The sequence below is a fragment of the Prionailurus bengalensis genome, chromosome X (assembly GCF_016509475.1).
Source record: "Prionailurus bengalensis isolate Pbe53 chromosome X, Fcat_Pben_1.1_paternal_pri, whole genome shotgun sequence".
NCBI classification, from domain to species: domain Eukaryota; kingdom Metazoa; phylum Chordata; class Mammalia; order Carnivora; family Felidae; genus Prionailurus; species Prionailurus bengalensis.
This window is the reverse complement of record NC_057361.1, coordinates 19,691,370-19,835,548: the sequence shown is the minus strand read 5'-3', so window position 1 is coordinate 19,835,548 and position 144,179 is coordinate 19,691,370. Positions and strand designations below refer to the sequence as shown.

The 144,179-nt window shown below is 42.7% G+C and overlaps 1 protein-coding gene across 1 annotated transcript; it reads right to left on the bottom strand.

Annotated features, from left to right (window-relative positions):
- Positions 1–42,035: 42,035 nt before the first annotated feature.
- Positions 42,036–96,927, bottom strand: PTCHD1 (patched domain containing 1). The gene is made up of 3 exons (XM_043571665.1): positions 96,506–96,927; positions 60,595–61,255; positions 42,036–49,042 (listed from the first exon to the last, which is right to left on the bottom strand). The coding sequence occupies exons 1-3, from the start codon at positions 96,854–96,856 to the stop codon at positions 47,388–47,390; spliced, it is 2,667 nt and encodes an 888-aa protein (XP_043427600.1). The 5' UTR covers positions 96,857–96,927; the 3' UTR covers positions 42,036–47,387.
- Between the last annotated feature and the right edge of the window lie 47,252 nt (positions 96,928–144,179).

The window sequence follows — 144,179 nt, the reverse complement described above, 5'->3', positions numbered from 1 at the left end:
TAAAAATCTCATCCTCTCCATTAATGCTATTTGTAATTTCTAAATAAATTAAAATGTTATTTAAACTACATCAGTATAATTAGATAAAGGACTAATTTATTTTCAAGCTATGGATTGATCCTTTTAACGTCACTAAATAGGATAACAAAGTTACTAAGTTTCAAGTTGAACATGAAAGTCAATTTATCAAGTTATCAAGTTACTTAAGTTTCTTGAATGTTTTACACATATTCTGTAGCCTTCATGTTTATTTATCTCCTGTACTTCTCTCTTTATAGATAGGTGTAGAGATAGAGAAATATATCACATATATCTGTGTGTTATATATATCTATATATCTATATATATAGAGAAAGATCTACAAAGATCTCTATGTCTATCACTTAAATATTTCTCTGTATCTCTCTACTGAGAGAGAAAGAGAGAGAGTGAGAGAGAGAGAGCACGCTATAAAGGAGCACAAAATAATTGTTAATACATTTGTGAGACAAGACTTTCACATCTAAGTTAGCTATCATTACAGAGTTATGATTCTATATTGAATCATAGAAAAATGATGTAAGTCCCAGAAAAAAAGGTATAAATAAGCACTTTTGGGAAGGAACAATAATTGTAAGTTTATGTCAGGAAAGGCTTCTCAAGAGATGGGTTGGAGTTGTCCTGGGCCTTGAAAAATGAGTAAAAAATTAGATAAGGATTGGAGAATAGGGTAGAGTTTTCCAGTCTTGTAGGATCCCGTATTTTTTCAGAGAATGCTGTGGCTCTCAAAACCCTATGCTGCATAGCTACTCATCCCAGTGTTAAACCTCCAAAACTTTATTGAGATCCTTCTAAACTCCTCCTTTAAATATCAGCCGGTGGTGTTGGGAACTCACAGGAGGGTCCCTAATTATTTTGTGTAGGCCAGGACACATCCAGTGACATATTTAAAAGAATATGAAAAGGCTGATGGCAAAGTTGATGCATGGTGAGCATTGTTCCAAAGAGGAAACAGTTCTCTAGGAAAAATGGTAAATAGCCTGTGGCCAAACTTCATTATAATCTGGGTTGACTCTGGGCAGCCAGGTTGAATTCCTCTCTTGCTATTACACAGGAAACCTATGAAATGTGCCTTCTAAGATGGCTTGTAGTATCTTTGTCTCACTGAGACATTGGGTTCTAAGTAGGATGGATAGACATTTTAAGAAAATTTCGGCTTTTCATATGTAATTACTGTCTAGTAGACCAAGAAAACCCAACAAGCTGTCTCAATTCAGTGGACAAAACTTGGTGAGAAGTAGATAGTTTTAAGTGCGCTTTTATTTTTTTTTATTTATTAAAAAACTTTTTTTAATGTTTATTTTTTTTTGAGAGAGAGAGAGAGAGAGAGAGAGAGAGAGAGAGAGAACAAGAGAGAGAACAAGTGAGGGAGGGGCAGAGAGAGAGGGAGACACAGAATCCGAAGCAGGCTCCAGTCTCTGAGCTGTCAGCCCAGAGCCTGATACAGTGCTCTAACCCGCGAACTGCGAGATCGTGACCTGAGCCAAAGTCAGACGCTTAACAGACTGAGCCACCCACATGCCCCCTTCTTTGAAAAAAAAAATTAAAAAAAAAATTTTTTTTTCATCGTTTTTATTTATTTTTGGGACAGAGAGAGACAGAGCATGAATGGGGGAGGGGCAGAGAGAGAGGGAGACAGAATCGGAAACAGGCTCCAGGCTCTGAGCCATCAGCCCAGAGCCTGACGCGGGGCTTGAACTCCCGGACCGCGAGATCGTGACCTGGCTGAAGTCGGACGCTTAACCGACTGCGCCACCAGGCGCCCCGAAAAAAAAAAATTTAAGGGCACTTTTAGATTGAGTTTTTATTATGAAATTAAATAGAACAAGAAAAGAAAGAATTGTTACCAGATTGCAGCACAAACTTCTTTTTACTGTGCTTGTCAGCCACTTTGCCCTCTTCCATCCCTGCCCTGTTTTTATTTTCTTCCTCTGCTCTGCATTCAGAGCTAAGTCTGGAGTGTTTTGAAAGCTCACCGTGTACCCTGAAGCTCTTTTCTCTGGAAATGGTTCAACACTGGCCACTTAATATTGTTATCCTCAACTATTGTTCCCTTTTGAGCTGAGTCAAGTGTCCTACATACAAGTCTTTTTGGGCTCCATTTCCATCTCCATTATTCTGTAGGTATGTAATTTAGCCACTTTCAGTTTAAGAGGTTCTAACCTTGGGGGAGCAAAAAAAAAAAACAAAAACAAAAACAACCCTTCAGATGTTTCCATTCAGTTGACTTCAGCCTTATTTTGGCCACAAACTAAATCATTCAAGCATGATCAGTGTTGGCCTACTCTCTTGCTCTCCCCCTTATCCAGCCTCTAGTCCTGGGACCCCACAGTGTTATCTCTGTCCATGCTAGTCCTTGCCTAGAGCATTTCAGATAAAAGCATCAAAAGATAACCAAAGATTTATCATTGGAATCCTTAAAACATTTTCATGGCTCCTAAAACCCAGCAGGGTAAAATGTATACTCCTTGGCACGGCCAGTGGGTTTTTAAATATGTGACTCTAGAAAACCTTTTATAATTCAGTGCAGTGGGTAACATGCTTACCTAGGATGTATACTTTCATTCCACCAGGCCTTTGTTTACAGCAATACCTCTGCCCTGAAAATCCTTTCCTTCACCTACCCCTGTAGCCTTCACGGTCCACCTAAATACGTCACTTCCTCTAGACATTTGACTTATACCCCACCCTCCAAGGTAATTTATTTTTAACAACTGTTTCACTCAAGATAGGCCAGCTTATACTGCACTAACAGATGGCTTCCACACCTCGGAGACTTAAGTTTATTTCTCCTTTATGTTGTATATCCATCTTGAGTCAGCTGTGCCTCTGCCTCCTCTTCACTCTGGGGCCCAGGCTGGCAGAGCAGCCTTTATCTGGGGTATTGCTGGTCAGCTGGCAGAGGGAGAGGAAACCACAGTGAGGCCAAGCCAGGGCTCTTAGCTCATAAAAGGAACAGGTCCATTCTGTTCATATTTCATTGGCCACAAGAAATCCTGTCATTAGTCAATGGGATGAGGAAGTATAACATACACCCAGATGGGAGCAGCTGGCATCTTGTATACTAATTCAGTTAACCCAGAAATTCCCACAATACTTTGTGTCACTGTTGTATTTATGATACAGTATTACTGTTTCTGTATCTTGTCCATGTGAACTATGAATTCATTATCAGCAGGGAATGCATTTTATTCATCTGTTTTTTTCTACAGTTTCCACTGTGCCATCAAGGCACATAAGAACTGCTTAATAATTGTTTGTTGACTAGCTGGGTAGATAAATGAATTAACATACTTTTGGCTTTAATCCGGTTGGGACATTTGCAAAACAACAACAACAACAACAAAAACCAAAACTTACAAAAACCCCTACTCTATTTAAAATTGCTCACTGTCTTGGGAAAATGTATTTTTGGTGAAATATCCTTATGGTGTCTTTTGGACCTTATGCCTCTGAATTATTTTCACAAAATATGAAATCTTTCGGAGCCAGTTGGCATCACCATTAGTCACTGGAAATCATCCATTTGACACCAGCAAAAACACAGGCATGCTGCATTTCTCACAAGGGTTCTAAGTTAGTGAGACACCCACAGTGAGAATACATCATTGTCCTTTCTTTTCAGACATGGCACAGATGATACTCGACCCTTCAGTTTGGATGTGGAGGAGCAGTCTCATACAAATGAGGACTAAACCCAATTTATCCACAGAACAGGATAGCCTCACATAAATGATTATGTAAATGATGTTGCTTCAAGTGATTCCAAGAAGTTTTTCCTGCTCCCAGATGATCTTTCCTATAGTGTGTCAGGGCCCCAAATTTCCCCATAAGAACTACAACCCTGTTTGAGTCAGTGTTTGGGGTTTCCACCTTGCTTCCATTCCTTTCTCTGTGCCTCTGCTTAAAGGCAGCAGTTACAGGTTCGTTCTTTTTTTGCCATTATCCAATGCAGGCATCTTCCATTTTTCTAAATTAATTTGGGCTGAGAAATGTAATCTATGCAACAAAAATTTATCAAGTGTATACTGGGTTTTAGACATTGTGCCTTCTTTTAATAAGTTCACAATCTAGAGGGGATGACAGACAAATGACCAAAAAATCAAGACATGGTGTGATAAATGCTATGATAGAGGCTTCCTGGGGTGCACAGACATGGGCCATCTCTAAGGTGGGAGTGGTCACGAGAGGGTAACATGAGTCTTTTTTTTAATGTTTATTTATTTATTATTTTTTGAGGGTGGGGAGTGGCAGAGAGAGAAGGAGACACAGAATCCGAGGCAGGCTCCAGGCTCTGTGCTTTCTGTACAGAGCCCGATGCAGGGCTTGAACTCACAAACTCTGAGATCATGACCTGAGCTGAAGTTGGATGCTTAACTGACTGAGCCACCCAGGCACCCCATGAGTTGCAAAGGATAAATGGGTGTTGTATAACTTGGCAATATATATTTGGGGCTGAGGAAACACCAGTTATCTCCATCATGGTATGTAGCATGGAGGTGAGGAAAATTATTTAAGCCTTTTGTGAGCTGGCTGGAGACTAGGACAATGATTCTAGAAAATAATACTGGAGAGGTGAGTAGGGCCAGGTCATGGAGGGCATTGATTAAGACTTTAATGGACACACTGGGGTTTTAGATTTGAGTTTTAGAATGTTAATTTCTGGTAGAAGAGTAAATCAATGAGTCTAAGTAGACAGGGGGCATTTCTAGTGGTGAGAACTGATGAGGACTATAACCTTAGCGATTGGCAATTAGAAGTCAGTGTAATAGGAAGAAGTAGAAATAGTAAGACCTTACTGCATGCATGTGGTGGTGGGGATGAGTGGAAGGAAGGAAATAGAAGAGTCTAGGAAAATTAGCAGATTTCACATGTGGATAAATAAGTAGATAGTAGTATCATCTACCCAGATGAAGCAAACTACCAGGGTAAAGGGCTGAAGAGGAAGGGTGATTAGGATGGGAGATGAAAAGACAGGTTTAAAAATAGTGGATTTAAGGAACTCATATGACACTTAAATGGTGATACAGTGATGTCTAGTAGGTAGCTGGGCTAACAGGCTTAGAATTTAGGAAACTAACAGGAGAGGAAAAGATTTGGTAACTACCAGTGCATAGATTTCAGTTACATTCATTGGAGGAAGGAAAGGTGGATATAACTATACAAAACGATGATCTGAGAAGAGAAAGCAAGAGGGCTGTATCAGTCAGGGTTTTAGTCCCAAGTAATAGAAATTGAGATTGAACCTGGTTGGTTTAATTAGATCTCCCAGAAGTCAGGAGAACCAAGCGTGGAGGTTGTGCAGCCAGGATAAGTGCTCCAAATCATGACAAATGACTGGTCTACTGATGATCTCATTGCTGGTAGTACTGTAGACTTCACCAACTACTTTTTACCTGATGGATTTAGCAAGGTTCTTGCTTCTGTCTGTTAATAGTTTACAGGAAATAGGTGGCACACTCTAATGGGTCATCAAAGTGAATTTAAGCAAGAGACTGTTTTCAGAGCAACAAGAGAGGATGATGATGCACGCAGAAGCTAGCCACAGAGGGAAGACTTTACCACCCCGAGGTCTGAAGTGCAGGGAAGAGAGCAATTACAAGAACCTAGCAAGATCTAGTACCATAGGAGAGAGGCTGTGGCCTTATCTAAAGGAATACAACCATTGACAAATTGCATCCTAGCAAGGAAGAAGCAAGGGGAGTAGGTATGTCAGCCTCACTCTCCCCTGGTTCTCTCATCTGCTCCTAGTGTCTCTCATTGGCCAAACACAATGGGAAGGCATCTGGGAAAGGAAGCTCAGGGAATGTGTGGTCTAGAGGTCAGCTTCTTGGTTACAGAGCAGTTGTGGAAAAGGGTAGAAAATGGATCCATAGGGGAGAATGGGAATATCCAGTAAAACTTCCAATTTAAATCATGATTAGCAGAGTCTACACTATGTGACCATGCCTTGGGTTCCAGGTAACGCAGGGAAGCAAGCTATTGGCATTTTCAGAATGCATACTTGGAAACAGGCTATGTTCAAATGATAGGGGAGAAATTTAGCCATAAAGAATAACATTTGTCTCCTCAGTGGTCAAGAATAGGGCTCTTAGAAAAATCAACACTTAAGGGGTGCCTGGATGGCTCAGTTGGTGAGGCATCTGATTTTGGCTCAGGTCATGATCTCACGGTTCGCAGGTTCAAGTCCAGTGGTGACAGCTCAGAGACTGGAGCCTGCTTCAGATTCTGTGTCTTCCTCTCACTCTGCCCCTCCCCAACTCTCTCTGTCTCTTTTCATCCCTCTATCTCTCCCTCTCTCTCCTCTCTCTTTCAAAAATAAATAAACACTAAAACAATTAAAAAAAGGAAAGAAAAATCAACATTTAAGATATAGGCATATAGAGAGCCCGCTCTTCTTTTTTTTAATTGGAGTATAATTAAAATACAGTGTTATAATAGTTTCAGATGTATAATATAATGATTTAACAGTTCTATACATTGCTCAGTGCTCATCAAGACAAGTGTACTCTTGATCCCCTTTATCTATTTCCCCCCTGTCTCCACTCACCTCCCCTCTAGCAACCACCAGTTTGTTCTCTGTATTTAAGGGTTTATGATATTTGTCTTTCTCTGAATGACTTATTTCACTTAGCATAATACTCTCTAGGTCCATGCATGTTGTTGCAAATAGCAAGATTTCATTCTTTTTTATGGCCAAATAATATTTCCTTGTATATATTTACCATATCTTTTTTTTATTTTGGAGAGAGAAAGAGAGAGAGAGAGAGAGAGAGAGAGAGAGAGAGAGAGAGAACATGATCTAGGGTGAGGGGCAGAGGGAGAGAGAGAATCTCAAGCAGGCTACATGCTCAGTGTGGACCCTGATTCAGGGCTCGATCCCACAACCCTGGAATCATGACCTGAGCTGAAATAACAGTTGGATGCTCAACTGATTGAGCCACCCAGGTACCGCTTCACCACATCTTTTTATCCATTTGTCCATCAGTGGACATTTGCGTTGTTTCCATATCTTCACTATTAGAAATAATGCTATAATAAAGCTAGGGGTGCATGTATCTTTTTGAATTAGTGTTTTTATTTTCTTTAGGTAAATACCCAGTAGTGGAATTACTAGATCATATGGTATTTCTATTTTTAATTTTTTAAATATAATTTATTGTCAAGTTAGCTAACATACAGTATATACAGTGTGCTCTTGGCTTCGGGAGTAGATTCCCATGATTCATTGCTTATATACAACACCCAGTGCTCATCCCAACAGGTGCCCTCCTCAATGCCCATCACCCATTTTCCCTTCTCCTCTGCCTCCCCATCAACCCTCAGTTTGTTCTCTGTATTTAAGAGTCTCTTATGGTTTGCCTCACTTCCTGTTTGAAACTATTTTTCCCCCTTCTTTTCCCCCATGGTCCTCTGTTAAGTTTCTCAAGATGCACATATGAGTGAAAAAACATATGATATCTGTCTTTCTCTGACTGATTTATTTTACTTAGCATAATGCCCTCCAGTTCCATCCACTGTTGTTGCAAAAGGCCAGATTTCATTCTTTCTCATTGCTGAGTAGTATTCCATTGTGTATATAAACCACATCTTTATCCATTCATAAGTTGATGGACATTTGGGCTCTTTCCATACTTTGGCTATTGTTGATGGTGCTGCTATAAACATTGGGGTACATGTGCCCCTATGCATCAACACTCCTGTATCCTTTGGATAAATTGCCAGTAGTGCTATTGGTGGGTTGTAGGTGAGTTCTTTTTTTAATTCTTTGAGGAACCTCCATACCGTTTTCCAGAGTGGCCGCATCAGTTTGCATTCCTCCCAACAGTACAAGAAGGTTCCCCTTTCTCCATATCCACGTCAACATCTGTTTTTTCCTGAGTTGTTTATTCTAGCCCCTTTGGTATTTTTAACTTTTAAAAGAATCTTCATACTGTTTTTCCACAATGGCTGCACCAATTTACATTCCCAGCAACAGTACACGAGGGTTCCTTTTTTTCCCACATCCTTGCCAACACTTGTTATTTCTTGAGTCTTTGATACTAGCCATTTTGACAGGTGTAAGGTGATATCTCATTGTGGTTTTGATTTGCATTTCCCTGATGATTAGTGGGTTTGAGCATCTCTTCATGTGTCTGTTGGCCATCTGTATGTCTTCTGTGGAAAATGTCTCTTCAGTCTTACATTAAGTTTTTAATCTGTTTCGGGTTAATTTTTGTGAGTGGTATAAGATAGTTGTTCCATTTCATTCTCTTGCATATAAATATCCAATTTTCCCAGCACCATTTATTGGAGAGACTGTCCTTTTCCTATTGTATATTCTTGGCACATTTGTCAAAAATTAGTTGACAGTAAAAAAAAAAAAACAACAAAAAAAATTGACAGTATATGCATGGGTTTATTTCTGGACTCTCTATTCTTTTCCACTGGTCTATATATCTGTTTTTATGTCAGTAAAAACTGACATAAACTATTTGGATTACCATAATTTTATAATATAGTTTTTAATCAGGAAGTATGGTGTTCTGTAAATGAATATGACCATCGGTACTAGGTATATCTATGGCTTTTCTGATTGACCTTTGTTTCAGTATGGCTGGCCTAAACTTGGGGAAGAAGTGGATGAGGTAGGAATGGGGTGGGTAAGGTATTATTCAATAAGTTTAAAATCTTGTTGAAATGAAGAGATATAACAGCTCTTATCCCGAAGTTAGTGTATGTAGTAGATTAAAGTTGTCTCTAAATTCTTTGAACCTTTTTCAATGAAAAGTTGCGGTCTGTGAACCTTGAATCTGGGCAGTTTCTATGACTGATAGACCGATAGAATGTGGTGGCTGCAACAGTATGCCAGTTTCAGTCTCAGGCTTTTAGGAGCCTAGCAATTTTAATTTCTGCCTTTTGGAACACTCTCTATGGGAGCTCTGAGCCACCATGTATAAAGTCTACCTACCATGTGACCACCAGGCTAGAAAGGCTGCATGACAGTTTGAACTGAACCCAGCCTTCAGGACATCCCTGCCAAGGTGCCATATATGTGAGTGAAGGTATCTTGAACTCTCTAGACTAGCTCATTTGCTGGTTGAATATCACTGTGTGACCTAAGTTGACACCATATGGGCCAGAAGATTCATCTAGGTGAACCCTGCTTGAATTTCTGACCCACAAAATTGAGACATAAAAAAAAGGTGGTATTTTAGACAGCCGGATATTCAGGTAATTTCTCATACAGCAATAGATAACCCAAACAGTGGACTGAAATAGTATGTACCAGACTTTTAAAGAGTGAAACTCTTTTTTAAAAAATTTAATTCCAGTATAGTTAACATACAGTGTTATATTAGTTTCAGGTATATAATATAGCGATTCAGAAGTTCCATATATTACTCAGTGCTCATCAAGATAAGTGCACTCTTTTTTTTAAGTTTTTTATTTATTTTGAGACAGATATATATATATATTATATATATATATTATATATGTATATAATATATATATTATATATATTATATATATATATATATAGAGAGAGAGAGAGAGAGAGAGAGAGAGAGAGAGAGAAAGCAAGTGGAAGAGGGATAGAGAGAGGGAGAGAGAGAAAATCCCAAGCAGGCTCTGCACTGACATCGCAGAGCCTGATGCGGGGCTTGAACACACAAACCATGAGATCATGGCCTCGGCCAAAGTTGGAGGCTTAACTGACTAAGGCACCCAGGCACCTCAAGATAAGTGTACTCTTAATTCCCATCACCTATTTCACCTAATCCTCCTCTACCTCCCCTCTGGTAGCCATCAGTTTGTTCTCTATAGTTAAGAATCTGTTTTTTGGTTTGCCACTTTCTTTTCTTTGTTTGTTTTGTTTCTAAAATTCCACATATGAGTGAAGATATGTCTCCTGAGGCAAAGGAAACAAAAGCAAAAATAAACTATTGGGACTACATCAAAATAAAAAGCTTCTGCACAGCAAAGGAAACAATAAGCAAAACTAAAAGCCTACTGAATGGGAGAAGATATTTGCAAATGACATATCCAATAAAGGTTTCGTATCCAAAATATATAAAGAACTTTTAAAACTCCACTCACACAAAAATAATCCAATTAAAAAATTGGCAGAAGACATGAACAGACATTTCTCCAAAGAAGACATACAGATGGCCAACAGATACATGAAATGACACATTTTAAAAAAGTTTTTTAGGGGCGCCTGCGTGGCTCAGTTGGTTAAGCGTCCAACTTCGGCTCAGGTCATGATCTCACAGTTCGTGGGTTTGAGCCCCGGCATCCAGCTCTGTGCTGACAGCTCAGAGCCTGGATCCTCTTTCAGATTCTGTGTCTCCCTCTCTCTCTGCCCCTCCTCTGTTCATGCTCTGTCTCTGTCTCAAGAATAAAAAAATAAAAAAAAACATTAAAAAATTTTTAATAAATTTTTTTTTAATTTTTTAATTTAATTTAATTTTTTAAATTTATTTTGAGAGATACAGAGGCAGTGTTAGTGGGGGAGGGGCAGAGAGATCAGAGAGATCAGAGAGAGAGAGAATCCCAAGCAGGCTGTGTGCTAGCCTGGTGCGGGGCTTGAACCCACAAAACTGTGAGATCATGACCTGAGCTGAAACCGAGATTTGGATGCTTTAACTGACTGAGCCACCCAGGCGCCCCTTTTTTATTTTATTTTATTTTTTTTATTTAGAAAAGACACATTTTTGAGCCCCTAAACTACTAAAATGCCACAATTGCTTTAAAATGAATATGTATTTTATTAATGAAACATCATCTACATATATTTGAAAAAATAGTAGTATCTATATGTGTGAGACATGAAAGTATTTAAATTTGGAAGCCTCAGACTTCTTCTGCATAACCCCACAGATGTATGGCCCATTGTTCTTAGAGAACAAACTAATGATACTTGTATTAGTAGATGTAAAAAAATTTTAATATGATTCAGGAGCTAATGGAACCAGCTCCCTGAAGCACATTAATGATTTGTCATTGAAAGATTTTCTGTATAGGCCTGAGTTCATAAATTGACTTCAAAAAGATTGGTATCTAGGCAGTGGAATAAACAAATAAACAAACAAACAAATAAATATCTCACATATACAAATATTTCATGGTGGTCAAGAATTAGTACTGTGATTATTTTCATTTTTATATATTTTTAGGAATTATTTTCTAAATACCCTAGTTGACCACTGAATACATTATAGGTGCTTATAAATTCTTATAGTATCTTTTGACCTCTGACACCTGTTCTGAACAAATCTTGCTTTAAAATGTCTTATCCTGGGGGCGCCTGGGTGGCGCAGTCGGTTAAGTGTCCGACTTCAGCCAGGTCACGATCTCGCGGTCCGGGAGTTCGAGCCCTGCATCAGGCTCTGGGCTGATGGCTCAGAGCCTGGAGCCTGTTTCCGATTCTGTGTCTCCCTCTCTCTCTGCCCCTCCCCGGTTCATACTCTGTCTCTCTCTGTCCCAAAAATAAATAAACGTTGAAAAATAAAATAAAATGTCTTATCCTGTTGGTGTTGAGAAGGAAAATGGTGCCACTCCACACTCTGAGCCTGGACAGCGGATCTCACAACCCTGCTGTTCAGGAAGCCCTTACAGAATAGTGAGGGCCGTCAGTGTGCCTGTGCCACAGCTCTCCTGTAGTTTTCCTTTGGAGCGCCTGGGATTCAAAACTTGAAATCTTAAAGGACCCAGCACCACAGGGACTCCCCCCCTTCTCTGGAGTAGAGCCTCACCCTACTGTGTATGATGTCCTTTGTACCAAACAAACAGTCCCACACTTTCATGGTGCTCAGAATCTATGGTGTAGCCCTGCAAAAGGTAGCAACCAGGTTATCTACCCTCTTTGTGCGCCTCTGTCCCCTGCAGATGATGTCCCCTGCCTTTAGCTGGTGCCTGAAGGGTCTTTTGTCCTTGGAGAGGCAATATACCCTCTTCCAAAAGTACTCCAGGAAGGGGAATGTTCTTTCCCAGTGCAAACCAGGAGATCCCTACACTGTGCTATGCACTCTGGGGCCAACTCCCTTTTTCTCCCAAGGAGCAAGCTATATTGTAAAGCTGTAGTCATCAAGACAGTATAGTAGTGGCATAAAAACAAACACATAAATCAATGGAAGAGAATAGAAAACCCAGAAATGGACCCATAACTATCTGGTCAACTCATCTTTGACAAAGCAGGAAAGAATATCTAATGGAAAAAACAGTCTCTTCAACAAATGGTGTTGGGAAAACTGGAGGATGACATGCAGAATGAAAGTGGACCACTTATTGACACCATCCACAAAAATAAATTCAAAATGGACGAAAGACAAATGTGAGACAGGAAACCATCAAAATCCTAGAGAACACAGGCAGCAACCTTTTTGACCTCGTCCTCAGCAACTTCTTACTCAATACGTCTCCAAAGGTAAGGGAAACTAAAGCAAACATGATACCAGGACCTCATCGAGAGGTCTTCTGCATAGCGAAGGAAACAATCCACAAAATAAAAGGCAGCCAACAGAATGGGAGAAGATATTTGCAAACAACATTATCTGATAAAGGGTTAATATCCAAAATCAATAAAGAACTTCTCAAACTCAACACCCAAAAAACGAACAACCCAGTGAAGAAATGGGTGGAAGACATCAATAGACACTTTCCCAAAGAAGACGTCCAGATGGTTAACAGACACATGGAAAGATGCTCAGCTTCACTCATCATCAGGGAAGTGCAAATCAAAACTACACTGAGATACCACCCCACACCTGTCAAATGGGTAAAATTAACAACACAAGGAACAACAGGTGTTGGCGAGGATGTGGGGAAAGGGAAACCCTCTTGCATGGGTGCAGCCACTCTGGAGAACAGTATGGAGGTTCCTCAAAAAACTAAAAATGGAACTACCCTATAATTCACAATTGCACTATTAGGTATTTACTAAAAGGATACAAAAATACAGATTTGAATATAGCAGCATTATCAACAATAGCCAAACTCTGGAGAGAGCCCAAATGTCCATCAACTGATGAATGGATAAAGAGGATGTGTGTGTGGGGGGGTAAATATATGTATTTATAATGGAATATATATTGTATATAATACATACTCTCTCTCTCTCTATATATATATGTATATATATATATTTGTTTATAATGGCATATTACTCAGCCATCAAAAAGAATGATATCTTGCCATTGCAACGATGTGGATGGAGGTAGAATGTATTATACTAAGTCAAATAAGTCAGAGAAATACAAATACTGTATGATTTCACTCACATGTGGAATTAAAAGAACACATAGGAAGGGGGGAAAAGAGAAGAGAGGGAAACAAAGCATGAGAGACTCTTAACAAGAGAGAACAAACTGAGGGTTGATGGAGGGAGGCAGGTGGGAGATGGGCTAGATGGGTGATGGGCATTAAGTAGGGCAACTTGTGTGATGAACACTGGGTGTTGTAAGTAAGTGATGAATCACTGAATCCTACTCCTGAAACCAATATTCCACTGTGTGTTGACTAAAATTTAAATAAAATTTAAAAAAGAAAAAGAAAATGTATTATACTGGAAAATGGGAAGCCTTCTCTAGAAAAGTAAGAAACAGAAATTATTAGGATTTTTTCCCTTAAAGATAGAATGTCTGATTTTAAGTTAGTTCAACATTGCAATTGCCTCCAGTATCAATGTAATTTCTTTTACATTACTCGGTATTATGTGTCTGGTATATTTTCAGAGCAGTTTGAAAAGCAATTGAATAGACTATGTCAGTGTTCTTTCTCCTGAGCATTACCTGGTACAAATGGATTATATAATAAGACCATTTACCTGTGGGATTCAGTGGAACTCTATGGAATTCATTTAGATGTACTAAATTTACTCCTGGCCTCCCACAACCAAAGGATGTCAGCTTAAAACTAGAAAAAAAAAGCAGTATCTGAGACTGAATCTGCTGCTGTCAAATACTTACTCGTAAGATGAATGTAGCTGAACACATGAACCTATCTGAAACTAAAAGTATAATTCATAAAGTAGTATGGGGACAGTTGAATATTTATTTGGAAAGAAAGTGTTGGTTTCTTCCTTGTATCATTAACAAAAGTAAGTTCCAGAAGGATTAAATATTTAAATGTGAAAAATAACGTCCTGTAATTATTTAAAAAAAGTAGAAAAATCATTTTGAATTTTTGGAGAAGGTGAAGGATTCTTTTAGCTTGGCATTAAGGTTTTATCACATTAAAGAAAAACTGGATCAGTTGGACCCCATAGAAATCATCATCATCGTCATTGTCATCATTGGCGTGACAATACTAAAGCAGACTTTAAAAACACATAACAAAGATGCCATGGGGTTATGAACATATCCTTATTATGTAAGGATATTTTACAAATTAATAAAAACAGATAAACACTTAAGTAGAAAAATGGGGAAAAGATTTAAATAGGTAATTTTCAAAAGAGGAAATTCATACAAAGGCCAATAAACAAGAGAAGATGCATAATTTTGCAATAATTAGAGAAGTACAAATTAAAATAATATGGTGGTAGTTTTTTCAGCTACCGTACTGTCAAGGATGGAAAAGATTACTAATAGCCAGAGGGCATGAAAATTCAAGGAAATAGGCAATGTCCTGCAGTGTTTAAATTGATTAACCTCTGCGGTCCAAATTGACTAACCTTTCTTGAAAGCAAAGTGTGTCTTGAAAGCATTAAAATGTGTTTACCATTTTTAATCCAAGAATTCACTTCTAGGTAATTAGTCTAAAGAAATAATTATATCAGTATCTGAAGGGTGTTTTATTTCAGTGTTGTATATAAAAGCAAATGTAGCATGAACCCAAAAGTCCATCCATACAATAGGAAAAATAGATATTTATTTTAAAGGACAGACTAATGTCCAACAGTGGGTAAGTGCATAAAAAGATTGTTGTATATACATATAATGGATTATTATTCAGCCTTTAAAAAGTAGATCCCTAACTCCCATTTACAACATAGATGAGCCAGTAGGACATCATGCTAAGTGAAATCAGCCAGACACAGATAGAAAAACACTGCATGATCTCACTGATATGTGGCATCTAAAAACAGTCTAATACATAGAACTAGAGAGTAGAATGGTGGTCACCAGGGGTGTGGAGGTGGAGGAAATGGAGAGATGTTGGTTAAAGACTACAAACTTGCAGTTACATAGGATGACTGAGTCTAGAGACCTGATGTATGGCATGAAGACTATAATTGATAATAGTGTATTGGAGACTAGAGATTGGCTGAGAGAGAAGGTTTCAGGTGCGCTCATACACACAAGAAAAGGTTAACAACATGAGGAGATTATATATGAATTAGCTTGACAGTAGTAATCATTTCACTATGTATATGTATATCAAATTATGACATCATATACCTTAAGTATATGCAATTTTTGTTTAAAAATAAAGGATCAAAAATAGTTGTATGTAAATGTTGAATCACTAAAATGTATACCTGAAACTAATATTACACTGTATGTTAACTAAGTGGATATCAAATAAAAACTTAAAAGGTCAGGCTATTATTTATAGGCATTTATATGGGCCTCCTACCACAATCTAAGTACTTTTACTAAAATTTTTTTAATGTTTATTTATTTTTGAGAGAGAGAGAGAGAGAGAGAGAGAGAGAGAGAGCGTGCAAGTTGGGCAGGAGGAGAGAGAGAGAGGGAGACACAGAATCTGAAGCAGACCCCAGGCTCTGAGCTGGCGCACAGAACCCAATGGGGGACTTGAACTCAAGGATTGTGAGATCATGACCTGAGCCAAAGTTGGACACTTAACCAACTGAGCTACCCAGGTGCCCCGAAATACTTTTTTAAAAAGGCTACACAATGGTATGTATGGAGCCAGCACATTTAGTTTACATGCATATTAAAGTTAGTAATACTAATGCCGGATAGATAGAGAGGATTCTCATGGAAGTGGGTGGGGCTTTGCTTTCATTTGTTAAAAAATACTTGGTTGTTTAATTTTTTCAAAGTGAGTTCGTATTACTTTGAACTATGAAAAGACACTGAACGTTTCCACTTTGAATACAATTGAAAATTAAGGGTAACTGTTTTCCATGAAGTACCAGAATTTTACACATTCTCTGATCCCTTGGCATTTGTTTTAATTACTGCAAATAACTAAGGTAGACAAGAAATCCTTGGCCTTAAGAGTCTTCACAGAGAATAAAAATGGGGAAGATTTAAAAAAAAAAAGCTGTCTTATTTTTAGTCCTTTTGAAAGACACTCATAGCTTTCTCCAGATCAGATTGGAGTGTCCTATACACACTCGACAGTGGCCTTTTTTGGGAGGGGTGTAATTTAATTACTCCTTCCTTACTAGCCCCCTTCCCCCCATTTTTCCACCTTGTTAAACAGTAGCATTATAACAAGGACAGATACTTGATACCTTCCTCTCAAGGACCTCTGGACCTATTTTGTTTTGCATATTCAGGGGACCAAAATTAATGACCCACACCAACTTCAATTTATGTATGTATGTATGTATGTATGTATGTAACTTTATTTTTATTTTTTATTATTATTTAAAAATATAATTTACAATCAACATGGCTAACATACAGTGTGTAAAGTGTGTTCTTGGTTTTTGGGGTAGATTCCTGTGGTTCATCACCCACATACAACACCCAGTCCTCATCCCAACAAGTGCCCTCCTTAAGGCCCATCTCCCATTTTCCCCTCTCTCCTACCCCCCACCAATGAACCCTCAGTTTGTTCTCTGTATTTTAGAGTCTCTTATGGTTTGCCTCCCTCCCTCTCTGGTCTTCTGCTAAGTTTCTCAAGATCCACATATGAGTGAAAACATATGATATCTGTCTTTCTCTGACTGACTTATTTCACTCAGCATAGTACTTTCCAGTTCCATCCATGTTGCAACAAATGGCATGATTTCATTCTTTCTCATTTCCAAATAGTATTCCAATGTATATACAAACCCATCTTCTTTATCCATTCATCACTTGATGGACATTTAGGCTCTTTCCATAATTTGGCCATTGTTGAAAGCGCTGCTGTAAACTTTGGGGTACACGTGCCCCTGTGAATCAGCATTCGGGTATCCTTTCTATAAATTCCTAGTAGTGCTATCAAAAAAACTGATCCCATTTACAGTTGCAACAAGAACATAAAATACCTAGGAATAAAGCTAACCAAAGATGTAAAAGACCTGTATGCTGAAAACTATAGAAAGCTTATGAAGGAAATTGAAGAAGATATAAAGAAATGGAAAAACATTCCATGCTCATGGATTAGAAGAGTAAATATTGTTAAAATGTCAATACTACCCAAGCGATCTACACATTCAATGCGATCCCCTTCAATTTAAAGCAGCTGTAATGATAGAAGTTCTTACCCAAAACAATGGGCAGAGGCCTTTAGCACGTTAGCTGCAGGGAAGATCTGTGAATAGCTGCCATTAGAGAAAGGAGGTCACCGAAAGGTTGGCTTTGCCAAGTCCCTCTGTCCTTCCCTTCTATTCTCAATAAATAATCACAGTTTTGCTTTTGCTCGCAGATACAAGGTCTGTGCAGTGGTTCTAAATCAGAGCTGTATATCAGAACTTTGAGAACATTTTTATAAATAAAAATGCCTGGGAAGTACCTCTAGGAGATCTATTTGGGTTGCCAAATCTATTTCCTTTTATATGTTCCTTCGGTGATTCTCATGGTCAGCCAGCATTGGAAATCATTGGAAACCATAGCTCATGGCAAAAATCTACAAAACTTGGAAGGCCTAGGGGCTCAGTATACCTTTAGAGATGTCTTTTAGGACTTATTTCTTTATAATTATCTTATAGCAATATGTTTTTGGTCTTTTCTACAATAAGCAGTAAGCTCTCCCTTCTCTGAACACTGATAATAATTCTTGTATGTACTACAATTACTCACATGGTAACCCTAATCTGGCATTGTGTCACTAATTCATGTATTTAACAAATACTTATTTAGCACGTACCACATTCCAGGCTCTATTATAGGGTTTGATTAGTATTTATTGTTTCTGATTATGTGTTGTATTCATCCCTGTAGGTAGTGTGTTCATCTCAAATGATTATAATAAGGCTTTTACATCTGCCTACCCCACTGTTGCTGAGTTCAGGAATTGTGTCTTATTTATATTTGTGTTCCTAGTGCTTATCACCTTCCCTGACATGTAGTTAGCACTCAATGAATAGTTGTTTATACTATTATCCTGGAGGGAGTAGGGAAGAATACATGGTGTGTTCTGGGACTTACAGGTCAGTGATGACTATTCAGGATGGTTAGTACATTGTAGGCATAGCAGGAAGTGGTAGGAGTTGAGGTTCAACAGGCAGGCAAGGCCTGACCATGAAGAGTCTTACATATTATGCTGAGAAGTTTTGGTTCATGCTATGGTCTCAAAGTTTGTGTCCCTTCCGAAATTCCTATGTTTAAAACTTAATGCCCAAAGTGGTGGTAGAAGGAGGTGGGAATCAATGGGAGGTGATTAGGTCATGAGGGCAGAACTGTTATGAATGGGATTATTTCCTTTATAAAAGAGACCCGAGAGAGATCCCTCGCCCCTTTCCACAGCTTGAGGAGACAGTGAGAAGTCAGCACATTGGAACAGGGCCTTTGCTAGAACCTAAGCATGCTGGCACTCTGATCTCAGACTCCTAGTCTCCAGGACTGTGAAAAATAAATTTCTGTTGTTTATAAGCCACCCTGTCTATGGCATTTTGTTATGGCCAAACAGACTGAGATAGTGAGTCGCTCAAAGTTTTATGCACAGAAGAGGCATGATGGGAGTGTAGCTGGGAGGATATTAGGAAGAAGAGCCAGGAATCAGCCATGGCTGGCCAATTAGGACTTATTTGAGTAATCTAGATGAGGCATGATATAGGCCTAAACACAGCCTTTGGTGGAGGGATAAGGAAGAGAGGATAAGGTGATTCATGAGGCATTTCTAGTGGTAGGCTGGAGCTGGCTTGTACCAGTTTGTGAGAGGTGATTCTGTACCTCTCTTCCGAACTCCATGATCAGTATCGTCACATTAGTACCTTAAAATTGGCCATGGTTGGGGCACTTGGGTGGCTCAGTCAGTTAGGCCTCCTTTGGCTCAGGTCATGATCTCACAGTTCATGGGTTTGAACCCTGCATCAGGCTCTGTGCTGACAGCTTAGAGCCTGGAGCCTGCTTTAGATTCTCTCTCTCTCTCTCTCTCTCTCTCTCTCTCTCAAAATTAAATAACATAAAAAAAATTGGCCATGGTGGGAGTACTTACGCTATGAAAATTGGCGAACACTACAGATTAGGGTTTTGTTTGTTTCCTGGAAAGCTATTTTACCAACATATCACTGCATTTAGTTTAAAAGTCATTTCACCTAGAAAGCCGTACCTTATTGCCATGCCTGGGTAATGTTCATCTTCTGTTTTCATAGAATCCTATTTCATCCATATTATAATACTCAACACTTTGTATTTTAAAAACCTGTTTATTTGTTTGCATATCATGCTGGGTTGTAAGCAGCAATGTGTCTGCCACGTTCCCAGCTGTACCCTATGCTTATCATATAAATAAGTGTTCAAAGATATTTAATGATTGTGTGACAGAATAGTGTTTTATTCCAGTAGTTTGTATGGCAGATATATTTCTGCAGCAATTCCAGAAGTAACGTATACTCGTGGATCGTACTTTTTATTCTTTAGAATAAATTGAGTGAGTCAAAATTACAATGCAATTATCAGAAAGCCATATATCCTCAGCTCTTAAAAGAGAATAGAATAGATAATTTCTCTGATCATAGCAGAAAAGAAATATTTTAAGAAATTATTTCTTGGGGCGCCTGGGTGGCGCAGTTGGTTAGGCGTCCGACTTCAGCCAGGTCACGATCTCGCAGTCCATGAGTTCGAGCCCCGCGTCAGGCTCTGGGCTGATGGCTCAGAGCCTGGAGCCTGTTTCCGATTCTGTGTCTCCCTCTCTCTCTGACCCTCCCCCGTTCATGCTCTGCCTCTCTCTGTCCCAAAAATAAATAAACGTTGAAAAAAAAAATTAAAAAAAAAAAAATTATTTCTTGTTTGGTTTTCATTTTTCCTCCTTACCGATAAGAAGACTGCAATTTTCTTTGCATTCCAAGTGTAGCATGCGAGGAGAGAGACTAAGCCAGCATTTTGTAATAGCTAGTAAATTACCTTTTCAGTGTTTTGATTTAAAGAAGAAACAAAAAGTATTAGGAAAAAACTGAGACTTTAACTTTTTCGTGCTATCACACCAGTTACAATAGATAACTTTTTGTCCAGATAGATATGTATGCTTACATGCACATGTAAAACTTATATAAGGCACAGTTATTAAAATGTTTGTGAAAAAATGATAACATACCTGTGTTCATTATCTCCTGCTGCATAACAACAATTTCCAAAACTTAGTGGCTTAAACCAGTACACATTTATTGTTAGATCTAGTTTCTTTGGGCCAGAAATATAGCAGCAATTTAGCTGGGTGGTTCTGACTTAGGGTCTGTCTTGAAGTTGAAGCCAATATATTGGCCTGGGCTACAGTCATCTGAAGACCTGAACAGTGTTGGATATTGCCCTTACAAGGTAGCTCACTCACTTGCCTGGCAAAATGGTGCTGGTTATTTTTAATTGATTTAAGTTCAAGTATAATCAGCACACAGTGTTATATTAGTTGCAGGTATATGGTATAATGATTCAACAATTTTGTACATTACTCAGTGCTCCTCATAAGTGCACTGTCACTCCCCTTTACCTATTTCACCCACCCCCTCCCCCCAGTCTGGCAACCATCAGTTTGTTCTTTATAGTTAAGAGTCTGGTTTTTTTTGTTGTTGTTGTCTCTTTTTTTTCTTTATTCATTTGTTGTGTTTCTTTTTTTTTATTTTAAATGACAGCTTTATTGAGATATAATTCCCACATTTGAAAATTTGACTTTTTAAGGTGTACAGTTAGTTATCTGAAACCAATTTTGCACTGTATGTTAACTAACTGGAACTCAGATAAAAGCTTAAAAAATAAAGTACACAATTCACTGATTTTTAGCATAGTTGCAGAGTGGCACATTCATTAACACTGTGTAATTTTAGAATATTTCCATCATGCCCCCAAGAAACCCCATATTCATTACCAGCCTCTGACAGCCACTAATCTACTTTCTACCTATATGAATTTCCCTATTCTAGACATTTCATAGAAATGAAATTTGTACAATATGTGGCCTTTTTTAATCTGGCTTCCTTCACATAGAATATTGTTTTCAAGTTTCATCTATGATGTAGCATGCATCAGTAAGTACTTCATTATTTTTCAGGGCTGAATAATATTCCATTGTATGGATATACCATATTTATTTCTCTGTTCATCTATTATTAGATATTTGACTTATTTATACTTTATGGCTATTATAAATAATGTTTTTGTGTGGACATTATTTTTAGTTCTCTTCAGGTATATACCTTGGAGTAGAATTGCCATTCATGTTGTAACTGTTAACTTTTAAGGAACTGACAGACTGTTTTCCAAAGTGGCTGCACCATTTTGTTTTCTCACCAGCAGTGCATGGGGGTTCTGATTTCTCCATTTCCAGGCTAGCACGTGTTATTATCTGTCTTTTTGATTATAGTCATCCTACTGGGCATAAAGTAATATCTCACTGTAGTGTTGATTCGTAGTTCCCTCATAAATAATAATGTTGCACATCTTTTTATGTGCTCATTTGCCATTTGTATATCTTCTTCTTTTTTCTTTTCAAATTTTTATTTAAATTCCAGTTATCCAACATACAATGCAGCATTGGCTTTAGAAGTAGAATTCAGTGATTCATCACTTACATAGAACACCCAGTGCTCATCATAACAAGTGCCCTCACCCATGTCGCCCATCTGCCACCCACCTCCCTCCATCAACCCTGTTTGTTCTCTATCTTTAAGAGTCTGTCAGTGGTTTGTTTCCCTCTCTTGTCTTTTCCTCCCTTCCCATGTGTTCATCTGTTTTGTTTCTTAAATTCTACAGATGAGTGAAATCATATGGTATTTGTCTTTCTCTGACTGACTTAGTTTGCTTAGCATTATACCCTCTAGATCCATCCATGTTATAGAAAATGGCAAAATTTCATTCTTAAATTGTGGCTGAGTAATATTCTGTTAAGTGTGTGTGTGTATGTATATATATATATACATACACACACTTTTATATATACCTTGTCTTCTTTACCCATTCATCCATTTGTGGACACTTGGGTTGCTTCCATATCTTTGCTCTTGTAAATAATGCTGCAATAATCATAAAAGGGTAATTATATCTCTTCAAATTAGTGTTCTTGTTTTCTTTAAAATTTTTATTATTTATTTTTTGAGAGACAGAGAGAGACAGAATGTAAGTGGGGGAAGGGCAGAGAGAGAGAGAGGGAGACACAGAATCCAAAGCAAGCTCCAGGCTCTGAGCTGTCAGTACACAGCCTGATGCGGAACTTGAATTCATGAACCGTGAGATCATGACCTGAGTTGAAGTCAGATGCTTAACTGACTGAGACACCCAGGTACCCCTGGTTTTCTTTGGGTAAATGCCAAGTAGTGGAATTGATGAATTATAGGATAATTCTACTTTTAATTTTTTGAGGAACTTCCATATTGTTTTCTACAATGGCTACCCCAATTTGCATTTCCACCAGTAGTGCTCTGAGGGTTCCTTTTTCTCCACATCTTTTCCAAAACTTATTATTTCTAGTGTTTTTTATTTTAGATTTTGACAGGTGTGAGATGATATCTCATAGTGGTTTTGATTTTCGTTTCCTTTGATGATTAGTGATTTTGGCCATCTTTTCATGTGTCTGTTGGCCATCAGTATGTCTTCTTTGGAAAAATGACTTTATGTCTTCTCTCCATTTTTTAATCAGATTATTTGGTTTTAGGGTGTTGGGTTATATAGCTTCCTTACATATTTTGGATAGTAACCCTTTATCAGATACATCCTTTGCAAATATCTTCTCCCTTTCAGTAGGTAGTAAGTTAATGCTGGTTATTGTTAGTAAGCCTCTTCATTGCGCTGCTTGAGTGTCTTTAAGACATGGCAGCTGAAAGAGAGAGAGAGGGAGAATCCCAAGCAGAATCTGCGCTGTCAGTGCAGAAACTGATGTGGGGTCAATCCCACAACCATGAGATCATGACCTGAGCCAGAATCAAGAGTTGGTCACTTAACTGAGCCACCCAGGCCACCCAATAGCTGGTTATTTTTAATAGTTACCATGGCATGCCTTTTCTGTTGTCCATTGTGGCAGTGGAGTAGTAGTCGAGACCATGGGTCTGGATTCTAACTGCTCAGAATCAAATCCCAGCTCTACTACTTATTAGCTGTGTAAATTTGAGCAAGTTATTTCTCAGTGTGTCAGTGTTTTCATCTGTAAAATGAGAATGATAATGATGCCTAGCTTACAGGGTTTTTGTGCGTATCGGAAGACAGTGTATATCCAATGCTCAGAAAACATTCAGTAAATGTTAGACCGGCTCCTTCAGGAAAAATGATGTCCTATATCTTGAAGCACTTGAGTTTCTCTGACACCTAAAATATGTATTTACCTCATCCCACGGCTACAAAAACAAAAACAAAAACAAAAACAAAACCCAAAAAAACAAAATCAGCAGGGAAAACCATTCCACTGATGATTGGGCCTCCCCCAGCTCCCCGCCATGTGACCAGCTTTCAGCAGAGGGCAATGTTTCAGGCCTGCGCCAGGAAACGATAGACTGCAGAAGTCCCTGAGGAGCTCAGCATATTAAACCTGGGAAACGGCTCATGACAAATACATTGAGTTGTTAGTTGACTATCCTTTCATATTTCAATCCCACCTTCCAGTGAAGCATCCTGTTTCTAGTCCTGATATCAAATTTCAAGTGTAAAGAAGATTTTGCATTTATCGCTTTCACTTTTTCATACATGTGTCTAATTCTCTGATAGGCACACACCAAAGAGTGAAATGGCAACGAGCCAGAGGAATGTCTTCACTTTTACTTTTTTCCCTTTTCTTTCATTTTCACATCCAGATCATTTCAGGGCTCTTTAATAGCAAGTAGTACGTGTTCTGTTCTGTTGTGTTGTTTTTTTCCCAACTGAGCAGTCAAAAAGTTTATATGACTTACTGTCTTAAAGTTTGGGTTATTTGTTTAGCCAGGAGGTGTCTTTACAGAACTTCGCATATATATAGTACCTTCATTGGCTTAAGGGTCGCAATGTTACACCTCGGTCTCTGGAGAAAGAAAAATCCATTTCCTGGCCTTAGTTGAATACAGTATCACAAACAGGGCACAAAAATCATAGCAGGAAGCATCCAATATACCTACATGCCAGAGCTTAAAAGAAGCCAGTAGATGCCTAAGAAAATAAGTTTAGCCTTGCTCATCTGTAGCATTCTGATCTTCTACAGGTATTCAGGGTTGAGGAGAGAGGAAATACTGGATGTAATAGTTACAGGTCAACACCTGTCCGGAGAAAGAAGAGAAAAGCCTGAGATAGGAGTAACAAAAAAAAAGTTAAACTATATTAATAGTCAGATAAGCTGTGTCAGCAGGACAAGTATGTGTATAACAAAAGGCATGATTTTGTTGAAACCAAATCTGTAATTTAGTAGCATAATGACCCTGAGCATGTTGCTTAAGCTTTGTGACCCTTAATTTCCTTTTAGTAAAAGGGGGAAATAATAAATAGACTAACTTCTAGGATGAACTGCTTATGGAATGAATGCAGGGCTGGTTCATGGAGGTGCTAAGAAATGTTTATTTCCTTCCTCCCTAACTTGTCAGCAAAAAACTATAGCTTATTTTATCATCTTTCTTCATCACCTCCTCACCCCTGCTAGTCATTTAATTTAATGGAACTTGAGTAAAGAAAAAAAGTTATTCAGCCTGTATATTCAGTATCTTGGAGAGTGAACACATAGCTGGTTGAATTTTTTTGCTCTGCAAACAGCTGGATTCACATTGCTTACATTATTGTCTAGGTTTGTTTATTTCTTCCTAGGGACAATCCACATTCCCAGGTAATATTCTTGTGTCCACAAAATTTTTTTTAAGTTTATTTCAAGAGAGAGAGAGAGAGTGAGTGCACACATGCAGGGGAGAGGCAGGGAAAGAGAGAGAGAAAGAGAGAGAGAGAGAGAGAGAGAGAGAGAGAGAGAGAGAATCCCAAGCAGGCTCAATGCTGTCAGCACAGAGCCCACCATGTGGCTGGATCTCATGAACTGTGAGATCATGACCTGGGCCAAAATCAAGAGTCAGATGCTCAACTCAGTGAGCCACCCAGGAGCCAACAGAAGTTTCTACCCTAAATTAAAGAATAGGTGTTTGTGAATTGGAGGCAGGAAAGTAGGTAGTCAAAATTGACCAGAACCAATTGGTCACCTGTTCCCTAGAACTGTGGTATTAACCTAAGTGACATTATGGAACTTGGTTTTAGTTTTGCCTTCATTTTTACATCTTCATTGTGGTATGGTCATTATCTCTAGATGCATCTTGATAGCTCTCATGGAAATGATGACAATGAGTCTGAATACCAAGGTTGCTGTTTTGGTCCTTATTATACCCCATGAAAAAAGGTTAAGAGTTTAGAGATTTGTCGTACCACATAATGTAGATCTCAGGTTTGTGAACAATTCTTTAAAGTATGTGATTGATGGCTGACCACATCAGCATTGACTGGGACCTTATTAGAAATGGAGATTTGTGGGGTGCCTGGGTGGCTCAATCAGCTGAATGTCCAGCTTTGCCCTAGGTCATGATCTTGAGGTTTTGTGAGATCAAGCCCTGCATTGGGGTTTGCACTGACAGTGTGGAGCCTACTTGGGATTCTCTCCCTCCCTCTCTCTCTCTGCTCCTCCCCTGCTTCTCTGTGCTCTCTCTCTCTCTCTGTCTCTCTGTCTCTCTCTCTCTGTCTCTCTCAAAATAAATAAACATTAAAAACAAGAAATACAGATTCTTTTTAAAAAGTTTTTAAGTTTATTTATTTATTTTTAGAGAGAGACAGAGAGCCTGGGTACACACAAGTGGGGGAGAGGCAGAGAGAGAGAGAGAGAGCACGGGAGAGACAGAATTGGAAGCAGGCCCCGGGCTCCTAGCTGTCAACGCAGAGCCACGTGTGGGGCTTGAACCCATGAACCGTGAGATCACGACCTGAGCCAAAGTCATATGTTCAAACGACTGAGCCATCCAGGCGTTCCCAAGAAATATAGATTCTTGCTCTCTACCCCACACCTACTACAGAATCTCTGGGGATGAGGCTCACCCATCTGTGTTTTTTTTTTAATTTTTTTTTCAACGTTTATTTATTTTTGGGACAGAGAGAGACAGAGCATGAACGGGGGAGGGGCAGAGAGAGAGGGAGACACAGAATCGGAAACAGGCTCCAGGCTCCGAGCCATCAGCCCAGAGCCTGACGCGGGGCTCGAACTCCCGGACCGCGAGATCGTGACCTGGCTGAAGTCGGACGCTTAACCGACTGCACCACCCAGGCGCCCCCACCCATCTTTGTTTTAACAAACCCTCCAGGTGATTCTTCTTCCAAAGTTTGAGAGCCCCAACCTTCCAGAGTCTTGCCAAATCAGGATGACTTGGAAAAAAAAAGCTCTAAAAAAGAGGAAAACTCTGTTTTTAGCTATGGAAACCTAAAGAATGTTGGCTTAGTTTAAATATATATTGTTTAATTCCTGAAACCCTGGATCACTGATTCTTTACTTCAGATTTTATTACAATCCTGGAGCTATCTTTCAGTGACCTGGAAGGTTGTCATGGGATTCTAAAGAAAATAAAACCCTCAAAATAATTCTTAATATAATTAAAAAAAACACTCTAGCACAGAATATGGAGCTATTAGAAATAAACAAAACGATGCCATAACTTCGTAAGTGTGAGAATCACTGTCTTCAATATTGGCCCGATGTAGTTTATGATTGTATTAGTAATTGTACTCATGAACATGACTTGTGCTGTTGTTTTCTCTTTAAATCCATGCTCAGTTGTAATCTGCAAATTATAGTTCTTCATGTAAAAATGTTTCCTCATCTGCCAGAAATGTTAAATAAGTCTCACTGGGACCAAATAAATACACAGCATGCTGGACTTCCAAGGTGCAGATCCATTTTGAATTAGCTTTTGCTCCTTTGGTGGAATATGTGATGTCAGGGAAGCCTGCCGTAATGCAGACAAAACAAAAACAACATATCAGCTGCCAAACACACCTGTGTTGCAGAGGTGAATGATTCAAGCAGACTTTAGCATTTAATGGACCCTATTGTTTCCTATAAATTAACTGAATGCTATTAAATTTTGCTGATAGCAATAACTATTCTGACCATGAGCCACTCCATTTATCAAGCTTGAAAGGAAAGCTAGGATCTGGAGTGACATAGACAAGAAAACACGGGGGAGAAAATCCCCTGAAGGAAGTAATCTTTCATGGCCTTGTAACATGTTGGCCTCCACATAGAGAGATACTGTTGGTGATCCACTCTGTGCCCCAGGACAGGCCGTCTGAGAAATTTTCACAGTGTTAGGGCATAGAGTTACAGGCAGAAATTATGGCTTAGACATTCACTACTGGCTGGCTCAACTCCTTTCAGAGGGAAGTGTTTCAGAAGCAAGGCATGGCTTGCATTGCAAGCACTGGAGAAATGACAGGGCAGAAACTACAGAAGGGCTGGATCCTCCCTTGTTGCCTGTGAGATAGTCCTGTGACCGGTTGTATGGCTTCTTTCTCAGTCACTTCATTGGTGGATAAAGTAGGACACCTGTAGCTCCTTCACTTTTTGCTTGAATAGTGAATACAAGGAATGAAAATCTACAGTAGAGCCATGAGCCTTGCCTAATGACAGAGCAGAAGAGCAGGAGGATGACACCCACTCTGTTGACACGGGTGCTCTTTTCCTCTTCACTGCTGAGAGGTAAGGCCTAAGGAGCAGGAAGAGGTGAGGAGGGCAGGGAAGTGGACAATAGATTAGGTTCCCAGACAAGCAGTGCATTTGGGGAGTTACCTCTTGAGGGTGTTCTTTTCTGCCCTTGGCAATGGAATAGAACTGTCATACGTTTGAGTCCTCTGACAGCGCATCTTATTGGGCAGCTTCTTTCTGTGTGCTGATACTCCACCAGGGCACTGGTGTGTAGAATTGTCTGGTGTGCTGGTTGTGTCAGTCATAGTCCTGTTGTAGCGACGGCCTCTACCAATGCTGTGTAGCCTGTGGCCCACTGCTGGCTAAAATCATCCAGCCTTAAAAAGTGGCTCCTTTTGTTAAACAGTAAAGGAGTATTTCTGAAGTCAGGTGTGTATGTGCCGTGCCGTCACGTGTTTCTTATCTTTCTCAACAGAGAACACCTAGTCTGAGCTTCCTTGATGCTTAGGGTATGAGGAGAGCATTGAGGAAGGACAGAGTATGGATGGTGGCTTCTCCTTCTAGGGAACGATTGCTTCTCTTCCATCTTCCTTCTCCAGCCTAGTAACCTAGTAAGTGCATTTCGGCATAGCTTTTCCTCAACCTTGAGAATTTTGGTTCTATTCCTTCAATTGCATTTGGGGAAACTGACTCTACCCTTGACACTACTCTCACTGTCTTAAAGAGGATGATGTAGCTCTGGAAGCCACTAAAGCTCTCTTGAGATCACGTAGGGGACACAGCCTGACAATAATGTTGATACATAAAGGAAAGCATCCAGGACTTCAGTCGCACTGTTGAACTGCTGAATCAAACATGCCCTGAAACCTGCATGCCCTGACACCGGGCTTTCAAGTTACATAAGTCTTTTATTGTTTGAGCTATTTTGAGGTGGCTTTTCAATTACTTGCAACCTAATTCATCCTAATAATGCAGTGAGTGGAAATAGCATTTGAGGGGTGTGGTTAAATTAAGATAAATTTCCACTATGTTTCCAGATTAGCAGAGGAGAGTAGGAGTGGTAGGATTCAGAGGTGGGTAAAAGACACTGCAGAAAAAGAGTAAGTCCCTTGGATGCTAGAATTAATGTGCATATCTTATTTTTCTTTCTAGGTATAGGTTCCCCTGACAGCTAAGTTTCTCCCAAAGCTGCCTATAATGGAGCAATGACTGTCATATACAATGAACTGAAACCAGTGGTATGCTGCTGAGAAAGCATGTACCCCTCCTGCATTCACTTCTGGGTTAATTTAGTAGTGTCACAAGGAGGTCGTATTTCCACAGTCCATCAGATCCTGAGTCATTTGGGCTTTTTGGTGAAGAGTGGATCTTTGGGATTATGGGTGATGACCCTTTGCAGGACACAGAAAACAGATAGTGCTGTAGAACAGAGGAAGGGCAGGAAGCACAAATTAAGCCTTTATTCTTGCTGCAGTTGCCTCCAAAATGTTTTGTCACTCTCTTGCCCTCTTTAATTCTTTTCTAAGCTATATTGACCCCTGCATCTTTCAGTGTCACTTGTGCTATATACTCATTATTCCTGAATGAGTGTGTGTCAGGGAACTTTCACTTTCTGTAATACCAGTCAAAAACAAATGACAACTGTTGAGGCCCATAGGAGGCTGACAGTACATATGTGCTGCCATTAAGGTGACGGAGATGTGTTTATCATGGGGAGCAGGGTCCCATGTTACCCTTCACACCCTCTTGTCCTTACCATGGGTCGCATCAAAATTCATGCCTGTCGCAAGGTAGGGCCAACAGTTGATCCAAGTAGACTTGCCTCTTAAAATACTCTACTTAGCACCTATTTCCAAAAATAGATGCTACATTAGGCCTCCAGTTTAATGCTGCAATGACTGTAATCTATTTTATGGTATCACCAGGTTAGAGGTAAGCAGTAATTTTAAGACTTTTATCATATAGGTATCCAAAACATCCCATTATTATTTGAATTTTTTAATAAATATATTTCTGTATAAGAGAAATGATTTACAAAATATAATAGAGAAAGCATTTACACAGAATTTAAATAAAGTTGTTAATGATTAATTTGTCCTAATATTTATTTTGATTTCTTGTGTTATATTCATAACTATATGCAAATGTTTTAAAAATGATGGCAGATGTGAAAGCTAACATTATTGCAATTAAATGACCCAAATATTGCATTTTCCAGCAGTGGCAAAAATTTACAAACATCCTTTTCCATGAGATAACAAAATCTCCGATTTTAGAGAATTGTTCCTCACTTTTCATCATCTGCAGCAACTTATTATCTTAGTAGTGAGAGGCCAGTGTGGGCAGGAGAGATATTTAAATTCCACCCAGTTTCCCACTGCATTTCACCACCTGTGGCATAGATTGTGAGTATCCTCTGTGTTTTCCTTGGTGGGTGATTTGAGGGAAATTTAGGTGACTCTGTTGTAGGAGGTTGGAATATTTGATGGGTGAGTGGATGCAAGGAGTTTAAGAGGAAGTTTTAATTAACAGTAGTAGAAAATTATGCTTTGTGTGCAACAGCTGATTGATAATCAAGTTCATTTCTAACAGAGGACCACTTTGCCAGAGATGCCATTTTTCACATGGAACAATTAAGTATATAAAATTTGTAATAAGATCAACAAAGTGTTTTCTTTATTTCTTTATTTAATCAGTCCTCAATCAATCAGTCTCCTGGTCAGTTGGGGGAAATAACCTTACTCCATAGAACCTCTCTTTTATGGTGAGATATGTTGATTCCATTTAACCAAGAGGTTCTTTGATATAGCAGTTTCCTTAGTTCATTAAGGAATTTGGCAGTTATTCCTTGAAAACCTGGGGCAGAACAATTTAAACTCAAGAGTAAGTTAATCAAAAATTAATTTGAAATTAAGAAAAAATTTTCTTGAATGATAATGCAAATCAGTAGGCTTTCAAAGAAAAATCCATTTAGGTGTCTTTTTATAATATTATGTATTTTTTTAAAGTATGCTTCTAGCATTGACTAGGGAGCTAGAAATGACAGCTCCAAACAGCCAAGCATCTGATATGAAGAAATACTATAAAAAGTAGTGTATTAAGGAAATGAAGTTTATTTAAATACAGATTAGGCTCTCCATTCTTCCTCTTCCCACTCCCACCCCACATCTCCTAGTACCTTGCCTATTCAGGTCTGTAATCCAGTGGTGATTCCTAAGTGACAGCCTCCTGTCACTGTCCCTGGAGCTCAGTTTGGTTTTGAGATGAAGCTGAGGGTTTTAGAAATGTTGCCTTGAGACTTAAGATGCTGGGGAATGTTAAAGCTGACACATTCTTGCTACCTGGAACCAAGAGTAAGTACTTGGAAAAACATGTATCAGGCAGTATTCCTAATTGGTAAGTGGCCAGTTATTCTTGTCTCATTTTTTTCATCCCCTAATAAGAAATACCATCTGGCTGCTGTGGACAAAAGGATGGGAAAGATGTGGTAGAAAATGAAATATTTTGTAGATCACAATTTCTCCAAAGGAAAATGTGCCAGAGAATAGTGAAGAAATGCTTTCATTTGAATACCTCTTGAGGAAATATTGGAACTCTGTTGAAAAGTTTTTGTTACTCACTTTGCTATTTTCTGCTACTAGGCATCAGATAAGAGCAGAAAAGTATGCAAGGGAGTTTAAAATCATAGCCTTGATCAGAGCTTAGGGGCAGCTACCCTGAAAAGAAGCCCTAGGAAGATAAAGAATTGTGAGCTTCTGGTTAGTTCTTTCCTTTCCAGGCCTTCCTTTAGATGCCTTCCGAACACTGGCACATGCAGAGCAGCCAGGTGCAAATAATCAGAACGGCATACTCTTTTATCCCCTAATACTCCACTAGACATAATTAAGAGATTTTTTGGCCTTAAAACATGGTAACAAAAGAATTCAACTCCAGTTTGCCACCTTAGCAGCAAAGAGGTATAGGGAGAGTTTACCGAGGTGCAAAGAAATCTAAAGAGTACATGAGAGCTGTCTTAGTAACTTTGAACTTATGTAAGACCAGAGGAAGACAGGGAAAGGGGAATATTTACTTTGAAAATAGATCTATATTTCTTTTTTGAACACAGAAGAAACAACCAAGAAATTGGGCCACAATTCAGCATGAATCCAGAGTAGAACTTGTGGACTGTCGGGGAGTTTATAAAAATGTAGGGCTGAATAGTGAAAGACACACAGGGTTTAGATGATATAAGTCACTTGGAAGACAATAATTATTTAAAAAACATGAATGTTATGGTGAATGCCAGTTGGTGGTGTGCAGCAATTGGAGCCATTTCTTGCAGAAAAAGGAGTGGCTTCTTATAGCGATGGTTGACAGGCTCCAGTCTCTGAGCTGTCAGCATAGAGCCTGACGCGGGGCTCGAACTCACAAAGCATGGTATCATGACCTGAGCCAAAGTCAGACGCTTAACTGACTGAGCCATCCAGGCGCCTCACACGTGTAACTTTTTGTTCATGGTTAGGGCAGACAAAGTCTACATTAACTGCAATATCCATTGAACACAGGGCTTTGGTGCAATAAATGTTCATTAATTTAAGTACTCATGACAGCTCCAGGTTCTTCTGCTTTTGGATGTGAGTATAGTTTGATTTTACTTGTATGTACGTGACATGACTCTTAGGGCATAAGCTATCGGAAGAGGCATGGAATGGAGTAGACACATTATAGATGTCTGCCAGTGTGCAGGTGGGAGTGAAGGACTGACAAAGTCTGACCCAGAAGCACTTCTGTCAAAAGCTCAAGTCCAGACACAAAGGGCTTCAAAGGTTCCAGGAAAGATATGACAAAGGAGAGAATCAGAGGGTGTGAAGAGGCCACAGCCTCTACTGAGTATCCCCAAGACCTAAATCAGTAGTGTCATCCACCCATCCAGGTACTGGTCATTACAGGCATACCCTCTGACATCAGGCACTGGATATATTTGAATAGTTGGCCATTAGCCCTTCAAACCTCAAATATCAAAAAAGAGGGTGGATATTGGGAGGAGAGCGGCTGGCAGTGATGTGTTGGGGCCAGCCCATGCCAGCTTGTGAGAGACGATTGTTAAAGTTTTAGGAATTTTGTGAGCCACTCATTAAACTGTGAATGGCTTTGGAATTGGCTATGTCTGCTCTTCCCCGGAAAGCCAGTTGTTAAAGTTTATAAGCACACCACTGGATACAATTCCTAGAATTGGAACTTTTCTTGGTTCTAACGCTAGACCTCGCATGCTTTTTCTCGAATCATTCAGTCTCTTTTTTTTTTTCAAAATATGAAATTTATTGTCAAATTTGTTTACATACAACACCCAGTGCTCATCCCAAAAGGTGCCCTCCTCAACACCCATCACCCACCCTCCCCTCCCTCCCACCCCCCATCAACCCTCAGTTTGTTCTCAGTTTTTAAGAGTCTCTTATGCTTTGGCTCTCTCCCACTCTAACCTCTTTTTTTTTTTCCCTTCCCCTCCCCCATGGGTTTCTGTTAAGTTTCTCAGGATCCACATAAGAGTGAAAACAATGGGAAAAGATATTTGCAAATGACATATCGGACAAAGGGCTAGTATCCAAAATCTATAAAGAGCTCACCAAACTCATTCAGTCTCTTAATCCTATTCATACCTCAGAATGACCTAGCTTCCAGAGCACCGGATGGGCCATCATCTTTATCTGTGCTGACCACAACTATAGCCTTAGTTATTCTGTATCCTTAATCAGTTTTAGTTTTCTGTTGGTGGTGTTACTCTACTAGGACCTTAACTTTAATTACCTTCAGTCTTGGCTTATGGCCCTGAAGCCCTTACACCTTTGATCTCTCAGAGAATTAAACAAGATTCTGTTCATTGTCTGTACGTATCTTGAAGACTATTCCTAATTGCGGCAGACACTGCTGGTGCTCTGTCCACATCCTTTGGCACTCACCATTTTAACATATGGCAACAACATCTACAGAACACCTGCAGTTCTCTCCCTGAAGGCTGCCCTTCAGGTCACAGATGGGACAGGCCAGAGGGGCTAGCAAATTAATGCCCCATGAGAAGCCCTTGGCCATTGTGTGATGGCCGTTGGAAGTTAAAAATCCCAGATTCCTCATTCCTCATGTGGATCAACTTGGATGCATTTCCCACCATCATCTCCCAGGAGTCTCCTGTGGGATCGGGCCCTGGTTGTCCAGAGGTAACCTGTTTATTAACACACCCCCTATAGTCTTCCTTCCTGTCCATGTTCACTTTTGCTCTCCCCTGAGGGTGCTCCTGGGATCACCTCCTCAATAAACTGCTTATACATGTAATCCTTGTCTCTGGGTCTTATTCTGGGGGAGACCCAATCTAAGATATTCATCACCCTCATTTTTATGCCAGTACCAAACTGAAAGGCACTTATGGACCACATTCTGAAAAGTACTTGAGTTCTAACACTGGAACAAGAAGATTCTTTTGTAAAAACAAAAAGTTTTAAAATCTTTATTATTTTTGAGAGAGAGAGACAGACAGAGACAGAGCATGAGCAGGGGAGGAACGGAGACAGAAGTAGACCCAGAACCCGAAGCAGGCTCCAGGCTCTGAGCTGTCAGCACAGAGTCCGACGCGGGGCTTGAACCCACAAACTGTGAGATCATGACCTGAGCCGAAGTCGGTTGCTTAACTGACTGAACCACCCAGGCGCCCCTGGAGCAAGAAGATTCTTGGTTGGCAGATCACAAAGTAATAAATGTTCAGCTTGGCATCTAACTTTATTTTTAATGCTGTGTGATGGCCAAACATTTTGCAGTGGTGCTTGTTGTGTTTTCTTTTTACCATCATAAAAGCAATGCAGCAGGGACACATATATATTTGTTTTTAGTGGTGTGCTTTATTTTTAATTCTGTATAAAATAGATACAAAATGACAAAAAGTGTATGCTTACTAAACGCTGAATATGACATTACACAATGTGTCACAGTATTTCAGCTTGTAATTGTGTCCTTTAGATGTTGGAACATAATTCTGTACCTCTTAAGATACAATTCATCTGGAAGCTGTATCAGCCACCCTTTTGTGGAACACCTGCCTGCTTACACTTGCAAAAGTTTGTTTGGAGAGCTTCTGAGCCACAGTGGCTGAAGTCTCAGGATATTTTTGGAAACTTCTAAAACAGTAAAAGTATGAAGGATGAAGAGGATTTTCTTTTTCACATTCGTGAAAGGCATGCAGGGATACAAATCTCAGAATACCCTAACTATAGTTATTTCAAGTTTCAGCGTTGGACTCAGTATATATACTTATAGAGATTATTCAGTAGCACTGATTCTAAAATTTACTTTTTAACCATGGAAGTTCAATTGCTGCGGCCTGACAACGTTCAGTACTACTTCCAGGGTTTGGGGGTGTTTTTCAAATCATTTTCTACCATACAAGGTCAACTGAAGTGAAAACTTAAGTGGGCCTTTTGCTAATAGCATTACATTTGTGAATTCATATAAATACAGGCAGGATGGGATCTTTTGTTTGACGGCCTCCAGTTCATGGGACTCGCCATTCTTACAGATTCAATATCTGGATTCCTGTTCAAGCTGTTGTGATGAGTATTTATTACACATTTTTAGGGCTCCCTCTCCTCAACGGATGTTTTCAATTTGGTGACTTAAGTCAGTGACTCGAGGGATTTTCTGTTGTTTATATTCTCATGAATAAGTGATGCTCTCTGCAGAAATGCAGATTTTCATGTCGATGATGAAACGCCTTGTCAGCGTGACACCCTTGGGAAGGTGAGCACTTACACCTGAGGAGGAGAACCTGGCCTCTCGCGCCCTGCCCTGGTCCTAAGAGCTTTTGGGTTTTCCACCCCTTGCTCTTCATTCCTGATTATTTTTTTGATGGTAAGAAATGACTTTTCCATTTGAGAACGTCATTGCCCACCCCCAGGTTTCGAATACAGACTGTATACACCCTCATTCCTGTGTAAGCCCACCCGTCCAAGCGTGCAGCATGGATGAGAACACGCTGCAGTGAGGTTTAAAACAAAAATCTCATGTTTGAGAGCAAACATGAGTTTTGTCCTGTTGCCCTGTTGATCTTTGCCAGCGGAACTGTACAGCTCTTCATTCTGTTTTGGATTCTGGCAAAAGCCAGATCTTTCATGGGTTGTAAAACTCCCCAAGATTGCTGAAGGGAATGGTAAGAGAGTCTAAATTAAGATTCAAAATCATCATCTACAATCCGTTTTAAGATGAAATTCTTTTAAAAGATATCCCGTTTTCTCTTTTCTTACAGAAAAAAGGAACAAAAATAGCAAGTAAAATATTTCCCCCATCACAAATTGTCCATGTATAGAAGATAATCCTGGTTGCCCGATGACATCATTCAAGAAATAAGGAGGGGGGCAGTACTCATTCTTTTTCCAAACCTACTCTGGGTTTTAGCAGTGCCCTTTTATAGACAGCAGTTTGAATGTTGGTCTAACTTCAAGGGAGATGTGGACAACGATGCAATAATTGACTAAATGTCTCCATAAATTGGGAATGTGCACATATTATTTTGCCATTAGGATGGAAACTTAACCAAGTATATGTTGAAATATTCAAATGAACTCATTCATTTCTCTTTTCCCTTGGCCCTTACTTTTCTGGGCTATTTAGGGAAATGTCGATGCTTGAGTATAAAGCAAAGTGGGCACAAGTCCAAGGGATTAAATTTAGTTCTTGTGGATGACTTTCCACCATAAAAGATTTCAAGTTCGTTAACTAGATTAAATGAACATGCACTTCTGAAATGGAATTCTCCAAGGAATTGGTAACAAAGGCCTGGTGTGATGTGCTTATTTTTCTGACCGGGGATTTTTATCCACATTACCAATTGGCTTCTGAAAAAGGAAGTCAGCCTGGCCTTTCTTCCATTTGTGGGAGAGTTACCACTGATGAGAGTGTCCCCACAGAAATTATCCTGTGGATGGTTACACACACACACAGAGACACGTGCACACGTGCACGCATACATGTGCACACGCCAAACTCTGTACACTTTTTGTCCTCTGTGTGTGTATGTGTGTGTGTGAACGTGAGAGAGAGAGAGAGCGAGCGAGCTGATTTCAGTTTCCATGGAAATGGGCTAAATAAGGATTTTAACAGACAGGAGTACGAGTGCAACTTCTTTGCTATTCCCAGCTCAGAACTATTGAGACAAAATCTGACATCATTCCAGTCCTTTACATTAGGAGATCAATAGTATAATTTGGTACCTGTGACATGTAATTTTGGATTTAAACTTTGTTTGCCACAGTGATAATCATGCATCCGTTCACTTAGCCCTGTGAAATAAACTAAAAATGAAAACTGACCCACTACTCCTCCACAATTGATTTAACACCCTGTTCGTATATGCTGCTTTGTTATTCCTGTCTCAGGCTTTTCTCTTCTTTCTCCGGACAGGTGTTGACCTGTAACTATTACATCCAGTATTTCCTCTCTCCTCAACCCTGAATACCTGTAGAAGATCAGAATGCTACAGATGAGCAAGGCTAAACTTATTTTCTTAGGCATCTACTGGCTTCTTTTAAGCTCTGGCATGTAGGTATATTGGATGCTTCCTGCTATGATTTTTGTGCCCTGTTTGTGATACTGTATTCAACTAAGGCCAGGAAATGGATTTTTCTTTCTCCAGAGACCGAGGTGTAACATTGCGACCCTTAAGCCAATGAAGGTACTATATATATGCGAAGTTCTGTAAAGACACCTCCTGGCTAAACAAATAACCCAAACTTTAAGACAGTAAGTCATATAAACTTTTTGACTGCTCAGTTGGGAAAAAAACAACACAACAGAACAGAACACGTACTACTTGCTATTAAAGAGCCCTGAAATGATCTGGATGTGAAAATGAAAGAAAAGGGAAAAAAGTAAAAGTGAAGACATTCCTCTGGCTCGTTGCCATTTCACTCTTTGGTGTGTGCCTATCAGAGAATTAGACACATGTATGAAAAAGTGAAAGCGATAAATGCAAAATCTTCTTTACACTTGAAATTTGATATCAGGACTAGAAACAGGATGCTTCACTGGAAGGTGGGATTGAAATATGAAAGGATAGTCAACTAACAACTCAATGTATTTGTCATGAGCCGTTTCCCAGGTTTAATATGCTGAGCTCCTCAGGGACTTCTGCAGTCTATCGTTTCCTGGCGCAGGCCTGAAACATTGCCCTCTGCTGAAAGCTGGTCACATGGCGGGGAGCTGGGGGAGGCCCAATCATCAGTGGAATGGTTTTCCCTGCTGATTTTGTTTTTTTGGGTTTTGTTTTTGTTTTTGTTTTTGTTTTTGTAGCCGTGGGATGAGGTAAATACATATTTTAGGTGTCAGAGAAACTCAAATGCTTTAAGATATAGGACATCATTTTTCCTGAAGAGCCGGTCACTCGTTACATTGACTTTCCTTAAGCATCTTTAAAATGTCAGGACTCTAAGTAAAAAGTATAGTTTATTAATGCTGCTTGATAGACACATGTTTTAACTGTTTGTGGAAAATTTTTCCAGGCAAGTTTTCAACTGATCCCACCCAAGCAGGTGCTGCCTGTCACAGATCATAGGTGTAATGACCCACACGTTGTCAAGATTGGGATGCAACTGTGCTGTTTTTCCCAACAGGGTCTAATCCTTGCACCTGTCTCAGAAGTGACCAAACTGAACTAATTATGTACTCTAGGATTTGGGTATTCTTTCATAGTTTAAAAACAGTTTATTACTCCCAGAGTCATTTACTTGCCAAGTGTGAAGAAACACAACAGAATGCTGGGGTTGCTTTTGGAGGAAAAGATTACCCAGTGCTGCATTAGTGATTAATCTGATTGACTAGATGTAATCTTATGACTAATTGCCATGGATATAACTTAAAAATCCATTGTGGTTTAGCTCAAAACTGTACAAAATAATATACGATTTTAGAAACTTCTTTCATTAGTGATGGGAACAAGAGAGGGACCACATTTTGCTCTTTAAACCATTTTATGTCTAAGGTGAGAATCTTTTCTAACATCATTAAATATTTGGTATGGACTCTCTTCCCTTTTGTCCCTCACCAAAATTGGACTGCTAAAGGCACTTTTAACTGTTATGAGTATGTCACTGTTATTATTGGCAGGGGATATCTTTGATGTTAAAAAAATTATGTTCGTTGCCTATCTAGACACACTTTTTACAGCTTTGACACATTTGCACATCCAGAGGAATGAGAGAGATTGACCAGGGAGTTATTAAACCCAAGCTGAAACTTCCCCTTGTTTGGGCCTGACATTCAATAATTCTGCTTACAGGTTCTAAGTCAGAATGTTGAACACACAACCAAGAGTGGGTGGTTGAACATGGGATCATAGACAATAGAAATAGAACCCGAATGTGTTCTTACCAAATTACTAAAGAGGAATTCTGGGCTGAGAATTCAAAAGAAAATGTTCAGTCCTTTGACTTTATTTAAAAAAAGTACAAATTCAGGCTCCGTATTTTTATCTTCTAGAGATTCCTGAATGACTTCCATATTTGCAGCTCATATTTTTAGCCCTTCTGCTCAAATTTGAGTTGTTTCATCTTCCCAATAATTACTTTTTTCCTTCTATACTCGTCTAAATGTTAGGAACTCTGCTAAGTTTCTCTCCCCACTCTTCTTAATGTCCTAATGTCCACTCCCCAAATGGTGTGTGTGTGTGTGTGTGTGTGTGTGTGTGTGTGTGTGTGTGTGTGTATGTGTGTTAGCTATAAGTTTCTGGTCTTGGATAGTTCTTTCTGTTACTTGTGTGACTTTTCTCCCAAACTGATGTTTCCTATTATCAGGCTTCCTTGGATGGCACTTTCTTTCCTTGAGGTGAATGAAAGGTACTGGTTTTTCTATCAAACTAATGTTAGGGATAAATGGAAAATGTCCACTCCTTAAGACTGGGAATTGGCAACATGGAGGACTGGAAATTGGCAACTTGGAGAACACCTGGTATGTCCTTCCTCCTTCCTCCCGACTCCTTTTCCCTTTGTCTTGGTCACAAAGCAAAATTTTAGATAATATCCACAATTCTGTACATTGGGAGAGGTCTCGGTGGTTTGGGGTCTCTGCTGTTCTCACCTATAACTTAGAGAATTGCATCAAATGCAGTTTCCTGTTGTAGAACTGTTAGCAATTTACAAATTTCAAGAAACATTTACATCCCTGGTTTTCTTTGTTTTTTTTTTTTTTTAAGTGTACTGTTGGTCTGGCCTCAAACATGCTCATGCAAAGAAAACATTTAGAATGGGAAGATCATATGTTTTGTGGTTCCCTGCAGATAGCTGAAGACCATGGCCTGCCAAACCCCACAGAACCACAGGGCTGGACCTGCTAAAGTATTTTAATGTGCTTTAGATGTGCCAGCTATGTTGTAAATGGCAATGTGTATATGTGCATGTGCGTATGCTATGTGTATATGGGGATATATGTGTGTTTATGTGTTGTACATGTGTTACACTGTTACACACACGGGCGTGTTGAATATATGTACATTATGTGTACGCGGGGTATGTGTGTGTGTGTGTGTGTGTGTGTGTGTGTGTGAGAGAGAGAGAGAGAAAGAGAGAGAGAGAGAGAGAGAGAGAGCGCGAGAGAGAGAAGCAGAGCCAATGGGTCATTACCAGTTTTTGGCCAGTCATCCTTGGTCCTGGGAGGCATCATGGAATTTGACTTGGTGTTTTTGGATAGGGGGCATAGTCAATTTTGGCAGGATGTTAATTTAAAAAATGAAGATCTGAAAGTCCGAGTTAAACACATTGAAGGTTCTCCCTGGAAATTAAGTACATTGTTTTTCTTCTTTTTTTTTTAAATTTTTTTTTTAACGTTTATTTTTGAGACAGAGAGAGACAGAGCATGAACGGGGGAGGGGCAGAGAGAGAGGGAGACACAGAATCGGAAGCAGGCTCCAGGCTCTGAGCCATCAGCCCAGAGCCCGACGCGGGGCTTGAACTCACGGACCGTGAGATCGTGACCTGAGCTGAAGTCGGACGCTTAACCGACTGCGCCACCCAGGCGCCCCAGGTACATTGTTTTTCCAAGGAGACTTACATGGGTTTTCCCAGTGATGAGCCTGGAATGAGTAGAGTCTTTGCCATTTTGTAGAAAGTAAACAAAGCACTTTATATATCTCAATGAACCAAGTCTTGTAACTTCACATCAGATGCTACTAAGTGGAACTAATATTCCTCCCTCTCAATAGAAGGCCTCCCTGTTGTGGCTGGGCAGAGTGTCGTGTAAAGGGCAGTGTTGGGCTGCCACTGTCTTCTTTGTGCTTCAGGGAAGACCAAGTGGTGATTCCCCCAGTATCGCTATTAGGACAACCCGGGTACATTCCATTTTGCCTAAAGTTACACCAGAAGAAGCAGAACCACCAGGTACAAATAGAGTCATTTCTTTTCCAACTTCCTCCATCAGTGTGCACACTATATCTAGCTTATGGCTACGAGTCAAGAAAACTGGGCTTCTGTTTGCATCTCTGTGTCCAAGACACACCTGTCCGTAAATGTAACCATATGTCCATAGCCACGATTTCCTATTTGCCTACTACAAATATTATCAAGATGAATGAGACACATCCTCTCCCTATTTGTTGGCGAGTCGGCTGCCGCAACCGTGTGCACGCAGGCCTCACGTAGACATCTCAGAAGAGGGCTCACCTGGGAGCACCCCTTCTAAGCCCGGGCATACTGCTGCCGCACAGGGTGTCCCTGCAGAACTTGGACACAGGTTCTTGAACAGGGCCCACTTTTCGATGTTGGCTTTGCTGACTGCCCCCTCTGTGCATGTGTGTGTGGGGTGTGCTTACTGTAATTTTGAGGCTGCATATACTTTGTTGCAACAGTGAGAATGTGGTAGCAACCTGGTATTCTTTCTGCTAAGAAGAGCACAGTGCAGGGGTCCCTTCCCCTGTTCTGCCCTGGAGACTATGTGTAGCTGGTGCTGGAACATGAATATGCAGAATAAATAAACAGATTGCTGATTGAGGAATAAATGAGTGGAAGTAGGCACTTGGCTGGGCATGAAGAGACCAACGTTTGGAAGCACTTTGGGCTCGTTGAAGAAAAGATGGTGGAGAAACTCTTGATTGCCCATTAGCCAAAATGAGGACACCAGAATCACACTCCCGGTGAGGTCTTTATTAATTTAGGACAGTGGTTCTTCACCCTTTTTGGGTCACAGACCTCTTTTGGAATCTGATGACAAGTATGAACTCTCTTTTAGGAAAATGCACATATTGAACATATACACACATTTTTGCATATGATTTAATTTTTGGGAGTTCAGAGCCCCGCCCTCCCACCAACTCATCCGCGGCCCCTACGTTAAGATCCCATAATTTAGATACATAGAATTTGGCAGTAAAGTGGTAGAATGGAGAAAGGACTGAGGCTAGGAGCTAGGAGACTTGAATTATAGTCCTGTATCTGCTTTTAAGTAGCTCTGTGCATGTAATTTCACTTCTCCAGGTTTCAGTTTTCTCACGTGAAAAATGAGGGAGTAAGCTTAATTCTATCCAAAGATTCATCTGGTGCCAACATTCTGGAGGGAGAAGAGGCTGGCACATTCCACACGAACAGCATTTCTTCCACCAGGGATCCTCTGTGGGTTGCCTCCTTGGTATATATTGCTTTCTTTGTACTTTGAAATGAGAAGCCTTCTTTCCCTATGAGGTAGGCTCCTCTGGACCCTTATGGCGCTAGTTGTACTCTAACTTGGAAATCTGCACAGAGGCCGCAGCACTCTGATCGCCTCACTTCCTCTTCCTTGCACGGTACCCTCGTAGATCTCAAAGAGGACTTCACACAGATGTCGTGGGCAGAAGGGGGGCAGGTGAGAGGCAGGGCTGGGGAAGACCTCCTGACACCGCCTGTTCAGGTGAACGGCTTCTAGCTCATTCACTCTCCTCTTTGCTTTCTCCGGGACTGGCCTGAAACAGAAACAGTTGTAGCCACCACGGGGAGGAACGCTGCCATGTGCTGGCTGCAGCCATCCTCAGTTCTTCGCCAGAGAACCTGGTGGTACTAATTTAATGTTTTCCTCCATGTTGCCGCTTTACCGTGCTTTTAAAAAGTGGGAACTTTGTCTTCAAATACCTGGTGCTTTTTGTGTAGCCCGGACTTAAAAGCAAATTACCCAGCAGGAATGTTCAAATACCTTCAATCAAGTCAGGCACAGTAATTAAATAGCAAGTGCCCTTGCCTCCCAACTCTGATCCCCAAGTGCCTATAGCCCATTTTTTTCAAGGATTGCAATCCAACCCCCACATCTGGAGCTTGTGCCCTCTTGACAGTTTGCCCTGCCGAATGGTGATCTGGCTGCATTTTGAGTGCCCTGAAATGACCAGGAGAACTCATTGCATCTTTATATAGCCATAATTCTGTGCCCAGATCTGAAAAACATACTTCTCCGTAGCTTTACGTCCTGGGCCCTAGTGCTACTATGTGGGACAGAGGAATTACAATGTCTTGAATTTCTTCTCTACACCAGCCCTTGCCATGAGTGCTTTCTGAACATCATCTCCCTTGATCCTCCCAGTGTATCCACAGCATCATGCAGATGTATACTCTCCAAGGGCAGGTATATTTCATCTCATTGGCTCACTGCTCTGTCCCCAGTCTGTAGAACAGTATCTGGGTGATAGTAGGCCCTCAGTAAGTATTCGCCGAATTTAAAGATACTTACTGTTATTATCCCCATTTTACAGATGAGAAAACAGAGATTCACAGAGTTTGGACACTACTACAAGCTGCAGGGCTACTTTAATAGAATCCAAAGGAATAAAGCCATCATGAGGAGGGTACCATTTGTGTCCAAGAGTCTCTGCCTCTGCCCCTCCCCACCCCCCCCCCCCCCCCCCCGCCCCACGGCCAACCCTACCCAGGTGGCTGCCCAGCCCACCTGTTCGTGAGACAGACACAGCCAACCACTGCTGGGATTGGGGGGCCGTGGTGCCATGGTCCTGGAATGCCACTTAGAACAATTGAGTGGTGGTTAAATAAGTTTAAAACAATTGGGTTATCATGGGCCTCATTTACAGCAGTATGTTGCCTAAATAACCATTGCAATGGAGGATGGCATCTGATTATCTCCCTTCTGAGTGAAAACTGAGGAGGTAAAAATGGTAGGAAAGATGGGAGCAAAACAAGCAAATGCAAACAAACACTGCAAACCAAACCAAAGCAGAACAAAACCCCAGAACTTCAAACCAAACCCAGACAAAACTTATGCACTGCAACGATGAAGAGGGAGCTTCATGAGGGTTTGTCTTATTTTTTTTTTCCTGTGGAAAAAAATGTACTCCTTTTAGCCTGAGGAGCCCGCATGCTTCGTGTTGGACCGTTGGTATAGGGCTCAACAACAGTGCCCTATTTCAAGTATCATTTTCTGGCTTGCAAACCCCGAGTGTCTTATGAATTTACATTTTCTGCTGAGTTCTCTTCAATGAAAGAATTGCCACCCTGACCCTGATTTTTCTTTTTTTCCTTACAACTGGCCAAGAACGCCCAAGTATCACAGTTTTTTAGTTGACCAGGAGACATATTTTTGATGAATGGAATATTTTTCTTTGGTAAACAAACACCAACTGAAAACCAACCAAAAAAGTTTCTTTGGTAAAGTGAAAATTAACGTCTTGGTTGGAATTAATTGAAAAATAAAACTTGTGCAAGTGTTTTCCAGGATTCTTCCCTCCCTCTTTATAGCAATTGCAAAAGTAAAACTTCACCAAGTAAAGACTTAAATTTTATGGGGATGTGATTCTGAGTTGCTTCTAAAGTGGCTTCTCCATGGTGGGGCTAAACCAATGCTGTCAGAGCAATAATCATTAACAAATAAATAATGATGTAACAATAAATAATAAATCTTGACATGCAGAGTCCCCTAGTAAAAAAAAAATCATTCCACAGTCAGAATTCCATAAGCCTTGATTTCAAGTGCTGAAAAGGGAAGTTGACAAGGTTGAAAATGCCCTTCATTTAAAAATACAATATTCCAAGGTATACAGAGACTCAATCAAGTTGGAAAACTACCATCTGTCATAAAACAAAGTTCCACAGCAAGTCATTCTGGTTGACCAAATTGAATGATGAAATTCTCAACAAAATCTGTTTAATTGGCGTGTGTGTTTTATCAGTTTTGTGGAGTAGCTTTAACCCGAGGTACTCCACGTGGCCGACACTAAATCAATGGCTGATTTAGAACACACTGTTCAGAAAATGATTTAGCAACATATGATTCAAGAATAAAACCAATCCCCTCTTCATCTGTGTTTTATAAATAATAGCCTAGTTGCAGGCCCCTTGGAGAGAGAATTGATCGCAGATCTATTATGCGAACTTGCCCTTTTTCGAGGACTTATACTTGTCCTCAGATTAAAGCTCATTATCTTCTAGTTGAGTGCATAACACGTTGGTATGATCACTTAGTGTGTCTGCAGGAGAGACTGCACAAGTGCGTAACGCACTAGCTACGACCCCCTGCATGTGTATTTTGAACTCTGTGAACAACAGTACATGAAATAGAAAGCACAGGTTTGCACTTGGTGCAGTTACATCTGAATCATTTGGGCATTTTTGCTGTTTGGAAAGACAATGGCAAAGCTAAATCCCAAACATTACCCAGACATTACAAAAAAAAAAAAAAAAGTCTGCCTTGTGGCCAGTAAAGTCCTATGTTCTTTCCTTGGAAATGTACCTTGAAGGGAGTAATAGCCCTCTTAAGGGAAAATCTAAAAGTGGCCTGCCCTGTCTTAGGCATGCTAAAATGATGGAAACCCTCTAGTGGTGTGACCCTGGCTGAGTCGCTTTTTCCTCCTAGGTCTTGGTTTCCTCCTCTGTGGAGGATGGGGAAGTTGCACGGTACATCCGCTAAGGTCCAGAGAGCAAAGGTGCTTTTGGGAAATGCTTACCACTATAGATGTCTAAATAAGCTACGTCTCTAAAAGGGAAAATTACTGTAGACGTTTGCCTCAAATGTGACCAGGAGTTAGCTTCATTTTTATAGACATAAAGAAATGCAGGGGTCTGGGACAGCATACACAGCCTCTTCCAATCAAGCTGTTTCTTTTTAGAGCCTGTGGATATGGCAATCAACAGTATAAACAGTATAAACTAGGCTCATTAATGTACAGAAGGGCCGTGCAATGCATTAGAGGGGCACCAGCAAAGGTATGTGTGTGCGGGGGCAGGGGGAGGGAACCAGGGAGATGAAAGTGCAGCCGGCTTAGCAGGAACGTTTGACTGTCACCAGTGATACGCTAGTATCGGTGATTACATCTTCCGGTCATTTCCATCTGTCTCCCCTTCAGTCCTTCATCTCCCTGCCTGCACTTCTGAAAATTTTCTTCGTTTTGGGATTACACTCACCAAAGAACTTTCTTTTCTCCTCTGTGTCTTTGAGCAGCCGTGTCTCATCGTGAAGGCAGACCGGCTCTACTAGTTGAAAGCTATGGCAAACAACCATGTCAGTGTTCATTTCTCCTTCCTCAGCTGTGCGTAGGCAGATGTTGTTTCTGGGCATCCACGCAAAAACTGCATGTAGGGTCAAACTGCAAACAGCTGTACCAGCTGGCCATATTGTTTTGTTAAAATGGAGACGTTGTCTCTGGGTTCAAGTAGATTCCTGCTTCTCCATCATGCCAGGTATTTGGGTTTGGCTCTGTCGTTTTGGGTACTCAGAGCCTCCTGCCAAGAGCTGTAACTAATAAAGCAGATCCATTTGGTGACAAGCAACAAGATATTCCAAAATAGAATCGCCCCAACTCCGCGATGCTGGAGCTGTCATTGGTTTAAAGGTGTATTAACCAAATCATACAAACGTTGAAAGTATACTGATGGGGGGATATGATCAATTCATTCTACAAAACAAAACTGCCTCACCTGGGTGAATTTAGACATCACTCAATTTCACTCCGTGGGTGATGGCCACTCTACTGTGTGTCACTTCCAAGGTTCTGGCTTGTTTCTGCTGGCCAGAACTTTTGAAAGCATCTCCTTGTGGTGCTGCGGAGCTAGATGAGACAGCTAAGACCTCAAACCACAGACCCTGCCTGGAGCTACTGCTCTGCAGAAGTTCTGGAAGCTTTATTGTGTGAACAATGCTTAAAGCTATTTCTGCCTTGGCAGCTGACCTTTCAATCAGTAGGTTTTTGTCACAATACCAGCAACATCTGCAGTGTGAATAAAATAGGATTCTGCTTGCTAATAAGCTTTCTTCTATTTGATTTTAGTTTAAGACTGTCTCCGCGTGTGTGTGTGTGTGTGTGTGTGTGTGTACATTCTTTCTGGTAACAGTCCTTTTGTTTTAAAGACTGAAAATGTGCAATGCCCATTTCCCCCCTTGTCCTTTACTTTGGCAATGTCTGTTTCTTATACTTAAAAAAGAAAGAACAACTTTGAATTTGTTTCAGTAACATAATCTCTTTGCTCTCGATAAGACCTAGGGTGAAAATATAACAAGCAGAGACTCTATCACACTGTTGTAATTTGGTCAACCACTCGGGTACTGTCAATATCCACCATTTCCACACATTCAATTTCCTCCCGGTTTTCAGGGTTTTTCTTCTCTTTCCTTTTTTTCTTCGAGGGTGGCAGGAAAGTCAGTATCACAGGTAAAATGGCAAAGCAGTGAAAGAAGGTGACAAATGCTATTAAAAACAAGCACCTGAACAGTGTACAGGTCAGATTTGAAGGCACAGCTGCGAGAGGAATCAGACCAACAAGATAGCAGAGGTAACTCTGTAAAATGGCTACCCCATGCACTTCCAGGGCGTTTTTTACCCATTTAGTTCTTGTGAAATCCTTGCCCAGAACGAATGTGGATAACAGTGGAGCACAGTTGTCAATTGTGTAGTTAATTCCATAAATTAAGCATAGCACAGAAATGCAGTCCAGTTCTACTTTCCATAATGTCATGAAACCTATAACTCCAAACTCCACGGACACAACCGTGAGAGTGAGCCAGACGTTAATCAGAGAATCTGCCACCAGGAATGCCGAGAAGAAGAGCAGGAACAAAGCACTGATGCAGGAGTTGTGCAGGGGGGCTCCCAGAGAGGAGGCATATCGATCCATATACACGAAGGACGGGTTGAAGACAATGAACTTCACCTTGGAGGTGACAGAAAGTCTCCTGAGGGTCTCCAGGAGATCGTAGAGTTCTTCTCTGTTAGTTTCCATGGTCTTGGCCACCAAAAACATTCTGGAGGCCACTACATCAACCTCATCATTGTACTTTTTAGAGAAGATGATGTCCTCTTGAAAATGTGAAAATTGGGGAGCTTTCAGGAAGGAATTTCTCAACATGTCTGTGAAATTTTTCTTAGGCAAGCCAGTGGACACATTGAGTTTCCGAAGGTAATTTAAATAGCTCTCAAACCAGGATATCCGCACAAACCCCTTGGTGTATTCTAGCACATCTTCTTGGACGCTAGTGTTCCAGTACTCTATGGACTCATATATGTAAAACCCAATCACCGGACTGTAGTTACTAAAGTACTTTTGCTGGGCAGTAGTGTACTCAATGGTTTGCGTCGCGGTTGCTACGATGTTACTAAGGTCTGACCCTTCACTGACCTGCAGATAGCCCATTAAGGCAAAGGAAATATAAATAAGGTAAAAGAGAACTACAAAAGGCTTGACATAGGTGTTGGTTATCCAGTCACAGTAATAGCGTTTGAGGAAACATACCAATAGGTGACTCTCGTAAGTGTTCGCTTCCTCGCCGTCAGTTGTGTCCTCGCTGAATCTGGCTGTCAGGAGAAACCTGTACCATGCCGGCTTCTCCTGCAATGCCTCGGGCTTTGGGACTTTTCTACAGAAGATACTATGCTGGTAATTGTTTTCTATGTAGCCAGTGAATACCAGGCTGGAACCATAAAACGAGAGTACATAGAGGTAGTTGAAGAAGATTGCAATACAGGAATTGCAGCAGAAAATCCTGGCTGCCTCAATGTTCGTGAAAGGGCTGGCCCCTATGCCAAAGGTGACCAGGTACATGGCAGTGGTGAGAGAAAAGGAGAGCATGGAGTCTGCATAGACTGCTGCAGTTCTCTCTTTAACATGTTGGTCTTCTCTAGTTTTCCTCCAGGAGGATAACATTTCAAAAGTCCCATATAATCCATGACCTGAGGGGACAGAAAAAGACCAAATCAAAAGTTGCAGAGACTTCCACCATCTTTCAAGAGGGGAACCAACTTGGTTATGGGGTCACGGGAAATCTAACCAGCCCTGGTGGTGACAAGTAAATGCCACTAATTTCTCCTGTGGAAGCGAGACCTGTGTTTTGGTGAATCTTAAATGTGAATGGCTAGTGAAAGGGGAGAGACAGGAGCCAAGACCTTCATGCTCCCTTCTGCCTGAAGAATGCTGGGTGGGCTTTTGCCCACAGAAAGCCAAGTAGACTTGCACCTGTCTCTTGGGGACTATATACAGTGCTAGTTTAGGGTTGTTGGTGCAGCTTGCAGAGTTTTTGTTTCCCCTTGGTTGGTGCAACACTCCAGAGAGGGCTCTTGGCCACTTGTCACTTGGCTTGTCATCCCCACGAGTCTGGCTGGAGGTTAGCACGGAGGAAGGCAGCGAGTGGGCAGAGGTTTCTGAATGTCTCATCACCTCATTTGAGTTTGGCCAGGTGGAGGGCCTTAGGGAGAAAGAGGCACTGTGTTTAATTTGAGCTTTGACGGGAACCTAAACCACAGCCTCCCTTTTCCCCCCAAGCATCAGTTCAGGAAGCAATAAATCTGAGACACACAGGGAAGCACAATAAGTAGGAACGAGTTGGAGTGAGTAGGAAAGACGGAAGATGGAACACGATTCACATGAACTCTGCCTGCAATTGATCAAAATTAAAATTCAGCTTGTAGGTGTAGGGCTTACATTTTGTCTTCGGGGACCTGTTTGACCAATTTTACTTGTTCATAGATGACATATCAAGTAGGGGGTAACTGTGCTGGCTTCTCTGCACTGTGTGGCAATGGCCTCTGAGGGAGAGAGGCTGATCTGTCACCTCTTTCCCTAACTACTTAGTGCCTTTGCCTTGTTGGTTAGTATTCCAGTAACACTGGAGTAGCAGAGGCACGGTAAGTGCTTGTGTTTTGACTCCATTCTACTGCTTGAGGCTTGATCTAGCTTGACTTCTCCCACCTCTCCCATCTGGAGGCGGACACTTGCGCTGATGGCTCTCCCTGGGTTTCTAGGCCACTACAACATCAGAAAGCCCAGCAAAAGTGACCTGTTGTGGCTTTCAGTAACCCCTATCTCGGCACTGGGAACAGCAGATCTAATTTTCTGCTTCTTTGCCTTGGCATATTCAATCCCATTATTGAGGATAATAAAATCTTTACTCGGTGGTGCAATAGTCTTGTTTTCAAAAAGGAATTTAAAATCTCTGGCCAAGTGTAATGCTGAGTGAAGAGAGTCACTGTTATCTTGTGTGCACAATAACTGGGTGAACATCTTCTCTCGTGCTCAGGCCCGTGTTTATATCCTTACTGTGAAGTCTTGCTTGGTCTCAAACCCGAATACCCATTTCATAGTCATGACGTAGGCCTGTTTCCTCCGAAGGATTTGGCATTTATCTTAATTTACTAGGCATCGTTCTACAGCCCCTTTTAGAGGTCAGGTCGAGACTGTCAATTTGATAACTAGCACCGTGGCACAATTTGATAACTAGCACCCCTATTAAATTGGAGGCACCGAAACTCCCCAGACGTGTGGTAAAACATGCACTCTTTGACTGGCGTCCCGCTAATTATGTTTCAGAAAGCTAACGTCTAGTCTCAGGAGGGAAAACTATTTATTAAGTCTTGTTTCCACACTGTTCTCAGAGAGGACTGACCGACCTTCAATTAAAAGTAAGCCATTCTAGGACAATGAGAGTAAAAAGGATTAATACCTCCGAGGCATCTGTGGCCTGGGGAAACAGTGCTGACCATTTCACCCGGGGCCATGTAGACTAAGTTTTCATGGGTAAGACACACTTTGGAGTTTCACTGAAAATGGCAAATGACAATTTTTTTGTAGTATTTACTTGCTAGAAACAAGAAAAATGTTTTAAAACAGGGCTATAGTCCTGAGTCATTAAGTATGGGAAGAATATAAGGAAGCATAGAGCAAGATTAGAATTAGTCATATAGTAGAATTTAAGTGAAATCTGTTCTGCAGTCCTTTGTTGTTTTTTTTTAGGTTGATGTGATGTTTTTGGACATTATCTGACCCTAACTCTTGTTGGAAAATACCATAAGATTCCATTTCTTACCATGCTGTTGAGTAATCTTAGAGGCTAACTAAGGAAAGGAATTGGAATGAACTGAGCTATTAGGTGAAGAGAGTGAGGCTCGAGGGTCCAGAATGAAAATAAACTCAAGGAAAGGCAGAAAGAGGCTGTTAGCTTGTCTCCTGAGTTCTGTTGTTGGATTTTAAATGCCTTGTCCTTCTATGGTTTGATCATTTTTATTGAGTCCTGACTCTCTTTGCATAGGTTCTTGGTTTTGGGGGCAGCTCCGGAGAGAATTTTAATTTTATTCTTAGGGGCTTTTGGAAACTATGTCTTTCCTTCATTCCTCTTGTGACAGGGGTGTGCATACAGACACTCACAGAGGCAAGAAGAAGAGGCCCTGACAAAGAATCTTTTCTACCTGGTCACTCAGAATTTGTTGCTAGTCCTTGTTGGTCTTGCTTCCAAAGCCCCCCACCGTCATTCCTGATAAGGCAGATTCTCGTTTCTGAAGCCACACCTCTCTGGCGAATGCATGTTTTCCCAAATTCCAAATTGGAGTTGTACAGTGTCTTCGAAGAGATCTCTGGGTTTCAGGGACAAGTGCTGACCCATAACTGGGCCCCCTTCCTGAAGCGCAGTCAGTCAAGAGAAGGATGGGTGCCCACATGGCTCTAGGCACTTCCCAGGGAGTGACAGTGTGGAGCATGCAGCTGGCACTAGACCCGATTCACAGCTGGGTAGTTCTGTTGAAGAGGTCAGTCTGTTACCCTAAAGGAAAGCTGAACTGTGGGGTCTCTTGTTTTCTGGCCTGGACTCCAGGGGAGTCCTATTCCAGGAGCCCTTGATATGGGGAATACATTGCCTGCTTCCCTAACTCCTCAGAATGCCTGCTCTGTCCATAATTATAGCCACATTCCCTTTGGTTTGGGCCTTCAAGGGTGTTCTTAGAAATGCAAACCCCTCTCGGACAGTGGTCTCCTGAAGCAGCTTGCCTTAGGTCTGAGGGGTAGGACAGAAGCTGGAGATGGGGAGGCAGTGAAGAGGAAATTGTAGGTGGGTGGCTTTCACAGAGATCGAATCCTTCAGTTCTTCCTTCACAGCCAGCCCTGGCCATATCTTTTGTCGCTACTTCAGAAACAGGCCAGTGGAATTCAAGGAAAGGCAGGGAAGAAAGATTCTGGTGGGTTCTGTTCCTCTTCACTCTCCTTTCTCAGCATGTGCCTCCCTTCTTTAGCCTCACCATCATCCACCACTCTCCTCACTTTGGGGCTGGGGTCTAGCAAGCAGGACTCTGAGGCCAGATCTTACAGAGGCAGGCAAATAGTGAGTGTGGACTGAAGATGCTTTTCAGAGGTTTGGCTGTCATTTCCCCTATTTTTGAAAGGTGCTTCAAAAGCAAAAATATTGCTGTCTTCTTTGCACTCTAGTTTTTATATTTTTTGTATGAAGTCGGAAGTCTACAAGCCTCTGTGTTCACTCTGACCAAGGGGCCTATGTCATTGGCCCAAAGCATCATTTTGGCAAGGGGCCATTATCCATCTCCGGTGTTCCACGCCTGTTCATGAGTACTCCCGGGTGGTAGGACTCACACAGGGAGCCACCTAAACATGAAGTTCCAAACAGACTCGGCCTTTGGTGACCAGAGGCCCTGTGGTGGTAATAGGAGCCCGGGCATGACATCACCACGGCAGGTCGACAGCCCAAGACCTGGAAGTAAAGACTGTATGATGGTGAGTGCGCCAGGAACTGACCAGTATCCCAGGGCATTCCCTCTCTTACAGGCACGGTATTTAAGGCAGAAGAGTTGCCAAAGGGCACGGGTAAACACCACATACTGATTCTGTCAAATTGTTAAGATAAAGAAGCTTTTAACGTATTCACTTTTTCAAAAGCACACGCAAGGTATTTGTTTCTATTTTGGTATATTGCATATCCGTGTAGTTCCATGCCTATCAGTATGTGTCAAGATATACATCCAGGCCCAAGTTCTCATTATTCACGAGTGAAGGCCTTGATGCAACGGGGACTTTTAGCCAAGTCCTGAGATGAGGACAGCCGAGCTCTTCACCAGTGTTCAGATACAGTTTGTACCAGGAGTGCAATTTATATTTTATTAGCAGTAGGCTTTGGAACTGTCATCTAGTAAAATCAAATACTAGAGGATTTAGGCTAATAATTTTTCTTCTTTTCCAAGTGATTTTATATCTTTATGTGCACTTGACTTTTAGGCTTTGGGGCCAATGACGAGAAAAAGCAGTACAAATGATATATATAGCACTAATGGTGGAAAACCCTCACCTGGCTAATCCTGCAGTCTCTTGTGGGGAGTCTCAGGAACTCACAGATTAAATCTCACCTTCACCCGGACTCTTTTCTGGGGCCTGACCAAAGCCTTCAGGGTTGTTTATAATCCACTAACGTAGGAATCCACCAATGAATAGTTGAGAGTTAACCTAACTATCCAGTAGATGTGCTTCTGGAGAGCTGTTCATACAATAAATCCTATTTTTAATGTATTTCATGGTTTTGCTATCGGGGGCAGTCTGGGTGGTTTGTTTATTAATTTTTTGTCAATGAATAATCACAAGCAATTTGATCTATTTTGTACATCTGAATTCTGTAAGGCAGATTTTCTTTAGGCCCAGATTCTCATGTCTTCCCCGGCACACGCACAGCACAGAGGCTGATGCCTTTGGGCATGGCTCACGTCTTCATCCCTCCATACTAGCAGGATTTCCTCATGGGGGTTCCCAGAAACAAGGAATAGCTGAGAAGATGAGAAGGTGAAATGGGATGGCTTGCTAATGGATGATCTTTTAGTTTCAGTGTGAAAACATTTAATATCAGGAGACAATGAAGCCATTTATAGCATGCCTGGGCATTGCCAAATTTCATATGTGGAAATAAAAGTACTGCATTCTTCTAGAAAATCCAGAGTATAATGAATGCATGAGTAAAATCTGCTTAAAACATATTTTATTCTTAGACGAGGTTCACTAAGTAGCTCATGTTTATAAAATGCTTTTCTTTCAGTGACATCCATATAAATTCATGATTTTTGTTTCTTTGAGAAGAAATTTAAAGTGTATGTATGTCTGGGTTAAGTAACATCTATTTTCAGGGAGAAGTTCATTAATTGGGTTACATTTACACTTTGCCAGTTATAAACATTTACTTTCTGTGCTGAATTGTTTGGTTTATCATAGCCTGTTTTGTGTCACAGTTAAGAGTGAGAGTAAAGGAAGATGTACTCTGCTTAAGTTAAGACAGAGGCACACATCAGGGCAAATGCACATATCTCATGCTTTCTACCGGAGTCTCGTCACAGTGTGGCGGGTCTAATCACAGCATTGGATTTTAATCTGCAAAATGCTTTTTGCTTCATTAGAGAGCTGCAAATAAGAGTCCAAGAAAGGAATATGCTAATAGCTCTTTCTTGTTGAAAGAAAGGTATTTAGATACTGTGTGTGTGTGTGTGTGTGTATGTGCATGCACTATATAAAATCAGTGTGTATAAATGGGGCCCACTATATATGCTATGGTAATTGTGTAATATCTTTTCATATAGAAGACATATGTAATATATAAATATATGCATATATGTCATATCCTGTTCAAACGTGTTTATGTATTTATAAAATGTGTAAATATATACTGTGTAATATATAGGGAAATATATAGTACATTTATATTCAAATATTCAAACAATATGTACTATATGTTATAAACACATGAAATACATATATATACACATGAACTGATTGCATAATATATCATAGTACACAGAATATACCCAATGTGATATATATGTTATGCACCCAGATTATGTGCATGCACACACGCACACACACACACACACACACACGATGTGTATGTGTGTATCAGTAGGCTGATTTGAAATTTATTGTACTGATGAGGAAGAGAAAAAATGCTAGTGCTCCTTTACCATCAGTGCAGAAAAGAGGCTAGAATCCCTCTCTTATGTTCTGTCTACATTTTGGGTCTTGGTTGCTGAAGTAGCCTAGGGGAAATGCAGGGTCTCCTCAACAGTGACTGTGAATCTGCTTGGATTGTGAGCTCTGTAGACCCATGTGGTGAGTACTACCTGGCCTCGGTAGTAACTTTCTGAGATGCTGGTTCCAATGCAACAGTAAACTAAGTGTTTTTCTTCATAGTCCATTTTTACCAGTTCAGTGTCCTGATGTTGCCTCCTGCTGCGTGACCTTTGTAGAATCTGCCATTCCCCCATTCCTTAAACTAGGGGTCAGACCTGTCAGAGTGTACCAGCAGGCTTGGGTCAAAGAGGAAGTGTCATCATACTCCTCTGCCTTACTGAGCTCTGACAGGATACTATGCCTCCCTGCACCTGCCCCCTTAGTCCTGTTCTCGTCCTCCTTTATGGTTAAGAAGAGAACAATAAAGCATGTTTTGTTCTGTATCCTCAAACTTATTTCTCCTCACCCACCCCTTACTGTACTACGATTGGTGAAGCATAATAAAAGGGTGAAAAATACCCACAAAACTAGATTACACAATCTCCTTGTAAATTAGTCCCCAAATGACCCATCATACATTATAAAAAGATACTCAGGGAAAAAATCTTCAAAAATATTGTATGGAATTACTCTCTTAATCAGATATAAACAAAAACTGGGAAAAATTAAACCATTATAAACCAGGTTTTTTCCCCTAGAAATTTTTCCCCTAGAAACCAGTTAGTGATTTATATCCAAGCAGAGTATTTCCACAGCATTCTACTCCATCATGTAGACTGTCATATTGTTGCAAATAATGGACTTCTATAATAATGTGTTAGGTTGAACCATGAGAAATTATTGCTTTGGAGTTCCAAAATGGTTGTTTATTGGTACCAATTTTGAGGTAAAAAATAGTTGTCGCAATTTCATTTAGTTTGAGCTTTATTATTATTTGGCTGATTTCCCCCCACTTTGTCTCATGACTTTAGAAATATACCAGAATGGGGCACCTGGCTGGCTTAGTCAGTAAAGCATGTGACATAAGTTTTGAGCCCCACCTTGGGTACAGAGATTACTTAAAAAAAAAAAAGGAACTATATCAGAATATGCAGTAGGAAAGCAAAACCTTTCAGGTTTGCTTGAGTTCAGAGAAAAAATAATTAGGAGTTCTCATTTCTCTGAACTAGATTTCCTGCCCAAGAACTTTCACCTCTTTATAGGCCTGAGCTCCATGTACTTCAATACTGCATCATATTCCAGGTAGCATCAAATGAGAATGTATTCTTAGAGAATTGAACCTGATCTTCTGGTTTCTACTAAATACATATAATCTTAGAATATACCTGAAAGGAACCAAACATCTCTGCTATTATTCTCCTCCTAGCACTTAATTACATCCTTTCTTCCCTTCCCATCCTCGAATTCGAGTGGCTTGGCTTGATAAGTCAGAAGGAAGAGGGCACCCTGGATGTGGCATTTGACTGTCTCAAAATCCCAAAGATTCTCCAGCATTCTGTTCCCTTCCTGATTTGCATCTGGCCAAGAAAGCCATGGAACTAGTAAGCCTGTAAGGAGAGCTTGCATGCACAAAATCTGTGCCCGTTTCTTAAACCATAGTCAACTGTAGGACAATGGTGTAAATTCTCATCCTTTAAAGGAAGTTCTATAACGGATTAAAATGATGAGTGTCACATGTTTACAAACGGCAGTTCAAGTACCTCAGTACCTGGAATTAATATAGTTTGGAAAGAAAGGATATTACTTTATGCAGAAGGGGTAGGGATGAAATAAACTCTTTTCCAAGTTTATAGTAACCAAAAAATGTCAATGGGCATTTATAATGCTGTAGACCGTTAAGGATTTCAGCTCTAAATATACTGATGTGACTCATATGGACAAGGGTTTTGGCAGAAGTGGGATTGTCTAATATGCATGACACTGATTAAAAACATTCTAAATCATGATGTATCTATGCTTACATCATTGCCAAAATGATTCATCTGTGTAGGATATATTCTTATTGCCAGAGATGTCACGTATCGGCTTGGCTAGAATCACACAGTCACATCCCATTATGGCGAACTCTCAGAGTTTATCCAAATTCTTTCCTATTCTGGAATTTTGTCAGGTTAATACTGCTTGACACACGTGGTCTCAAAATTTTCCATTCTAAATCTTCTGCCATTTTGGCATTTGGCTGGATCTGGCCTTATGTGACCGGCATCACACTGAGAATGTTTAGTTTGTTGAATTTTAAATATAATGTTTATCGCATTATAGACCTGTTGTTGCCAAGGAAATGTCTGTATATTAGAGACTTTGTATAAGATACTTTTCCTTTTAAATGAGGCCATATAGTTTTAAATTTTTGACACTGTATGTATACAACAGAAAATCAAGAAGTTTTGCTTGAATCTTAGTTTAAGCATAGCCATTTTATGGTATAGACAGGCAGATTTTTAAAACTGGACAGTTTATTGACTCCTAGTGCAAACCCCTCAGCACTATATTTCTCCTTGGTCGTTTGAAATATTTATTGGCATTTTAGGACTGGTCGTCAAAAATCCAGAATTAAACACTGGCCCTAAATGCGACATTTACGAACATGCCCTTGCCTGTATTTCATTTTACAATCAAATTCTGAGAATAAACAGTTTATCTGTGCAATACAGAAGGGTAACTGTCCTAAATCCAGGCACTGTTGGCTTTATGGGCATATGAAGCACCCATTACATGGTGCAAAGTATTTATTGCAAATGGGCCTTAGCTACTAAAATGCATAGCTTCCTTTAATGTTGGGACTCAGTAATGTGAGATGTCTTTGGGCTGAAAATGTACAGAAAGGTTGCATACTGATTGTCAGCAGGGAAAACCGCCGTCAAATCAATGCATGTATCATTCCTCACAAATTGCAAACAAGGGAGTATTGGGTACCTGCAGCGTTTGGTCTCTTTCATCACAAATGCCAGACTCCTGGGACTTGAACTCTGCCGTACAGTTCGCTGATACTCAGTCTCTGTGGAGTTGTGGCACTACGATTGCTGGATTTGTTTTCTAAAGCCACTTCTCGGCTCACAGCACCTTTCCATCTCTGACATCCTTCCCTGCGCCAGGACTAGCTGGTGTATTCCTTTTTGTGCCGACTTTTACTTACGATATTTAAAACTTCTTTAGGAAGTACCGAAATTAGTTTTAAGAAATCTTAAATATCGTAATTTATTTTACTTAATAAAATTTATTAGAAGTGTGGAATATTCAGTTTCATTTCACGTGGTGAAATTGATTTTAAGGAGTTTTGACTATTATTAAATAAATGTCTATTTATGTTGAGAGAGACAGCAAAAGCAAGTGAGCCAGTGTGAGCGGGGGAGGGGCAGAGAGAGAGGGGGAGAGAGAGGATCCCAAGCAGGCTCCGTGCTATCAGCGCAGAGCCTGACATGGGGCTCGAACTCACAAACGGTGACATCATGACCTGAGCCCAAATCAAGAGTCAGACGCTTAACCGACTGAGCCACCCAGGCACTCCTATTGCTATGTTATTTTACTTAAAAATTAATTTTAAGAAGCTCTAAATATTGAAATTTTAATTTACTTAACACAGTCAGTTTTTAGGAAGTTTTAAATACTGACTGTATCATCCTCTGGGCTCATTGGTCACAGCTTGGAGTGCCATAAAACCAAGCCCAATAGTCCTTTTTCTAGCTCGGACATCCTTTTGTCTTTACCTTAAAAACCCACCGTCTTCCTTCAGTTCCCCACTCTTTTCTTATTTCTGTTTTTCTTCCTCCCGCAAAAACAATCAAAACACAAAACACTGCATTTTTAAAAATGAAAAGCTAAAAAAATAAAATCCAAGCATGGGTCTAATTGTGAGCAAAACATCTTAATTTCAGGAAACCTTGACTCAGGCCTCCGTGGAAGCTGAGAACCGCTCACACTGTCTTCATGGAACCGCCATGGATCCCAGCATCTGTGCTCACTGACTTGGGGTTAAGGAGGCAAGTTATGCTGCCTCTTTAACAGACTGAATTCAGGAGGAAGTGCAGCAGCCTCCTTCTCTGTGGCTTTCAACCTGGTAGTTTTGCAGCTCGCTCGATCTCTGCGGCTCCCTCTTTCCCAGGAGCTACCATTTCTGTTTTGACTGCCCAGGCCTGACTTCCCACAGGCCTCAGAGCCCCCAGGGCTTCACGTTCTTGCGACCTCGCAGCCCCGCCCACCCCGCTTGTCATTTAACGTTAATGCAGCTGAAACATCCCAAGTAAGTTCTTCCCTTTCCTTCTGCCACCCCCACGCAGGGCAGGGCGTTAGGCATTCTAATGGACTCAAGCAGAGTTCTTTCTCATTCAGTGAAAAATGCCACTTCATGTGTCATGTCAGTATCTGATTCAAATGACACTTTCTTTTGCTAAAGGAATGGATGAGAAGTTGCCACAGAAAAGGGGGAAGTTAACCATTGGAACCCTTGGCCCGCAAGAACCCTGCCATCAGCCATCTTCAGTACCAGATGAACAGAGCAACTGATGTGATATTATAAACACTGTGGCTTTGTTTCCGCCATTACCTCTATCAGGAAGTTCTTACAGGCCCCAAGAGAGAATATGCTGGGATTCTCACGCCGCCATTTTCAGACATTCTCCTGAGTTTATAGCAAGAGTAGAAAAAAAGACCCTTCTTACTTAGGTCTCCTTTGTTGCTTTCGAAGTTCTTGTACGTTTATCATATCCCCTTCCATGATGTTCACATCCACTCCATTCATAAGGTGGGGAAACTGAGGGTAGCAGACACTGTCAGTGCCCAACCCACGTGCCCTTCTATTCCCTATTCCTGAGCTCACTCAAGGCTTCTTCCTACAAATACCATTCACCTGAGGGATTTTTCCAGGTGCAGGAATGTGCTCTGTCTTTCTAGGGGAGAGCCCTCAGTGAATCAGACACAGGGTTTCTGGGTATGTAGCCCAGCTGGCAGCTTCCTCAGCCCTCAAGGAGGACCTCTCTGAGGTGTGTTCTGTTAAGTCTCCCAAAGGTCTCCAGTGGGATTGAGCCACAGGTGCCTAAAGAAGTAACCTGCCCGTTAGCCTGAATGGCCTTCCTTCCCTGGCTCATGTCCTCTCTCCTTCCTGGGGCTTCCTGGGCTCACTTCCCAAGTAAGCTACTTATATCTAAATCCTTGTCTCAGGCTCTGCTTTGGGGGAAGCCCCACCTCAGACACTGGGGCACCGGAGAAGATTAGTATCTGCTAAATGCCACACAGCTACTTAATGGAGAACTAGGGCTAGGACCCGGGACTTTGGACTTCTGGCACATTTACCAAATAAGGTTTCCCCTTGCTGATGGCCAGTGCATTACAGAATTGGTCCCAGGACATTTGGGCAAAAGCAAGACCCTATAAATGAAACAAAGTTGTCATATGGCTACTCCTTGCCTTTCAGGAGCGTACTCACCACCACACAGCAGGAGGAAAGAAAAAAATGAAGGGCAGTAATTACCTAGCATGACGAAAGGGACTCCCAGGAAGGTGGAATTGTATTTCCCACCAGTAAGATTGATGATCCCGGCCGCGGTGAGAGTGGCCAGGGTTATAGTCACCAGCCCGAGCAGGCCTAGCCAGGGTTTGCTGCGGACGCAGTCCTGCATAGAGCAGCACAGGATGGCCATAGTGACCACCAGGATCAGGCTGGTGACCAGGTAACGTTCTGATACGCGGCTGGTCTTCTGGAAATCTTCCCTCAGTGAAGAGGACGTGTAAGGGTACATTTTGACTTTGCTGTTGGATTTCTGGAATAGTCGGACAGTGTCACAGAAGCTGGACTCCCACCTCTCAGCCACCATGTCGTTGAGACTGTTGATTGACTGCAGGTAGTAGGTGAGCTGGACGGCCTCTGCGGACTTGACCCGGTCCTTGCTGTGCACAGTGACGCCTCCAAGCTGGTGACCGTTGTACACCGCCCTCCCGTCCTTTAAGTGAGTGATTGGGTATGTGATAGCAAAATTGGTCCGGTTGGTGGCCCGAGCATTCTTTAGCTCCTCCAGAACATGCACTATGTCATCCACGATGCAAGTCTTATCATTATTCAGGATACATATGTGGGCGAACGTGTAATTAAAACCAGGCCTTGGAACCTGGATCCTGGTCACAGCAGCATGCAACTATGGGGGAAAAAATGAAAGTCAGTGTTTATTACCCAGAACGAGACATTCATGCATGGCATTGGCTCTGTGGAGTCAAGTATGTCTGTGTGGGGTGGGGGGAGTTTCTCATGTCATCTCTAAGCTAAAGAGTTCACATTAAATGGTATAACCTTGCGTTAGAGATACGTAGTAAGGATTCAAAACCACCGGCGGCAGCAGCACAACCTGGGAACTTACCAGACGTGAAAACTGCCAGGCTCCACCTCACACCTGGGAGATCAGAATCTCGGGGGAGGGGCCTGGGAATCTGGGTTTTCATAAGTTCTCCAGAGGATTCTGATAAAGGTACAGTTTGAGACGTGCTGGGCTACTACACCAGCATTCTTTCCACACGTTCTGTTATTTGTGACTCAGTTGGTCTATAATGCCTGAAAGTCTCACGTACGTCCACCGTCTTGAAGATGGAAGGTATGGTGTGAACTGAGGCGCAGCTTCAGGTGCAGAGGTCTGCCGTGGGCCCCTCCCTTGCTGCCAATTGGTAGGGCAGCCAAATGATTTCCCTGTCCAACTTAGTCCCTGAGTGCCTTCAAAGATAAGAGGTTCACCTTGAGGGACTTTGTATACTCTGGCATTCCCTGCGTGCTTACATGGGAAGGGAGACGTAACTGCAAGACACTGGCTGGGACACGTGGCAGTCGTGGTAAAGGAGCACAGTGGGATTTAGTCAGCACACCTCACCCCAAGTCACAGTGGCCATGTCACGCCCTCTACACCTGTGATCGAAGTGGACGCTGGGAATACGAGCACTCATTGAACAGCTCCTCCTCTAGCCGGCACAGTACCAGGGCCTTCATACAGATGAACTCATTTAACCCTTACAGGAAACTATGAAGTCGCTACAAGTCCTAGCCTCATTTTACAGATGAGGAAACCGAGACACAGTTCCTTGCCCGAGGTCACGCACCTAGTATGAGAGAAAGCTGGGCTCTCCCGGGGGGTCTGGCTCCAGAACCCGTGCTCCCAGCGCCTCGCCACACACTTCTAGGTTAACAATGCCGGCAGTTGAATCAAGGTACGTGCTCACAACTAATGGCCACATTTGTGCTTTCACTGCCCCAGCCCTAAAAAATCACAAGTACTCAAGTTCACATAGGTAGGAGTGTGTGTACTCTACGGTCCAAGGCCTGTTCTCCGTGAAATGTGCCCGGTCTGCAACATGAGGCCGGTGGTGGACACGTGATGGGTGCCAGTTAGGCGAGGTAGACCTGTGCCTAAAACTGAGCGCGCTCTCTCTAGAGCAGAGATAGCCTCTGTGTATCTAATGGATAAAGAAAAACATTTCGTATGTAAAGGGAATAGTTTAACATCCAGTCACCACACTGTGACTATGCCATTATAACTCATAACCTGAGCATCTCCATGACCCTGATATATTTTCTCTTGAATCTGCTCTAGATGGATTATTTGTGAAGACATTCTGCTATGCATGTGCCAGGGTGTGTGGGATATTTATTATGCTCTTTGAAAATGTCGGAGGGGCACCAGCTGTCAGTCTTTTAGTTAGCACAGAGCATGAGTTGTTAACCCTAATTCTCAGTGTACCCTCCCCAACATCTCCTCGTGGGCGCCACCCCTCAGGTTGGGAAACACTTCATAGTATGACATTTGGCTGAAACATTTTGAGTTCTTTCCTTGACACACACACACACACACACACACACACACAATCTCCCAGAGATACCTAAGAGATTATTTTCATAAAACTCTAGCTTTTTGTTTTGATGCTTGGAGATTAATGAGGAGCAAAATGTTGTCAATGATTTTCAACTGTGAGTGTGTCTTTTTTATCCATTCTTCTTTCTCTAAGCATGGCCTGGTGAATTTTGATTAAAAGAACTTCCAGCTACAAAAAATCCCAACAATAAAGTTATTTTGGGGAGGGAAGAACCAAGAGGAATTTAAAGACAAGAGAGAGTTTTGATAACTGTTAAAAGACAGACTTTGCGGAAAGATCCAGAATAGGCTAGAAAAGGAGTGGTATTGAAAGCATGCATATGTGTAATATTTAGTGCATTGTTTGTTCCTATGAGCAGTCTAATAAATCTCCCTTAGAGTGATTACTAAATATGTCAAGAGAAAAAGATTGCCAAATAAGATGGTGTTAAGCCACAGGGTTGAACCCAGTTACAGCAAGGGGATATTTTCCATCCATTCTCTAAGGCGACCATGCCCTGATGGGTGGGGCATTGTAAACTATTTAGAGATCTGCCAGATCTGCAGATCTACTGCCATGACCCCTGGGATGACAGACCGAAGAAAGCAGCCACTGTGTTAAGTCCTCTCCCAGCAGATTGCAGGATGGAGACTTGGGCAGGAAGACCTTCGTGAAGGTGAACAAGGAAGGTTTCTAAGTTCTCAGTACGCGAGCTGCTGTGAGACTCAGCTGCTTTGAATTTCCAATGGAAAGGTGGGTGGAACATGTGTCACTCTTCCTTCTGAGTGGCAGGGAGATGCTGAGTGACAAACCATCCGGAGTGGGGGTGTTGGCTGAGGCCACCCACCTGGCAGGAGGAGTCTGTGGGATTCTACTGTGGGATCAGAGGGGAGAGGATGATGGAGGCATGGGGAAGAACTGAGACTCCCTTCTGTGACTTCTGAAACTTCTCAGTTCTGCTTTTTGGTTGTTGTGAAAGCATATCAAGTACACGCACTGTCTACTCTTGCCTGTCCACATGCTACCCGGATATCAACCTGTATAGGATGTTACTTTCCTAAAGAAGCCCCACTCAGGACAGTAGAGACATTAGTAGGTGTTCTTTGATATATTCACAGGGGAAAAAGGAAGCCAGGGATTGAAGCTATGCTCTTTTTTTTTTCTTTATACTTACTTTTAGTTTCTGCACTGGAAAAGGAAGGTGAAACTGATGACAGGTTAGTTTATAGTGATTTTATCTTTGCCCTTAAATTAATCTCTTCTCTTGGGTCTGGAAGGGATAAAGAAAGCCAGGAAAACATCAGAGCACAATAGTGAAATGGTGACAGAGACACTTCAGTCCGCAAAATGGACAACCTTAAGCTACACAGGCTTATTATTGAGCTAGGTAAGAGATCTTCAGAAAAAAGCAGGGGGAAATGACACAAAGTCATAGTCTTGACCCTTAATATAGTCAGAGTCTGTCGTGTGAATCAACACATAATCCATGTTTCCATACCTATGTATAGATTCTAGATTATTCACTCAACACACATTCAATAAGTACTCATCAAGTCTACCGTGTTGTCAACAAGAGGATAATTTCCCTGAATTTAGTGCACTCACACTCACACATGGAAAATCACAGAAGAGATAACAACATTCAAAACAAAGGCAATATTCTAACAGTAGCCAGTGCCAAGCACTTTGTACTGGTAAGGCCCAATCCAATGTCAATCTTGATCACAATATTTTCTGTTCTGTGTTTGCTGCCAAAGAGGCCAGAACTGAATGTTAAATCGAGATTGATTCCCAGGCTCTGAACATGCCACTTAAGCTGTTAGCTTCTCTGCTCTCATCACCCTTCAGGTGAAGAATGGTAACAGTAATAGTAACTGGTCTGCTAAGTTCTTTCTTTACAGTTTAAAAAATTTATTCAGTACAAGACCCTATGGAAATGATTAAATGATTACCTTCATTTTCTAGCTGGAGCAGTTGAGGCCTAAAGAATGTCAGTAGCTCACCTAAGCGGACCCAGTGAGTAAAGGGTGGAGGTAGGATCTTGGGTGCAGCGGGACGTGTGGCCCTAGCCCAGCACAGACCGGTTTGCACAAGGATGAAGAAGATTTGAGGAAGGGCCATGGCTGTAACAGAGCTGTGGGCTGGCCGTAGTTGGAGATCTGGGGTCCACTAAGAGAGACCAGAAATAATCCCAAGGGCCAAACCTCATCTGTAGATGGCAGCATTAGGTGGCGATACTAACAGGCAGCAAAGGGGATGGGTCTTGAGCCTACTGCCTTTTCTTATCCTCCATCCAGACTCTGTAGTTGCCAAATAAAACTTTTCAAAGACAGGCTTACCAAGAAGAAAGGCTGTGGGACACAATGGAACCCAGCAAAAAGAAGTTTTGGCTTCAAGTCTGGCTTCTGCTGCTTACGTAGGAGTGTCAGGGACCCTCAGAATGTCACTTTTTCAGGTCTCAGATTTATCAGTAAAAAACAGGAGGTTGGTTTAGCTAATCTTTACGGACAGACCCTTTTGGTTCTAACACGACATAATTCTAAGATGAGTGACATCCACATACTATGCGATCAGATTCTGGGTGAGAGAAAGTTAACTTCATAAATATCAATTTGAGATTTATTATAGCTGCTTGAAGCATGCTTTTCCAACACATTGATGTCCTTTTTAGGTCAATGACAGATCTGATAGTAGATGAAACCCAGAAAGAAAACCACAGGGTAGGGAAAATAGGTTTACTGAAAAAAAAAAAAAAAAGACTCCCTTCTCTGAGTGATTTCCCGTTCTGGGGAGGCACTGGCTCTTATAATCCCCTTCTGCCAGAGCCTGGGACAAAGCCAGTGTGGGCTGCCGGTCACGACAGGCCAGAGTCTAATTTCCTCTCTGCCTCTCCTTGGCACACTCAGATCTTGCTCAGAAGACAGCAGGGGCACCTTGTAGAGAGTACAGAAGGGATCTGGGAGGAAGGAAGTGTCCGCTCCCGAATGGTGATTAACACAGGAAAAATACCTGTGGGTTCACAGGATCTTTTAGGATACCTTTCAGGTCTTTTTGTATTTGTTTTTTGTTGAAAAGGGCCTGAAAGCCACTCAGCCAGGCCAGGCAATTAACAGGCTCTGGGAGGGGCCTCAAGGTGTCTTTGGCAACCTTGCCTGTGAGGGGAGACGTGGAGGAGGTGAGGGTCCCCCAGCTCCCCAGGGGGAGTCTGTCTGATGACCCACCTTTATTAGCTGCCTTCCATTCCTTGTCTCGCCTTCCCACACCCTCCTTCTGCCACTCACAAAGGAGCTGCATTCATTAAAACCTTTTTAAAGATTTATTTTTAAGTGATCTCTATACCCAACATGGGGCTTGAACTTACAACCCCAAGATCAAGAGTTGCATGCCCTACAAACTGAGCCAGCCAGCCAGGCACCCCCATTAAAACACCTTAAAAGGTGAGGTTGTCCGTTTGCTTTTCTAACTTGTATCATTTGCTCCCAAATAATTATCTACAAAGTGACACTAAATCAAAACTGCTTTAAAAATGCTTTCAAGGAATATCTGGTTTTCAACCCCAAATGATATGTTTTCTTCATTGAATCCCTCCAAATTCCAGGTCGTAATCTGGGTCTATATTGTGCAACTGTAAATAGGTAGGAACTGATTGGCAAGGGATCCCCACCCAGGACACAGGAAAACACCTTGAAGTGGACAGACCTGGTCTCGGCAGTTCATCAATTACGCTAGCTCCCTCGGTGTTATGTTCTGTCTTTGCATGATCTCACTCTCACCCACTCTCTTTCCTCTTCTTTTAATAGAAATGCATTACATCAGAACACCACAAGTCGCAAGTTGGGGATTGTTACCGTGATTCATTCGTAGTGCAGCCAAAAGCAAGTTAGTCATCCCTTAATAAGTGAACAGAAATATCATTCTGCCTTTGAAACATTACATGTTTGGAGGACGCCAAATTTAAGCTGTGGATGTAGCCAAACAAGTGACTATCTGTCTACACGCTTCTTCTATACATGTGCGCCTGGTGTCAGGCTGACCTGCTCCAGTGACGAAAGACAAATGGTGACTTCTGTCAATACTGTAGTGTCACCGGAGGTCCTGGAGAGTGGGATGTGTCGGTTCTTCTCCTTGCCTTACCAGGGGGTAAATGCTCTTATTGCAGATGTTGACACTAAAAAGCAGCCAAGAAAGCCCCACATTGTAATTCCCAAAACAGGCTGTTTGTCTTTGCAGCCTTGGCTGAAAAAGCAATGCAGCTTTTGATTTGAAGCAAATAAATCTGAGATTTTAGAAACAAAAAATAGTAATGATGAAGGAAAAGGCAACTACAATATCTCCTTGCATCTTTTGCCCGATTCCATATTGGTCTGGAGGAGAAAGACAATGAGATCCAGTAATCTCTGTTTCCATAGCCTGGGGGAATTTTCATTTGGTCTTAATTTTAAAAAATCCCTTGATACCATGAAGACCCCTGGAAACCTGTTATGTTAAACTCTATGATTAGAGTGGTTATCTTTGAATCCCATTGTCCTCACTTGACTTTCATGGTCAGGCTTAAGCTTTGGGTGAGCCACTTTGTGGGTCACGAGTTTTGCTGGATATCTGGTAAGAGGACAGGATGCTCTCAGAAATGGGAGAATGTCAAAGCTGATTGGCCAAGAGGCAAAGAGAAGTCCCAGAGAGCCAGATGCCTGAGGAATATGCAACAGCAGTTTTAATATTTGGCCAGGAGGCTACAAATCACTCTTCAAGGGATAGGAAAAACACGGTACCGAGGACTTCCAGGTCTGGAAAATGACTGTGAACCTGAGTGGGAAGAGCACTGGATCAGGAGTCACAAGACTTCCACTTAAATTCTGGTGTCGGGTCTTGCTGACCACATGAGTTAGAGATAAGTAAAAAATGAGCCTTTTAGAACATATATCATGCCACTTCCCCGCTCTAAATCCCTCAGTGGTTCCCCATGGCACTGAGAGCCAACACCTAAGTCCTGACTATAGCCAACAAGATGGCACATTGTCCTTGCTGATATCTCGGAACTCCTCTCTCACCATGCCCTAGTCACATGGCTCATCTTTCTCTTAGTTCTGCTAGGAATGTCCTTCCTCCAGATAGCTTTGCTTCCTTCCCTTCCCTGCCCAGATGTAATCGTCTTCCCTGACCCCACCCCCGATTGGAAACATCAGCATCCCTCGCTATCTCCGTCAGTTTTTCTCATTTAAAGTTTTTCATGGCACTGACTGTGATATGACATTGTGTTATGCATCTCTTTTTGTTTCTTTATTCTGCTGCCCCCACTGGAGTAGGAGTTCTACCGTGCTGGTGTGTTTGTCTGTTTGGTCTGCTTCCACATCTCCACCACCTAGAACAATTCCTACCACATTTACTCAATAGTTCTAGAGTAAACTTATGAAAATATAATAATCTTGTGAGTGAATGGATTTTAGTCTGCCTCATGGGCAAGAGGAGGGCCAAGTGAAGTGATGGAGTGCATGCATTTTGTAAACTCTAGAGGGATCCACAAATGTGACTGCAGTTATTACACAGCAGGGAAGCATGGAATGGTATTTCTTCTGGCACATGTCCCACAGCTATCCAGATGTAGCCCTAGAGTTGATTCCTGATAGTTCTGGTGCCCCGATCTTTCCTGGGTTTTGACAGTATCTTGTGCTTTAGTGTTCCCCAGAACACGTCAGAGTTCCCCAGCAGGATTAGGCTCCAGCGGCCCAGAGGGTAACTAGCTTCACAAGGTCCCTGTAACTTACCGCTTCCCTTCCCTGTTGCCTATTGCCATTCTCTTACCAGTGCTTGCTGGGATTGTCTTCCAAACATACTATTGGTATTGTGTCTTTGACTCTGGGCCAACTTGTGGAGGAACCCAAACTAAAATGATGACTTCAGCATTTAATTCAGTTTCGTTATCTGTAAAATGGGGATCACTCTGGCCTCATAGTGTCATTATGAGGATCAAGTGTGGAAAGATATCAAAGGCGTCTTCCCTGGCATTTACTGTTGCATTAAACCATATGAAATTGCCATTTCTGTAGGTAACAAAGTGGTTTGGTATTGGCAATTTGCTGTAGTTCACCTAATTGACCTTCAGTGAGGGTCTGTTCTTTCCCCCGTTGGCCTCTCTTCCTTTCCATGAGCCCTGACAGACCCAGCACCTCCCTTGTTGAAGTACCAGAGAGTTTTATTTGCTTTCCAAGGTACAGTTTGGTGGTACTGGGACAGGCTTTTAGGAAAAAGACAATGGTTCTGGGCTAGGAAAGTTCTCCCATATCCACAAACAAGACTGCAGATACTGTGGGCATGATGAGTCCCTGCATACAACTAGAATTCACACATTCAGCAGTTTTGGCTTAAGAAAAAAATGTAAAACAGTATAACCCACATCCCTGAAATATTTGAAACGGCAAATAATTAATAACAATATTAAATCTACAAAATTATGAAAAAATGTCTCTATCAGATGAACTCTTCGGCAATTTTTATTTCCTTCCAAGGATTTACTAAGGTTCTAATGAGCACTGAGTTTGAGAACAGTGTAAATTATGGCTGATATAAGAAGGAATAAGAAAAAAATTACACATAATGATGTGGTAATGGCACTCCTGAAGGATGGTCCATGAGCTTTACAAGACCGAGCATGTGATACAACTCAGAAAAGAGTGTTACCTGATGGTGCATTTTCCCATTGGAAATAATGGGTTTTTGTTTCGTTTTGTTATCAAGGTTCTCCAACAAAACTACTGCCCTTAAAACTCAGAGTAGTGATGCCAGCCACTGCCCTCCTTTTCTGGATCTGGAAAGAGGCCTTATGGAGCAAATAGTCAAGGCTATGATTCAGCTTCCTTGGGCCCGGGCCCTTCTGGGAAGTGCTCGTGTTGGTGACACAGTCTGGCTCGGTGGACGTAGGCTGCCTGTGCTCACCTGCCAGCTTTGGCACTTAGTGACTGTGTGATCCTCGACACTAAGCTGGAATAGCTCTCTGTGCCTCACTTTCCTCATCTGTAAAATGGGGCCGATCATAGTACCCACCTCAGTGAGATTGCTGGAGGATAAATGAGAAGTTGAATGTGCACTGGTCGATATGGTCTCTGACAAACAAGCGGTTCCCAGTAAAGGTTTGTGAGCAAAAACAAAATACTCCGTTCCTACCCTCTATCTTGCCTTGTCCCCCATAACGTTTTTTTTTTTCTTTAACTCAACAACAGTTCCTCAGTTGGTCTTGAAAAGTATATTCAGTGAAATGGAAAGGTGACATATTTTTGCTCACATCTTTGCTGAGAAACTAGGGGATAAGTGCATACATCGATGCAAATATTTGAAGAGAGTAGCTGGGCAGTATATGTTTAAAAGTTGGCACTCCCCAATTCCAGGATCAGCTCCTACCCTGACACCATCCCACTTTTTCCAGGTTCGCTGCCTAGTTACATTACCGTGCACATCAGAGCAGGCCAGGAACTGTAGCGGGGCAAAGGAAGAAAACTGAAAGGTATTAAGTGCGTACTTTGTGCTGGGCCTTGTGCAGAGAATGCTGCCCGTGTTCACCTCATTTCATCCTCATGGGAATTCAGGGAGGTAGACTGTTACATCCACATTCACAGGTGGGGAAACTGAGCCTCAGGGAGCTTAAATAACTTGCCCATGGTCACAGATTTAGTATATGGATCAACCCACATTTAAATCCTGGGCTGGGTACATTGTTCCCCAACTGGAGTTCCTTTGGCAAAGTAAAGACTTCATATCCCAATGTCTATGCTCTGGCCATTTGGATATTGATAAATTTGTGTTTGGGGATTAGGCTTCAGCACAGTCAAGCCACAGCATGAGATGTTCAGCAGCAGTTATGAACTGAAAGTGGTGATGACATAACAAAGTCAAGGAGCCAAACGTGACAGAGCAGCCGAGACCAAAGTACTGAACACTGGGACCCCGCAAAGATATTTACAACAGAAAACTCAGAGAGGAGCCACCAGCCCATTACCAATGACAGGCATGCACAGCCAGCTGGAGATGAAGAAGACAGACGTGTAGAGATGAGACTTTCATCAGTCTAAACAGCATCCTTTCTGTCTTGTATGTTTCCTGTGTGACTACCGGCCTCTTGCCCCATGCACACACAGAAGGAAAAAGAGAAAAAACACTTTACAGAACATGCTGGCGAATGGGCCTGGCAATTTGGGAATTTATTGCAAAACACTGGATTGAAGTTGGGGATCCTGCGGGATGCATGTATCGCCCCTCCCCAAAGGCTGATCAAGACCAGAATATATATGTGGCCTGAGGGCAAGGACTCTGTTCCACTCCATCCTGTATCCCTGGCACATACGGGAAGTCCAACAACAATGTACTGACTGAGACTTCCATGTTTGTTCCTTCTCGCTGATTTATATTTTCTCTGATGACATTGAATGATACTTCACTTGTACCCAAAGGCTACTCTGCTGCATGCATATCATTTCCATCTTAAGTAAACAGATGACATTGAATTTAGTCTCGTCGCTTATGCTGCAGACAAATGGCTGATCTCATTAGATAAATGGATATGGTTAGACTATAATCTAAAAAATATAAGAGCAGAGAAACAATTTCGGTAGGAGATTGGATACTGAAATAATTATGTATTATACTTAATTACAGAGTAGCTTGAATTTTTGTTGTGTATTTGTTGGATTTCTATTTTTGGAGAATTCTTTTTAAATACAGAAAAGTTGAGAGATACAGAGCTGGTGGCATGCACTAACCAATTCTGAGATTCTGCCTGAAGTCCTTCTGCTAGACTCTTACTTAAGTTTCTTGAGGTAAAACTATGTCTTAATGTTTCTTATCTCCCCAGCGTTTATGTTAATATCCAGCATAGTGTAGACACTTAATATATGTTCAGTAAATGGTTCATTGCTATAATTGGTGATGAAATGGAGATAACTTTCTCCCAGCAAAGCAAAAATGCTGTGGCCTCCCACCTGCTGCCTATCTGAGACCCATCACAGGTTTTACATGTGCGAGCCTTGCAAAATTTAATCACCCAAATCTGTGAGCCATTGCCAGCATTAAAGCAAGATAGAATCACCCAGAGTGACATCTTTGGACATGAAAGCAGTCTTTGCTCCTGGCTGGGTGAAGCCACGTCACTCAGACAACCAAGCGGAAGCCATCTGTCAATGCCAGCAAGGCTGGTGTGCTTAGGGCAAGTAGATGGAATGTTCTGAGGACACTATAGATGCGCTCCACCTCTGCAGCAGTGAGCTGAACTGGGCTATACGAGAGCCGAATTCCACAAAACATCCGAGCCTTGCCATGGAAGGAAGTTGCAATGGTGGGAGGGTAGGAAGTAGTTAGAGGTGTAAGGGGTTTTCCCAGATTCCTTTCCTGGAGGCCTGATGACAGGATAGTGTCACCTGTAATAAAAGTGTAGGTTCCATCAGCAGTGATGGGTCTGAAAACCAAAGCATTGCCGTCTCATGCCTGCTGTGAGGCATAAATGGATGAAGTCGTATTAGTGCTCACATCCTCTGAGACACCCATAGATAAGGAGAGCATCCTGCTTTGCTTGTGATGGTCCCACATTATGCCTGGTGTTTCTCTGAAATTAACATGCCCTCCTGCACTCTCAAAAGTATTCCAGTCTGGATGATAAATTATACGATCACCCCACCCACGGACAGCATTAATACAGGGTGGGGGGCAGAATCTTCAAATAGACATGACATTGGATGTAGGTACATGAGAGTTTTTATATTTTATGTAGAGCTTGAGGCAAACAAAGTCCAAATCACACAGGGCCTTGTCTGCTGAACTTGGGAGACAGACTTTGTCCTGCTGGCAACTGGGTGCCAATGGAGAGTTTCAAGCAGAGGATGAGATGATCAGAACCGTGGGCAGATTACTCTGTGTGCAGTGTGGTAGACAGACTGCGAAGGCTGGAGAGCAGAGGCAGGGAGATGCAAATGAAGGTCTGAACCACGGTGGACATATTGGCATGAAGAAGGCAGAACACTGATGTCTCTACTTTCTTAAAGATCTGTACAGCTTAGCCCAGGGAGTAAGCCAGGTAGTCCAATGTGATGACAATTCTTAGACCCATGGTACCGATTAAGCATTTGAGCTGCTACATCAATGGATTGTAGATTTATAAAGGTACAGATCTAGCTGATGTGTGGCCTCTCACTCTTCTGTGCGTATGCCTCCCAAATGCAACCACAGACTGCACAAATACAGAAGTTCTTGGCCAATCGCTTCAAGTTCCTCTGTCGCAGATGCACTTGGCACCCTGCTCAGATCCTCTAGTGCTCACCTCTTGAGAGCACACCTGCCTGACTGCAAATGCCAGCGCCCATGCTTCTTTGTCAGAGAGCCCACTCCGCCATCTGCTTGGCAGACCAGAAGTTCTGGGGCATTAACACCCCCTGGGAGCAGACTTCAACCAATGACAGATGGGACTTGGCATGGAAATACCCTGTTTCCCTCCCCATGGGTGGGACTATTCATGGGTGAGTGTGTTTTAAATTGGTTTCCAGAGCTTCCCTGGTGGGGCTGTGCTCCATTTCCTTCCAGCCGTGGCCTGCCTGTCACACACCAGTTCAGGCTCCTTCCCCTTTCTGCCTCCTTCCACTTGCTGCCCTGCTCCCCTCTGGTTGCCTTTCACCTCCCAAATCTGTACTTGATTTCTTGTTTCAAGGTCTGTTTCTGGGGGAACCCCAACTAAGAGAATGTCTAACAATGGTCAAAGTCTCCGGAATTAGTTTCCTGCTGTTCCCAAAACACTAAAGCATTCTAAAACCAACTCTCAGTTTCCTGTGTATTAAAATGCGGTTATGTCAAAAGAAACAGACTCTTAGCCGTAGAGAACAAACTGATGGTTACTGGAGGGGAGGTGGGAGTGGGGAGAGGTGAAAGAGGGGATGGGGATTAAGGAGTCCAGTTGTCATGATGAGCACCGGGTGATGTACGGAAGTGTTGAATCACTATTATTGTACACCTGAAACTAATACGACACTGTATGTTAACTGGTATTTAAATAAGAACTTAAAAAAATAGAGTACTTAGCGCTCCTCCCTCAAAACACCCCAAACCCAAATATGGTTATGTCAAAATAGAATAAAACGCAACCCTGAGGGAGGAATCTTTCGAGCTTCTATTCATCCTCAATCTTTTGACAGTGGACAGATTTTTTGGGATGATGCAACAAATATTTCTCACGCGGCTCTGATGAGTTCATGAGTGCAGATGGCCGGTGCTGTCAGCTGCACTTCTCCCTCGTGTGGGATATTGTCCAGTCTTTTCATTAAAGTCTAAAGCTAATAGCATGGTGGGGCTAGGGTATACTCATGACAAGAACGCACTGTAACTCGTGCAGAAGGGCTTAGGCCTACCTCCTGCCAGGAACAGAGAACTGTGAGATGACATGATCGCTCGTCTTTCTTCTTGCTGACGATAAAGGAAGCAGGCATTTCTTCGGCTTTCACTGTATTTGAAAAAAAATACTCAGAGACACAGCAGCCTCTTTGCATCCTTCTGGAATAACTCAGCAGGTAAGGTCTGAGGCTTTGGTGTTCTCTGTTGACGGCAAAGGCTGGCATATTGCCCAAGTTGGATGAGAGTTCCTATCTTTACACTTCTAGATTTCTGCTGTTATGGTGGTGGTAGGTGTGTGGGAGAGACAGCTGATGTGTTCACTGGATTCCTTCCCAGGCAGTGATGTGCCTGGGGAGTATGTGCCGGTGGAGGCAGTCTTCATGCACCGGCCCTGCTGCTGGTACAGGTGTTGAAAGTGTCCATGATGGCAGTGTGTCGGACGTCAGTAAAACTAAGATCATCTGTCTGCCAAGACTCAGGCTGCCTTCTTGTCATTACCATCGTTGCATGCTCTGCACTGCTGGGATGGGAGTGACTCTTCCACCTTATGAACAGGACGGCTGAGTAGAATGTATGTGTGTGTGCTCTTCACTTTTAAGGTATGATGTCTCTACAGGAACATGTGCAGATCTTAAGTGTACCGCTCAGTGAATTTTAGATGTACATACCTATATGAGTATCACTCAGATCACAATAGAACAACTGCAGCATCCAGAAGGCTCCCTCATCTTCCTTCCCAGTCAGTCTCCCCACAACCTCCAGAGCAAAGTGCTTCTGATTTCTGTCAACATTGATTAGCTTGCTTATTCTGAACTTCTGATAAATGCAGCAGTGCTGTCTGCACTGATGTGTGTCCGCCTTCTTCTACTCAACCCACAGCTTGTGAGCTTCACCCATGTTGTCTTTAGCAGTAGTTTGTTACCTATTTTTGCTGTGTAGGATTTCATTGCATGAAGATACCACAGTTTATTTTTCTTCTCCTGTTGGTGGACCTTTTGGGTTATTTCCAGTTTGGGGTTATTAGAAATAAAAGTGTGGGGCGCCTGGGTGGCTCAGTCGGTTAAGCGGCCGACTTTGGCTCTGGTCATGATCTCACGGTTCCTGAGTTCGAGCCCGACATCGGGCCCTGTGCTGACAGCTCGGAGCCTGGAGCCTGCTTCAGATTCTCTGTCTCCCTCTCTGTTCGTCCCCTGCTCGCACTCTGTCTCTCTCTCTCAAATATAAATAAAGATTAAAAAAAATTTTTTTAGAAGGAAATAAAAGTGCGATGAACATTCTTGTGCAAATCCTTTGGTGGCCACATGCAGTCGTGTCTTTCAGGTATATACAGTGTGGTGTGGCTATGTGTTTAACAGGAAGCTCATCAACGAAAGCAGCTCTGACTCAGAAGCGTTTGTAAATATCCCACTGTGGCCCAATTTCAAGCTACCCAGGGGATGTGAGTTAGAAAGGGATATGCCAAATCAGCTCTCAGGAGCCAGTAACAGCCAGCCTCAGGACACCACCCGTGAGTGGAATTTGGGGATCAGAGAGTAAGCATATATTTAAAGTTTTCCAAAGGGATTGTACCATTTTACATTCCCACCAGCAACGTGTTAAAGTTCTAGTTGCCCCATATCCTCCACAGCACTTAGCATTGTCGGTCTTTGAAACTGTTACCGTTCTGGTGAGTGTGTACTGGTATCTCATTTTGGTTTCGGTTTGCACTTCCACGCTGCCTGAAGCTAACTAAGCGCCTTTGCACGTGCACATTAGCCATGCAGCTGTCATCTTTTCCAAAGGGCCTATTCCAGCCTTTTGCCCTACTGGGCGTATTGGCTTGTTTCGTCTTTTCCTTACCGATTTGTAGGAGACTATCTAATTCAAGATAACTGAGACTGACTACAGAGACTGAAAGAAAGAGGAGCGCTGGACGCAGCCTGGCATGCTAGAAAGAACCTGACAAAGGGGTCACGGAGACTTGTGTTCCTAGCTCACGAAGTGACCAGCTGATAACATGGAGCAAATTCCCCTTCTTGAGCCTCACCGTCTTCATCATCACAATGGGATGATGGTCTAGAAGCATTGTTCATTCTGAATGAGATGATGCAGACGGTGTGCCTGGCAGAAGAGCACATCATGAGTTCTTCATAAGTGTTGGCACCTCTCCCCACTGCCATCAGAAAGTGTCGCTGGCATCTTCACCCATAGTTTCCTGAAGCACATGATGGTTTTAACGTAACGCCTGGAAATCCCATAGTCTTCCTGGCTGACCGGTGGTGTTCTTGTCGTAGAGCAACTGCCCGTCTCTTGATGTGAGGGTTTCATTCTCTGTGAGAAGCAGCATGTGTCTTTTTTGCGGAGGCACGATGGCAAGGTTTGCGATCATATTCTGCAGTGCCGTATTTGATGTGAGGCAGGAGGATGCGCAGGGCACTTTTTAGAGCCCCGTCCTCTATCTGAGGGCGAAGCTGCTGTGGGCCGGCAGCCACGAGGAACGGGCCGCTTTGGAAAGGGCCGCCCAGTGAGCAGTCAAGTCCCAGTCCCCAACCCTCCCTTTGGGGGGTTAGGCCTTGCAAGGAGTGATGTGCCTGGCTCATGCATCACCTCCTCCAGGAAGTCTGCCCTGAGATCCTCCCAGGTCCCCTGCATGGGGACACATCTGTCTCCTCTCTTGTCATATGAGAAGGACATCTTCTTTCAGCTCTTTGAGCCTTGTTCTTTGTTACGTCCCTACTCCCAGCACAGTGCAGGCACACAATACTCAAGACACAAATGTTCTGGACAAGCCAGCAGACTCCTGTCTGATCGCCTCAGCATCACTGGTGTGCATTAAGCAGTTTCCTCTTTCATGTCTTGAAACCTAGTTAGATACTGCAAATGAGTGAGCAAAAGTACTAGCTACTTCACAAAAACTCAGAAGGAAAAAAAGCAGAACAAACAAAAAAAGCAAACAAGGGGAACCAGAACATGTGGGGAAAGGTGACTATTGCAGTGAGTATATGTACTTTCATGTCTAAAGGTAAAGATGCTGTGGCAATTTACACACAAAACTAAACAGTACAGCAATGTTTTTCCAGCCCAGCCCTCAAGGGAATACACAGGCAGGTATTAATATGTGCAGCTCCTGAAAGAACAAGAGATTAGAATTAGGAATAAAGAGATTTTTAAATTCTCAGTCTATCATTTCCTCTCCCTTTTTCCAAGCTTTAGTAGCTTTATCAGAATCGATAGAAACAAGCCTACAGATTTCAAACTAAGTTTAGGTTCATTTCAAAAAATGGATGAGCTTACGTGTTACTCTGTTACCTTGTAAATAACATAGCTAGTAGAAAGCTGAGCTGTAATAGAACATGGGACACAGAAGTATCCTTGCAAATGCCACCTGAACAATTTTTTCACATTAACCATTTAAAATAATCGTTAAACTCTGCCATGTGCTTATGCATTATTATAATGGATATGAGAGGGTTTTGTAACTTCTCTTTTTAAGTTAAAAAGCGGGCAAAAATGTCCTTAAAGGGGAAAACCGGAATGCTAAAGAGCAGACCATTTTGAAATGGGAACATTTTCACGGTGCTTTGCACACAACTTTGTAAAGACAGCCCTCAATGGGCAGCAAGCAACTCTCAGTAGGGAATCCCCAGATTGTTTTTGTGAGGGGAGACTGGTGGCTTTGGCAGGTCACCCTGTAAAAGACAATCCATTAGCCATCGGCCGCTTCCCCCTTGCGGCTCTGAAGACTCGGTGCATTCTCCCAGAACACCTTCCATGGAACCTAGGGGTTTATTAGCAGTGAGGGCTGACATCACAGGCTACATGTGCCTGCTCTCCTGCTGCTCCAGCAGAGCAGAGTCAGTGACCACACTCGGCACCTGTTGCAGAGTTTGGAAGGGTTCCAAAACACAGCCTCACGGGAGCAAAAACCAACCAACCCAACATGCAAGTCTTGGGTGGAGGAAGATGGATACAGTATCTAGGTGGATTTAGGAGGAAGGTCGGGCTAGCAGCACTAAAAACAAGGAATTTCATCTTTTCTGGAAGCTTTTAGCTCAGCCTCCTGGAGATTTCTTTGTTTGTGTAAATATTTCACACTTTGAGTTTAACAGAAAGTTGTTGTTTTTAATAAGCTGAGGTTGTGCTCAGATGGCACAAATAATCGGACTCAGGTTTTATTTTCATTAAAAGGGGTATTTGTTCAGATAAGCCATGGGAAGATAGCTAGGTTGCAAGCATTATGGATTTCTGTGCTGGAACTCCCAAGTTTCACAAATTTCCTCAACATAAAACAAGGGGAAGAGGAAGGGCTACCTCCCTAATTTATCCTGGCTGTCTCTTTGCTGCCTCCTCCTCCTCTACCGGTTAGCGGCACGACTGGATTGCAAACCTGTGAGGTTTACCCTGCACTTCCCGCCTCCTCAGCCTCAGCCAGCTGCTCTCAACCCTGCTCATTTGAACCACCTGTGGAACGCTGCAAACTCAGAGGCCTGGGCCCAGCTTCGCCCCTCGGAATTGGAATGTTGTGGCGAAGACTCTGGCATCTGTATTTTAAAAAGCTTCCCGGGGGCCTATACACACAGCCACCGACAATCCTGGAATCATTCCTCCAGTCCTGCCGATTCCACCTCCCCAGTGTCTCCAATCCATCCCTCGTGTTCCATTTCCATTGCTCCAGATTTGGGGATAGCCCTGATAATATATCTGGACGACAGAGACCACTTCCCAACTCATCTTTTTTGCTTTTAGTCAATCCTCCAACTGCCACCAGATTTATGTTTCTAAAACACAGATTCAAACCTGTAGTCCCTCTGCTTTAAATCCTCCAATGGCTCCCCTCCGAATGAATGATGGAGCCTGTTTATTTCTTAGATGATGATGGAGAACAGCTGATCCTCATCCTAGGCAGGATCTGTCTTGGCTTAAAATGCTTTCTTTTTAAGCTTTTCTTTGAAAATAACTTAAGACTTGCAAGAAGATGTAAATGTAGATCAGAGTTCCTGTATATCCATCACCCAGCTTCCCCTGATGATAACTTCTTACATAGCCATAGTACATGATTAAAATGATGCAACTAAGGGGGGGCGCCCAGGTGGCTCAGTCTGTTAAGCGGCCAACTTCGGCTCAGGTCATGATCTCATGGTCCGTAGGGTTGAGCCCCGCATTGGGTTCCGTGCTGACAGCTCAGAGCCTGCAGCCTGCTTCGGATTCCCTGTCTCCCTCTCTCTCTGCCCCTCCCCCACTCATGCTCTCACACTCTCCCTCTTTCTCTCTCTCTCAAAAATAAACATTAAACAAATTAAAAAATCATGAAACTGACTTTGGTACAACATTATTAACTCAACCACAGGTCTATTTGGATTTCTCCAGTTTTTACACATACTGTGTTTGTATGTGTCTGTGTGCATGTGCACATAGAATACTATGACATTTTATCACAAGCTAAATACAGTTTAAGAAGTATCTCTTTTTCTGTGTAGTAGTGGTTCTCAACTGTAGTCACACATTAGAAGTTCCTGGGGGATGGGATGCCTGGGTGGCTCGGTCGGTGAAGCATACACCATCAGTTCAGGTCACGATCTCGTGGTTCATGAGTTTGAGCCTCCCATCAGGCTCTGCACTGCCAGTGCTGAGCCCGCTTCAGATCCTCTCTTCCCCTGTTTCTGGCACTTCCCTGTGTTCTTTCTCTTTCTCAAAAATAAATAAACATTAAAAAAAAAAAGAAGTCAAGGGGGAGCTTTAAAAAAGTACCCATCTCAGACCCCACTGTAGACCATGCTTTCGGTCTAGCTTTTCTCAGATTTTCATGTGCACACAAATCAATCGGGGATCTCGTAAAAATGCAGACTCTGATCTAGTGGGTCTGGGTGGAGCCTGGGATTCTGCAGTTCTAACAGGGTGCCAAGGGATGCCACTGCTGTTGCTGCTGCTGCGAGTCTGTGGACCACATTTGGAGTAGGCCACCCTGTTGCCAGACCCAGAGAATGGGAATCTACGGGTGTGAGACTTAGGCGTGGTGGGTTTGAGTTCTTCCAATGATTCTGCCATGTAGCCAGGGTTGAGAACCACTGAGCCATGTGATGGAATTTGAACGATGGGACCCTTGGAGGTCACATAGTTCCAACTTCTATTTGAACCATTCTAGGTCATTTCCTTCTCCTCTGATGAGCCATCCAAATGCCAACCAACCCTTGGAATTAAGGAATCCTCCTTTCTACATAACCCACACTGGTTTTCTGAGATTTAAAACTATCAGGTGCGAACTCTCTCAATTTGCCTTTCAGTTCCACTTCAGTTTCTTCTCTGTGCTGTTGCCCATCTTGAGACAAAAGGGAAGATGAGACTCTCAAACCAGAATTTTGCTAAAGAGATGGCTTCTGATTTGCTACCTAGTCTCTCCTCATTCACTTGTCACTTGCCCTCCATGTCCATAGGTATTAGACCAATGCTCACTTTCTTTAGCACTTGACAAGATTCACTTTCAGCTACTGACCTTGTTTTCTGTCTTGCAGAGAAAAACCTAAGCCATCAGATGGAAATTACCTTCAACTTCCTGCCACCATATCTATAAAAATATTCACATCTATATGTTTCTGTCCTCTCCTCCTGTGGAAATCAAGGTCATGACCCCTACTCTAAGATCCATTTCTTCCATTAGATTCTGGCTTTCCTTTCCTTCTTCCTAGTCTTGTTTATCTCCTCCAACATGTCTCTGTTTCTACTAGTTCCTTACCATGAGCTTTGAAATACACTGATGTCTCTCCCATGTTAAAAAACAGGCCTCATTGACCCTACTTCACTTCCAGCTTCTGCCACATCTCCCCTTCTTTAAGGAGCTCTTTATATTTTCTGTCTCCAACCACACTTCAGAGAGTGATTCATGCTTGCTAACTTCATTTCCTCACCTCCCACTCACTCCTCAAACCACTCCAGACTAGACTGTATCCCAGCACTCAACCAAAACTCAACAATGACTTCTAAGCATGCAGATCCAATGGCTACTTTTTAGTCCTCACTTTCCTAAACTCCTAGCAGATACTCACAGTTAAGTCAATAATGTGGGGTCAAAGCAGTACTTTAAAAATATGTAAGATGGTTAAGCATGTTGAGCTTTTCAAAGGGAATCCAGTAGGCTCCATTGAAGCATGGGTGTGCTTTCTTCACTGCTGCATCCTCTACTACGTGCCTGGCAAACAAAGGTGGTCAATAAATATGTGTGATTTGACCTAAATTCTTCCTCTGCCATGATGAATTCCATGACATGACTTCTTCTCTCCTCCTACCTTAAAACCTGGCTTTCCTGTGTCCATCTAACTGACTCCTTCTACCTTTGCTTACCTTGTAAATCCGATATTAGTCAAGATTCTGTCTGTGGCACTTGTGATCTTTTCACATTCAAATGAACTCATCTTAGGCAGTGAATTCCATTGCCATGGTTTGGCTTGTCACCTTTATGCCGTCCTATCACTGGTTCACATCAATACCTCACCTCTCTTCCAGACTCCAGGTCTGTATTTCTATCTTCCTCCTAAAGATTTGCAAATCCATATTATGGCAATATTTCAACTGGTGTATATCCAACAGCAGAATCTTTTCCTCCAGATTTGTTCTTCCACCTGTTTCCTATTATCCTTAACAGCATCCTCCTCTTTCTCCTCACCCAGTTGGGAAACCTCTAGGCCAGTATCACCCTTTTCCCTTTGTTTACTCACAGAGCCAATGAACCTGGCGTCCTGTTGATTCTACCTCCCTATTTTAGGGATAATATTTTCAGTATGTTCTGAAGCATATTAGTTCCTTGGGATGTTATTAGGTGTCACAAAAAAGGTAAAAAGTATCCATGACCAAATAAACTTGAGAAATGCTGAACTGGACAGAGTTAAATAGATTTCTTTAAGAGTAACTTTTAAAAACCTTTGATATGCTAATGTGCAGCTAATGTGCATTCAATACAGGGGATCTGATACTGAGATACCATAAACATTGTTTCCCAAAGGTATTTAGTCACAGAACCCTTTTATTTATTTATTTATTTTTTTGGGGGGCAACATCAAGGGAAACTTTCCTAAAACACGTTTTGGAAAATGGTGGCCTAATCTATCTCCTCTTTTCTTCTATAGCTATCCTACTAAAAGCCTCCTGCTTACATAAAACATTTCCCTGGGTGGAGGAGGGGATTTCTCTGTCGCCAATATCTTGCCGCTGCAACTTAACCCCTACACTTCTATGAGCTATCCTTATAAAAATTGGATCATGACTCTCCTCAGAATGTAAGACATCCTGCCCCTTCCTTCTAAGTCATCTGTATCCCCACCGATTTTCTGCCCGCTTGCCCTGTCAATGACAGAGGAAATGTTGAAGTCTCCAACTAGAATAGTGAGTTTGTCTCTTTCTCCTTTCAGTTCTGTTCTATCATGTACTTTAATGCTCTGTTGTTAGGTGCAGACATGTTTAGCATCTAATGTCCTTTTGGAGAATCAATCCCTTTATCATTATATAATGCTCTCTTAATTCTTGATAATTTTCCTTGTTCTGAAGTCAGCCATATCTGAAATTAATATAGTTACTCCTGTACGTTGATTAGTGTTAACATGGTATAGCTTCCTCTATCCATTTAGTTTTAACCTCTCTAAGTCTTTATATTTAAAGTGGGTTTCTTATAGACAACATAGAGTTGGGTCTTGTTTTTTCTTAGTCCACTCTGACAGTCACTGTCTTTTAATCAGTATATTGATAGCATTCACATTTAAAGTAATTTTTGATACAATTGGATTAATATGTACTGTGGTTGTAACTGCTCTCTATTTGTTTCCTTTGTTCTTTCTTTTCCCCCTTCTTTTTCTGTCTTATCTGGTTTTGATAATTAAGTTTTTTCTTTTTATCTCTTCCCTTGACATATCAATTTTACTTCTTTCAAAAAAAACGTTTAGTGATTGCCCTAGTACTTACAACATCTATTTACACCTAATCTAAGTGCACCTTCAAATAATATTGTAATGCTGCATGTGTAGTATAGTTGGGTTATAAGAGAGTATTTTCAATTCCTCCCTCCTGTCCCTGGTGACATGGCTGACATTTATTCCACGTAATCTGTATGTTATAATCACATAATACATTGTTACTTTTATTGCTTTAAATAGTTATCTTTTAGATCAATTACGAATAAGAAAACTAAAAAAAAAAAAAGAATAAGAAAACTAAAAAGATTTTATTTTACCTTTTATTCTTTTTTAACATTCATATAATAGATCTGAGTTTTTGACCCATATAATTTTTCTTTTGCTTGAACAACATTCTTACGGGACAAGTCTGCAGGCAGTGAATTCTTTCACTTTTTGTCTGAGAAATTTTTTTTTTATATCTCCTGCACTTTGAAGCATAGTTTTGCTGGATACAGAATTTTAGGCTGGTGAGATTTTTTCCTTTCAACTCTTTATAAATATTTCATTCCACTGTCTAACTGCTTGTGCGGTTTCTGATGAGAAGTCTGATGGAATTCTTATCCTTGTTTCTCTATATGCACAGTGTTTCCCCCCAACCCCACTCCTACCTGGCTCCTTCAAGATCTCCTCTTTGTTTTTGGTTTTCTGTGGTTTGAATATGATATGCCTAAGTGTGGTTTTATGGGTACTTAGCCCCTTGGTGCTCTCTGAGCTACCTGGATCTGTAGTTTTGTGTCCATCATTAATTTTGGCCATTATTACTTTAAATATTTCTTCTGCTGCATTTTCTCTTGTCCTTTTGGCATTCTAATTGTGTGTATATTTTGATATTATCCTACAATTCTTGTATGTTCTGAGATGTTTTCACTCTTGTATCTCTTTGTGCTTCAGTTTGTGAAGTTTCTGTTACCTTGTACTCAAGCTCACTGATTCCTTCCTGGGCGGTGTTGAGCCTACTGTGAGTCCATCAAAACCATTCTTCATTTCTGCTACAGTTTCAGTTTCTAGCGTTTCCTTGTGATTCATCCTGAGAGTTTCCATCTCTCTACTTATATCATTTATTTGTTCTTAATGTCTGCTTTTTCCATTAAAGCCCATAACATATTAATGATAGTTATTTTAAACTTCCTGTCTGATAATTCTAACATCTGTGTCATATCTGAGTATGGTACTGATGCTTCCTTTGTCTCTTTGGACTATATATTTTTTTCTTTTGGCATGCCATACAATTTTCTTTTCCAAATCTGGACATGTCTCAGTTAATATCAACTGAGGTAAACAGGCCTTTATAGTGAGGACTTATGTTACTCTAGGGGAGTTGGGATGTATTTCATGTTTGCTGTGAGTATATGTACCAAAAGCTTCAAACTCCCCCATCGTCATTGTTTTTGTTTATTCTCTTGACTTCGGGCTTCCCTGTGTACTCCTTCACGGAGAGAGTTTGTGTCTTGCAGCTATAATCCACTATTATACTGGAACCTTGTTGATATGGTAAGATTTAGGGACAGCAAATGCTATATAATCTCCTGATGAAATCTCAGTCTTTAAGTGGGCCTGTGTGTTTTGGGGCTGTGACTTTCACAATTATTTCTCCAGGGGTAAAGTTTTTTCCCCATCCCCTACTTCCTTCCCTGGTCTGTTTCCTTGACGTCCTGACACCTGTGAACTCTTTTCCCCCACTTAGGTGAGACAGAAAGGCTGAAGGGGGGTTCAGTGGGCAGGAACCTAGGACAAAGTTTCAGAATTGCTCTCTAGCAAAATCTTCTCTAGACAGTAGGCCTTTCTTATGGAGGAAACTGGGTGGTTTTCATCACAATGATTACTCTTCCACCTCTCCCTGATAGACCTTCACCTTGGGATCTGGTGGGGTTTCTGGAAGTGAAGCCCCAGAAAGTGTGGGCCTTCTGATTCCTCTCCCTTTAAAGACAGTGACCGCAGCTCCCAGGAGTCTCATGCTTCTCTACACTCATGGTTCCATCGATTTGTCAAAATTACCATGTAAGTGTTTCTACCAGAGCCTTCTGCTTCAGGTAAGCAGATTATGTCTATGTCTCTCTGGATGTGTCTGCCTCTACAGATTTTGGGATGACAGTTTCCTTGTGACCTCAGTTCTTTGATATGTCCAAGAGAAGTCATTGATTTTCAGTTTGTCTATGTTTTTCTTTGTGTAAGGGTGGGCGGGACCACTTCCAAACTCTTTACATGTTGAAGCCCATACTGCAGGATTTCCCCCCCACCCCGCCCTTACTCTGATACTGATTGAAATACTGCCTCAAGGCCATCAGACCCCGGGGCGGGGGGGGGGGGGGGGGGGGGCACGCCTCACTCATGTATTTCTGTATTTCATGGCGGCAGTCTGGTGTAGTTGTTCTTAAATGATGATTTAGAAGCCGGTCCTGTGTTTGAATCTTTATTCCACTGCTTATTAATTAAGCCCTATGATGTATCAGTTATTTATCTGTGAAAAGCAGTACTGTTGACTAGAACTTTCTCTGATGATGAAAATATTCTTTACCTGTTCTGTCCATTACAGGCACGTGTGGCTATTGAGCATTTGAAAAGTGGCTATTGCAACTGAGGGAAGGAATTTTTAATTTTGTTAATTTAAATTTAAATCAAATAGCTACACATGGCTAGTGGCTTCTGAATTGGACAGTGCGGGTTTAAGGCTTTAGAAGTATAAACAGTGGATGAACAGATATGCTATTTTTTAATTTTCCTTGGGTCATTCAAAGTGAAAATAGAGACAGATGTAATATTACACTATCTGGGAGTCTGAGGCCATGTCAGCAAAGCTTTTGATTAACGAAAGGTAGTCACGGACCCTACGGGTACTTTTTACAAAAGGAGATGGTGATGTGAAACATGTGAATTGATTCTGGTGCTTGTTCTTTTCCCTTGGGAATCCTCAGAGGCTTGTTCTCTTGCTCTGGACAAACATGCATTCATTGCAGATACTCTGCAATTTGTGTGGCTTTAGGCACTTTGCACTTTATGAATTTTGTTTACATATGTATCTCCTTTTATCTTCTTACCCCGTGATGATATTGCTGGTCCCCTTTTATGGGTGAGGAAATTGAGACCCCAGATAGGTTAAGTGACTTGATCAAGGACACATTAATGGTTCACAGCCTCAAACCCAGAACTTTGGGGCTCTGAAATACTTATTTCCACTATGCCCAAACCAGCACTTACTGAACTGAAGTAGAACTTCACTCCAGTTCTACTTTACCTCTCTTTAACATCACTGATATCAGACAGTAGTTGAAACTGAACATTAGCTGCCAGGGCCCTCGCTGCGGACACCTCACCTCTGGCAACCACAGAGCTGGGTCCTGGTCTCAAAAATGCAACGTGCAGCTCCTCTGTGTACCCACTGCACCTTCTGGTTTGATGTAAAGAGACTTTCTACAAAGGCAAATGGCGGGTCACCCTGTGTGGGAAGTCTTTGGGAGAAATTCTGGAAGCCTTGGCAATCGCACAGTGATGGTAGCAACAACATCCACAGTGTAGATGTGTGTTTGGGTAGGGAGCTTATCTCTCCCCCATTCCATCTTAGAGCGTCCTTTCTTCTGTTCAGCCATCTTCTTCTAGCCTCCAGCCCCTGGAGACAGGCAGTAGAGCCGGCCCCTCTGCCCAATATGCTCGCCTTGAACTGCAGACTTAAAAGGGTTGGACTTATGTAGTTCCCTTTGCACAACAGCTGTTACACTCTCGTTCAGAATTAACTGCTGGGCAAATATATTTTGCACCCTGCCTATATATGTGGACCAAGTTCTACACAGAGGGAGACTGTAGTTTTGGAATTAGACCTGGCAGCTAATTACTAAGATGCATTATAGAATCAGCTCTCAAAGTGTGTTCCCTGGACCGGCAGGAACAGCATCATCTTGGGAACCTGTTAGAAATGCAAATCCTCAGGCCCCACCTCAGACCTATAGAATCAGAAACTCTGGGGGTGAGACCCAAAATCTGTGTTTGGACAAGCCCTCCAGGGGAGATCCACTCAAGCTGGAGAAGCACTGTTTTACAGAATGGAGGCAATTAAATGGCCCTGAGTAATTAGTCAGAATACACAAAGGTTTCTCCCAAGCCACCGCTCTTGTCAGTGTGGTCCTCAGACCAGCAGCTGCAGCGGCCCTGGGAGCTTGTTAGAAGTGTGGAACTCAGGGCTGCTGTCCCAGACCTACACCGAATGAGAATATGCGTGTTCATAAAATTCCCAGGAAATTTGAAAGCATATTCAGATTTGAGAAGGACTGCTAATTGTCACTTACACTGAGGTTCGTTCCATTTGAAGAGTTCAGGCATAGAGAACCAGGGAGGCAGGGGAATTTTCTTTGCTGGATTTGATTTTGATCCTAAATAATTATATATTTCTTTTATAACCCCATAAAAAGAAATTTTAGAAAGGAGAAGGTGGGAGAAATGCATTGACCTAAATGATTAAAACCCCCAGTCAGCAAAATTTTACATTTCACAGTTTCAAAGGGCTTTACGATGATCACTCTGCCTGGTTCTCCTGATCTCTGACAATTCCGGACACACTTTCCCTTTGAAGTGCTTGCAGATCTACTTATGTCGGTGAGATTTCTCAGGGAAACACTCTAGTCATGTAAATTAACTCTCTCACCGAAATTGCTGGAGAATCCCTGTCTGGCTTGCTGTGAGGAGTGGTGAAGGAAACCTTCCAACAGGGGCCCGTGGCCTCCCAGAGCTTTTAATTCCAAAGACACTTCCCTGGGCAGCAAGTGAAGGCTTCCTTTGTGTGTGAAGCCCTGTCGAGCAGGAAGATGAGGTTCTGAACTCTGAGGAAGCATCTTGATGAGGCAAAATGCAATCCAGCCGTCTGTCCCCTGACCCCTCCCCCCCGCCCGACCCCTGCCTGCCTAGGAACTTAAGAGCTGCATGTTCAGCAGTAGGACAACACCAGTCATTTGTTGAGACTCAGAGTCATTAGAGGCCAACACATTGCCAATTTGAGTATTAAGAACGTAGACTGAGCACCCATTATTGCCTGGCGGATCAAAGACAAAAATGCTTACATGTGTATTTACTCAACAGGCAGTGATGGCTCTGGAAGCGCTGGCACACATGAAGGGATAACAGTCATTTTCAAGGCCAAGAGCAGAAATGTTAATCCACCCAGCGGAAGGGTGTGGTCACACAGTGCCATCACATACCTTGTCTCGGTGCATCCTTACATAGGTGGGTGATATTACAGTCAATGCACAGGAGGAACCTGCTTCTCAGGGAGTTAGGCAACTAACTCAAAGTCACATACTTAGGAAAACTGGGACCTGAGCTTGGCTTTTCTGACCCCAAATCCAGTATTCTGTTCACAACAGTGAAGTTTGAGCCTTGCTGCTCAAAGTGTGCCCCACTGACCCCCAGCATCACCTGAGAGCTCGTTAGAGATCCAGAATTTGGTGGGGGGGGGTCTTCCCAGGCTTAATCAGAATCTGTATTTTCACAAGATGTCCAGGTGATGTGTGGGCACATGAAAGAGTCCAAGAGCCAGTAATCTTTTACTCAGTACAAGCACCTGCCTAGATGCCGAACCAAAGCAAGAACCAAAACAAAAGGCAATAATGCAGGCCTCACAAAACTAAGGTGCTGAGTATCACAAAGATTTTGGGGGGCACTTCTAGTGATAGTTCTCTAGCAGAGATGCATTTTTGCCCCTTGAGATAATTAGGCAGAGTTGGCACAGCTGTGGTATTTGGCAAAGTCATGGAAAATGGGCAAAGGAATCTCACCTTCAATGCTGAGAAATTAGCAGTTCTAGTGTGACCAAAATAAATCAATAGGGAAGGAAGAGCACATTTTCCATTCTACAAGCCAGCAACAAGCAATAATTTATCAACTACCTGCCGCATACTCCACATTGTGGTAGGCTCTGGGAGAAATTTAGGAGTAGGAGACCTTGTTCCTGTCCTTGAAGAGCTTCCAATCTTGTTCAAGAGAAAGTATCACGTGACAATACAGCAAATTATATAATAATGTATAATTAAGCATTAAGGAATGTGGATATGGCCGAAAGCCAGATAGATTTAAGGAAGGGAAGGAGCCACAAATGTGGGAAGGCCTCATAAAGTAGGAGGCAGGTGAGTTGGACCCAAAGTAAGGAATGAATGCATTTCTAGGGAGGAGAGCAACAGGTCCATGTGTGGAGGTGGAGGAATGTGAGCCCTAAGCCCTGAGATGTATAACTCTAGATACATCTCTCAGCTCATGCTCCTCTCTACATGCCAAGTCCTCTCGCTCTGAACACCTACGACTCTTTGCCTGAGGCTTTTATAAAACAACAATTCTGTTACAGGGACACATATGGAATCTGGAATTGTCAAACCCTTATTTAGTGCCCCCGGATATTGGGGAATGAATATCCGGCTTCTTCTTCCACAGGTGGGATAGTTTGGACATGTGCTCTACAGTGTCCCCCAGAGTTCCCCAGTGACATGGGGCCCCAGATGCCACAGTGGACACTTGGCTCCTGTGACTGGCTGCCTGCTTCTTCATTTCCTATCCCCACTTTCTTGCCGAGATTTTTGGGTATCACCTTCCCAGGTACCTGCTTGCATTAAAATCCTCATCTCGACCATACTCGGAGCCCACAAGTTCAACTTTAAGTGGAAGACCTAACAGTGGGGATCTTTGAAAATACCAGAAACAATATTCTCAAGAGGATTTCTTAGAGAGCAAGAAGATAAAAATAGCCTCCTGGTTCCCTCATTGCCTCCTTTGGTTCAAAATATGAATTCTGAAGTTGAAGGCATGACACATTATTCAGGGCTTCCCATATAAAATAACAACTGGTGTTGATTTCCCTTTTTTTTTTTTTTTTGGTCTCTTAAAGGTTAGAGATTACTCACCTCCCCTGCTGGTCATTAAATCAGTCTGGCAGGACTCCTCGGAAGTTCTGTGGCCTTCCGGGCATGTGGCGGCAGACAGGCCTGCTTGCTGTGATGTGCTACCAAGCAGGTGACTTCAAAGGTCTGCGTCAAGCCTCTCTTGAGTATCACTTGGGGCTCACACTGAGCCCCAAAGTCAGGTACCAGATGGCGCATCTCACCATCTCACTGAGTCAGAGTTGACCAGATCCCTAGCACCGTGTACCTCCCTAGCTCCTGTGCCAAGGGGTGCTGCCCCCTCTCAGGCAGGGAAGAACGAATTTCTTTCAGCTTGCTTCTCCTGCCCTCAGGCTTTGTAAGGAATCACCAGTTAGATGCTCAGCTGTTCTGTGAGGTTAAGAAGTGTGCTGAGTCTTGAGCAGTTTGGTTTTGGTGTTAAGATTTGAAAATCATGCTTCTCTTACTCTAATAGAGCATCTGTTAAGATACTAGGAGTCACTAAAAAGGTGGCCTTCCTCTCACACTACTGCTTTAGTTTTACATTTCAGTTTAAATGAACACTTTACCCAGATTTGTCCCAAGTGCTTATCCACATGGGGAAGTAAGAGATTGCTCCCCAAATCTCGAAGAGATAAGCCGGGTGGGCATTTGAGAATACTATTTGCACCACGGAAATGTGCTCAGGAGGCAGACAACCTGAGAAGAATACTGTGCCTGGATGATTGGGATGCACACCTATGAAGTGAAAGGAGAATGAATAGCGATCTCTCTCTCTCCCGAATTTTCCCCTAGTGCAAAGATAAAATGCAAAAGCCAATTGGCTGGCCCAGCAGATGCACGCACGTTGCCCTTTCAGGCTCGTGCTCAATCTTTTCTAAGACTATCTGCCACTAGAATAACTCACTGGAGGACCCGGGCTGCTCGAGTCGTCAGAGCACCTGTCACCAGGAAAAGCGCCCTGAGATGCAAGAGCAGATTCCAGCACCAGCATCTGCACAGATGCCCTTGAAGGTGGCCTCCAAACCCAAGGCTCTTTGGTCCACTGTTCCTCGGGGGCGAGCTCTTTCTTTTTTCATTTAATGTTCAGCAAAGCCAAGCAGATGGACCAGGCAACAAGGCATTGCCTTGTGCCTCCTCAGCAGGCCACCGCTCACAGGGAGGTCTCACACACTGTCAGGAGGAGGCCGGCCTCGTGGGTGACTGCTGCTGATGGCGGGTCAGGCCTGCCGACAACGACGGCCACGCTGACAAGCCTCAGCTTTGCCATCCCAGCAGTTGGACTGCATTCAGTTCCTCGGGTCCTGCTATGGCAAGATTTAGACCATAAAGGACAGAGGTGTGAGACAGAGCAGGAGAACCGCATCTTGGGGAAGGTTACCCTGCACAATCTGATCTCTGCCCAACTTCACAAAAAGAGCATCTCCTCAGAGGTGGTAGTATTTGTCCCCAGCCCAAGTTTTGTAACATATGAACTTCTTGTTGGCATTCTTTTATTCTGTGTACTCAGTGCAGCTGGGGGAAAAAAAAAAACCCTAAGATAGCAAGAGAAACACAAATGAACCTCTTCAAGCAGGGCTGGGGCCAGATAATTCTTAGCTGAGGGGTGCTGTCCTGTGCGTACGGGATGTTTAACAGCATCTGTGACCTCCACCCACTAGATGCCAGCAGCAACTCACCCCCAGATGTGACAGTTAAAAATGTCTCCAGCCATTGCCAAGTATCCCCTGGGGGGAGGGGTGAGACCCACTGCCTTCCAGGCTATTTAATAGTGTTAACTTCCTGTAATTGTCCCAGTAAAGGGGCTTGGAATACACTACGGGAACTTCTTCATGTAAAAGACCAAAGAGTAAATATTTGTAGGCTTTGAGAGCCTCGTTTTCTTTGTTTTTGTCTTGTTCTGTTACAATCTTTTAAAAACATAAAAACTCCTTCTGACCTCAAAGCTAGGTTGGAATGTGCCGATCCTTAGCCTATATACAGAGAGTGATGATGGCAGTTCCCACGATGATTGCAAGTGCTGAGGCAGTATTTGGAAACACTGGGGTCTGGATACTGCTAAGATGTGTTCATGACCCTGACCTAGCAGTTCTGCTGCCCTTCTTGGGAAGCCTGAAGTAATTAATCCCAAATTAAATTCTCTGAATCTTGTTTTGCAACCTAGTTCTATTTAATGTATTCAAACGTGAGAAGTTTAAATGAAATAGAAAGTCAACAGTTGAACAAAGTGAGATTCCCCAGTAAGTGGAAGAATGTCTGCATGGTGAGGATGTGTCCTTCCATTGGTTTGGAATAAACTATCCTGTGAGGGTCCTTCGAAAAGGACGGTGTACAAAGGAAATGCCCCCACACAATTCCCAAACTGAAATACGTTTTAATAGGACTACAGAGGTTATCCAGGAAGGAAGAATCCTGGAAAAAGAAAGGACTAGAAACTGCTTGTAGAGCCGTAAACATTTTAAAAATGTCATCGTGAAAATGCATGTCAAAGTAGTTTCTATGGAATTTTCTTTACCCATCACATAAGTGTCTGAGTAAACTAGGGCAAGTGCATTTGACAAGTTGTTTCTTGAGGGTTTACTATGTGCCAGGAACTGTGTGAGGCATTGGATTTGAATCCACCTGGACAGTTGAACGGTGCTCACATAGGAAATAGCTTCATCCAATCATCCAGGGATTTTTCCAGTAAAACATTTTAGATTTCTGTCTTTGTGTATTGCTAATTCCAAGTATCTTATGCTTTACTTTGGGCATTTAGAGTTTCTATATGTGGATTTTCACTGACACCAGACAGAATCAGTTAAGAAAATGTCCTTATTATCCAGTTACTACTGTTAGGACAACACTATGAGATGGGCGTGAGACTTTAGTCAAGTATAGTTCATTTGGGTTTTAAAAATGTACATTTAAATCATTCAAGTAGTTTATCATATGCGAGGCAGTACATTATAGTGAAGAGTACTGGTCTGGGAGTCAAAACCCTGTCCTGCCCTGATTCTGTCCTTGTCTTCTTTCCATGGATAAGTGAGTTAATTTCTATGGCGATTTCTCATCTGTAAAATGGGATCGTAGCACTTATACCCTAAGGTGTTTACTGTATTTATATGTTTATACATATACATTATAAGTTATATACGTTGATACATATACATTTATAACTTATAGAGTGCTATAAAGGTCATGTCACTATTATAAGCACTGGGTTAAACAGGTTCTTCCTTCTACATGGATGATTCTGGAATAAATCAAGCACTGTCTTGGTCACACCCCAGGTCAATTACCAACAAGACTTTACACTTCATTTTCAGCGATCAAGAAGAAACATATTTATGAAAGCTCATGAGGCACTCCTCTGAAATTTGCTCTGAGATGAACATCATGAATTTTCTGTTAAAATATAATAATGGGCTAAATTTAATCTTCTAGTGAAACGAAGACATTTAAAGACATTCAGAAATTAATGGTTGATCCTTTACCAGCACCATCAGGCCCCACCCACCTATACCCCAAACTACATCTTGGCCCCAGAGACTTCAGAGGAAACCACTGCTAGGGATGGTCACCCTTGTCATAGTTTGGGGTCGAAATCTACGCTGCAGACCCGGAGTACGGCAACCATGTCACTTGCACAAATTTGAGAAAGCTCCTCCAAATGAGATAGGCTGGATTTTCAAATGTGGTGGGTTTTTTTTTTTTTTTTTTTTTTTTTTTGGTGATACTCTGAAGTATATTTAAAAAAAAAATCAACCTGGGTTTTCACTTTTTGTCATCATCCCTCTTCTATTTTTGGTCAAAAGTAGCTGGACTAATAGCCTGAGAGGAAGGCTCTCCTTCGTTAAATGGGTACAACCGCAGAGTACTATGAGGAGTAAGTGACACAGCCCTGCAACATACGTCCTCCGGTTTCATAATGGGGCCTGCGAAAGCCTTTATAAAGCCCTGCTTATGCTTTGTCCACTTCGTTTCAAATGTGATGCCATTCAATGGGCAGGAGCCGGATGGCGTTGTGTGCAATGTGAGCTGTCAGGGCCGTCCTTGATGCCAGCAGCAAAGTATCAGGATAACACTAGTATGGGCAGAAACAGTGACTCTTTCACTCTTAACACCTTTTGTAAAGGACAAATCTTCATCATGTCTCTAATGGAAAGAAAGAAAAATAATGATAAGTGCTCATTCCCACACTTTCTATTTCCATGACTACTGGAGGTCCATTTTTCTGTGCCCAGCTCCATACCTACCCGCTATAGGAGTTGGATGTAGAAAGAAAAAAAAGGATATATACAATTGAAGGCAATTCCCTCAGTTTCCTAGGTTTGAGTTTTTATAAACTATGTGAATTCATTTGACCAGACAGCCATCAGCTAGAAATGGCTTCTGACCACTATTTGACTTGGTTTTGATTTTCCCCAGACACCTAGCACATGAAAAACCATCTTGAATCTGAAAACAATTCACTGATAAGACCACTGTCCTTTAAAGTTGCCCTTTAGCCACGGAGGCAAAGACAGCCTCCCTCTCTCTCCAGTCCCAACTTTGTCAGATAATACAGTTTTCTGTCCTGAACAGATCAAAATCAAATAGGAGAGAAACAATCCTGTTGAAAAGAGATCTGATGTGCCTGTTGGTGTCTCATTAACCTTGAGAGTGAATGTAACTGGTGACTGCCCGTCACAGTGGCGTGACGGTTTGTTGGGAGGGGGGGAAGCCAGTGGAAACATCATCTGGGGGGGGGATACAGAGAGAAACATCTTTTACTAGATCATATATCAAAACATGGGGCAGCTTTCCAACTGTCGGGACTGGCTAAGTTATAGTTTCTTTAAACCTGCAATGAAACTATTACGTGTTTTCTTGGGCAAGCATTTGGAGCAGTATTGTTCTGTGTGTCATATTATGTTCACTGAAGTACTGGCACACACACAAAAAACACTTCAATGTTGGAAGCATGATCATAAGAAAAGCAAATATTTCCGGACTACTGTTACTAAGGTTCTGTGATGATGTGTGTGCCATTAAAAATGTCACAAGCCACCCAACGTGGGAAGGTCCTGATTCCATTGAGTCCCTAGTCGCATTCCCCTCGTTACTAATTGCTGATTGATAACACATCAACAGATGGAGGAAGGAAAATAACATAGAAAAATTAGCTGGTCTCCAGGGATAAAGGGTTACCTATAGAGGAAAAGAGAGAGTTCCCCAGGTTCACTGGTTGACTCCCCTTGGCATAAGTAGATTAGAAATCTAACCGGCCCGATAATCCCAAATCTGGACCCGAGCCCCTCACAAAACCAGCACCTTTCCTGCCTCTGCCCCAGGGCTCTGGCTGCGACTGGTTCTGCAGAGGGGCACCTTAAGTAAACAAGCCCCATAATCCCCACCAGGGGCTTGTATGGAACCTTCTCACCTCTTTTTTGCTTTTCTCTGGGAAGGTCTCCACTTTTCCATCTCTAGTCCTCACTCCTCTGCTTTTCTTAGGAACTTCCTGAAAGTTACCACCATTAACCTCACTTTTCACATCAAATTCCCACCTCGGGCTGACAGCACAACCTGTTTCCACCAGTGTCACCCTCTACCCAGCTGCTGAGTTTCCTGTGCTCTTCTTAGAGCCACACAGCCTGGCTTCTGTCCTCCCCCTTCTGCCTCTGCCCCTCATCCTCACGCCCAAATGCACCCAAATAAAAGTGGATTAATCGAATCTCTATTTTCCCAAAGAAGTTTCTGCTTTTCGAAAGAGGGGAGCTACTGTGAAAGACGAAATAACTGCGAATTACAGACATCATTTCCTACCCCAGAAGACAGAGATGGCCACCTCGCTCTGGGGAAGAGGGCGGAAGGGCAGCCCCATGTCCTCGCCAGGGAGCATACTTCCTTCTGGGTGGGTACGGGGCATTTTCCTCAGCATCCCGCCTCACATTCCTTTGGCCCCTCCCGGCCCCTGCAAGCAGCCTTTCCCACATCATTCCGAAGGCCAGAGGAAGGGAGAAAAGAATGGGAGAGGGGACTCTGAATCGCCCCCAAGCATAATACTTTGTTTTCAAGTAGCAGGACTTTCCAGAATGTCTCCTCTTGTTCTGTTCCTTCCTGGCCGTTACCCCCAAGCCTCCCCACCCCCAAGACCACTGCAACCAAAACACGCGCACCGACCACAGCACCGTGGCTGCCGCCGCCCCAACTGTTGCAGCAGCTGCCGGGGTGGCGGCGACAGTGGCGAGGGCAGGGCCGGGCCCGGACCCGGACCCGGACGCTCCCCGCCCAGGAGGCTAGGAGGCTCCGGGCGGCCTCCGAGGGGCACGCGGTGCAGGGGAGCCCCTGCGGCAGCCGCCTGGGATGGTAGAGGCGGCGCTCTCAGCCCGGACCCCCGCGCAGAGCCAGCCCAGCCGCGCCAGCGGCACGGGCGGGAGGCTGCCCGCGCCCGCCCCTCTCTCACCTTTAAGATCAGGTCAGTGTGATGCTGGTCCAGCATGTTGGCTTTCTGGAAGGAGGTGACGATGACCCGGCCGTAGCGCCCGGGGGTCTGCAGGTCCGAGTAGAGTCGGTGTTTGGAGCGGTTGACCGGGAAGAGGCTGTTGACGAGGTTGCGCTCGATCTTGGCGAGGCTGTGCTGGGGCGCCAGCAGGTGCTCCACGCTCTCCTCGACCTGGTAGCGGCTGAAGCTGGCGCCGAGCAGGATGGAGATGAGCACGGGCGCCGAGGCGAAGAAGACCGGGTGACTGGCAATGAAGTGGCCGAGCCGGGAGAAACACGTCCTCAAGCCCCTGTGCAGAACCTGCCGCAGCATCCTAGAGCAGAGCGGGCGCGGGAGGAGGGCGAGGCGCACGCTCGGCGCGGGCTCGGGCGGCGGCGGCGGCGGCGGCGGCGGTGGTGGCGCCCGCGGCGGCGACGGCGGCGGCGGCGGCGGCGGCGGAGGCGAGACCCGGAGCTCTCCCGGAGCCGCGGCACCACCATCGGGGAGTCCCGCGCCGCGCCTCGGGAGGGTCCCCTCGGGCCGGAGACACGCCCTCCTGCCCGCGGCCGCGCCGGCCCAGAGAGCCCCCCAGCCTGGCGGCCTCCGCGCCGCCCCCACCCCGCCCTACCCCGTGCGCCCTCCCCACCCCCCGCCGCCTCCCAGCCCGAGGGGCTCCGCGCGGCGGGGCCGCGTCCCGGCTCAGCGCGGGAGGGGCCCGGAGCAGCCCCCGCGGCGCGTCATGACCCCACTCACCCGACCCCCAAGGCCAACGACGGGGTGGCGCGGGGAGCGGCGGCGGCGCTATCTCGGGGAGACTCTGCGCGCCAGCCTAGGAACACGAGGACGGAGAATTCCAGGCTACACCCAGTCCCCTCCCCTCCACGCGCTCCCCTCCCCCGGCCCGGCCGCCGCGCACGCCCTCCCCTCCCCTGTCCTCCTCCGGGGAGACCCAGAGATGAATAAAGAAATGGCCCTGATTTTCCAAACAAAAAGTAAAGAGTTCTCCCGGGGGGCGTCGGGTGGACCTGCTCAGAGCCAAGTACCCCCAGAGGCGGAAAGGAGGAGGCTGAAGACTGCGTGCGCCCCGGCTCTCGCCAGGCTCAGGTGGTGGCGCGCACTGGCTGGTGCGGAGAGGGGGTGGGGAGCGAAGACGCTCGAACGTGGAAATCACGCCTCCTCTCAAGTAAGAGCCATTTAAATTATCCCCAACACTGCAGCTGCCGCGGGACCGCGGGGTCCGAGTGTGCGTCTGGGGCACGGCCACCCAAAAGGCGTCTGTAGAGGATCGTTCTTCTCGCCCTCAGCGTCGCTCCAGAGTGTATTGGGGTTGGGTAGTTCTGCTGCGCGCCCCTCAACCTGTGCGCCCACCCGTCCCCCAGTAATAAAAGTGCTGGTACTGATGATCAGTCGGTGGAGCTCCTGGACTCCGGGCTCTCCGCCTTGCCTCTTCCTCCTCCCTCTGTCGTCACAGGCGGGTCTGGGGGACCTGGTGCGGCGAGGCTGGAGCGGGCGCCCCTGCGGGCGGGCGTAGAGTGTTCGTGAACCGGGAGTCTGTAGCGTTACTCCCCTTCTCTCCAACACCCCGCCCTCTCATTCTCAAAGGCGCAAGTGTGGGAGTGGGGGACACCTTATCTCAGACCTGGAGAGATACTGGTCTCCGAGCATGCCGAGCCGCAGGGGGCGCGGGGGAGCCCGGGGGGCGCCGACGTCTCGGCAAAGTTGGGCGTGTGCGTGTGCGCGCCAGCCTTGAGCTAGCAGGCAGCCACTGTGGTTCCCCTCGCACTCCCCCTCCAGAGAATTTCCCGAGAAGGCGGGCGCCGGCTTCGGGCCCGGGATAGACCTGCGGCGGCGGCGGGAACGGCCACGCACAGGTACAATTTAGCGCGTTTCGTTGTGCGCTCTAAGCCCCGGGGTCCATGCATTGCAACTCAAACCGAGCCGGATCTCAGAGCCTGGGCTACTGAGGCGCTCAGTCCGGCTAAGGGGGTGGGGACCGGTGCGCGGTGGAGGGGTCCCAAGGTTTTGCGCTTCGAGTGTTGGGTTTTCCCATTCTACGCCTCCAGTCGCTGCCGCTTGGCCTCCTAATGCCAAGGGTCAAAGGAGAGGCGGTGGCGACTGGAGGCGCGGTCCCTGGAGTGTAGCCCGCACTACTGAGCATGGACTTGCATACTGAAGCTGAAGAAAGGCGGAATAGGGAGAGAAAGAGAAGTACGGGGAGGAGGAGGAGGAAGAGCGGAGAAGAGGACAGGGAGAGAGAAATGGGTGGGAGAACGCGATTCAGGGAGGTGTTCCCCTAATATTCCTATTCCAGACTTCCCAATGCTAAGCGGCCCTCCACTTCTCAAACTGAACTTGGGAACTTGCATGTTAGAATCAGAAAGTCTTGGGCTGGGAAACCCTCCTTTTTTGGTTTCTCTCCTCCCTTCCCCCACAGCAGACCCTCCTTCCTACATTCCCTCAGCAACACCTGCAGCTGCTGCGGTACCCACCCCTGGGGCGCACCCGCTCAGCTCTGACTGCTCCCTAGGTCCTTCTACCCATCTGTACTCTAGTCCACTTTCTCGGCCCACCCTCGCTCATTCCCCACACCGATCTCTGTTTCCGAAGGCTCCCCCGGGCGCCTAGGTTCAACCAAAGGCTTCCAGCCAACACCTCCCCCATCCCCACTCCACTACCGCGGTCCCTGGGAGGGACACGTTGGGAGGGGGCTAGAAATTCCCTTGCAACACTCCACTTGTGCCCTTCCCCCAACATCGTAATTCCTGCTCGAGGAGACGCCGCTGCTCTGCAGCGCTTTGCTGATTCACGATGATCGAGGAGGGAAAAGCCTCTTTGACTTGTGCCCCTGCAACTGGCAAGGCAAGCGCAAGTGGCTGCGAGGGCACTCGCTTCGGGAAACCACCCACCACTGCGCCGCCGAGGTGCTAAATGGCAGGGTGGATGCCCTGCGTGGCTCTCAGCCGGGGCAGAAGGAAAGGCGGAAAGGGCGGGGGGTGCGCGTGCGGTAGCAATGGGAAATACTGTGAGCCCAGTTCTTTGCTGCTGAGCTGGCGGCAGCTGGTGGGTGGGCACCTCTCAGGAGGCCTAAAGTCGGTCTTTGGCGCGGGGAGCGAACAGAGATGTTTCATGTGCCCTGATGCCAGCGCAGCGACAGAATCGGGAGAAGGGAAACCAGCCGACAGGTCTCCTAGGGAGCCTTTAACATTTTGGCGAAGCTCTTTTCATTCTGAAGTCTTTGTCCCTCCAAATGGTTCCCTCCTAACCTTGGCTCGCCCTCGTCCCTGGAATTTGGCCCTTTAATGTTAGCCCCCACGAAGGCCGAGGAGCAGGTGCCCCCTTTCTCAACACCTGGGCTGAATCTTTGAGAGGGCAGAAACCCAGAGTTGCTCAGCTGGCGGGGGTGGGAGTGTTGTCCTCCCACTCGGAAAGGGCCCTTCCTTTGAGACCCTGGCATTTGCTTCTAGTCCTTTCTACTCTATTCCTAATCGTCTTTGTGTATATGTGGGGGCAACTTCCACAGTCCCCGATTTAATTCAGAAACCCACAATGGCCTGAGAACGAATCTTGCTGCCACTTTTTACTGCAGGAAATTCAGTTAGTATTATCTAAATTGAGTTGGAGCAAGGGCGGGGGTGGGGGGGGGGTCGGGGGCGTTGCCTCCTCCAGATTTGATTTTTCTTCTTTTGATTCAGATGTTCACAGGAGCCTTGCCACCACCAAAGACCTAGGTTTGCATTTGGGGCAATGACCTTGGGAATAGAGTTTCCATCAGTACATTCATAAATTATTCCTTTTTCTGATGAAGAATTAATACATATTAATTGTAGAAAATTTAGAAAATAAGAACTAGAAAAAGAAGGAAACAAAACGACACCCCTATCCCTGTTGCGCCCACCACCTTTCAGGGGTAGCCTCTGTTGATAATTTATTGTACACATAGAGAATACAATACAGACATTCAGGCCGTTGGTTCCATAGCCACTAAGTTGAATCCATGCCCCACTACTTACTATGATACGTTGGGTGAGTAACATCACCTCCTTATGCCATACTTTCCTGTTCTGGAAAATGGGAATGATTAATAATACCTACCTCATAGAGTCGCTGTAAGGAATAAATTGGTCAAAAATGTAAGGCACTTAAAACAGTGCCTGGTATATCACAAACACCTAGTTAATGATATTTTTCATGATTCTGGTCGTTCTTGAATATGTGTATGTGTGAAAATGAACATCAGTCCCTGCCATCCAGAAGTTGGCCTGGTATTACCATTTGGGACTTGATGTCGCTAGGAGCTGCCCTGTTACTCACAACTAAGTTCCAGTGTTCTTCTTCTGAATAAAAACCATTCTCTAAACACTAATGTCAGGTAAGGTCATTCTGTAACTGTGATGGATCCAGACAAAATTAGGACCACCCCATAATCATGTCTGAACATAGGTGAAGTATGAACCTTGTCCAAATCCCCAAAATGATCAACCGTGCCCCTATCCTGGATAATAAGAGTATCAGGTTTTTTTATTTTTAAAGAAATTGGAGCTTTAGTTTTGGTCTGGTCTTCTCTCCTAGATAAAGATTTATTAAAACACCCAGTCATAAAACTACCCCTGCTTCCTGACAGCATCCATTCCACAGCAAGCCCCATTGCCTTAAATCTTTCCCCATATTACTTAACACAAGCCCAAATCCTTATTGAGATGCTCCTCAGTTCCCCATGGTACATGTTCTCCTCACTGAAGTGAAAAATAAACCCAATTCATTCAACTGCTGGTGTGTTCTTGGTGGTCTTTGGCAGGAGGGCTTAGGCAATGTATATAAAATGCTTATACACTTTTTTTTTCTAAAATTGTAAGTTATAATAAACATTCTGTTTGGTAAACATTTTTTTTCCATTAAATTGTAACCATTTTCTCATGTTGATTAATATCGCCATAGGACATTTTAATGGCTGCATAGAAGTCCATCAAATGGCTAAAACTTAATTTCTTTAACTTATACTCTATTGTTGGAAATTTGGGGCTTTAAAAAAATTTTTTTACTGTCCTAAGTAATACTGAGATGAACATCCTTTACATAAATATCCCACCTACTTCTCTATTTTCTTAGGGTCAAGTATTCACCACTACATTTTAAGTAGACTGCTCCTAACAGATGACTCGGTAACTATTGTTGAATTGGAAGGGACAAGGGCATTCCTTCACAGGGATTAAATTTCTTGATAAAATACATGAAGCATTGTCACTTGGGAGGGGATTCCTATCATCTGTTACGTTTGGAGTAAGTCTCTGCTCAGTCTTGCTCACAGATGCCAGAGGGATTAATCATGGCGTGGAGGGAGTGTGGACCCAAAACCAAAGCTTATTTGGCTTGATAAGGTTAGCAACGAGGGGCTACTCTTGTGTAGCAAGTGTGTCAAGCATTAGCTTTCAATCATCACACCACCGGTTTTTGCCTGAGAAACACAATATTTCCATGCATATAATATTAAATCTAAACAGTTCAATATCAACTACGAGATCACCATGCATAGTGAGATCATGCAAAGAATATTTGGGCAGCTGCAATTTAGGGTGGCACTTAGGACAGTGTGCTTATCATTACTTTATACTATTCCAATCTCGGTAACACTGATATTTTTGTCAGTGGTCGATGTTTCTGTCATCCTAAAAGATCTAGGTAAGATTTCTTGGAGAATGGAAACACATGCGTGGCAGACCAAAGAATGACAAGGGTTTTCCTTTAGAGTGGGGAAGCCCCCCTGGCAAATATCAGTGTTCCCTGCAGTGGGGACGTCTCCATGAAATATCTGCTTGGACTCAGCCCTGTTTGGACCAAGAAGCTGTTTTATACATAGCGACACTGTACTCCCTGATATTTTCCCCAAAAACAGTCGTCTGAAGATAGTTTAAACTTGCAGTTGAAGAGAGAACACGTGTGGCAAGTCCTAATAGTAGATGATCCCCATTAAAAAGTGTGCTAGTTGGATACCTGTATTTTTCAGGATTTTCCAACTCACTATGATTTCAATATCATCCTGAGCCTTTTAAAAAAGTGATCTATCTGGGTGCCTGTGTGGCTCAGTTGGTTAAGTGTCTGACTTCAGGTCAGGTCACAATCTCGCAGTTTGTGAGTTGGAGCCCTTTGTCGGCCTCCGAGCCTGCTTCAGATTCTGTGTCTCCCTCTCTCTCTGCCCCTCCCCTGCTCACACTCTATCTCTCTCTCAAAAACAAAACATTAAAAAAAGTGATCTTTCATGACATAAGGAAAAAAGTCCTGCAGAATCATTTTCCTGAATAAACATAGGACTCAATGGCTAAGTGAGGGATATTTCATGCATTGATTCAGGGAGGGACATTTTGGAACACACCATTTTGGGTGTCTGTGTTCACCCAGGTCCAAGTCTGTGCTTTGCTTTTTTCTTCTAACAGAAAGCATGGCCTTACCTTCTCTTTACCTTCCAAAATCCTTCTATCCTTCAGTGTTCTCTGAAAATCCTAGCTCACATATCTAATAAGCTTTCTCTGACTGGCACACCAACATTGATTAATTTAAGTCGATTAAGTAATTATATTTGAATTATCACTAAGTTCCTACTTTAGTCAACAACTAGGAGAAATGGAACAAAGGATTCCCTGCTCTCAAGGAATTTTTAGTTGAATAGGTTTGGATAAGTATACTGAGCATTAAAATGAACCTGATGGGGCACCTGGGTGGCTCGGTCGGTTAAGCATCTGACTTTTCATTTCGGCTCAGGTCATGATCTCACGATTCGTGGGTTCAAGCCCACGGCGGGCTTCACGCTGACAATGCAGAGCCTGCTTGGGATTCCCTCTCTCTCTCCCTCTCTCTCTGCCTCTCTTCCACTCGTGCTCTCTCTCTCTAAAATAAACTTAAAAAAATATGAACCTGAATAAGGGAAACGCCAGAGAAGAGGTCACAGTAATGGTGTGGGGGTCTCAAAAAAGGCATAGTTGATATCTAGTTGGTCTCTAGTTTTAGAATACCTTTAGCCTAGAATTAGTATCTTGATTTCTTGAGCATCTTTGTTATCTAATGTTCTACATATCTACGTGTTAATAATGTTATATGTCAGGTGTTTTTTTTTGTTTTTGTTTTTTTTGATAGCCTTTTGATCACTTGGCTGGGCTGCTATAGGATCCCTTTCTCTCCTCCCTTGGGATGATCCTGAAGTTTGGGGAAATCTTGAGTAATTCCACTTTCTTGATAACAAACTAAGTGCAACTCAGGCTTTTTTCATTAAGTTAAGTTAGCTTTCTTTCTGCTGCACCTAAACCAAGAGTTTAGGTCCATTATTCACTTTCAGCACCAGGGACAGATCCACGTAAACCTAGTTCCTCCTCCCCCTTCCAGCCCCCATCACTTGTAAATTGTTTTTAGAGAAAAATTAGAGCTAAAGAGATTCTTTAGAATAATATAATGCAAGAGGTTGATCGTTTTTTCTAAGCCAGGCCAATTAAAATGGAAATATATTTAAATTGGTGGACCATTAAATCAATAGAATCACATTTAAAATCATGCCCAATACTTTTGCGTTGTGAGGTGTTTGGGGAGGGGGACATTTAAAAATATACATTAGAACTGCCTCTAAAATATAATCACTTGAATTTTAAGAGTAATTGTGTGGAAAACTTACAGGAAGGATAGAACATGGGGAAAGAACATTTTAATGAGTTTTATCTGCTAAGTTTAGCCCTAGGCACTTTCCCATATCTTACCTTTGTAATTTGCAAAATCACTGCGGGCTATTAAGAATTGTCGAACCCATTTTAAAGAGAGGAAACTGAAGATTAAGGAGATTAACTATCTTGTCCAGGGTTACACTGTAATGGAAGCATAAATAGAATCTAAGTCTATCTGATATCAAAATCTATGTTTTTCCATTCAGTCATTCTTCTAAGCACAATTGACTTAATTCCTCTTCTAAAATGCCTTGACTGGGTATCATCATATGTCAAAAACATCTTAATTACATAACATGATATGCTATGAATATTATAAACAACTTAATGCTATTTCTGTATTTATGGTCCATGTAATAGTGTTGTAAAGTGGCAATATTGTGGCCTATCCATTAATCAGGTTTTCAGTGTTTGGATTCATTTTTGATGTTGGTATTCCTTAGAGAAGTTCTGTGGAGCAACAAAAATATTGTTGTGGAACCCAGAGTGTTTGCTGAGCTAATCCAACCCACTCTTTTTGCAGATGGTAAAACTTCTGCAGTCCCTGTCTGGATTTTTCTACCAAGAAAAATCCCTTAAAATGTTAAAATGGAAAACTGTCAAGTGGTTCCAAAATACATAATTGAAAAAGCAACCAAATAGACTGACCTTATGCCTGTTGAAATTCTTCCATTTTTTAATGGTTCACCAGCAGTCATTATACTGCAGAGGGAAATATTCTTTAATTCTCTTCCTTTACTTTACTGTGTAAAGCGAATAGAGACCATTATAACCACCAGATCCATTGTCTTTTGTATGAACATAGGGGACATAAAAAAGTAGGGGGTTTCCTGATACAACTCTTAGCTTCAGGGCAGTCTTTCTTTGATGTTTATATATTTAATCCCTTTAAAAATTGTACTCCAGAGTATAACCTAAGAACAAAGCACTTCATCCCTTCTGTTATTAGAACTGTGTACTTCTTGCTTTGACTTTTAAAAATGACAGAGCTACAAGGCATTCTGTTCCCCATGGCTGATCACTTCCTTCCAGTGAATGGCATTATGTTGGTGAATTAATTAATAGTAAATCTGATTTACATATTCACAAATATTAGAATTGTAGAAAAATTACATCAGGAGGCAGCTCCTTGAAGAAGCTAAGTGAGAGGAGAAAAAAATCAAAGGTTCCTCTTTCAGATATAGCATGGGACTTGGCATTTCTAGGTCTGCTTTGCTACCACCTTCAGGCACCTTCTGAATATTGTAAAGCGGATTATTCTAGATATGGAAAAGTCTGTCCTACCATGGGTTGAAAGATTTAGCCTCAGGTGAATGCCATTACCTCCTGTAGTGCGGCGAACTGCAGAAACTAAAGTAGTTTGGCTACTGGCCTAGCCATCAGCAAATGTGGCCCTTCATCTAGCTCTGTCTCATCACTCTATTTTAGATTTCTGTCCCTAAAATCAGAATGATAAAGATGATGATGCTATCACCCCTGTAAGGAGATTTTCAGGTGTAAAATATGATAATGAATGTAATGTGCTTTGAAACAACCTCACACATTGTTGGGCTAGGTAGGAGGCCAAGGCACTTTGCTAAATGTGGAGCATGAAGGCATGTAAAGACCTTGCCTTTGAGGTGTCCACAGTGTAGTGGACTGAGGCCAAAAAATGAAAAAACAAAATTGTGTAATGTGGCAAGGACATTTGTGCTATGGGACCAGTAAGAACATTCCCCTAACCCAAACTGAAAAGTGAAGGTAGGGTTTGCAAAGGCTTTGAAGAGGGTATATACGTAGAGATGCTGTCTGGTGCTCCATCCTTACCTCCTTGGCCTAGGAGTTTATTCTAGGTGGTTCCTATATACACCAATGACTTCCTGCCTCTCTCTGCTTGAGATATTCTTTGACCATGGGGCAGGCTGGAAGTGCCAGTGGGCTAACACCCCTAGGAGTGACCCTAAATCAGTGCGGGACAGGAAAATAAATACTCAAATTTCTTTGCCTTTCTCTGGGATGACTCAGAGATGTGTTTTACACAGGCTCTCAAAGACTTCCCAGCAGAGTTGACTGCCCCAGTTTCCCACAACACACCCTTTATTGGCTTATCTTTCTTCTCTATCTCCCTTCTCTACTCCCTCACTCTGCTTGCTGGGAATTCCCTTCTAAATAAACCACTTGCACCCACACGTTTGTTTCAAGACCTGTTTTGGGGGGAAACCAATCAAAAACAAGAGATGACGTCCAAATGGAATCTCAAAGGTTAGTGGTTAGTCAAGCCTAGTGAATTTAATGTATGTAAATTATGCATCAGGAGAGCTGTTTGAAAAAGAAAAGAATTAGGCAACCCACCTTGGAAGGAAAGAATATTCAAGGCTACCTGAGGGAATATTCAAGGCAGAGGGAATACTATTTGAAATTATAAGGATGGGATAGATAGAGAGCTTAGCTTGTTTGGGGAACTACAAATAGCTCAGGATGGCTTGGGCAGTAGTTTGGAAAAGTAGACAGGAGCTGGGTTAGAAAGAGACTTATAAGCCTAGATAAGGAGCTGGGTGTTCACTCTGAAGGTGATGGAGAGACATTTCAGGGCTTTAAACAGGGGAGTTTATGGCCAGGCTCACGTTCTATAAAGTTACTCCGGTGGCCACATGAAAGGTGGGTAAAGGAAGGGCAAGACTAGAGGCAAAGAGACCAATTGGGAGGTCATGATAATCATTAGGACAAGAAGAGATTGGGGCCTGAAGCAAGGTAGAGACCAGTGAGATGGAGAGAAAGGGAAGGATTGGTAGGTTTTTCAGGAGATAGAACTGGCAGGACTTGGATGATTACAGAATGGAGCTAAGATACTGCATCATGGTTTCTGAAGACACAGTGTCATTTCATAGAGCTATGCTAAAACCATGCCCAACCCTAGAGATATTAGTGTATTTTTACCAAATTCCACTGGAGATCTGAGCTTGTCAGAGTGAGTAAGAAGGAAAGGGGGGACTGTGTTAAGCTCCAAGCTGCAACAAATGGGGGTTGAATGTAAAGGCTTGGTCATGAGAGCCGGACAAGAGAGGTCAGTGGCCTGGAGGAGTTTACAAGGTGGGGGCTAAACTCCATCAGGTCAAATCCATAATGTGGGGGTTCACGTGGATTCATAAATGTCCTTATTCTCAGGGAGATTGAGTTATATCTTAGGGCTCTTGCTTACATAAGTCCATTTCATTTGGAGGAGAAGGAAAGGAGATAAATGAGAAGGGGGTTTAGGAAAATGAAATGTATGGCTTTCATGGTTGAGATTCCCCAGCAGCCTCCCTCTTTGTTTCATAACAATTTGCTTCTTCTTTATAATGCACAGCTGCAATTTCCCTTCTGATGACTCTCTAGAACCCATCCCTGAAGTTGACTAAAGATCATACTCTCTATACATAAGGCCCCCATTTCTGGTGGCAGCTCTTATTTGTTAGGTCACACAAACACATATTTCACATGTGTGTGCTTTCATTTACACAATTAGCAATCACATTGAAGAAAATAGGCACCAATTTTGCTGTATTAGACATGAATTCTTTCACTGACACCTATGTGGGGACACTATGAGACCATTTTTTTTTTTAATTTTTTTTCAACGTTTTTTATTTATTTTTGGGACAGAGAGAAACAGAGCATGAACGGGGGGAGGGGCAGAGAGAGAGGGAGACACAGCATCGGAAACAGGCTCTGGGCTCCGAGCCATCAGCCCAGAGCCCGACGCGGGGCTCGAACTCACGGACCGCGAGATCGTGACCTGGCTGAAGTCGGACGCTTAACCGACTGCGCCACCCAGGCGCCCCACTATGAGACCATTTTAATGAAGTATTTTTAGTCCTATTATAAAATATGTTGTTATTAACATTTGTGTACAAGTTTTTGTATGGATACATGTTTTTGTTTCTCTTGGCTCTATAACTAATGCTGGAATAGCTGGGTCACATGGTAACTCTATGCTTAACATTGTGAGGCACTTCGAAACTGTTTTACCAAGGGCCCGAACCATTTTGCATTCTTACCAGCAATGTTCTATGTTTGTTTCCTTGTTTGTTTTAATCATTATATACAATAGTTTTTTTCTCTACTTATTGTTAGATGTTAGTTTCACAAAATCTTTGCAATCTCTTTCTTGATTTGTCTTCCTTTTTGGTGAAATACTTTCTTTTTTAACGTCTTAAAATGTGACTTGGAAATCCCCATAATATCCTATTAAGAATTAGGATAATGAGATTATCTAGAAAACATAACAGATTGAGCCAACATATTGGCTCATTGTTTGGGAATTCTGAATTTCAGATTGCAATGTCCACATCTTGCTGTGGAAACCCAAATCTTCCATAGAGTCTCCAACTTGGGGGGATTCTTTTAAGCCATGGAACAGCAAAGATGGAATATGGGGACCGCTATTAAGCTCTCTCATTTTACACTCAGAAGGGGAAAGAAAGGAGGAGGGGCCAAAAGGAAGTAAAAGACTGAGAGGGATATGTGGTAAGGCCACAAAGATGTAATGTGGTAACTCTTGTCATGGCTTTGACTGGAGCACAGGGCCAGTGCCTGAGGTACAATAGTGTGTCTGGTTTGGACCACTTGGAAACCTGCTCATTTCAATTATTTCCCCTTCTCCACTTCAGACCACCTTTCACAGTTTACTTTTTGTGGTTCCACCCTACCTTTATCCATCCACTTCCCATCACTCTGGCCAGTGGGTGGTGAGGAAAATTGGGGAAGGGAAAAAGCAAAATGAGAACATATGTGTTCATGACCATTCCCCCACTTCTTCACCTCCCTATTTATTATCAGTCTGGTAGGCTTTCTGTTTAATTTGCCTCACCTGAAGCAATAACACATTGATCTCCATAAAGCAGTAGTATCACCCAAACCATGATAATGAACTCCCCTGTAGAACAATAAAGGTGAAATAAGATGGTGACATAATCCCACAGGAAGGACTATTAACTAATGTTATTAGGTGATACTTTCTGAGTGAAAATTCCCTCCACAGTAATATTTCATTATTAATAGTCCTTGGGAGTTTAAAGAAAAGAAATACCTTTTTATTTCTCTGGCTTGATCTCCTGGTACTCATAAAGGAATCTAGGCTATGCTTTATGATGCCAAAAATCACTGGTCAATCCAATTTGGTGATAGAATAACAATCAACCATATTATTTGGAGCTATGTAGAGAAAACAGCTAATTGTTTGACTGAAATATTCACATGCAAATCAGTTATTTTGACATCATATGGGCACAGTCCAAGTCAATATTTAAATAGTAATTTGAAAAATCATTAATTGGAGCCATATTTGTTGATTATCTCATATATACAGGAATTTTTCTCATTAAGCAGATGGCTTTGCATCAATCCCATCTTAGAAATTAGTAAACACAGATTTTTCTAACTGCGGAAAGGAAGTAAATACATAAGGAGGGGCCAGAGGCAGAAGGCAACCTAAAGATAACTCTGAAAACTGAGGCGGTGCTAATTCTTTAGTGGTGGTAAGATCATCTGTGGAGGAGATGGCCCTTGGCAATTTAAACATTGGAGGCTGTAATTATTAATCGGGTGAATTACTTTCCTAGGGCTTCCTTAACAAAATATATAAAACTGGGCAGGGGGGGGGCGCTTAAACAACAGATGTTTATTGTCTCCTAGTTCTGGAGGCTAGAAGTCTGAGATCAACACATCAGCAGGGTTGGTTCCTTCTGAGGGCTGTGAGGGAGACTCTGTTCCATGCCTGTCCTCTACGTTCTGGTCTTTTGCTGGCAGTCTTTGGCTTTCCTTAGTGTAGACTCATCAAGTTCATATGGTGTTCTCCTGTGTATGTCTGTTTCCATATTTCCCCCTTTTAATGAGGACATCAGTTACATTGAATTAGGGGCCGACTCTTCTCCAGTATGACCTCATCTTAACTAACTACATCTGTAGTGACCCTATTTCTAAATAAGGTACCAGGGGTTAGGACTTTAACATATGGATTTGGAGGGAATACAATTCATACTATAACATCTGGTAAGTGATTAATATCACCTCCACAGAGGCCCAGGGATCTCTGTCAGCTCTGGCAAGAGTCATCTTTGTTTTTTTTATTTTTATTTTTATTTTTATTTTTATTTTTATTTTTATTTTTATTTTTGGGACAGAGAGAGACAGAGCATGAACGGGGTAGGGGCAGAGAGAGAGGGAGACACAGAATCGGAAACAGGCTCCAGGCTCCGAGCCATCAGCCCAGAGCCCGACGCGGGGCTCGAACCCACGGACTGCGAGATCGTGACCTGGCTGAAGTCGGACGCTTAACCGACTGCACCACCCAGGCGCCCCTGGTTTTTTTAATTAATTAATTTTTAAAAATTTACATTCAAGTTAGTTAACATATAGTGTAATAAGGATTTCAGGAATAGAATTTAGTGATTCATCACCTACATATAACACCCAGTGGTCATTCCAGCAAGTGTCTTCCTTAATGCCCCTTGCCCATTTAGCCCATTCCCCCTCCACAACCCTCCAGCAACCCTCTGTTTGTTCTCTGTATTTAAGAGTCTCTTAAGGGTTTGTCACCCTCCCTGTTTTTGTATTATTTTTGCTTCCCTTCCCTTACATTCATCTGTTTTGTATCTTAAATTCCACATATGAGTGAAGTCATATGATATTTGTCTTCCTCTGACTAATTTTGCTTAGTTCCATCCATGTTGTTGCAAATGGCAAGATTTCATTGTTTTGATTGCTGAGTAATATTCCATTGTATATATATACCCCATCTGATTTATCCATTCATCCGTCGATGGACATTTGGGCTCTTTCCGTACTTTGGCTACTGTCGATAGCGCTGCTATAAACACTGGGGTGTGTGTGCCCCTTCGAAACAGCACTCCTGTATCCTTTGGATAAATACCTGGTAGTACAATTGCTGGGTCGTAGTTCTATTTTTGATTTTTTGAGGAACCTCCATATTGTTTTCCAGAGTGGCTGCACCAGTTTGCATTCCCACCAACAATGCAAAAGAGATCCTCTTTCTCCACATCCTCGCCAACATCTGTTGTTGCCTGAGTTGTTCGTATTAGCCGTTCTGACAGGTGTGAGGTGGTATCTCATTGTGGTTTGGATTTAAATTTCCCTGATGATAAGTGAAATTGAGCATCTTTTCATGTGTCTGTTGGCCATCTGGATGTCTTCTTTGGAGAAGTGTCTATTTGTATCTTTTGCTCATTTCTTCACTGAATTATTTGTTTATTTGGGTGTGGAGTTTGATAAGTTCTTTAGAGATTTTGGATACTAACCCTTTATCTGATATGTCGTTTGCAAATATCGCCTCCCATTCTATTAGTTGACTTTTAGTTTTGATGATAGTTTCCTTCACTGTGTAGAAGCTTTTAATCTCAGTGAGGTCCAAGTAGTTCATTTTTGCTTTTATTTCTGTTGCCTCTGGAGACATGTCAAGTAAGAAGTTGCTGCGGCCAAGGTCAAAGAAGTTTTTGCCTGCTTTCTACTTGAGGATTTTGAAGGCTTCCTGCCTTACATTGAGGTCTTTCATCCATTTTGAGTTTATTTTTGTTTATGGTGTAAGAAAGTGGTCCAGGTTCATTCTTCTGCATGTCGCTGTCCAGTTTTCCCAGCACCACTTGCTGAAGAGACTGTCTTTATTCCATTGGATATTCTTTCCTGCTTTGTCACAGATTAGTTGGCCATATGTTTGTGGGTCCATTTCTGGGTTCTCTCTTCTGTTCCAGTTATCTGAGTGTCTGTTTTTTGTGCCAGTGCCACACTGTCTTGATGATGACAGCTTTGTGATACAGATTCAAGTAGAGTCATCTTTGAGTGGGTGCTTCTGGGTAAAGATAAGGCAAAATAGAAATCTGTCAACCGGACGGTAGGAACATTTAATCCTTTTGTTTTTCACTTAAGGCCCTTCCATGGTTCCTCTCCACATTGAGAGAACTGGGACTAAAACTTGCTTTCAGATTTGAGGTCCAAGAGACACTTGAACTTCAATGAATCTCTCATGTTTTCTGATGGTGCTTTAGGTCTCCCCTTGGCTTGAAAGTTATAATCCGAAAATATTCCTACTTAGTGTGTTTCATATGTTTTCCAGTCTAGCTTGAAGTTTTGTGTCAGAAGACTCACGGGTATTTTCTTTTTTTCCTTTTTATAAAATTACTATCTGTGACAGGAGGTATTCTCCCCAAGCATTTTCATATCCTTAAACCTAACACGTGCTTTCAGAGTCTTTCCATCTACTTTATTTGAAAACATGTGCCCTAGTTGCCCAGTTTACCTGTTGCATTCCCTTCCTTTGCCAACACCGTGGCTGTCTCTACCCCATCCTCATCCTTGTGTGGTTTTCTGTCTGAATTTGGGAGAATCACTTGACTACCATTTTCCATCTGGAAGAAAGGGGATGGTGATCATCCTTTTAAATATCCTAAACACCTTGGTTAAAACCATCATGCCTGAGAGGTCAGCCCTTGCTGTAGTCATGGATTATGTTTTGCAAGACTGTCTCTTTTTTGAGAACATCACTAGCAGTGCCCTGGACTTTCTGTGAGTGATGTCCAGAGGATGTTTGTATCCATGTTAAACTGGCCTTCAAAGGCACTTTTCTCTTACCTGCGATAAACTCTCTTATGTTGCTCTGCTTCATCTGAGAACTTCAGAAGTGGCTCCTCTTAATTGCTGATGATTTTTGTTGCAAAGCTTTAGTAAGACAATAAAAGAGACTGTGTATGCATACTGCAGGAACAGTTGGAGGGTTGAGTCAAACCACTGGGAGGTTGGGTGGGAAAGAATCAGCAGGCCAAGCTTTCATTTGGCATCTTGTGGCTACATGTTGTATATGTTTATACATACATATTTCATGATTGGATGTTTATATGTGTGCATATACAAACAAAATCATGTTCCTTAGATGTCAAGTAGAAATTATTGAAGTAAAACCTTCCTGTCTCTCTATACAAATTAATGCATCACTTGGGGGGGGGGTTGCCAGGAGGCAAAAGTCCAGATTTCTGTTCTCAATGAGCTTGATATCTTAGTAGAGAGATATGATTATTCATTCAGGAAAAATTTTAAACATCTAATATGTGAAAGTCCAATTTGAGAACTGATATATGTTGTAAGATACCATCCCTATGTGAAAGATCATACTTTACTGCAGGATGTAGAGAAGTTGACAGAAGGTGACAAAAGTCTGGTGAGGGCTTTGACAGAAGAACATATAGAGCATCGCAAGATTTGGTGTTAGATGTGTTTCACTCAGACTGAGAGGGTCGAGGAGGCTTCCTGGAGGTGGAAGATAACTAAGACCAATGCCTGACCGTTTCATAAATGTTCCACCCTCAATGAGTGGTACAGGTGTAAGTGGCATTCAAAGATGGGGAGGTCACTTCATGCTGGGGTGACAAGGGGTGATTTCATGGGGCAGTGGGGTTGGAGATAAAGCATGTAAGTTAACATTGAAAACTGTATGTACATACCTGGTCACTCTGCAACTGTGCATCATGGAAAGTCTCCGTGGGGAGGTGGGTGATAAGAGAAGCATGGGATGTTGCATAGGTTGGAGCTAGCAGAGATGGATTTGACGTGAAATCTGAGCCCAGCCGGTAGTGCCATCCAGGAGCTGTTGCGTGTGTCATCGGTACTTGTTGCTTGTCACGGTTTGCTAGGGAAGGGAAGGCCTCCCAGCAGATGGACTTGGGAATGGAGCACTGTGGTTACTTTGAGTAATGGATGGCTATTGGATGAAGGGAGCTACTTATTTCTGGTGTATGAGTTATGAATGCTTTTGTCTGGATGTTACAAAACCCAACTAAGAATGATTTTAATAATAAAAAAAAAAGGGACTGATTTTTCCTATGTCATCCAGGAGGTGGATGTAGCGACTAGGGCACTGGTTGAATGGCTCAAGAATGTCAGATATGGCCATCTCTCCCATTCTTCAGCCTTTTTTTTTTCATGTTTGTTGCCTTATGGTTGATATATAACATTCACAATTCTGGACATCACATATGCAGGGTATGACAGGATTTTCCTGGACAGGAAAAAGGGGGAAAGTTATGTCTGCTCCTTTGATAAGGAAAATAATATTTTCTCCAGAAGCACTTCACAAGATTTCCCCTGATGTCTTCACTGCTAGACCTGTAGCACACGGCTACTCCTAAAATCAGGAGAGGTTGAGAAAGAGTTTAGGGTGTTTAACCTGTCACAAAAGTGAGAAGGGGATTGCAAATGAGTGTTGGGAGGACCAACCAGCAACTAGGATGTGTGTGTGTGTTGTGGGCCCCCCCCCTCCCCTGCATACAGAATTGCTAGGGCTGCCTGTGGCCTGAGCTGGGGTACAGGGACCAGGTGCGGTACCAGTAGCGGCCTCAAGGGGGAGCCAAAGGGAAGGACACTTGGCTGGGTCTCCACACAGTGCTCATTTCATGTCTCTTTGGGTCGCTCCTCTCCACCATCATTGCTTTTATTCCTCTGCCCTGAATTCAGATCCTCGCCCTTTCTCGCAGATGTTGGCTTTATCTTCGAAGCTGTCATTGGCCTCTTTCTCTTCTCACTCTGCACACACCTGGAGAGAAGTCAGGAAGCCGATGTTAGCAGAGCCTGAGACTCCTGCCAGGCCTAGAAGCTGTGCCAACCATGAGGTCCCTCTGGGTAAGGTTTGGATTTGCCAAGCCTTGCATCCCAGCCAGCCAGAGAGGAGGAAAATAACAGGGGCTCGAGTGCCCAGCGATTGGTGCCAGGCCAGTCAGTGGGAAGCCAGACTGTAGTCACCTGGCATAAGGAATCTGTTCTCTGAAAACAAGTTCGATTCTGGACTTCTGCATTTGCTTCATGGTTTCTGCCTTTCCCTTTAGTTTCTTGGTAAACTTTTCCAGAAACCCCACCTTTATCATCTCAGAATGAAAAGAAAAAAGGAATTGCCCACATCACACCACTGAGACCCTCTTCCTTATCTTCCTGATCAGGAGTGGGAGAAGCCAACATGTTCGAGCCTGCGATTTGGGTAAGAATAGCATGCTTAGTGAAAGAAATACCTTGAAGAGGGTAGCCAAGGACAAGGGTGATTTCTACTGTGCTCTCATGAGGGCGTTCATTGAGAAGGGGGTCTCAACCAGGGCAATCAGAATTTCTGGTGAAGTAGAGACGGGGTGTTCTAAAACAAAGCACCACTTTGCCCCATGGAGCGGTTTTTAATCACACTATTTATTTTGCATTTCCGAGAGTAATGAGGGTAGGTATGGATGTTTATTAAAAGGTATCATGGGGGCGCCTGGGTGACTCAGTCGGTTAAGCATCCAACTTCGGCTCAGGTCATGTCTCGTGGTTCGGGAGTTCGAGCCTTACGTCAGGCTCTGTGCCAACAGCTCAGAGCCTGGAGCCTGCTTCAGATTCTGTGTGTGTCTCTCTCTCTGCTTGTTCTCTCTCTGTCTCTGTCTCTCTCTCTCAAAACTAAATTGAAAAAACATTAAAAGGTAGTGAGGCCCACCACGGCTGAGAACTACTGCTAAGGATGGTGACAGAGTGCAGCGCCATGTAGGACAAGTAAGACAAATCCGATCTTCGCTGCAAAGTTGCCCAAGATGAAAACTTCTCTGATGTATCCATAGGAGGGTTTGGCCACTTTAATGTGTGACCTAATGGGGGAGCTAGGCTTTGGGAGTCTGGTGAAGCCTATGAATTCCCTGTCAAACACTGTTTTTACATGTGTAAAATAAAATACTTAGAATAACAAAGAAAACCAATTATATGGAAATAGGGATATCAAAATAGTAATAAATACCCAGGTTTGTGATAGACAAATACATGTGCTTCTTTGTTAACACATTAAATAACAAGATCTAGCGGCAGTTCTAATAGCTGCCACAATTTTGAAGCAGTGATGAGTGTTAGCAGTACTTTGAGAAATCTGCAACAACTGACATGTGAAATATGAACACAACTGTGACTTTTATTGGAGACAGAGTCACAGGAACTGCTAGCACTTCTGAGGTTTCCTGCCTAGATTGAGGTGAAGGAAATGCCAAATTTCAGATAGGGGTTGAAACCCAAAAGGTAAAATTTTCCCACCCAAGTCATGGGCTTCCAGAATTCTACCCATAGACCTGTGGGGGTCCACAGGTGTAGAACTCCTCGCTACAGAGAGGAGAAAAGAGGAGACCACTCAGTGGCAGGTTAATGCTACGATTCAGGAGGGCAAGCAGACCCCAGACAGTAGCCATGGGGGCACCATCCACGTTTTCATGAATGGCCTGGAGTGGGAGCTGTCAAGTCCAGGAAATGGTGCTGTTAATTTTTTTTGGCAGTGGTCTTGGTTATCTTGCAGGAGATTAATGGGCTTAGGGTCTGCTCCAAGCCTGGGAAGGCTTCTGGTGTAGGTTTGCTCCCAGCCTTCCTGCCCTGACTGGATCTGAAGTGTTCACACAGTGTCAGCCGGTATAATGTTTAGTTGCTTCCTCCCTGAATGTGCTAAATGCAAATGAAAAGCCAACATGAAGCACAAAGGGAAAGGTGCAAGAAAAAGATTTGGCTTTGGGTCATCCCTCTATCTGAATATGGCACTGGGAATCTAATTGCTAATACACATCAATTCCTCAGTCAGAAGGTCACCTCAAGACTCATGTTAATCATTATTCTCATTTTGCAAACTGAGAATGAGGAACGGCGATGAGTTAAAGGCTGAGGAGCATGACAAACAGAGTGTGATGAATAGAATTTCCAGCCAAAGAATCACAATCCTTCTGGCCATGGATGCAGTTAGTTACACTTATAAAAGCATGTCCACCAGTAAGCAGGTAATTATTGAATGCAGGGCACATGACCAGTGAGGTGGGGACGGGGGCCTCTTCAGCTCTGGTGGTCAGGCAAAGCCTCTCTGAGGTGACATTGGAGTCGAGAGCCCAATGAGGAGAAGCTGCAGCCATACAAAAATCAGGGTAAAAGCACCGTGAATAGAAGGAATGGTATGTAGTGGTGTCCCAAGAGAGCAGCCCACGTTGAGGGACAGGGACAGGTGGAAGGCTGGTGTGAATGAGAGGGAGCATTGCAGGAGTTGGAGCCAGAGGGATAGGCAGGCCCAGAGCTGGGAGGGCTCCGAGGTCACCATGAGGAGTTGGGGTTGTGGCCGGGTTGACATGGGAAGCCTCTGGAGGGTTTTAAGCAAAGCAGCCTGCTTGATCAACCATTTGACTTGTGTTTCCCACTGTAGCTCTGGCTGCTGGGTGAGAATAGACTATCAAGGCCAAGAATGCGAAGGAGGCAGACACAGTCTCCTGATAGGGAGCTGTGGCCACTTGGACTAGGGTTGTAGCTGTGCAGACAGTGAGAAGCGCCCAGATTCCAGAGATATTTTGGAGACATTAACAATAGGACTTACCGATGCATTAGATTAGAGGTATGAGGACAAGAGGCGATGAGGGATGGCTTCTCAGAAATGTGAGGAGAAGGTTTGATCGAGGGAAAGCTACCTAGAGGTCTGCCATAACTGGCAGCACAGTCCATGGGAAAAATGATGAGTTATGTAGTTTGTCTCGTGTCCTCTGATGCTTCCCCTGTGACCCTTCTCACTGCCACCACCTTCTCTGTGTCCAATTTCCTTTTGGGCTTCTCAAGGGTCGTAACCATACAACTCTTTCTTAGGAAGTAGTATGAGGGTTGAGGGTCGTAGAGAGAGGGTAGGGTTGGGAACACAGAAGGGCTAGGGCCTGAGTCCTGGCCCTACTTGTTGTTGTTGTTACTTGTTGTGTGACCTGGGTAACTTGCCTCTCGGAGTGTCAGTTGTTTGTCATCTATGAAATGGGATGAAAAGACTTTCCTCATGGAGTGTTTTGAATACTGACTAACACAGTGAATGAAAAGCACCCAGCCCAGAGTAGGCTCTGAGCTAACTCACCCAACTTCAATTTCATTTTACCTTCTCTTATATTCTTTTCAGGCACTGGCTTGGTGACAGGTTGGCTAGATGTTTACTAATGAACTAACTCATGTGGAGATGTTGCCCTGGTTCTTCAAGGTGGCCACACGTAAAAGCAACTAGGGAGCTCTAAAAAATACTGAAGCCCCCACCCCACCTCCTAGAGTTTCTGATTTGATTGGTCAGGGGTGTCAAGGCATCATTATTTTTAAAAGCTCCCTAGGTATTCCTAATGAGCAGCTATGTTTGAGAACCTCTGTTAAATTAATGAACAATTATAATTTAATTAATGGTCTTCAAGTAGCCACTAGGCATTTCTAGAAAAATGTTAGGGCTTGTAACAATTTACCCCAAGCTGGAGTTTTCACTTGAGGAAACAAGGTCTTTTCTATTAAGAGTTCCTCAATAGCAGGGGCACCTGGGTGGCTCAGTCGATTAAGTGTCCAGCTCTTGATTTCAGCTCAGGTCATGATCTCACAGTTCATGAGTTCAAGCCCCAGAGTTGGGCTCTGTACTGAAAGTGCATACCTCTTCATATGAGAGAGGTAAAGTGCCTTGGGATTCTGTCTCCCTCTCTCTCTCTGCCTCTCCTCTCCTCACTATCTCTCTCTCAAAATAAAAATAAATTTTAAAAAAGAGTCCCTCAATAACTAATATTTGTTGCATGCTTATGATGTGCCAGTGTGTCAGACGTGTTCTAAATTCTTCCTCTCTCTTTCTCTCTCTCTCCCCCTACCCCCTCTTCCTCTTCTTCTGTCTTCATGTGTTTGTATTTATTACCCACTAAAATTTGGAAAGTCCACAGAATTGTGATTCAGACTCATTTGCCTGCTTCAGTACTGTGGCTTTAGTACTGTCACTGACCCTGGTGAGGATTCCTTCCCAGGTACTGCATTCCTTTACATGGAACTCCCATGCTTAAGACCTCTCCAGATGCCTTCCTATAACACTTAGGTTGAGGAGCACAAACTTGAACAAGGTCTCTTTCTCTCTCTGTGTGTGTCTCTGTGTCTCACCTTAGCTACATGGGCCTTCTCTCTTATTCCCTGAGAAATCCCATCTTCTCTGCCCCCTCAGGGCCTTCACACAAGCTATTTCCTCCAGCCTGCCCCCTTTGTATCCCTTTTGCCTAGAAATTCTGGCTCCTGATATTGTTTCAATAATCCATTTGTAGGTGTCTACCTATTTGCCCACTTGTTGAATATCTGTCTTCCACACTGTACTGTAAGTTCACAAAGGCAGGGATGGGTCTGTTTTGATTGCCATTGACTCCTCAGTGCCTAACCCAGTATGACAATATGTGTTGGGTAAGTTCAGTGGTGACCATTTCTTCCCTCAGCGTTAGACTCAATCAGGAGTGCACTATGGGTAGAGACAGATTCCAGTGCCAGCCTCCCAAGGAACTCCAAGTGACTGTCCTCTTCCAGACTGGGCCCTTGGTGATCCTGTCAGTTAGTCACTCTCAGCCACCCTCATGGCCTCGATGCACTTTTCTGTTATCTGGCCTTGGTCAGGACCATGAAGTGGTTTTAATAATGTTGAACCCCATGGAGAAAGTGTTGGAATGTTGGATTGCTCTTTCTAAGAGACTCCACTGCTTCTGTGTAAATTCCTGGCTCTGAATTGGTACAAGGCCTGAGGACCTGGGACAGTTTTTCCAAGCAGTATTGCCAATGTCTAAGTAAGGGGGCTTGACTCGACTCTACTGCCCCAAGCCTCAGTTTAGTTGAGGTGTTTCGTTATCAAAGTGCTTCAATGGCCTATGGGCCAAAAGCAAGATTATATTAGTAGTAATACACAGTATGATTTGGGTGCCTGGATACACTTCCTAGGGAGGAATGAGTGGTGTATTTAGAAAATAAAACTCCAAGATCATTTTTATTCCCGCATTCCTAAATATGAAACCTTTCATTTTTGAGTTTGCAGGACAAAAAGACCATGCGTATCCCTGAAATCATTTGCTGAGTGGTTTTAGTATGGAGTCCCTCATAAGCAGACCTTGAGATGAGATATGGATGCAAGTAGTCTATTTGGTAGTGGTCCCAGGAAGCACTGGTCAGGGAGGGGTGAAGTGACACAGGGAAGGGAAGGATACCTATACAGACCGTAGTTAATGATAGCATTACTGTTGTGCGTGGCTGCTGCTGAGTCCTGCTGTGAGCCTCTTGGAGACTGTGTACAACAGTGTGTACAACATGGTTCCCAGATGTTCCACCTAAGCGGTGAGGAAGCTGGGGTGTGTATCCATCCACTCCCATCCTTTATGGCTTGACTGGGGGAGGTGTTAACTCCTGGCCCTTCTAGCCTGCCCCACGTGTGGACAGAGCATGCTCCTGTGGCTAGGGCGGGCTTTTAAGCAGGAGGCCATAAGGGCTTGCCTCCAAGCCATTAGTGTGTAAGAGAATAATGAGTGGCAAGAGGACATGGACGGTGTTCCAGCAGCTTATGCTGTATCTGCTATACTGAGGATCTCTGTGTGTGTGCCACATTGCTAGCAGTGGCAAAAAAGTTAACCATCTTGCTGGAGGCTTGTAAGTTCAGATTGATGATGACTCAGACAGATAGGACATACAATATATAGTAAATGTTCAGGACATGCACATATCTTGAGCAGATACAAACAAGTAGACTAAGAAGGAATGTTCCCTGAATACAAACTGGTTTGTTACACCAGTCAACACTAGCTTCATTTGCGTTCTGTAGATAAACTTGCAGGATTTGTAGGGGCAGATGGAAGAAATATCAAAGACATTACAAAACAATTGTCTGAAAAATATGCATCCTTACCTTTATACACAACTTTACAACAATGGCAGAGAAAATATGAATGGATTTAAACTTAACAAAAATATTTTTTCTGCCTGCCTCCTGCAAGTCAAAGAGCTGTTACACTGAATGTTGTCCTGTAAACTAGGGTTTATGGTACCAGCCCTACTCGAAAGACATATAATGAAGAAGAGTTGAGAAGAACAGGGGTAAATAATGAAGAAAAAATATTGATGTGCAGAGCTCTGGGTGTGTGAAGGAGATGTGGGTCGTGTGTATTGGAGGTAGGCGGAGGTAAAGACTAGAATTTAAGATGAGCCAGCAGCTAGCCTATGAAATTGGTAAATGAAATGGAACCACCGTGAAACATTTGTCTTCCATTTTGTCTTTCCTTCATATGACTTCTTGTGTTTTTCCCTCACTAGAAGGAAGGTAAGCTGAAGCAGGGGCTGTTAACTCAAAAAATTATTTATCAGGGTAAGGCCTTCTCCTGCCGCACAAATGTCAACTAGAAGCGTAAGAAAAAAAATATTTACTTTGGCTGCCTTGTATTGTGCTTTGGGTTTGACTGAAAACCGTTAGCATTTATTCCCAACTCCCCCCACTGTTCTAAATCACTGAGCCAAAGACTGGCTTCATTTTCTTGAGGTCATATTAGCTCTGGGCATGAAGGCCTCAGTGGTGCTCAGAAAGGGAAGCTAAATGCTGCAGTCAACATCTGCCTGAGCTTAAAGTGCTCACCTCAATTCACTGCATTAATAATTTTTAGATGTGATATTTTTTTAAAACCTAAGTTATTTATTTAAGGAATCATCTTCCTACATTTCTTGAAGTATTTGTTGGTTAATATTTAATCAAAATACAACACGACCAAAACACTAGAGAAATGAAGATATGCTACAGATATAACAACATAATTACGGCATTCATGTGTAAAAACCAATACTAAAGAGTTTTCAGTTTGCTAAATTATTCTTTTAGCTCAAATTCATTTCTGGGCTCTGATCTATGCTGGTGTGGAAGGGGTTCAGTCTGTTTTTGAAAGTGCAGTTATCAATGGGGTTGTCAAATATTGAGGGCTGGGAACTTTTTCCTAAGCCCTGTGCTAAGATTCTGTTTTGTTTTCTTCTCTGCGGGGTTGACTCTGTCATTATGGCAGAGTATAAGCTTCACTACATGTGTGGCCTCTACTTCCTGGGAGAGTTGGTACCTTGGATGCCCTTCCCATGAGTGGCAGGTGAGGACAGTCTTTGAAAGAAATAGTGAGGGAGGCATGGTTGTACATGGTCCAACATCATTACAGATCACCACTATTGACATGTGTATTCTAGGTGGATTTACCTATGGGGTTATTGGATAAAGGGATTCCTCAAAGACTCCCATACATCTCTTCCATTGGAATCACCTTTAGATGTCCATGGAATGCCCTTGGCAAGATGGCCTGGAGATCACATTACAAGTTGAAGGAGGAAGAAAGGCAGAAAGAATAATGGTGGGGATGGTGATACTATCAGAATCACCTCTACAGCTTCTAAAAATAACATATTGATCTTTCCCAAATCCCTCATCTGCAATGGAAAAATTCACTGTCTTCCTTCATTGACAGTCACTGCCTTGGTGAGAGTATCTGTTCGGGTCTACTTAAGAGAAGAGAAACTGCATTAGGCATGTAAACAGAAGGGATTCAATATAGGAATTCATTACATAGGTGTTAGAAGGCCAGAGAGCCAAAGGGGTGGCCTAGGGGAGCCAGAAAAGAATAGTTGCAAGAAGCAGTTACCACCCTGGGCCGGGAGGACAAGAAGGAGAAGTAGTGTTTTAGAATGCAACAACTTGGAAAGGAGCATGCTGGGCCTGGTGCATGGGCCTCTGTGGAGCAGGTGGCCTGCTGCTGGGGTTGGGGCCATCAAGTACAGTGGGTACTTTGAGGACCTGGATGGCATGGATCAGTGAGTGAAGGAGCACAGAGGACTGGTCCTCTGGCATCTCTGATGGTGCAAGGTGAAGCTGCTGTTGGAACGACGCTGCCAGAAACTGGGAAGGGAAGGACGAAGTCCCTCTCCCCTTTTCCCCCATTCTGGTTTCCTCAGGGAGATCCTCCACGTTCAGTCTCCCGCTGGCAGAACTGGACAAGGAGCCAGCTAGCAAAGGAGTTGTGGCTTGTCGAGTCCTGGCTCCAGGTGCATGGTGAGGTGGGTAGGTAGGTAGCAGGTAAAGGAGAGTCACAGCTATCCTCTGTCACCAACAGGAGTGGGCCTTTGCCCTTTATTCTGGTCTGTGCTTCCCATTCCTTCCTTCTCTCTTGGCCATGAAGAATTCCCCAGTCTGGCCTGTCTCTTGCTTGGCCTCCTTGAAGGATATTGCCCAAAATGAGGATGGGAAGGCTTTGGTTTCTACTGCATGGCAGCAATATTTTCTCCACTCTGGCCCTTCTAGAGGACTTCTGAATCTACGCATGTTAAATTGAATGGAACAATAGAATTTTGACTTGACTTTAAAAATATATACTTAATTTGAACAAGAATCAAGGATATCAGGGCTTGAGAGAGACAAGGAATTAAACATGAATACATCAGAAAAATTCAACTGAAGCGGTAGATGAATGCTTCTCTCTCATAATCCCTTAGAAAATACTTTGCTGTTTACAAGTCAAAACACTCTTATTCTGATGAATTTGAGGGACTTAATAAGGTCTTAAAATCATCCTGGTTCACTTTTGAATGAACCAGCAAGCTGTAAGCTTCCCTTTGATCCATGTATGCAAATTGATCTTAGAGGCCGATGCAGGTGACAATGGAATTTTCCAACAGCACAGCAATATATGCTTAATTATACATGGTATTGTTAGAGACACCCATTTTTCATGGCGGTTATGAAGGTTTCATAACTTTGGCAAAGTCATTTAATGAAAGCAGTACTGAGATGGTAGCTGATATTCTAAGAAACCTCTCTAACCATCAGTGATTGGGCTTTATAAGGGTTTTAAATTTGTGACAAACAACTCACTTTATGTCTAAGAGTATGTGCTCTATTAAAAAAATTTCCTATTTGTCAGTGAAAGTTTTTGATAAGATAAACTGACTCAGTGGCTGATGTCCTCACGTACCTCCAGCAATTAGCATGCTTTACTTTAGGAAATACTTGGGGAAAGAATGAAAGAAGTAGAGAAAAAGTTTATAGGGAGAAGGGTAAATATTTGGTTTGGTCCTTTGTTTACATAGTTATCTGTGAAGTGGGTGAACTGACAAACTCTTTGTGTGTCTGCAACTCACAGACACTAATTTCATATCAAGGCAATTAGAATCAGCACCTAGATGAGATTGCTCCATGCTCTACTTTTGTTTGTTAGGTTTATGCCGTGAGTTCCCTCAATCTATGGAATTTTTTAAATTTCTACTCCTCTTTTCTTATTCCCTGTCCTGGGCACATCTATTTCTCCAGACTTCTCTTGAATCCCCAAAGATTGTCACTTATCTGCTGAGCTGGTGAGCATCATGTTTCCCCCCACCGTTGATTAGGTTTTCTCAGAAAGATGGAAACTGGTGGCATATGGTTTTGGATCCGGGTGTTTCTCCATTGGCTTCTCATTGTCTCAGTAGCACAGATTTCCATGTAGATAAACTAGGCACTTCTGAAAACAGGATGTGGTCTTCGAGATCTTACAGCTATGCTTAAATATAATACCTTATATTTGCATAATGTTTTTAAGTGCATTGTCTCCTATAAAGACTCTTACCTCATTATATTTTAATTGTATTGTTCACAGGTCTCTCTTAATAGAAAGTGAACTCCTGGATGGCCAGAAATTTATATATTTCTTATCTGGCAGGCCCCGTGCCTGGCATATAATTAGTGTTTTAATAACCATTTGTTGGTTATGGGATAAATCTTGTACTAGTTTTACTCACAACATTATTGTGAGGATCAGCGAATCATTGGATGGAAAAATCCTGGTCACTGATCCTGCTACGTAGATAGCTTTCAGGAAATGTTTATGGATTAAGTAACAACTTTGTGATGCGAACAGGATGCTTGTAAGGGGTGGAGCTGTGAAACAAAAATCTTCAGCTTCTTAAAGACAGGATTTTTCCATTCTACCCATGGATTGTCCCATGGACCCACTGCAAAGACAGCGGAGAAGGGCTGTTTGATGGGTTCAGTTATTCACTTGAATGAATCTATCATAGGAGGCAATCTTGATAATGCATGGCTATACAAGGGGAACAGTGGTGAAGAGTTCAAAATAATAGATGATCCCTCAAAGCCCTTACTTCTCCCACAAATGCAAAATATAATGAGGGGGAGCAGACTTGACTTCACTGTTAAATTTTGATTACAATTGGAGCAGGCTGCAGCAGAGTTCATGTGGGTAGAAGTTCAGTCATCAGTTTCTGAGTGTAAGCTCCAGGAGGCCAGCTTCTGTTATGATCAGCATGCTTTCCTCAGTGCCTGGCACAGTGCCTGGAATATGGTCGGTGTTGTCATAGACTGCCTTAATGCACCCCATCTCATTCCTCCTGTATTCATACCCTTTGCCATCTGACTTTCCTCTTTGTCCCATTAAAGAGGCAGAATCTATTTTTGTACCTCTTGGCTTTGAGTTTCGCTATGCAACTTGCTTTGGCTGATGGAATATTAAGAGGCAAAAAGGCTTGGAGTGCAGACCAAAAGCTCAGAAAGCACTTGAGAATGAGGCTTATCTTCTTTCTTTTCCTTCCTTCCTTCCTTCCTTCCTTCCTTCCTTCCTTCCTTCCTTCCTTCCTTCCAAGAGAAAGAGAGAGGGAGAGAGAGAGAGCACACGAGTTTGGGAGGGGAGAGAGAGAGAGTGAGGGAGAGAGATAATCCCAAGCAGATTCTGCACTGTCAGCGCAGTGCTGATGCGGGGCTTGAACCCACAAACTGTGAGATCATGACCTGAGCCAAAACCAATGGTCGCATGTTCAACAACTGAGCCACCCAGGCACCCTAAGGCTTATCTTCTTGTACCTCTGCTATGGTCATGAGAGGTATGTACCTGGGCGTACTCTCTAGCCCCAAGAAGAGGATGAGAGACACATGGGGCACAGCTGTGCCACCACAGCTAAGCCCAGGCCCAATCAGTCAATCCACAGCTGAGACCAGCAGAGGTGGCCCACGGAGCCCGCCCGAATCATCTGCCTCTCAACTAACACACAGATTTGTGAAAGCATAATAACTGTTGTTTAAAGCCATTTAGTTGGAGGTGGTTTTTGTAGTATTTTTGTGGCAACAGCTAATTGATTCAGATGCTTAATGAATATTTGCTGAAAGAATGAATGCATAAATGGGGTTGCATGGCCAGCTGTTCTTCGGTACCTATTTTTCTAGCGTCACATTTCCAGAGAAGTTATCGGACAATGAAACATGGAAGACGATGCTCAGAGCTGTTAGTTAGGAGACCCAGGTTTCAACAGTGGCTCTGTCACGCCTAAGTGGCTTCACTGAGACACATCTATAAAGTGAGGATAATTGTACCAAACACATATCCTGGCAATTTCATAGGAAGGGTGTGAATTTGAAGAGTTGCTAGACTTTGCAAAGCCTCAGTGTCCTCCGCTAATATTATTACCAGATTTTACCATAATGACCAATATATCCGACCTCATCAGAGAATGTGATATTTCACAAAAGAATATTTTTTTCCAGGAAATCTAAGTTTATGTGTGTAAATGCCATTATGTTTATTTTTACTTTTTTGTAGCATTCATAAACATAGGTTTTTGATACAATCATTAGCACCTCTTAAAGACTCAAGATTGTAATTATGAGCAGCCACAGTCTTGTCACTTCATCAACTCAGTTGTAAAATGAAGAGGGGTCTAGGTGACCTCCAGTGACCTCCTTTCTCATTCTAATATTGTTTCCTTATTGTGCTGCCACAAAGTGATGTCTTTAGGGGCTACTGAAAGGTGGAGGGCTCCCACGCTCTATTCACAGAATGTCCACCCCTCCCCCCAGCTGCTGGGCTTGAATGCCTCTGCCTGCAATGTTGATCTCTTCTTCCGCATCCTTGGTAGACATTCTTTAGCTACAGTGTGTTCTGTATCCAGTCCACTGCTGTTTTTCTCACACATGGTCACCTGGGGGAGACCAGCAGTATCTCTCCACATTTATATTATTATTCATTTCATAGCTTTTGGAGGCACCAGAGTCCTTTAAATTAATTTTGGGGTCCCCTGGGTGACCGCTGGCTGAAGCTGCTGCAGGTTGGACCTCTGGTTAGGCGAGGTTTTCATGAATTGTTGGACTCTTGTCCACAGTTGTGCTTCAGTATAGTCTTGAGTGTGTGCCCAAATCAGTCATCTCCCTTCACTCTGTGTTGCTTTATATGCTTTGTAGGGGAAACACAGCCAACTTTGCAGACACCTAGTTTGTGTCCTCTCTATCTCTCTTCTGCCTTCAGGTGGAGAGCACTGTTTGCCATTTCACCTCATGAAGGTAAACCTGGACATTTGATCATGTTTGAGCCATTTCTGAGGTGTGACCCAACTGAAGTTCTCCCACATTGGTTATGTCACATGGCAGAGTGGAAAGAACAGAAATGCAGATTCAGATAGATGTACACTCCTCTATTGACTTTGCCACATGTGAGCTGTTACATTTTTCCAGCTGTGTAATGAAAAAAATCTCTAAGTTGTAGTTTTCCCATTGATAAAATGAGGTTAATTGTAGTTCCTAGTTTACTGTCCTGTTTTGAAGTTTAAATGAGATATATGTAAGGGAATGTATCATGGGGACTGGCAGATGTAAGAATTTAATTAAGGTCATCATCAACCTTATCATTAATATATATTCACTGTAGAAATTTATAAGACATACAATAGTACAAAGAAAAATTTGAAGTAGAATTCTACCACTTATAGAATTATTGGTTATATACACACATATATATAGAGAGAGAGGGAGAGGAAGAGGGAGAGGGGAGAGAGAAAGTATATTTGTGTGTGTGTGTGTGTGTGTGTGTGTGTGTGTATGGGATGGGTGTGTTCTTCTAGCCCATTCTGTGTTATTCTATAAAATGGTCATTTCCCAAAGCAATTTCTGATTAGAATATCAAATTTTTGGGCTCATTTAGGGTTTCCCAGAATTGATTTTGGAGCAGTTTTAACACATTTTTTTTAGCAAGTATCTTCCCAAGGGACTAGGGGGAGGAGAGTTTATAGTCAAATTACATACAGCAACGGAAAGCCTCATTTCTTCCTAATAATTTGGCCCAATTCAATGATATTTTCTAAGCATGTGCTGGATGGATTACACAGGCATTTCTATGTTCATCTGAGAGAAAACATCATGAGAGAAAATGCTCTAGGTTTTTCAGGGCCGTGTGTCCAAAGGTCAGCAATTTTTCTGGATGGCTGGTAGGAATGATCTGTACAGAATAGTTACGTTTTTTGATAAGGGACTGCTATCTTTCCCTTGGCGATACCCCACAGATTAGACAGCCAGAAATCAAATTCAGTGCTCCAAAATGTCACAGCTTCAGTTGACAAAGAAATCATTTCAGAGTCATGGAGTGAAGTGCAAAGTAGGCTTTTTCCTGGAATTTTGACTAGAACTCACATCTCAGAACAAAAGGCACCAAGTCCTCTGAATTTTAAGTTCAGAGAATTACCAATCCATATGAACAGCCACCTCCCTCCAGAGTCTGCCTGCTGAGAGGCACCACTTCAGCAGAACAGGCACCAATACCTGCCTCTCTTTGCTTCCTCCCGCCTCCATCAAGTAAAATGTGGCTATAGGATGTGAGGCCATCTTTGTGGGGAGAGAATAGAGATTCATGAGTTGGCGGCCACCACCCCTACCCCCCTACCATGGGGCATTTAACTTGTCTACTCCTACAAGACTGAGGATAACAGAACTGCCACAACCTCTCCATTCCAAGTCTGAGGGTAAGATTATCTCCTGTACCAAGATTGCCGAGCCCTCAAGCCAGTGGAGTGCCTCATGCATCCCATGACTCTGGGATGACCATTCTGGGGCATAGGGTGATGGCAGGGATGAGAAATCAGAACTGAGAGGCAGAGTTCCAGGTGCAGCCAGCATTCTCACCCTTTGGCACGGCCAAGTGTGGGACTTTGTTGTACCCAGGTGGACACCATGGAAGGTGGCTAGAATATAAGCTCTCTTGTTTGTCTCCCCCCTCCCTGCCCCTGAGGGCCGCTGCCTCAATGAAAGAGTCCCAAGAGCAAGTCACTATGGGAAGGGCACAGGGAGGGGTGAGAAAGAGGCTGACTTCAGTTGGGTCTTTCACTGTAGGGCAGTGTTCAGGGGAGACCTCCCCTGGTGTCCTCTAAAAAAACCCACATGCTTTCTGTCTTCAGAGAGCCAGCATTTTAAATTCCTGTCTCATGGAGGGAAACAAGGGTAGTCAAGGTTCTACAGGACAACAGTGATACCAATAGAAAAGTGATGGTTACCTCACCTCATCACATAAGTGAACTGTAATTATAGCCAAGAAAGCAGAGGGAGGGCATGACAAGAATTCTTCTTTCTCTTCTCCCTCCTCCCCACCACCTCAGCCCTAAGCAGTCTGGATAGGGAAGACGGTAGTGTGTGAGAGAGCAGTTTCCCTCACTTTGGTCTGGTCCCCCTTCCACATCTCTGGAGGCACTCGTCAGCTGGATGGGAGGAAGACTGACTCAAATAGGAGATTGGAATTTTAAAATAGGGAAGTTTAACTTTTAGACTGTCTTAATATCAGATTAGTACTAAATATTAAATATATAAAATTATATAAAACATAATATACTATATGTAAAATATAAATAATACAATGAAATATCACAGTGACTCATTTCCTGACTTGGACATTCATTGAGCATTTTATCAAATGTCTGTCCTGTTAGGTATTGAGTAAAAATGTTAGGGGTTCAAGAATGAATAAATGAATAATGAAAAATAAAAATAAATGAATGAGATAGGTGGATGTGGACCACTTACAGCAGAGATGGCTGGCTGTTTACCAGATTAATTTTCCATTTCTTCCAGAGCACACAGCTTGATGACATTTCCCAGGTTCCTTTGTGGTTAAGATCAGTCATGTGACTAGTTCTCATCAATGGAATGTGAGTAGGAGATACTTGTTGCCTCCTCCTTGAGGCAGCTCCAACATACTCTTCTCTTGTCAGTTGAATGCAGATTACTAGCCCTGGGGATTCCAGAGCCACAGATAAGAGTCTGAATCTCTGAATTGCCATGGGGGAAGAGCCACCAACTGACCAGGAAACACACTTTGGACTATTGTGTGAGCCAGAAAGAAACTTCTCTTCTGTTTGAAGTGTTCTATATTTTGGGGACTATTTATGGCAGCAGTTTATTCTATCCTAGTTCAAATACCACTGCAACAGGACTTTTTCCTTTACTAATTAAAATTTTGTTTCTTTTTTGATAGCACTTTGGTAACACTTTTGCTACTTTGGTAACACTTGTGACGATTCCTTGCTCTCTTTTCCACCTTTCTTTTTGGGACTGGGAATAAAGTTACTGTGGGATTCTGTGGAAATATTCTCACAGAAAATAATTATATTTAAGTGAAATAGTTAGAATTGGGTCCTGGACAGATCATTAACCCTTTTTTGCTATAGCCAGACTTTCTCAAGACAAGATTGTGTCATTGGTAGCCAAAAATCTCCATGATGAGGAACAGAGACCCCTGTAGAATCCAGACCAACCTCGAAATGGCTACCTAAGCATGGGCCCTAGATTTGAGGGCCGGCACCTCTCCCTATTCTTTCTTTATGTGCTAAGATATCCCCAGAAGTATGTTCCCCTGGTCTCAGGAGAGAAAAACTTTGTAGAGTAAAGTGGGAGAAAATGGATACAAATTTACTTTGCTCAAGAAGAGAGTCTCCAGCAATTGAGAGAGAACCCAAAGGAGCTTGAAGATAGTTCATCTTTATTTAAAGATTTTCACCCAGGCCTCCCTGATAATAAAACAAATGTAAACAAAGTAGATGAGAATTTTTAGGTTGGAGAATTAGTCATTTTTTAGGATAGGAAATTTAAAATTGAGCCAGTAAATACTGATGTGTGTGTATGTATACATGCACATATATGTAAAATTCATATTTGGTGTATCACTCCTTGACCTGTTATTTAAAAACTCGCTCTGGATGGGGGTGCCTTGGTGGCTCAGCCAGTTAAACATCCGACTCTTGGTTTCGGCTCAGGTCATATTCTTGCAGTTTGTGTGTTCAAGCCTCGCATCGGGCTCTGCTGCTGTCAGCACAGAGCCTGGTTGGGATTCTCTCTTCCTGTCTGTTTGCCCCTCTGCCCTCTCTCAGTCAAAATAAATAAATAAATAAGATTAAAAACTTCACTCTGGGGGCGCCTGGGTGGCGCAGTCGATTAATCGTCCAACTTCAGCCAGGTCACGATCTCGCAGTCCGGGAGTTCGAGCCCCGCGTCAGGCTCTGGGCTGATGGCTCAGAGCCTGGAGCCTGTTTCCAATTCTGTGTCTCCCTGTCTCTCTGCCCCTCCCCCGTTCATGCTCTGTCTCTCTCTGTCCCAAAAATAAATAAACGTTGAAAAAAAATTAAAAAAAAAAAAACTTCACTCTGGATGATATTTAGTGTGAGTGTGTAGAGGATTTTTGAAGAACTCAAAAATACCCCCTAGGAAGATTTGTACTATGCTAAAATATGTTTCGTGAGAGAAATTCTCAAGAGGAAATTGCAGAAGAAATGAGAATACCCAAAGACTTTAAGAGAAAGGAAATTTCATAGATAGAGACACTACAAAATCTTTTCCTCTTGGCTCCCTGCTTCCGATTGGCATTTCCCTTTGCTTTACTGCTCTGTCAGTGATTTATTTGAGGCTGAGGGCAGATGCCGGGATGATTTGTGAGGCCTACCTAATGCCATGGTGATAGGGATCAATGGTTTGCTCTAAAAAGTAGTAAAATGCATCATCTCTATTGAACAAACAATATTTCTAAAAATATTTTGCTAAGCATAGGAGTAAAACTTGAGATTTACTGTCAGGAAAGAAATATTAGAAAGTTAATTCATCTGCCTCATGACACGATTGGCATTTCTCTCAATCAAACTTTATCTGTCATCCCCATTGAAAGGAAGCAGGTGCCTCAAAAAGACGTTCATTTCTAAACAGTCTTCTTTGGAGGGGAGAGAATTCTGCTGGATACAGTGCATTTTTGGGGATCCTTTCTTTCCAATATGAAGTTTAGGACAAGAGACAACTAAGACCAAAATGAACCCAAACCAATTGTGATATGTAATTATGTAGTAAAGCTAAATGGCTGAAAGAAGTGCTTTATGGTTAATGATTTTTTACTTTTTCTCTACTTACAAAATGAATTACACGCTCAGTGCAGAAAACTTGGAAAACCCAAATGAACAGAAGTCCGAAAGCAGTCATACCACCCAAAGATAGCCTTCTCGTCTGTATTCATTTAATCATTTTTCTATAGTTCTGCTTTATTTAAAACATTTGCAGGCCACGGACTTCAAACCAGAGGCCAGAAACCTGGAAACTTGATGCTACTGGACAAGAGAATGGTGCATATCGAAAATGATAGGAGAAACAAAGGATTGGAAAAAGGAAACTGTAGAAATGTGGTGAGTATATATTTTTTTTTAATTTTTTTTTCAACGTTTATTTATTTTTGGGACAGAGAGAGACAGAGCATGAACGGGGGAGGGGCAGAGAGACAGGCAGACACAGAATCGGAAACAGGCTCCAGGCTCTGAGCCATCAGCCCAGAGCCTGACGCGGGGCTCGAACTCACGGACCGCGAGATCGTGACCTGGCTGATGTCGGACGCTTAACCGACTGCGCCACCCAGGCGCCCCGATTTTTTGTAAAAAAAATCATAGCAAGTTAAAATTTTGATGGAGATAATTGATGCTTTTGCTTTTCTGGTAAAATACATCCATATTTTACAAATAAAATTATAATGCATTCTAACTACTGTATATAATTAGTAAGTAGGGCTGTGGTCTCCAGGAAACATTACAAAGTTGGGAAATTACGATTTTACAAATGCCACACATGGAATACAGAAATAAATGGATTATATAAAGTATTACTAAGTATTATAACTTGATAATGGACGTGAAAGCTTTTCGTCAATTCTGATGTACACTAGCAGATGCTAGTATTATTACTATTAGTTACTGTTATTATTATTAAATATATGGAGAGGAAGGAAGTCTATGTAGGAAAAACTGAAATTGCATAAAAAAGTCTCCTGATTCTTAGGAAGATCTAATGGCCTGAACATACAGTGTTAGCCAAAAATACTTGAAGGGTGGTCATGTAGAAGAGCGATTCAGTTTGAAGTTATAAATCCCAAGGAGTTCAGGATAAAGACTTTGGACAGTTTCCTTAATTTAAAAAATCACTTTAGAAAAATAAATAAATTAGTTAAATAATAACTAAATAGCATCCTACCTTCATGAGAAAATTTTCCTTCGATTTCAGAGTAAGTCCAACATTTTACTGCACTTTTGATGTCCCTCTGTGAGTCTGGGGAGGGCTTTGGGACCATATTGAGTTGTTTCCCTTTTTGGAAAAATTCTGTTCTCTCCATGTTGAGCATTTTCTCCAAGTCAGCCTTTTAAAATATTTCTTTCATGTGTTAGTCAGAAACATTTCCAGCACTTGAAAAGCAAATACACTATGTTTATGTCATCTAAGAAGCTGCAAGCTTTTTCTCGTCACCCGCTGATGTTAAAATTACATAATTTGTAACAACCCCAAACGGCTAAGATTGCAAAAGTTGAATTGTTTTCTCTTTGAAAATTTAACATTATTATTATCATACAGTCTTTATTTTATTCCTCTGTGTAAATCAGGATAGGACGAATGTCATAACAAACTTCTCAAAAAATCTCAGTGGTTTAGTACAATGAAAGTTTATTTCTCATAGGTGTCACATTCCAACTCAGGTGGGGGTGTAGGTGACTCTGTTCCACTCAATCATTCAGGGACCCAGCCCCCTTCCATCCTGTGGTATAGATCACTCCCACCCACATTTTGTTGGCTAGAACTCAATGACAGGGCCCCTTCAATGACACAGCCCCTCCTGTGTGTAATCTAGCTATATGCCTAGGAGGAAGAGAAATGATGTTTTGTGAATGCATAGATGTCTCTGTAGCACCTCAAAAAGTTGTAATAATACACAATAAAAAGTCTAAAATCTAGATTACTTCTAAAAACAGAAAGTTGATATGAAATCAGAAGAATGGTTATATGGTAAGAGTTTTGGCTTCGAGGTATCCCCTCAAGCTGGTTTTAGGGAAACTCTCTCAGTTGCTGGGCTGTTGGAAACTTGACTTATAATCAGATATCATTACAGGACAGGCTGTGGGGCAGTGATCTCTGATCTGGGTCCCCAACCCCTGAAAATTCCTAAAATGGATCTGTGAATCCATATGCAAAAACTCCTTTTACAAATCAGCCACTGAACCAGGACAGGGGACATTGCATAATACCCAAGAATGCCATTCTGTTCTTTGCTAATGGTGCAATTCTAAGAATTGAGTTGTATTTTTTGGAACCTGTTTGAGGGCTTATAACAAACTGTGAGATGTCCCAGGAAGAGTGACTAGGAGACGGGAGAGCATTTCAAATGACATTATTCATTTAACACCGGGCAGGGCCTACCACGTGCCATTCACTATGGTGCTAGAGATATGAGGAGAACAAAAGAAGCAGTGTTTCTGCCTTCATGGAACTTAGTAATGATGATAATGAACAAGAAAACAAATGTATGCACGTGTTAAGTTTAGCTAATGGATATGCCTGAAGAAAATAAAGTGATGTGCTAGGGAGTGTGTAGTAGGGACGGGCTGTCATTAGACAGAATAAGTCAGGGAAGGTCTTTCTGAGGAGGTGGGATATTTTAGTGAAGATCTGAGTGATTAGGGTCCAGCCTTGTGGGGAAGAAGATTCCAGTTAAAAACCCCAAGATGGGTAGGACTTTGGTGTGTTCAAGTAACTAAAAGGCCAGTGTGGCTTGAGTGCCTGAGCAGAGCAGGGGTGGGGGGTGGGGGTGGCAAAGAAGCAAAGAGATCGGGGGCATCCTGATCATGGTGTTTGGGTTTTGCTCTCAGTGCTGTGAGAAGCCAGTGGAGAGTTTTAAGTAGGAAAGTGACGTGGCTGGGTTTACATGATGGAAATGGCATTTTGGCTGCTGTGTGGTCCATGGAATGTAGGGATGCAGGGGTGGAGCCACAGAGGCCAGTTCTGGGTTGCTAACCACCGGGGGAAGGATGCTGCTGCTTGTAGAAAATGGTAGCAGTAAGAAGGTAAAAAGATGTGATGGATCTTTTTTGGAGGTTGGATATGCTAGTAGGGTGTTAACTAGAGAAGAGGAATCCAGATGATTCCTAGGTTTTTGGTATGAACTGCTGGGTGGAAATCTTTCTGTAATTCTGAGGGAGGATTCAGGTGTTGGACAGGGGTTGATCCAGGTGATCTTTAGGGTTCTTTAAAACTTAAGGGCCAGGGGGTTGATGAAATACAAAGCTGGAGCTGAGTGGGGCACTGACACAGGTGATGGGGGCCTGGTGACCTTGCTCCTGGAGGCTCTGTCCCATGAAGTGTTAAGCACAGCCTCTCACAGGTACCGTGGGATCTGCAGCTGCAGTACTGGTCTTTGGGAGACTGCACTATCTGCTGTGTTAAAATAGAAAGCCGCCATTTTGTGGACTGGAATGTTCCTTGCATCCTACCCTGCTTTCCTGAGTCATAAGGCTAATTGCCATTCTTTTTCCTTAGTTAAAAAAAGGTTAATCTCATTATGAGAAGTCACATTCTGGCTAAAATACATTCTCAGCTTCTCTTATAACTAGGGGTGGCCAATGGCATGTAGGCAAAACATGCTGGGTGGGACCTATGGGAAGACTGCAAGAGGCACAGGTCTTCTCGGGATGCAGGTATGATGGCTGGAGAGAAAACAACTACCTTGGCTTGAAGCATGCTTGAAAATGGAAGCCAGGAACTCAGGAGGGTGAAGCAGAAAGGTACAAGGAGCCCAAGTCCCTGATGACAACATGGAGACGTCCTATGGCTCTGAAGTGCCTATCTTCACATTTCTTTCGTGAAAAAGAAAAAAAAAAAACCTCTTATCTTATTTGAACTACCGATATTTTACTTACTAGCTGCCAAGTACAATTCCTAATTGGTACACTTCTCCTCCCCAGCTGAAACTACTTTTCAAAGGCACATCTCCTAATTTCTGTGAGCTGCTCTGTGTGTTTCCTTGGGCAATAAGTTTTGTAAATGCTACAGCTCTGGGCTCACTAAGGCCTTCCTTAACCACGCTATTTAAAAATGCACCACCCCGGGGCGCCTGGGTAGCTGAGTTGGCTAAGCGTCAGACTTCTGGCTCAGGTCATGATCTTGCATTTGTGGGTTCGGGCCCCCCACTGGACTCTCAGCTGTCAGCATGGAGCCTGTTTCGGATCCTCTGTCTCCCTCTCTCTCTGCCCCTTCTCCACTTGCACTCTTTCTCTCAAAAATAAATAAATGCTTAAAAAAGGGGGTGCGTGGGTAGCTCAGTTGGTTAAGCATCTGACTCTTGATTTCTGCTCAGGTCATGATCTCACGGTTGGTGAGTTCGAGTTCAAGCCCTACATTGGGCTCTGCGTTGATGGTGTGGAACCTGCTTGGGATTCTTTCTCTCTCCCTCTCTGTCTGCCCCTCCCCTGTTCTCTCTCTCTCTCTCTCTCTCAAAATAAATAAATAGATAAACTTTTAAAAAATGCACCACCCCTACCTACCTGTACTCCTCATCCTCACTTCCTGCTTGCTTTTTCTCCATGGCACTTATCAGTATCTAACACACCATATGATTTATGTGTTTTATCTATTGTGTATCTCTTACACGTCTCCCCACAATTCTAAAGTAAGCTCTTTGAGGATTTTTGTCTGTTTCATTCCCTGCTGTATCCTCTGATCTTCTGATTCCTCCTGAACAATTCAGTTTGTAGAGAATTGAACCGGGAGACCAGTAGTGACCAACACTTCTACTCCTCCTTTAGCCTGTATTCATTCATTAGTTCAATCATTCATTCATTCCCCCCTCCAAATTATACATGTACATTGTTATAAGTTGGCTTCCATTCTCTTTGGCCTGTGTCTTATTGCATTAAATAAGAAATAAAGGTCAAAAACTAATTGGCAAGGAGGAGAAAGGACAAAGTTCCTAATATTCTCCTGTTTCTTGTCAAGCTGGAGGTTTTTGTGGATGTGAGAATTGGGAAACAGTCCCCATTTTCCTGCACCAGGCACCAATGATGACCTTCGTGGATTGTCTTGGTTGAAGTCACATGAGAGGGGGAAATGCTCCAACTGACGTTCCCTATCAGAAGGGAGCTGGCAGTAAGCAGCATTGAGATCTTGGGTGAAATGAATGAGGAAACTCGCAAGGATCTTGCTGTTCACGTCACGTGCCCCCAGTTCCATAATAGTTGGTCTAGGTGCATTTGCTGTGTCCAGACTCAGTCTCTGTGACTGTCTTGCCTCTGGCTGGCATGAAAAAGCAAGGATTCAGGTTTGCCTCAAATACAAGTGGCCTTACAGAGATGACGAATGACCGCGTCCGGGACACTACATATCTGGCTCCAGGGAAAGGAAGACCTCTTTCCTGGACTAGACGTGGCATATTTGAGGGGTTGCAGAGCCCTGGGCAGTCAGGTCACTTCAGAACTTTCCCTGTTTGTTCCGGAGGCAAGATGGTCCAAAGGCAGCTGTGCGCCTAGTCTGGCATGCAAGGACTTTTGTTCTGCAGTCTTCATGCCTCCTTGGGGGAAATCTGTCGGCCTACGCTTGCCAGTGTCTTTCCCGATCCTTCCTAGGACTTAAGTTCTGTACTTGTAAAAGGGAGATGAAAAGATCTGAGATCTGTTTGCTCTACAGCAGTTCGGGACCAATGAATAAAACAAAAAACTCAAATTAACCTCTTTCAATGATATATTGCTGCTTACCACAGTATTCTCTGACGCAGTGGCTTAAAATAAAGCAACTTCCTATTTCTCATGGCTTAATGGGAGTATAAAATGAGATAACGTACGCATAGCCCTGAGCACAGTATCAGGCACAGAGTTGGCACTCAGTAATTGTTACCTCTTATAATGGAGAGAATAACCTTGCCCACGAAAATGTCCTGAGGCTGTGCATCATTTTGAAATTGCATACTGGTGTAGCACAGGAGAATTTTGGGATTGACTGGTATTATGGTTGCTCCAAAAATGTGTGGAGCACCTGACAAATATTTTGTGTGTGGCCTCTACCTATGTAAGCAATTCAATAAAAGATGTATTACAAAAATTCATGGATGCATGTGAGGTATATAGCATTTTACTGATGAAGATTTAGGATAGTGGATGAGTAGAGATAGGCCATTTATATAGTTGTTTATTGACAGATCAATACATGTGAAGATCCTTTGTGATGTCCAGCCATCATCTATTCTTGTTCAGATTTCGGCACCACCCAATTAGTATTTTTATTGCAAATACACCATTCCTGGCTAATATCACCTAGCATCCCTGGCTTCCTTCATGAGAAAGAGATAGATTCACGGAGCCATGGCTCTTTGGAACCTGTTCAGATCGGAACAACCTAGATCTTCTTGCCCTACATTTCCCTGGAACCCTTTATTTAATGCTGGCTATTTCATTACCTGTGATTCCACATGAGCCATCATGCTGCCATGAAGACCAGCTTCCATGGACCTTCTCGGAGGTTCTTTCCCATGCTTTGTTGATGCTGGACACAGTATGCAGCAAAGTGTGAATGCTAAGTTATTTTATGGTCATATTGAATTTACCTCTCAGAATTTTATAGTGTTAATGCACAGACACATCTTCCAGCCCTGTGTTCTCTTGAACTCATTAGGCCATAATCACTGCATTTCTGTACTGTGGTCCACTTTGATGTGGATCCACATACTGGGTGTCATTGGTGGTGGTGGAAAGGATCAAGTGCACCTGCTGCTACCTCTGTAAACCAGTGGTGGAACAGGGATGGGTGAATCGACACCCACACCCACACATGTGGCCTACGCCTCTTTCTGCTTTACTTCTAATTTTCCCTCAGCCCTGTAATATCCTTATTGGCCAGAAAAATGAAGATTCTGTATCAGTCAGTCATAGCATTGACTTGCGATGCTACCAAAGTGTAGCGAGAGGGTTGGGAGGGAATAGTTTAAGGAGCTTAAGTCTAAGGGGGTGTTTTTTAAATTAGCCTTGGCTGTGTTAGCTATTTGAGGAGGAGACTACTTTGTCCAGGGACTCTGGTGATAGCTTCCTAGAAGGGGTCTCCACTGCGGAGCATACCGGAAAAAAATGTTAGAACTCCAATCTGTATTTACTTTTGGTTAAAAAAAGGAAAAAAGAGAAGAAACAAATGAAGCTTTTCTAATATTTAGTGTTGCTAGATAAAATACAGGATGCCTACTTTGACTTTTAGATGAACAACAATTTTTAAGTATAATATAATGCCATTGGCGTTAGTAGTATTGTGTATTTGATATTCAATTTTAATTAGGCATCTGGTACTTTTATTTTCACAGTATGGCAACTCTGCTCGTGTTTAATATCCAGCTGGACACAGATGCCCACCCTCAGTCTTTATGTTACTTGGTCACCTATCATATATCCTGAGGGAAAAGAAGTATTGACAGTGGTTCCATGACTCATGTATATGTCTTTGCAGAGTTACCACCTACCAAAGCTTATGTGTGCCTGATTAAGGCCTTATAAATATTATCGATTTTTCAAACATGTTATTATTATTACATATATGAAGTTATAAAGATTAGATTTTTTTTACATCAGGTATCAAGTTTTCAAATTACTCTTACTTTTCCCATTTTGATCTATATATCTTTGCAGGTTCTCTCTCTCTCTCTGTCTCTCTGTAAGCTGACATAACTTTAAAAACCAAGAATCAGCATTAATGGAAGTTAGTACAAGACTTTTGAACTAAACTAAATTAAGAAAAGAAGAGCATGTGTGATCATATTGCTCTGAGAAGTCTCATGTTTTGCCAGTAAGAGCAAGAGTGACTTTTGTATCTCTGATAAATGAAACAAAGTTAGGCATAATTTCAAAAATATTGCATTTTAATTTTTCATGTTTTTAGCATTTCAATTTTGGGAGCATGTTTTGTAATGTGATAATATATCAGCATAATAGAACGTGTATGTGCTTTACAAAGAAACGTACATATATACAATAGCATACAGAAATCTCTTGTATGGGTGGGATGCTTGTTTGATCCAAATCGTTTGGAGGCCCATTGCTTGAAGTTTTGCTTTATAAGCCATGGTGTGGGTTTGTCTTGGTGGAAGCAACTACTAGCTTTAATAATTTCTTGTTCTTAAGTTGCAATCAGTAACATTCTTGTGGTTGAACAGATTGCAAAATTTCACCTGATTTGTACTTCGATGCCTAGAAGAGGGAAGTTTGGAAGCTCTTTAACATCTGTGTTAAACCTCCAAGAGAGTAGCCACGCTGTTTGAGAGAGTAGCTCGGAAGCCTTTGTTCCAGAGACCTGGAAGTTTACAAAAAGACCTCATTCCTTAGTTCCTGGCCGCCTCGAATTCATAGGGGACTTGCCGCGTGCATTGCGCCTCCATATGCACATAAGGAGTTGGTCATAGGGTACAAACTTACAGTCCTAAAATGATTAAGTCCTAGGCATCTAACGTACAGCCTGGTGACTATAGCTAACCATACTCTATTATATACTTGAAAGTTGGTAAGAGAGACCTTCAACGTTCTTACCACACATACAGAGTAATTAGGAGGTGCTGGAGGTGCTGGAGGCGTCAGCTAACTTCTCTGTGGTAATCATTTTGCAATATATGTGTACCAAATCACCACACTGTACACTTTAAACCTACAGATGTCGTACATCAGTAATATCTCAGCAAAGCCGGGGAAAAAGTAGGTGAGGGATGGCAAATGTCAGTAGGTGCTGAAAACCAAATCCTCATCTAGAAACCCTCCATAGGGACATTAGCATCCCGGGCTCCTGGATTTTCTTTGGAGTGTTTTCTTTGACGTGTATCATTGCCCTAGAGATCAGTGGTGGGCATCCATGGGTGGGTGACATGACTGACTCTGGCCGTCGGGACGACAGGCCAACGCTCGTCACAGCCAGATCCCCCACCACGCTTCAGGACTGGAGCGGCAGTGCCCTCGCAACCGCGGCAAGAGAGGAGCCTCACAGCCCGGGTGGCAGGAGGTTTCTGGCAGGCTCACGGGATGTCTGCAGACACCTCTCACTTCTGCGGTTTGGCGGAGCAGTGGTGCATGGAGACAGCCTCCGGGCTCTGCTGGGGAAATATTGGCCTTGGAAACAGACTTCTCAGGTTGAAGTCTTGACACCCAGGCTTAAAACAGTGTGGGAAGGGCCGTGGCATTTCCAGAAACCCTTCTCTTCTGCTGGCCAACAGATGGTGGCTCTAAATCTGCAGTGCGGTAGGGTTAGAAAAGAAAAAAGTATTTAGAGCGCTAGTAGAGCCATTATTTGAATAGTATGGAACATAATGGTTTCTTTGGTAACCAAGCCAGGAAGACACCCACACAAAGTTAGAATGCACTGGGCTCATTTCTGTTCCCCACCCCACCCCCAGTCCGACGAGACTAAAATAGTATAAAGAGAAAAATGAGATGCAGCAGCGTTTTCATGCCAATGGGGATTTGTTCCCTATGAGAATATATCAATGACCTATGTTCTAGCCTATGGACAACTGGATGTAGCAGTTTTTAGCTGGGAAACTCTGTATTCACGGTCACTCAGATGGTTTACTCTGCTGTCTGCCCTGACTTGAGTGCTTACATGTAGATAGGACCCTGAGAGACAGGAGACAGGGGGAAAATGAGGAGCGTTTAACTCCTTCTGCGCTGTCCAGGTTCTTAGTGTTAACGAGGCCAAGGCAGCCTCTGAAAGGCAAAACAACTGAGTTTGAAATGAATGCATTTGGTTTTTAAGAACAAGGTATCTTCAGTTCTATGAGTAATTTCTCTTCCAGCTGATAAAGTTCCAAACCCCTACTCGGGATGAGGGTTTCAAAGTGTCCAATAATAGGATTCACGTGCAAAGCGTCAACAGGAAAGGACCCTCCTAGATTTATAGCTGTGTCCATTGGGATTTTTTTGATGATGGAAATGCTCTGTATCTGCACTGTCCATTGAGTAAGCCACTGGCCACATGAGGATATTTAAGTTTTAATGAACTAAAATTTAATGTATAATTCACTTTCTCTGTTTAAATGAAATGGCTCTATGTGACTAGTGGCTACTGGAGGAGAGAGTGCTGTTAGAAGTTCAGAAAGAAAGGATGATTTTCATTACTGAAAAATCATCAAATAGCAATTTGTCTTTAATGTTTCTCTACCATTTGTTTTCTGGCATCAGCTTTGCTCAACTGCACTGTTTTACGTAAGAGTTCTAATACTAGTGTATCCAAGAGGCCCCAAGCACTCCACAAACATCATCTCGTTAATTCCCCCAAGCTCCCAACGGGAAGGTAGGGGGTACAGATAATTATGTTCAATTTTCTAAGAGAGAAAGACAAACACTAGCCTAAAATGTAACTTATGAGCAGCAAAGGGTCTTCTGGAATCTCACTCTTGTCTTCTTTTGCTTTCTTTGTACTTTATAGCAAGAACTCAGTGTTTTCTCATGTCAGGGAAAAAACATTCTTTAAACATGGTAGGTTTAAATAAAAGAAGCACCACATGCAATTATAGATATAATATTGTTTGAGTGACATTAGGTTAAAGCAGCTAAATATCGATTTCCTTCTTATTTCCACTGTAAGACTTTGGACTGTACTTGACTTGAAAGTAACCAAGATGATTAGAATATGCCGTATGACTAGAGTAGCAGGCCTTCCTCAACTTCTGTTTGCTTACCTCCATGCTTTTTGCAGGGATAAAATATACTATTATTTAGAACAATATACTTCTTTATACCTGGTTCTATGAGAGTAACCTGGAAGCATAGTGATATGCTAACCAATGACTCATAGAAACTGAAGATCTGCACGAAACCCATTTGTTCATGCCCTGGATATTTGTGAAACCCTTCCCATGACTCAACAAGTGGGCTTGGGACTGTGTACACAAACTCAGCAAAAACAGACAAAATTGCAGCCTTTATGTTTAAGGAGCTGACACACATTAATAAAATTATCGAGACTAGGGGTGCCTGGGTGGCTCAGTCAGTTGAGCATCTGACTCTTGGTTTCAGCTCAGGTCATGATCTCACAGTTCATGAGTTTGAACCCTGCATTGGGCTCAGCGTTGCTGGTGCAGAGCCTGCTTGGGTTTCTCTCTCTCTCCCTCTTGCTCTGCCCCTTCCCTGCACTCTCCCTCCCTCCCTCCCTCTCTCTCTCTCTCTCTCTCTCAAAATAAATTGGTGAACTTAAAAAAATAACAAATACTTGAGATGATATATGTACAGTCACACCTATAGCAGGTGCCACGGAGAAGAGGTACCTGAGCTTGTAGTAGGGATGGCTTGTCTCAAACAGGGGCCGAGAGGTAAAGAATGAGTGGGAATCAACTAGATGAAGGGTGGGATGCAGAGACCATTCTAGTTAGAAGGAGCAACATATGCAAAGGCCCTGAGGTAACAAGGACCATGGTGAATATGACAGACTGAAAGAAGGCTGTTGTTGAGGAAACAACACAGGGAGATAGTGAGTGGGGTGCAAGGTAGGGTTGGAGAGGTTGGCAGAAGCTAGACCAGATAGCACCTGCAGGCTACTTTAAGAAGCTGCATTTTTACCTTATGAACAATGGATGACAGTTGAAAGTTTGTGTGTGGGGGTGGGTGGTGGAGGACGGGTATGTGGCCCATGACAGAATTACAATTTCAAAAGATCACATCAGTTGATTGTGGCAAGTAGAGAACAGTTGGGAAGGTGGTCACGTCAAGAGGTGGTTATGGAGCTGGTTTAGATTTGCAAAGACTCTTCATTCTTTCCATCTGGATTTATTCTGAGCCTAGGAAGCAGTCCCAGAACTTGCACTTAACCAAATCCTTCACATACTGCGTGAGGTCTTTTGGACTAATGAGATGTCCTTACTTTTCTGATACAGCTAACCACAGCAGTGGTGGGCAGGGAAGTAGGGAGGTTCTGGCCCACAGTGTTGTAGGAATACCTTCTGTGACTGATGATTTTAGCATATAGGTCTTTTCTTTTTCCTTCTTTGTTGCTAGTTTTCTTCAGAAAAGGTAAATACCATTATTTCCCTTTTCACTTTGATGTCTTGAATCTTTAAACA

Excerpts from the sequence above, each read along its gene's own strand:
- PTCHD1 (XM_043571665.1), bottom strand. The coding sequence starts at position 96,856 with ATGCTGCGGCAGGTTCTGCACAGGGGCTTGAGGACGTGTTTCTCCCGG. Across the intron at positions 61,256-96,505 it reads ACACTGACCTGATCTTAAAG|TTGCATGCTGCTGTGACCAG; the intron begins GTGAGAGAGGGG and ends TTTCCCCCATAG. Across the intron at positions 49,043-60,594 it reads AGTCCCTTTCGTCATGCTAG|GTCATGGATTATATGGGACT; the intron begins GTAATTACTGCC and ends CTGTCCCCTCAG.